Source organism: Stegastes partitus, unplaced genomic scaffold (assembly GCF_000690725.1).
Source record: "Stegastes partitus isolate 25-593 unplaced genomic scaffold, Stegastes_partitus-1.0.2 Scaffold977, whole genome shotgun sequence".
NCBI lineage: Eukaryota > Metazoa > Chordata > Actinopteri > Pomacentridae > Stegastes > Stegastes partitus.
In genome coordinates this window covers 1-108,896 of record NW_007578708.1, presented here as the reverse complement: position 1 = coordinate 108,896, position 108,896 = coordinate 1, and the positions used below count along the sequence as shown (strand labels likewise).

The 108,896-nt window shown below is 39.5% G+C and overlaps 2 protein-coding genes across 4 annotated transcripts; both read left to right on the top strand.

Annotated features, from left to right (window-relative positions):
- The first annotated feature begins 8,402 nt into the window (after positions 1-8,402).
- On the top strand, positions 8,403-13,721 carry yipf5 (Yip1 domain family, member 5). Its single transcript, XM_008294606.1, has 6 exons — positions 8,403-8,487; positions 9,486-9,603; positions 9,929-10,101; positions 11,297-11,442; positions 12,098-12,279; positions 12,580-13,721. Exons 2-6 carry the CDS (start codon positions 9,494-9,496, stop codon positions 12,740-12,742), a joined length of 774 nt encoding a protein of 257 aa, XP_008292828.1. The 5' UTR covers positions 8,403-8,487; positions 9,486-9,493; the 3' UTR covers positions 12,743-13,721.
- A 32,520-nt stretch (positions 13,722-46,241) lies between these two features.
- On the top strand, positions 46,242-107,791 carry LOC103366782 (glucocorticoid receptor-like). Of its 3 annotated transcripts, none has more exons than XM_008294604.1 (8): positions 46,242-46,732; positions 48,696-49,957; positions 88,004-88,161; positions 89,802-89,828; positions 97,872-97,988; positions 102,016-102,288; positions 104,636-104,780; positions 106,919-107,791. In XM_008294604.1, the coding sequence occupies exons 2-8, from the start codon at positions 48,705-48,707 to the stop codon at positions 107,211-107,213; spliced, it is 2,268 nt and encodes a 755-aa protein (XP_008292826.1). In that variant the 5' UTR covers positions 46,242-46,732; positions 48,696-48,704; the 3' UTR covers positions 107,214-107,791. The 3 variants fall into 3 exon arrangements, with proteins under 3 accessions (XP_008292826.1, XP_008292825.1, XP_008292827.1); XM_008294603.1 differs by having other exon boundaries at positions 88,001-88,161; XM_008294605.1 differs by lacking the exon at positions 89,802-89,828 and having other exon boundaries at positions 88,001-88,161.
- Positions 107,792-108,896: the final 1,105 nt, after the last annotated feature.

Genomic DNA, 108,896 nt, shown 5'->3' with positions numbered 1-108,896 from the left:
CATCCATCCATCAGATTTCTAGCCCTTTGATCCTGCTAAATGTCCAAAGATGCACTTGGTCAGAGGAGAAGTACCTTCAGGTCAGCACTCCTTCATAGGTACAACTAATAAACCAGATGAAATCCTCTGTCAGCATCCCTTCATTGTGTGATTTTTATTTTTAGGCACCCAAAGTGAAATAAACAATTAAAATCATTATGTTCTGTTCAAATCATGTCATGACAATCAGCACGTGTTGCATTCATGTTTAACCTTTCCAGCTGTGGGTTTCAAAGCTGACAGAAACTTCAGATAACTGACTATACAAACAGAAATGTGCTTGTGTGAGATAATTGAGGCCTTGAGCTTTGGCCTCCTGAGGTTTACAATATCAGCAATCAATCAAATGTTGTAAGAACACATAGTAGAATAAGCTGTTGGTCTGACATGAGGGATATTGTATCTGACAGATTTATTTCCTCCCCTCTGCAACTCATTTCTTAAAGTAGAAAGATAATTGTTGGTTGTAGAAATAAAACAGAACCAGCAAAAATCAGTCTTTATTCCAGAAGTAGTGATGCTGTTCTCCTGTTCTTTTTCCTTTCACAATACAAAGAAATTTCCACTCATAGAGATGATCAAACTTGGATGCTTTGTTAAAACCAGGAGGTTTTGTGTTTCTTACAGTAGCTGGCGTTTGATTCAATTTGCACCATGTGGGACTCAGAAAGCAGTTGGCCAGGATCAAGTTGTGGGTGTAGTGAAAGGATGGGAGGGGGTGGAGGATCTGACAGCTTCACAGTGAAGGAAGAATCTCTGTTCATTTGTTTAAAAAGAAAAAAAAAAATCTATTGAGTCAGACTGTGTGTAAGTGTATACTGACTCATCTTTCTGTGCGGATTGCATCAGACGCAGATGAGCTGTGATGAGGTGTAGAGAGCAGCTGTGCAGTCAGATCCATGTCAAGTCCTATACACTCACGGGCCACTTTAGACATGCCTTGCTCATACCAGACTGGATACCCTTTTTGCCTTTAGAACTGCCATAATTCTGTGTGGCATAGATTCAATAAGGTGCTAGCATCTCAAAGATTCATACTGACGTGGCAGCGTCATGCATTTACTGCAAACTCTTATGGACAGCAACTTCATGATGCAAATCTCCCGTTCCACCACATCCCAAAGGATGGGATTGAGATCTGTGAAGGCCATTGAAGTACAGCGAATTAAATTCCACGTTCAAGAAACCAGTGTGAGTTGATATGAGCTTTGTGACATGGTGCATTGACTTCCTGAAAGTAGGCATTAGGAGATGGGTACATTGTGGCCATAAAGGGATGGACATGGTCAGCAAGAGTACTCAGATAGGCTGTGGTGTTTAAATGGTGCTTAGGTGGTACTAAGGGGCTCATTGTGCGCCGGGAAAACATTCCCCACACCATTACACCACCAGTAGCAGCCTGAAATGTTGATGCAAGGCAGAATTAATACAAGACTTCATGTTGTTTATGCCAGATTCTGACCCTACTATCTAAATGTTACAGCAGAAATTCAGATTCATCAAACCAGGACATATCTTTTCCTATCTCTGATTATTCAGTCTTCTGCTGCTGTAGCTCTGCTTCAAGGTTATAGGTGTTGTGCATTCAGAGATAGTCTTTTGCATACTTTGGTTGTAAAGAGTGGTTATTTGACTTACTATTGCATTTTATCAGCTTGAACCAGCCTGATCATTCTTCTCTGACTGTTTCCATTTTTGAAACTGGTCATGGAATGTTTTTTTTTGTTTTTGTTTTTGTTTTTTTGTTTTTTGGGGGGACAATTCTCTGTGAACCAAAGATGCCTGTGCATAAAAAACAAATCCCAGTAGATTAGCAATTTCTGAAATAATCAAACAAGCCTGTTTGGCACCAACAATCATACCACATTTAAAGTCATTCGTATCATGACTGTGTGTCTGAATGCATTAGGTTCTACCATGTGATTGGCTGATTAGAGACTTGCATTGACAAGAACTTGAGTAGCAAGTGTATACTGCACTTTAAAGAGCCTAACTCTTGTCAAAATGTGAATTGACATCTAGAGCATTTTGTGATTATAACCAAAATAAAATAAAACACAATGTGCATGTTTTAGTTTTTGATGTAGGATACAGTTAACACTATGCACATAGTTGCATAAGACTATAAAAATTGATAATGTACTTTTAAACTATGTTTTGCAGCTTCCCATTGTGCTGTGATTTAAAGATTTAAGCAATTTACTTTGTCTGCACTCTGCCACAAGTTATGTTTGAACCAGTTAAGAAATAACCCTAAAACATGGTTGTGTAAGTGAGGCAAGTAACAGTATCTTCACCAGTCAAGTGGTCTTTTGTTGAATTTTAGGTGTTAGTTGATTAATTCTATTCAGGACTTTCCTGTTGCCATACGCAGAAGATCCTTCAGGGTCCCTTTGGGGTCCCCAAGAAAGAATATGTGCAAAATATTTGTTGGTATTCATTACAGACTTTTATACTGTGTTAAATACATTTTCTGATAAGTTGACGTATTTTTGGTTCCAAATGCATGAAAAATGTCCATCTATTCATTTTTTTTTTTTTTTTTTTAATCTTCAAAAATTAAAAAATAACACCTGTCACCTGTACCAAATGGCCTGGGGTCCAGAAGACCCCAAAAGTCCTGAATAGGGTTAAAATGTATTTGCTTTTAAAACATTTCTCTTCTTTGTAGAAATACATGAATGTTATTATATTCCTAATACAATTCTGATTTCAAATTAGACGTTTCTACACAAATGCTGGAACAACACAGGAACAGAGAAGCAGCACAACCAATGAACAAATGTACTGATCACTTCACACTGGCAACATTTTCCATGTTTTAAATAAATAAATGAATATAATCCTGAAGGTAAAAACTGAGCCCTAAGCAACTTCAGAGGGGATATTTGCAATGAAGAGAATCGGCCCATAACCGCAGCGCGCCAGTCTGCGTATCTCTGAGGCCACTCCTTGGCGGTCCACAGCACAGTCGAGTTCTCCGAGCCTAAAGGGATCTTGACCCTGTTGATTTGGCAAACCATGTAGATGAGATGTTGCTAAGCATCCGCTCTCCCTCTGCCAGCATACAGGCCATGTGGGAACGCTGTGGAGGGGTAGATAACTGTGCTAGTTTACTGCCACAGTCAGCTCTCCTGCAGTGTGTATTTCTGCGTCTGTGAGTGTGTAGGAGAGTGTTAGTGTGTGTGTGTGTGTGTTTGTGTGTGTGTGTGTCATGGCACATCTCTCACTCTCTTTCCCTCTCCAGTATTTTCTCTGCTATACTTACAGGCTCTTGGGATTAAAGGGTGGTTTCCACAGGTCCTCAATGTGTGACAAATCTCTTGATGGGGCCAAATCTCCTAAAGTCCTTTGAACTGTAAAACCCCCTTTAAAGGTACAGTATCCAATTTTACTCTTCAGCTAATACCATCAGCAATTTACTGTAAATGCTTCAGAGGATGCTCAGTATATGAGTATTACTTTGAATGCGGTGCAGACTTACAGGAATTGCAGAATATATTAATTTTGCTCCTCATCTATCATGTGTATTTGCAGAGTGCATGTGGCTTTCTGTGTGCTGCAAGACTGTCAGACTTTGGTACAATTCAGTATAAAGTAAGATGAATGAAATAAGCAATCGAGAACTTTACAAAGCTCTCTGCATATGGAGACAAAATGAATAATTTGTGGGAGTGTGAGAGAGTGAAGGTGACAGTTAGTGAGGAGCGGGTGTATAATTGAACATGTGGTGGGTCTCTGTTCATTCCTGTCATCATTAATTTCATCAGGAAACAGAACATCCAGTTGGGAGTCGGCCCGTGCAAAAGAGTCGACAGCAATCGCAAACCTTTGGTATGTTTGCAGCTTCGGTTGTGGTTTAAATACGTTTCAATCCCTGTGTGTGTCAAGAGTCACAGTAACAGCTTCATCCATTTTTTTGTCAACTTTTCCGACAGCCACAAACACAGACCACTCTACGTTTGGCTCATAATTATGGGTTTATATCCTTCTTTTATGCGGTTCCGGTAAATGGTGGGGAATCTCATTGAGACATTACTAGTGCAGTTGGTGTTTATCATCTGAAATAAAAATAGTACAGTTCAGGCTTGTGTCAGTCCCTCAGAATGAGATCAAGGGCTGCCGTCTTTTAGTGCTGATGCTCAACAGTCACACGGGGAGAAATCTCTCATTAAGGGACAGATATTTATTCCTTCATTGACAGCAGCTTTAATAATGCATCGATGTGAGACACCGTGCATGGAGTGAACGAGACGCGCGGCTGTCACTTTTTCTCAACTGACACTGAGCTAAGAGAGGAAAATACAGCTGAAGGCAACAATATTATACCTGTTCTCAAACGGATGATGCGGAGGAGACAGGTTTGTGGGGGGGAGAAAAAAGGTTTGAAACTTTTGAAATGTGTTAAACATCATAAACTGATTATATAAAGTCATATGAGAGTATCTGTGGGAGGAATATGTCAGAGTAATCATCACATAATGTAAAGTAGAAATCCCACTGAAATCTTTCTCAGTCTTGGACCTACTTTTACTCCTGTCAAACAATTTCTTTCAGTTAAATGGGAAAAGAAGAAGAGAGAAGCATTTCAAATGGTTACACTTGACTGATTACTTTGGCCTTTCACAAGCCTTGATAGTGGTATTGATTGAATACAAATTTATGACTGAGCATGCAGGAAAATATAATAATAACTTTCCTGAATAACGATGCAGTTCTATAGATGTACTGAAAGAAGTCTTTTGAACAAATTTAAAGACATTACGCATTGGCACAAGAGAGTAGCAGTTCTCAAACAAATTGATCGCGGCATCAACCTCGCTGCACAAGATCGATATTAGATCCTTGCATCAACAACTTAAGAAGCTGAATGATATGGGATTTTAATAGTAAGGTGTTGATTCTGCGCTCTGGAAATAAACAACATCCCCACCAAAAAAAGGCTGCCGTGTGGGAAATAAAAATGACCTTCACTCATTTGATCTGCAACAACAAAATACTGCAGCATCTGCTCACTGGGCTAAAACTAATTTATGTCTACCGTGACATATCTCACAGTGAATGGAATCACTCTGGTCAAACCCTGGAAGAAAAAAAGTGAAAGGAACGAGAAAGTAAAACTTGGAAGGGTGGCTGAGAGGGTAGGATGGAAAAAGGAGGCGAGCCAAGGCCATGCAACTGTTTATAATATGAGACTTATTTTAGAAGCCTCTAAATCTGTTGTGACAGGTAGAACACTCGTGGGTCGACTGGTGCCGTCCCCGATGCCAACCAGAGGCAGGTCGGAAAAGGATGGCATAAGTCCACAGCACCCTGAATCAAAAAGCATCAGTTTTATATTAGGGCTTGCCTGCTATTTCAGAAACAAAGGCTTGAATTGTGCATGTGTAAATTTAGGATAGAATACAGGAAGACAAAACAATAACCTCTCACTAGAAAGTAGTTTTATTATTTATATTATGCATGTTATTTTTGCTGAACGATTTCCTCTAAATAATTTGATTACTGGAAACAAATCCTCATTTTAAAGAAAAACTATTTCAATCCAAAATTGCTTTTATGTGAGAGCAACTGCACTCCAGTGTTCTATTTTTGTCCTGTTTAAATGTTTCGCCAGCGCCAGTATCATCTCTATATTCCAGAAAAAGAGGTATTTTCATGTTGACTATCGTTTTGTCAGGAGTTCTTAAATCTCAAGTGGGTGGAAATCTCATTTTGGAACAAACAAACTTCACAAAGTCTTCAGCTGTGGATTGTTATTTTAGTGCTCATGTAGCTCACTCACAGAGTGAAGAAAGCTGCTCAGAAGAAAGGAGCCTGCGAGTACCAGATGCCTACTAATTTATGTTCTGCGGAGCAGTCATGTCGATGGGGTGGCAGGAAATTGAATTACATGAATTAAAGGAAGTTAATCTTGCAAATGTTCTTAAGCTATGCGTCCATCAGTTTCTGCTAAAAATAGAGCTCAGCGTGTGTTTTGTGTTCACTCATATGCTCCACATGTAGTAATAAGGAAAAAAATTATCTGCTATCTGCATGCGTTTCGTGCAAGAAGAAAAAGATAGCGTCTCCTTGATGATGGGGAGGCGGGGAGAGAAATCTTAATTGGGGGTACAGTAGGTGGTTGGAGATGAGGGTTTGCTGCAGTAGAGGAAATTCAGCAGTTTTAATCCACTCATCCACCCAGGCAGTGACAGCAGGATTACAGCAGAGACCATTTAAAAGAAGGCAATTATGACAGCATATGGCAATACACTGCCCTAAATTCAATTACCCTCTCTGGCACTTTTCAATTTTCTTTAATTAAGTGGATTAAAAAAGAAAGACATGTTATTCAAGTTTAAAATAAAAAAATTAAAAGTCTAAAGAAAGAAGAGAGGCAACAGAGGGGACGACACTCATTTCTGCTGATGATTAGTCATGGGTGTTGGCCGTAAGAATCCGTGTTTCATGCATCAAATTGATTTTGTTCATCATGAGACTGACAATGATTCATGTCAGGTCTGCACAGCTTTGAGGTTTATTAAACACATTCTTCTGTTGTTGTTTCAGATTTGTTATTTAGGTAGAGGGTGAGGTGGGAGCTTGATTTTTTTTCTTTATTTTTCCCTCATCCACCCATTTTGTAAGTGCTATAAGTCGCCTTTCCTCGCCTTAAAATGGTGCTTGTTATGCCTTGGAGCTATGTTGGAACAAGTGATTTAATATACAGTAAAGACTGGGATCTAGTTGCTTGCACTGCGCTCAGCTGGCAGCAAAATGTGACAGATGTTACCTAGCAAGTAAATTTCCTCCTAACTCCTAACCTTGCTGATCCGACACTTTTGTGCAGCACTGACCAAAGTGGTTGCTCTGTGTATTTTTGCCCCGAGACATGGAACTCAGTCACAATTTCGCTGTCAAAGACGGAGGAGACTCGACATTTCTCCTGTGAATATTGAGAAAGTTTTTCTTCTTCATGTCTTATTTATTCCATTTCTCATTCTGTAAAAAATTCTGTAACTCCAGGCTAGAAATACAGCAAAGTCGATGTAATTGAGATCTTTTTTCACACTGCACCAGATAATTTATGGCTAAAATTCACATATTTTACTGTTATGATTGCCAGGAGTGTTTTTGTTTTCGCACAGAGACAGAAATAATCCAGTTTTATGCAGCCCCAGGTAAAAAATCAAGATGTTTGTTACAGATGTTAAGGAAGGACACTGGTTAATATGACTTGTCATCTGAATTCATATTGGGGTTTTTTTTTGTGCTCCTGTTGGTGCTTTCTTCTTTATTGATTCTTGCGTATCCTCTTGACTTTTGAACAGTAACGATTTAAGCTCAACAATGATTTGTCTTTTCCGCTTACCATATCTTGCAGGTCAAAGCCACATCCGTGATGGGTTCCGATTTCCTACTGTCCCTATCCCCCTCTCAGTAGAGGTCATCAGCCCATTCATTTGCATTATCTGTCAGCATCAAAGAGGATGGATCTGCCTGCAGTATTTGGTAGCGGTGCAGTTCTTCTGCACAGACAGAGTGATTGATCTGCTCCTTTGCTTCTCGATGAAAGAGACTACCTTTGTTCTTGCCAGGAGCCCAGTGTTTGGCCTGTTAAATTATCTTCTATCCTATGCCTCTGTTTGTTACCGTAAGACCTTGGTTTTCTCAAACAGCCCTATACCTGTGGTAGGCAATGCCGGCAGCACTTCATTAAATTCAGAAAGAGATGGATCTCATTCTTTGTGACTTCAATATATTTGTATGTTCGTCGTAGTTATACAAGGCATTGAATATTTTACAATATAAAGTCTGACTCCTTATTTTTTTCTGTACACAAGAGTGACCTTTTGGTGGTTTATTGATGCTTAAATTCCAATTTGTATGCATCACTGTGGAAAATCACTTAATGGCCTGTTCCAGCGATATTTGCACTGCATCCATGATCTTGTAAAATGTAGCCTGTAGGTTAATGATGATGTTCCTTGTTCATGATGGTAATCCATAACACTTAAGAGTCCCATCTCTTAAAGTGTTGACCTTTAGAACTGAAACATTTCTGTTTCCAGTTCCTGTCTCCCGATTCTCCTTAAAAGAGAAAAAAGAAAAAATCAAAATCAGGCACTCGGGCTGCAGGAGGACTTCTTTTAGCATCGGTCTGTAAATTTCATCATCAATTGGGCTTATAAAAACTCTAAACTGTACTATGACACACATAAATGAATTTGCTATTTTATAAATTCATACAGTAGCACTCTTCTGGGTCCATGCAGTTAAAGACCAATGTGTAGTACCACAGTTTGTCTGCAGACTGCGCCGCATTTTCTGGAAGCGGTATTTCATTTGTGTCCCTAACGGCTTCCCGTCGGCTGTGTTTTACCCCGGAAGCGCTACCTTTCTCCTGACACGTAGCAACCACAACCAAGTTGGCAGGGCTCTGGGTTGATTTGTCAAATATCACAGGTAAGAGTTTGCTTTGCGACACTTACGTGGCTTAAGAGTCAGGATTATGTGGGGAAAGTTTAATGGAATACTAAAGGCACCGCTGACATGATGCGCAAAGTGTGTAAGCTCGATAACTGTTAAAGCTAGCATTAGCTAAGCAACTAGCTGCAGAGTTAACGGTACGTTAGCCTCCCTCTGAGTAGAAGCTGCTACTGCATTTTGACAACATTATTTGTGTTTGTAGGTGGTGGTGATTGTTAAGACGTTTAGTGTTCGGCGCAGTGTTTAGTTATAAAACCTTATAACGTGCATTGTTTATTTACTTTGGTTTTGTTTTCAAGACGGACTACGTTAGCTACATTAGCATAGCTGCATAAAAATGATACGAAGATAGCTAACGTTATCTCTAACCTCGCTAATCACTGCTATAAATAGAGCCGCTCTCTTCGGCACTCACTTAATAATTATGTACCTGGAAATTCAAATGGTTTTAGAGGCGACTTAGTTAGGTGGTTACCTGTTAAGTGTTATTAAAGCTAATTATTTGGCCACTGCCCGTAAGTTTGCAAATTGTGTTATGGGGTTGTTTTTATGGACAATTCGTAATGCAACACTCAGTTTCGCTCAGTGATGATTGATCGAAATGTTAGACACAGTTGAAAACTTTGTTGTGGTCTCAGGCTTACTTTTACATCAGTGGAAGCCACACACAAAGCCCACCTATTTAACCAAATATGTTTGGAAATGCGATCCATTGGTTAAATGACAAAGTGATCAATGCTATCTGCGGTAATGCCTGATAATCATTGTTTGTCTGATGATTTAAGTATTGATTGTTGCATTCGCATTTCTTGCATTGTATATTGACAACAAACAAAGGCTGATGATATAAACAAGATAGTTAATCATGACCAGTGTATGTGTATTGTGTCTGTGGAGAGAGCCTAATGTATACACTCATTGTAAAAATATAATCTTCCTAGCTGGTCAATTGTGTTTCTGTTTGTCTCCCTCAGAGTGAGAGATGTCGGGGTTTGACAACTTCAACACAGACTTTTACCAGTCTAGTTACAGTGTAGATGACCAAAACCAGGCCGGCTATGGCTACAGCAACACCGAAAACCCCTACAATAAGTAAGTAAAGAAAGCAATTCTTACATGGCTCTTTCTCAGCTGTTGAAACATCAAGGAGTGACACTGTTCTCCTTTCTGGTTCTGAAAGCTGACATACCTAGCTTTTTATTGCCTGTGTTCATTTTGTGTGACATCTATACAATGTTTTTAACTGTTGTTAGTGATTAGAGGTTAAAAATTGGATTTGGGGGGGAATGTTTGCAGTGCTTTGTTTTGTTCTGTGCTGTGTTCATGTAGTAAAATGCACATGTTAACCATTTTTTGGCAATCTCAGAAGGGACACATTTCATGTCTTGTTGATCACTGTGAATCATGTGTTACCCAGGCCATACGGACAATACGATTACTCCCAGCCCATGGGCTACTCTTCCCCGGGAATGATGCCGCCCCAGCAGCCATATACAGGACAAATCTTCCAGCCCGCACAGACGTACACTCCATCCCAATCACAATCCATGTACAGTAGCAGCTTTGATGATGAACCGCCTCTGTTAGAAGGTAGGTTAACCACACCTTGAAAGCTGTGACCTATTTTCTGTTTGATAATACTGTAATTGAATGCCTTTGTTGAACTAAACCGGTTAATGAAAGCAATCAATTGCTGTACTATTTACCAGCCTTTGGGGTAATTTAAACCCACTGTTACAAGGGCAGCAGTTGAATTCCTAAAATGTTAAAGCTTTGTGTTCTTCAGTGCATGCTACCTCTTGGACATCATCCTAGGAACTGTTTAAATTGTGTACAATTAAAGTTTCAGTCACCTACCGCAGCTAATTGCAGGGTCAGAGAATCTTATAGCTCCAGGAGAGTTTCAATGAAATAAAAAGGAATTATGAATCAAAGGCTGGGTACCTGCCAAAGTGACTGCATAATTAGCTGACCTGACTTTTCCACAGTTTTGTATTATATTTTTCATCTCATACATGAAGAAAAGATTTGTATTTATTGCGTTTTGCCGTTTCAGAACGATTATAGTGTACATGGAAATATACGTTCAGAACTTTCTTCAGTGTTGTTGTGTATACTGACTTAAAAGAACTAAGCCATAACTACTGTATGTCTGTAAAAAATGCTCAATCGCGTCACTGCACCTGAAGTGGTATTTGACACTCTCAATGTTTGTCTTTTGTTGTATTAGAAATGAATCTAAACTATGTTTTTGTCCCTAATTTGTTCATAAATTAAATGTTCCTTACCATGTCCTCCTGTAGCCATGTTATGCATGCTTAATAACAAAAACAAAACATGCTGATCTGTTTTTGCCTCAAAATAAACCAGTGATTTGATTCTGAAGCTTCAAAAAACGGAGCAGATGAAGGAGATGCTTGACATTTGATTTGTGACAGAATGACAGCTGAGCCGAAGTGAACGCTCTGACACCATGGAAATATTGATCAACCCAATTCACACTCCTTAGACTGAAATGAGCATGACTGGTAAAGGTGAAGACTCACCTCAAGGCTATTTTGAGGAGAAGTCACACTTATACCATAGGGAGGCTTGTTCTTTTTGTCTTCACTCACAAAGCTCTGAGTGACTTGCGTATGCAAAGGAGAATTGTTTTTTTCTAGGAAATGCATTTGCATTGTTTTTCCTCTTGTTATTATGCTTTTTCTTTACAACTTTGTATGGGAATATGCAGTTCAAGTATTCAGTATATGTGTATGCATTTTCTTTGTCTGTCTTCTCTTAGAATTAGGAATTAATTTTGACCACATCTGGCAGAAGACTCTGACAGTGCTCCATCCGATGAAAGCAGCAGACGGAAGCATCATGAATGAGACAGACCTGGCTGGCCCTATGGTTTTCTGTTTGGCCTTTGGAGCAACACTTCTCTTGGTAAACCATTTGGTTCATTCTGTAAAATAACAAAAACTTAAATTAGCAAAAACATACGTATATAGAAAGAGCTGTGTGGGAAATGCCCCAGCGCCCAAAGCTTAGACGCTTAAAAGGACATGGAAAGGTACACATAAAAGGAATCGTATTTAATATTTTATGCCAAATCCTTTGCAGTTAATGACTGCCTGACATCTTTGACCTGTAGATATCACCAGGCACTTTGTATCTTCAAATTAAATCAGGTGATTGAATGGCCTTCACTCCCAGTCCACCTCATCTCAGTGCAATCATTAATGTCAGTGTTTTGATATCTCTTTGATAAATTTTTGCTTTTTTAGCCTCATTAATATCTTGCGTGGTCACCTCTGTACTCATCATTTTGATAGACAACTCCACTTCAGTATAAATGGAGACTCTGAATCTACTCTGAGCCATGTGGAAGCTTATTTGTAAATGAACTAATGTTAAGTGTCCACTTACTTTTCATCCACTGCACACTATGTGTTCAATGACACGGACAGTTATTTCTATGTTAAAGTAAGCCTACTCAAATTAAAACTTGACACTTTAATGCAGTATCCATTCTTTTATTTCAGACTGAATGTGCTGAAGCAGTTGTGTAACTGTTCAAACACTTTCTTTCCATCCACAGTCGGGTAAAATCCAGTTTGGTTACGTGTACGGCATCAGTGCAATCGGCTGCCTCGGCGTGTACTGCCTGCTCAACCTTATGAGTATGACAGGTGTGTCCTTCGGCTGTGTGGCCAGCGTGCTGGGGTACTGCCTCCTCCCCATGATCCTTCTGTCCAGCTTTGGAGTCCTCTTTTCTTTACAGTGAGTACAAAGGAAAATAATGTTGTGTTTTTAATATATCTTATGACGCAAGGAATGACTTGTATTTATCCATAGACCACAGGACTCGACACCATCTAGTACTAAAGCATTATATTAGTGTAGTGCAACCTCAAGCTAATCATTTGGTTGTTTCATTCGTATGTGTAGCACTATGTAACTTATGTAAAACACTGTATAGGAGTTTCACATACATAAATGTACATTTCTTGAATCATTTATTGCCGTATAAACAGATAGCTGTTTAAGACTAACTTCCTTCTTGCTTCTTGTCCTCTTTAGGGGAATGATGGGAGTTATACTAACAGCAGCAATCATTGGCTGGTGCAGTTTCTCTGCCTCAAAGATCTTCATCTCGGCGTTGGCCATGGATGGGCAGCAGCTGTTAGTTGCTTACCCCTGCGCTCTGCTATATGGGGTCTTTGCACTCATCTCTGTCTTCTGAAAAAAATAAATAAGTTGAACAACAGTTTAAAGTAACTGCTCCTCCGTTTCTGTAATTTCAGTCTAATTAGTGCCGTGTAATTTGTGTAATGCTCGGCTAATTACACTGTTACTACAGAAAGATGGGAGCTCCTGTTTAAGATGGCACCAAGGGTTTTTTATTAACAAGGCTTGTCATGTCACCTCTCTTCACCTCGCTCCCTTCATGCATCCTTTAGGCGAGGGCTGTCAAAATTGCTTGATGGTGAAAAATAACTCTCCTGTGGTCTTTGCTGAGCCTGAAAGGGTTTAGTTTAGTCCAACAATTTTAAGGACATAAAGGGAGGGAAGAGAACCAAAAAAAAAAACAGAGGAGACTATTTAATTTGGACACAGGTGGGAAATGATTCTCAATTTTTCAAGATTGTCAACCCTGCAGTCAGTGAAACCTGTCATGATTTTTGCGAAAGCTGTTGTGAGCCTCTTCTGGTATCACCTGTAGATTCTACTACAGCAGGACTAAGGGAAACACCCACTCTCATTCTGCACAAGACTACAGCAACTCATTCTACTTCTCCTCCCAGAAGGGCAGAGAAAAACAGGGGTGGTCTCCTTCTTTTCTCCAGGACTGAGGAGCAATTAACCCAATTGTCTGTGTAGTCACCTTTACAGAATACAGCTGCTCTTCTAAATCTTTATGTATTTTATTATATTCATTTGAGATTCATTTGCGTTTTTGATGCCTTTCAGGAAGACACAACTACAGTTTGCACAGAAGCATCGTTCTCATTGTCAAAACCAAACAAAATCCGGTGAGATATTGAGAATTAACAATCTGAGAGATCCTGCGTGTGTCTAGGTACAGACGTGTCTGTTTAGATTTGTTCAAATCCCTTACATTTCTTAAATCTTTATTTTAGAGACGGCTCACTTTGTATGCTTTGATGTGTCATCTGTTGTTCATGTCTTCTCATGCACATTAAAGTTGTTTTTGAAGGTCATCTGCCTTGTGATTAAATGGCACATTATATGGTCAAGGTGATAATTGTAAGAAGCCTCTATAAAAAGACAAACAGCGATTTTTTATTTGGGCCGTGGATCCGTTTGTAGTGTGGCAGAAGAAAGGCCGGGGAGCAGCGAAAGAACCGAGTGCGTGATACATAATGACAGCTTTCAACAACCGGCACAGATTTCGTAACATCTGCTTGGTAGATCAAAGGAAGTAATCTCCATGCTTTGATCCGCACTATTGTTATTTTTTAGTGCTTCTTAGGTTCCTTTAAAGTTTAAAGCACGGTTAGTAATTGTGCGAACAGCGTATGTGGATGATTTCTCTGTGGACGTTCACTTCCAGTGCCAAACCTCGGTCAAGTGAGAGCGACGTCAGCCTGCATCAGTTGGCTCCAGTGGTGTGGAGAGGAGATTTAAACAAAACCTACAATGGAACCGCATAGACTTTAAAACATCTAAAATGTAAAAGCGTGTATCTCCATAATCTTAAAATTTAAAATACTAGGTTTAATGGAACGCAAATGTCTTGTGTTTTTCTTCTCCCTTCTGGGATTTCTTACATACACAAAATACACACAAGGCGGCTCTTTAAATGGCTGATAACACACTTAGGAGGAATGAATAATTCAAAAATAAAAATGGAGGGCTTTTTCCTTTCCAACAAACTCATAATAAAGGAGATGCTTTGCAGTTCAAGCAAGCCAAACAGGAGCGCCCACACACTGCTCTTTCCTATATCTAAGTGTATATAAGCGTTTTGTGTATCTATAACCCATTTTGTATGCCAGTTTAAAAATCAACCCGCATTTTGATGTCATTTTGATTCTAGTGGTAGTGTCTCGGATGCTGGGTTGTCTGCAGATGTGTATCTTCTTAGCTCTGGGGATTACAGAAGCGTCCTGGTTATGATGGAGGTGAGCACTATTTTGACAATCCCACATTTGCACATATCAAGACACTTGAAGCATCCTGGGTGTATATACAGTATTTGGTTTCAGGCACTTTGCAGAGCTTGTCAGGTTTCAGTGTCTTGCATCTGGATTCACTCAAAGGCTCGTCACATTCTCTCATTTTCCCTCTTGGGCTTAGAGTTAGTATTTGTTCAATTCTATGCATTTCCTTTCTACAATAACTTAAAGCTACTCTCCAATCGTTAATTAAACCCCTCAGAACTAATCTCTGTGTATCAACGTTACATATATAATTACATACATATGGAGTTTTTTGTTTTTTTCCCCATCAAAATGTCATTTCCTGCCTTAAAATGTCTTAGCTCTAATGCTACTCCATATGCAGATCTTTGGTGTCTGTCTCTATTTTATTTCTGACTTGAATGGGAACAACTTCAGCAATTTCTCCTTGGGGATCAATAAAGTATTTCTGATTCTATTTTCTATACCCCCTTTTTGCACTCACTGCAGCTGGAGCACATCAGCTTAATCCAGCCATAGATGTATGAACCAAAAACGGGATTTTCTGTTCTCACTCTGGGGTTTGTAACCTTTGTTTCCAACGTTTACATTTAAGCTACTTTGTGCATTCCTGTAGTGGTGTTTAGGGAATCAAGAAAACATCTCATTTCTTATTTGCATATAAGTTTTTCTAAACTGTTGAGTATTTTATTTAAAATTCTTTTCACACACATTCTTTTCTCTTTTTTCAGCAACTACTCTTCACATCAACTGATTTAGTTTAGAACAGGGGTGTCGAACTGCGGTCTTCGAGGGCCGCAATCCTGCATGTTTTAGATGTTTCCCTCTTCCAGCACACCTGATTCACATGATCAGCTCATCATCAAGCTCTGCAGAAGTCTGATAACGATCCTGATCATTTGAATCAGGTGTGTTGGAAGAAGGAAACATCTAAAACATGCAGGACTGCGGCCCTCGAGGACCGCAGTTCGACACCCCTGGTTTAGAGAGGCATTTAAAGTAACAACAGGCCGCATCATGAACGCTGGTGTTAGTCACTGTTTAAAATAAATGTGTTTATAATTTATTTATTTGTAAATGGATGTAATATGTATCCCATTTTCAATTTCACATCATTGAAGTTGTGTTTTAACAATCAAACATAACTGGAAAACCTCAACATTTTAGATAATAATGATTTAAAAAAAAAAAAAAAAAAGACAGACAATCAGGTAAAAATGAACAGAAACTGACATGTCAAAAATAGCAAAATGTGTTAAACTGTTACAAAATCGGGGCTGCAAGGTGGATCGGTGGTTAGCACCGTTGCCTCAAAGCAAGAAGGTCGCCGGTCGCGTCCTGGTGAGGACATCCGGGATCTTTCTGCGTGGAGTTTGCATGTTCTCCCCGTGCTGCATGGGTTCTCTCCGGGTTCTCCGGCTTCCTCCAAAAACATGTTGAGGTTAATTGGTGATTCTAAATTGTCCATAGGTGTGAATGTGAGTGTGCTTGGTTGTCTGTCTCTAAGTGTAGCCCTGTGATAGACTGGTGACCTGTCCAGGGTGTACCCTGCCTTCACCCTAAGTCAGCTGGGATAGGCTCCAGCCCCTAGTGAGCATTAAGCGGTGTATGGATGGATGGGTGCTACAAAAATGTGATTTTACAAAGACATTAAAAAAAAAGAAAAAAAAAGATGGAGACTCAGCAAACCAAAAGCCAGTCAATGAAATTTTGAAATCGAATTGAAAGTAAAGATAAAGGCATGTATGACAGTCTCCATGTCTCTTAGATTCAGTATGGGCCGTAGCTTTGCATTGTTCCTAAACTGGTAAACACACAATTTGATTACCTTCGTGTCATGGTTTTTGAAACCTACTCCTTGATTTTTTTTTTTTTAGACAGATTTAATATTATTTTTGAAGTGATTGAGATGACGTACCAAACATGAACGGCTCTGCAATACTAAGGAAATCAGTGATACCCAACGTTGGCTGCAGACAATTTTCAGACATCCAGTTTTTAGAATCAACCAGGTAGTTCATTAATGAGTATCTTCTTCCACTAAGAAATATCCTCTCCTAAACATAGCCATAGCCAGATCATTTAGTGACACTTAACAATAACTAGCTGTGTGAGGATATTTGGATTTTTAGATCCTTTCTAACTGGCATGCCCTGCTTTGTCAAATTTATGACATAATAAAATATACTGGACATGGACATTTGATAGACTAACTTTGCCTAAACACATATATATATATTTAGTATTTTATTATGTCATAGGGCCAGCGTTGTTTTAGAAGTTGCTGGATATGTTATTTTCCAGCAGCATTCGTAACTGCATGACTTCTTCTCCACAGTCTTTCTGCAATGTTGCTATTAAACCTTAATATGTTATGTTCTCTTTAGCTGGACTTAGTGGAACTGATAGCACATATCTTTCCACTTGTATCAGGGAAGTAATCAAGGATTCTGCAGTTTCATTCATAACATAGATTCAAAGTTGCAAAAGTGAAGGCAATAATAGAGGCTTGAAGCTAGATACATAAACCTCTAAACATCGGCTTTCATTGTCAGATACCTGTTGAAACGACCAAAAGAGCCCGAACACAAAAGAGAAGCTGTGTTTTCCTGATTTCGTCACTTCCTGAAACACTTACACTCACGCGCCTCCAGGTGACAGTGTTGAGTCACTGTACTTAGGACTGTATTCTTGGTCGCTTGATAATTCCCCTGGAGCAATGACTGCATCCCTGCCTCTTTTCTTTTTTTTTCAGTTAGTCATCAGGAAATTTATGGCTCACTGTGGACCAGATGAGCCTGTATGAGGAGCTTCAGCCAAACCCACCCAGATCAGGGCTCAGACCGTTTTATTGGGTGCTTGTTTACATGCATTTGTTGGTTCTTTTCTTGCTTCCTTATTGTGTATTCTGCTTATCTTACATAACATAGTGTTAGATGCCATTTGATGGACATGCCTAAAGTAAGTGACATATACATTGTATTTTACCATAGTTGGACCACTAGTAGTCCCCAATTATGTACCATTAAACACTTATAAAACCTATTGAAGACACTTAGAAATGGAAACATGGACAGATTGTGATATTCATATCACTATTCTAAAACTGCTACTCTTTCACTACCATGTCTCCTGTATCTGCTGCTCTTTCTAGTAGAATGCAACGAACCGTAAAATATATCATCACCTATATTTTAACAGAAAGCTGACTGTTCTGTTGGTCTCTAGGGGGGGGAAAGGGCCACCAAACTGTTATGTCATCTAATGGAGGATAATCTCACCTCCATCTGGATGGCCTGGGCCGCAGTCTGTCCTGCCCAGCAAGCAGGCCTGGCTGACCAGTGAGAAGCAGCTAGTGATGAAAGTGTCTCCTGCTTTGGTGGAAAGAGATTCATGGAGTGAGGCAAGCTGTAGGGATGGAGAAAATAGAGAGAAGTTGTATTAAGGGCCAAAAAAATGTGTCAGTTCTTCGATTTAATACTCTGTTACAAATCATGAATCTAATAAACCACAATACATTTTAGTGCCTACTGCATATAGTGTTCATATAACCTTGAATTCAGTGACTGTCGTTGAAAAATATAATTATACTGGAAAATAGATGCTAAATGCTAATTGGGAAAAAAAAATAGAGGAACATTGGATATTTTCAGTGACATATATTTTAATAAAATGTATGGAATTAATATAACATTTTTATATGTCATATACAACAAAGTAAAGAGTCAAGAGTTCACAGTTCTCACAGTTCCGGTGTTTCTTTTATAAGGGAAAGGCAGCCACAGAGGAAAAGATTTGCTTTGTATTTTCTGCCCGCAACAACAGCACCTTGTTTGGAATAAACAGAAGAAGTACTGGTTGGTTAACATGACCAGCATTGACCTCCATGGAAAGAAAGTCATTGCTTAAAATTCAAAGTGTCAAGGTTCGTGTAGCACCTACAGTTTTGCTGAAGGATTTCAGAGAATTAATGCAATTTATCATTAACTGCAGACATGTCATAATACCATAAAGGTAAAAAGGGAAATGAATCACACAACATGAAAAAAAACACAACAACAACTTTGAAATATCGTCTCAAAATTAGCAGAATGGAGTTGAACTGATTACCTGCTACATGTGTGTACGTCTCGTATCTTGCTGTTTCCTAACTGCCTTAACCTTGTGCTTTTATACATCTTAAGAAATCACAAGATCCTGTTGTACATACTTAGAAGTTGGGGTTTTTTGTACATCTTCAGTGTAATGACTGGTTAAAGCAGTATGTAGGATATTTGTGAGTGTGGCAAATTTTTGTTGAGATTGTCAAATTTTTCTGCTTTAATTTTGAAAAATCTACACAAAAGGGCTGCAACAGTAAAACTGTCCACATAAGCATTACACAGGCTACATTAAAATAATGCTTCATGCCACATGCTCCATTCTTTAAAAGGTAATATGGCTTGCTTAAATATTTTATCAAAGGTGGGAAAGTGCTTATGTTTTTTAAAAGGCAGAGAGCAGCAGATGTAGCTGGAGGAGATAACAGATGTGGCCTGTGTGGGCGACACACTCCAAAAAGCCTCGCGGCACCAAGGCTGATTAGGATGTTATCTTCAGAGAGGGACCAGACAAGCGACAGGTGGAAATGTAACGATTGGTATTCAGCAACGCAGCACCGCCTTTTAATGCATCTGCAAAGCCAACAGCACATGAATATTCACTGAGCAACTGTTAGCACAGCACTGAGTGTGATTTGCTCCTGCACTTCATTAGGCTAATTGTCCCCCCTCATTGCACTGTGGACTCTTCTAACAGTTGATTCAGAACTCAATGAACTAATGCAAACACTGCAAGGGATGATCAGCGGAGTCCGGCTAAGGGGAAATGAGTGATGTGTGTGTGTGAGTAAGTGTACATCAGTGCATGCTCATGTGTATTCATGGCTGGGTGTGAATGTAACGTGTGTGCCGGCACTGCTGTCCAAGCATTACGCTTTATGCAAGTACATCTGTGTACATACAGTATGTTTGTGTGTTTCTAGGGGGGGAATGCACGCGGGAACGCAGCCTTCCCACTGTAGCAGACCATTTGAAAGATCTTATTGCAGTGCATAAGTAAATACTAGCACAAGCAAAACACATTAGAAGACGCACACAGATACAGAAGTGCACATGTATGATGCATAAAGCGCAAGAAAGAGTGCCTTTTTGTCTGTAGCTCACTGTTGCTGTGCCACAGTATCACCTAAGCTGTTGTTAAATCTACACCAGTATTTGTTTAATGATGATTTATTGTCCAGATTTCTTTTGGGGATTCATTACAAACAAATGTGCATTTTCTGCTGCCATTTCTATCAACAACTGCTGTTTTCTGAGAGGGTTTTTTTTGCTCTTTTTTGCACAGATTTTAAGCCATGATCACTTCACCTAGACAGATTTTGAGGTGGTCATTGTCTACATGGGAAATGAAAGGAATAATTTACTCCTGAGACACCATTCCACTTTCTTATTAAAACTCTGCCCCCACCTACTTCAGACCAGAAGTGATGCTACAAAATGTGTTTTTACAGTCGAAGGTATCTCTGATTGTGTTTGTGACAGTGCTCTCACTCGAGCTAAATGGAATTTTGTAGCATGAAAGAAGAAAACGAAAGAATTATAAAGGGATCATGAGCAGGTTTTGAGTGAATCATCAAAGGATTATTCCTTGGTGAGAAATAAAAAACCCAAACAGAAGAATAAAAGAAGTTAAACTGGGTCATTTCATAAAATAGCTGCATTATTATGGAGCATTTCTCGCCATAAAAATGTAGCTTTGGCGTACTTAATGATAAAAAATACTGAAATATATCCTGTGCTTGAAGCCCTTGTAAATAAATTTCAGTGTCCACTTTGTTCAGTGGAATTAGCTTCAGATTAGAGCAGATGCAAAGACTTGGATGCCCATCTGGTTGTGCAGGAGGTGTTCTTATTCAATTTGCATGACATGAAAATAATAACTCAGAACATCAGCTCACCACAGCAAGCAGCAACTCGGCTAACGTCATCTCATATTTGTGCTTTCATTAGCAGACTTGTGAGTCATTATTTATATTCAGTTCCTGTGGTTTTTGTTTTTTTTTTTTTCCCAGGAACTTTTGCCCAGATGTTAATGGTCCCTATTCAACAACAAAGGAGCCTGGGAGAGGTGAGTTTCCTCACTGTGTTGGACTGTAAGGAAGGATGTCAAAGGTGAAAGTTAAAAATAATCAATATGCAATTTTCTGTTTATAAATTGTTTGAATTTATACAATGTTACCCCCTTTAGACACATTGAAATTTGCCTGAAACTTGGACTTGTGCATAAACAAACACTGTGCATTTTGTGGATAGAGACTGGCATTAAGAACCTAGCACTGTTCATCCATATTCAAGTTTCTAAGCTGCAATTGTTGGCATTATTTAAGTCTTTCTCCATTTTTTTCTCATCATAAGAAATTATAAATTTACTTAATCATCTTGCCTATTTATGTATGAATGAAAGCTATTCACTGTTTTTAAAAAGAGGGTTTGTTTTCTGATAGTTATGTAACAACCCCCTACCACTGCAAAGATCGAAATCTCTCTCTCTCTCTCTATACACACACACACACACACACACACACACACACACACACACACATATATATGAAGAGAAGAAGGAACAAGCTAAATAAATGGCCACGCTGTACCGACTCATCACTGGTGCATAATCACTGGATCTACTGACATCTCCAAGATTTAAGAGCAGTCCCTTAGATATATTTGACACATACAGAGGATCATAACATACATCCAGTAGTGCTCATTACCTTAGTGGCAGAACTTTTTATTTCATACTTTTTGAAGTATTAGTGTACTGGGACACTGATGTCAGCAGCTTATGTAATAGGGTACAATGCATGAGGTCTGCAATGTCTGGAAATGAAGTATAACACAGACACACGTAATGCATAGTAAAAATGATGTACACTTCATATGCGTGGCTCTGCACAAGAACAGAGAACACAGAGCTTTTCTGTTTTCTAGATCATCGATTTATGCCTCATATTTTGAAACAAACACTTTTTCTTTTTTTTTTACAATTCCTACAGTTTTGTTTTTTTTTTGCCACAGTCTGGCTATCAAAGCAGCTACATTTATTCTGCCCTGCTCAGTGAAGCAGAAATAACATCTTGGTCATCATTTCAAGAGCCGTGCGCTCAGTAGTTAAAAGTAGCACATGGCAGCAGCAGTAGTTTGAACCACTCTCTCCTCCCTCCAGGAACCTGGAAGTAATTGGCAGCATGTTGGAGAGCAGCACGGGGATCTATGGACCTTATTGCAACTCAAAGGGAAGAGCTCAAGCGGAAGGAAAAAATCTTGACAGGGCCTTGTGTAACCTTGTGGCCTTAATTATTTATACAAAAAAAAAAAAAAAATGGCTGGGTGACAGAAATGTTGGGTTTGATATGCTGGACCAACACACGGAATGAGAACAAAACATAAGCTAGAGAAGATTACAGAAGAAATGAAACTAGCAAACAAACAGACAAAAAAGAAACTATTATTTTAAAGGTTGAATGATGTGGGGTCAACCACCACTGATGTATTACGTCATAACATGTGCAGCAAGAACACCTTGTTACCTTGGTATCAGAAATTCATTTCAGAAAAGAGCAGGACAATGTGATCGTCTATAACCCCTCTGTCATTTAGCCAGTACTTTTATACAGCCTCGTTTAACTAATCACCAGTCACCAATGGGAGCCTGGTATATGGTAAATACTGGTTGCATCCCCATTTAAATCTAACAAACCCCTGCTTCCTATTGAAATTCTAATATTTTTTTGTGTGAAATGTAAACAGCTAAGCACCTTACATTAGCTATTTGTTTCTAGTATGACAAAGGACATAACATATTCAGATATGCCAACTAATTAAAGCATGTGCTCTGTGGCTCAAAAGATACTGCACAATGAATGGAGAGATTCCAAACTGTAGTGGAAACTCTGCCAGGCAGCTGGCATTCGCTGGACCGCTGGGCACCTCGTTTCAAATAAAACACTTTGTCAATGGACTTCCTATCAGTTGAGTTGTCTAATGAGTTGACTGGCATAACAATGTGCATGCGTAGTGGTATTCATTTGTGAATGTGAGTCTAATATGTGTTATATATATATATATATTATCAAGTGATGTGCCATGCATGTCTGCGCAGATCTACTCTTCATTGTGTGTGTATATGTTTGAATAAAAACACATGAGCACTCAGTGTTTAGCTCGATGATGCAAATAAAAAAGCTTCATTATAAAGCAGATTGCACTGCTTTCACCCCACAGTGAGGTATTCTTCTCACTGCATTCCACTTAACCGGTGCAAGGTCACTAATTAATGTGGAGAGACACTGCTTAATAAGTCCCTGATATTTAGTGAGTAATATAATGTACTGAAGTACAAACTAATTATACTCTCTATAAAGCAGGTTACGTGCTTGTCAGGATCTCAGCATGCAATGTGCTAATAGTGGGGTTTTCTTCCTTTTTGTTGTTGTTGCTGTTTTTTCATCGGTTTATTTGTCCGTATTTGTTTTCTGTGTTGCTATCATCCACCATGACAGTTTTCCCAGCACCTTTTTCATATGACAGGACCCTAATCTGACAAATAATATTGTCAACATGCCTGCAGCACAGAAGGGGCTGTACTTGTTTTTAGGAAACAGAAAATGAGGTTACACAGTCAAATACTGATTCAGCAAAAGATGTGCTATTGAGCACCTACATATTCATAATCCCTACCTGCTACCTTATGTATAGATTAGGAACAGTCTAACATTAGGGGAGTTGAATTAAAAAAATATTTGACATAACTGAATTTGAAGTGAACATTGTTCCAGCTGGCTGTTCTAAAAGTGGTCTGTAACTGATTAGCTCTTTGAGTGACTAATTGCACATTGCATTACTGTAGTTACATAATAAAGTTTTAACACACCTTTAAATAGTTTCATCTTACAGCTCAGAAATATCACTCATTCAGCATGCAGTTATTATGTTGCTCTCCCAAATGTACTACACCTTTAAGATAACGTAGATGGAGGGATAAACTAACAGATAACATGTTTGATAAACTGGTTGTAACATGAATCCAATGCACTCTTGAAGGCCCTGCAAGACCCATTGCTCTGTCATTCTGCTCTGCTACCATGCTCCAGCTGAAACACTGCTGCAAAAAACCTTGTTGCATTTTATAAGCGTGATCGCCCGCCAACAGTCTGATGATGTCACCTCAGAAATGCTTTGTGAAGAAAGTAATTCCCATGTGTTCTGCAATCTTGTTTGTGAAAGCAGTTGTTGGCCTCAAATTCCCCTTCCAGTGGGTTTTCTTGCTCTGCTGTGGGACATTAGAACAGTGACAAAGGCTTTATTTTTGCCAGGGATCATGATTCCATGAAGTGACTGTGAATGTCAATGTGGTCTTTGGATTGTTATGTTTGTTGTAATTCACTGTCTTTGCTTGGTTTTTGCAGATGTGCTTGGCAAAAGCAATGGAAAATAAGTGCTATATTAAAAAAAAATACATATATTATAGACCTATATATCAGTTTAATAGGGATGTAAACAGGACTGTTGTTTTGCACATTCACATGCTGTAATTATTGCACTGTAATTTTGCCTTCACGCAAGCTTGGATAGTTGTGGTAACACATAGGGGGGTAGTCGCATTCCCGCTCTAATAATGCAACAATCATAAGTAAAAAATGTCTTCTCCAAAACATAACCTTATGATATACATGTATTTATGATAAAATATCTATGGCATCGCAGATAAGTTGCTCAGTTCACAAGATATACAGCAATAACTCTAAATGCTTAGGCATGCATTCATCACACAATAACATCAGTTAGGCAACTGACTGACCCCAATATTTCTCTGTTTATGGCACTTTAAATGTAGTTTACTAATAAATTCAACTATTCATTGCAATGTTTTTTTTTTATAAGAAACTTCAATTTGTTTTAGTGTGTAAAACTTTTGTGCAGCACAGCATATTCTTTTCCATAGTTGGAGGTGTTTTTTGCCGGAAAATGGCCACACAGCAGCTGGTGTTCAGCCCACAGACAGTGCATTTCACATAATAGCTGCAGTTAGGCTTTGTGCATAATATGTTTTTCATGGAGCAAGTTATCATTATTTTCCCAAATCTTGTGCATACGTTTGCAGAGATACTAGGCCACAAATCCAATTAGTGTTAGTTCGCACTCGCTCTCGGCTGATTGGCACCGACCGTTTGCAATATGCTTTACAATTATTAGAGCATTCAAAACTATAACGTTTAATTTCATTTAGGCATCAGTGCTGGACATTGAAATTGCCACTTATCAAGGTTGTGGTTGACAATCACACTCATGCCAAGACCATTTGCTTCTTTTGTGGTAGCTTGTGTTGTCAGCTTAATGTGAAATTAGGATTTAATGGTGCTGTATGTGTTTTTAAGAAGGGAGTGCTCTCAAAAGGACTCTTGTCACTACTTGGATTCAGTAAGTGTTCCAGCAGACAGCAGAGTATTTTTCCATCAAATCTAACTTTATTGCTATTTGATATAGTGGCTACCTCAGTGGAGCTTTACCTACCTGGACTCCATACGAAGCACGTTATATTCCGTATTCACACAATGCTTTCAAGGCACTCTGTTAATATTTGGACTAAACGCCACAATATCTTTTCTGTTCTCTCAGATTAGGTGCGCTCATCCTTCTATCTTTGAGGCAAATTGTGCAACACATCCTTCATAATAGCTGTGTCCAACCTGGAGTAGGCATGGGAACATTCTCTCTGGCTGCATCCTAATGCCGGATTAAAACGCCATGGGTCTAATTGGTGCTAAATGACACATCTAATTACTCCTCCTAGATAAACAAGCTCCTCATTAGTGCAACAATTAGCCAGGTAATGAAACCCTTGTTTTTGGATGACTTCTCAATGTCATAAATGATGAAAGGGAAGGGACAGATCAAAATAAAATGCTGAGGAAACAGGGACATTTCTGAACAAAGGGCACATGAGGAAACTGTCTTGACTCCATAAGGGACTTTCATTTTGAAGAGAGGATTTGTCTGCTGGCGCGTGGCTTTCTGTGCAACCTGAGGGGCCTTAATTTGCAAGTTAAAAACAAAAGTCACCCTTAAGTCCTTCGTAAAGGAAGTGTCAAACACACTGATTGTTCAGTGTTGCTCAGTTGTCAATGCTGGGTTTCTGACTTAAGATTAAACCATCTGTCCATGTCTACCTTTGACCCAAATACAACAAAGTCCAAAGTTAAATCAGCGAGATTTTTTTTTGTTTCTTTATTTGTTTTTGGCCGCAAATATGACCTGACTGTTGGTAATGTGTGTTTAGAGAGCTCGTATGCTATGACTAACCTCCCCTTGGTAAATAAATCATAGGACTTCTTTGGGTATTTGTTATGTTTACAGCATACTTGCAGACTTGAATGAATAATGGCCTTCCATTTGGTGCTCATTATTACCGTTGCATACATGGACAATGAGCAGCGTTTTGGCATGTTAACACGTAATAGTTGATTGATGCAAAGCGTCACGCTGCATTTTTGTACCGCATTGGTCTGACACTATGGCTGCAACGTTTGTGTGAATGTGTCTATTTTTCTGTGCTGTTAGCAAAGATTGATTTTAGTTTCGTCTTGCCTAGTTGGCCCTCCTTAATGTTCTTCCACTTCCGCAGACATTGATTTCAGTTGGACCGAGTCCTCTATCTCAGTGAAGTCTTTAGTGTCTTTTTTGTCTCTGCACTCACTTTGTTTCCACACTCACTGCTCATTGACTGCTCAGTGATTTAGGAAATTGTCACTCACTGTAGAAAGGGCATGAAAGGATTCTCCCAGGTACACTTGTGCATAATTTTTTTTTCGGTTTGGAGTCTTTGGCGGGTAGGTTGTTCCAAACATCTGGAGAACTTGCCATAGCTCCTCTGTGGATTGGTGCTGTCTCGCATAATTCTGTCTCTTCATGAAATAGTGTCTTAAACATATGCAAAGATCAAGTTAACGTTTCCATATCATCATTGTTGCTCACTACATTTTCAAGGTAAAATGGAAAGTACCTTCACTCTGAATGTCCAGTGCATCATAAAAATACTGATTACATGACCATCTTTGTAAGTTATGAAGTCTTACTGAAAGTTATTATGTGGTGATTAAGGGAAATTATTATATTTTCTACGCTTCACTTTCATGTAATGCAATGACGCAACCACATAATGACGTAAACTTGAGAAATTTGATAAATATGATGTAACAAGATGTTCCACCAAGAACCTGATGAGTAGAGTTGCTTCACTTTGTGAGTTTAGAAATGCCACTGATAAAAGAAGATAAACACATGAAGGCAGCATTTTTTTTTTCACCCTTGGAGCACAAAAGCGTGCACAAACTGAATCTAAAGCAGCTTTTAAATACAGCTCTTTACATGTGAAGTCATTCTAAAAACGCATGTTGAAAATCTTTCTACTTGAGCCAAAATGTTGTGCTTGCCTCAAGGCTTCATGACTCATATTCATTGATATATATAAAACAATAAAAAAAAAAAAACAGAAGGCCTTAGGGGGAAAACTGAAGTTCCTGAAGATGTTGAACTGTCAAAACGATCAGATTCTCTCCAGACTCAAGGTCATACGGTTACGGCAAGCATCTTTGCAGTTGACCGAACCTCTTTGGGGTGAAAAAACAAAGCAGCTACAAACCAGTGCCCACATACAGAGCAAACAGTGAGAAAACAAAAACAACAACAACAAAAAAAGACGCATTTTAAGAGTGCGTGACAAAGCTGAAAGATCACTACGTGGGTATTTAATTAAATCCACACCATCAGACAAAAAGAATGTGTGAATGTGTTTGGAGCTGGCACAGCCGAGCATACAGGAGCATTTTGATCCACGATGGAAACTGTGGTGTAAAGTTTCCGTTGAGATGGCTTTGCTACTGTATGACTCATCACATCACCATCATCCCACAAGACTGTTTTCCCATTTGGGTGCGCACATGTGTGGGTTTGCCTATTTGTGTGACCCCCACCACCAACCCCTCCCTCTGGCATGAATCTAGTTCAGTCTTTGATGACTAATATATGAGAGGAGCACATTTATAATGCAACAGATAGCAAGAATGGTGAGAGGAGAAAAATCATGACGTGCATAGCAACAAAAAACAAGATTCAGAGATGTTGTCGCTGCACATGATTGCACTGTGTATTGTTTTCATAATGGATTTTGTAAATTTCCATCAGATCCCCAAAACCTGATTGGCCTTTGTTAGAAAAAAGTTCGCTTACACCATCTTTGTATTCTTAAAGCTGCATATGAATCACTTTTTTTTTTTTTTTTTTTGAAAAGCACTCCAAAATACATAATTACAAAAGGAGGAAGTTATGCATTTTTTAATGGCACTCCCTATCTTTCTCAAGGTTGGCGTTTCCAACTTTTACACCACTGAGGTGAAGGCTGACTCATTAAAACATGAATCACAGTTCATCTTTACCTTTGTGAAGCAGTGCGCTGCCTGTGAACTAACACCCACCTCATTTCTTTTAATGGACTCTTCAATCGCACCGATTCCTTTAAACTGCCTCTCATCCTCCTCCCGGCGTTGGATGTGGGCAGTGGTGTACTGAAGATTACAATATGAAGGTGAAAGAACGATCTGTAGTGGATGGCCGGATCAAACAGACGGAAGAATTGTAACATAGAATAATGCTACATGGCTAAAACGGATTATTATATCCATTTTCAGGTAACATTTCTGTTGTTTTTGAGTAGCAGTTCAGCAAATAAAATATCCAAAAAAATAAATAAAAAAGAACAGCTCAGTTTCTTAAATCCCTGTCCTTAATCTACTTGAATTGCTTAAATTGGTATTGCAAAACTTTAAAAATATATATCAACTGTCTTGTTTAGGCCACATGGGGGCAAGCAGGAGAAATTGTGACCAAACACTGACATATTAACACCATAGAAAGTTGATATTGTGAACATTAGCAAAGCGTTGCCTATTTACACATCCAGAAAACATGTGGTAACATTAATTTTTATTTGTTGTTGTTGGTGGCCACGGAAAAATGTAAGTCAAATATTTGTATTCTTTTAAGCTCAAATTTGGTCTCTCCAATCTGCAGAAAGAGGCAGATGAGAATTCAGTATGGATTTGTTCCTGTATAAAAAGCCTCTTTCACATTACACAAAGCAATCTGATCCGAAGATAAAATTAACAATACTGATTACTGCACCTTTATGTTTATGATATACACTTTATATGGATATAATACAGAGAAATCAGAAGCTCAAACTTCACTGACTAACTCTTGCACTATTATTTTAGAGCAGTGTTCTGTACATCAGTGTGATACTACTTACCATAGCTTAAACAAAGGATTTGTTATCACAGACAGTTGTGTCTACACTGGCTGCAGTCAGGTTCATCTTCAAGTGCATCCAAATTTTTGCCCAAAATCCTCAGACGCTGAGCAATCCACTCAAAACTCCCCCACATATAAGCTCTGAATCCTCTCTCTTTCAGTGCTAATAAACACAAAGTCAGAATCCTCGTGCATATACACCTCCCTTTTTCGCTCCATGAATTTCAGATTCTTTTGGCTCCTGTAAAACCAGAGGCTGTGTTTGGCAGCCAGGGCTTTTACGATTACGAGAGCGGAGACAAGCACCTCTGGCAGAATGCAGTCAGTTCAGATCATTTGTTTGGCTGGAAACCATCTTTTGTGTAATTTTGGTGTCAAATCTCAGTAACCTAAGACTGGCGTTTTCTCAGACAACATCTGCCAGCTTTTCAGATGATATCCTTTTTCTTCCAGCTGGTCTAACTGGAAGCATTTTAGTAAACAAGTTTTATTGCCAGGACACTTCTGCCGTTCCATGATTTGAATTTGCAAGCACTGCTAAAATACTGCAAAAGGTTACAGCCTGGCCTGTCTGTGCATGTGTGTGCAGCACTTTGGGAGTGAGAGCAAATGTGTGTGTGCATGCATGTGTGTGTGTGTTTTCCTTTGTGTGAACACAACCCTGCACTAAGCCACATCTTCAGCGCATAGTGTATACCAACCACTTAGCACATCATAGGTTGACCCCCAAAAGGTCGCAACACAGCATGTATCCATGGTGACAGCTTTGCCGAAGGAAAATTGAGCTGGAATCAGAGCTGCAAACGAAACGAAATCAAAAATCCATATGCAATTGAATAAACACACAAATGCATTGCACGCGCACCGCAGTCGAGACGGAAACAATGTTGGAAATGAAGGAGGAGAATGAGTTCAGATGGGGGACATGGAGGAAGGATGATGGAATGGTTGTTTAAAGTAAGACCCTGCTGAGATCTTCCATTTATTCTTCACTTGTAGCCTCACTGAGAACACAGAGACCAGAGATGTGTTCGCTTTATATACACGTTGTTTTTTTTTGGTTTTTTTTTTTAATAGATGGTAATTGAAAAGACATGTCAGCTGTTCCTCAAAATGCAGGAATGATATCACAAAGAAAATAGTTTACATAAAGAAAAAGGTTGAGGCTCAGTTTTCAAGCTTGAAATGAGCACACATTATGTTGCCATGGTTGCAGTTAACGGTTTGGCTTTTAAGATCCTAAAGTTAGTATCATTAAAGGGAAAAAAAGGTATGGACATGTTTGTCAAATGGCCATGTTTAAAATGAATTCAAATCCTGGCTATGTGATTGAATTGATGATAATAATTATTAATAATAGTAGTTTATAGATGATATGATGATATGTCTTTGCTTCCTTTATATTGTCCTATTTTATTTTCTTTTGTTGTTGTTGTTGTTGTTGCAGATTGTTGACAGCAATTGCAATGTAGTTTATCAGTTATCAACACTTTAACACCAGACTCTGTCTTCCTCCTTCCACACAATTGGTCCCTTTCATATATTCCCCGGAGAACATCCGACCTCTGTTGATGCCATATTGGAAAAAAAACTAACAAGATTCTATATCAATGTACAATCTCACACATAAAACATTCACTTTGTTGACATCTTATGCAACAAAATCACAAGGGCAAATGTTGCAGACTACTGTAAGATGTAAACAGTGTTGAGACAAAAGCTCCTTTATGTGCAAGAGTTGCTATGCACTTACCAAAACGCTTTTTTTTTTAACCAGTTTATTTTCATTTAAATGTGTGAGATGGTGCATCTGAAGAACACGCTTTATAGTGAATTTGCCCCTTTGTTTTTTGGTGGTTGGTGTTTTGTAAGGATTTTTTTTTTTAGGTGCGGTGGCTGTGAAACCTCTATAATCCATTTACATAAAACTGAGGATTTGTTACCTGATCCTGTTTCACTCTCTTTCTCTCCTCCATAAAAGAACAAGAGAGTGGGATCTGTCTCTCCTGGTCTCCCTGCCTCTCTGATTGCCAGGTGAGTGAGTGACTCACCCTGTTAAATAGAACATCTGTTTGCCACACATCAGCTGTGAAAACAACAGCTGGCAAAACCCTAAAAACAAAACAAGCAAAGAACCTAATGAGGGTTGCACAAATGAGATAGGATTATCAAGTTTGAAAAGCGTCGGCTTTCCTCCCCGTACGTATTCACTCACATTCTGCAGACAGTTTCACCGATGAAAGCTGCCTTTGACAGAAGACTTCACTTCAATTAATCAGGTTCATTTAAAGTCGCCATGCAGCATGACCACAATCCACTTTAGAATTTAGGAGAATACATGGGGGAAAAAAACATATGGCAGGCCAATAAAATAACAAATTAAATGTACATACGTTGTTGTGGCACAAAACTAATTAGTCATTACTACTATTTTGGCTTTATTTTGTGTCGCACGATGCCGGTTTGTTGAGTAATTTACAGCATTAATCACTATATTTCCAGACAAACTGTTCTTATCTGTTTTACAGTCTTCCTCTGACTCCTAAAATTGGAGAAATTGAGCCTCTTATTCATAATATCAAGATTATATTTTACATATTATAACGCGAACACTGTGGATGTGAGTGTGTTTGGTTGTCTGTCTCTAAGTGTAGCCCTGTGATAGACTGGTGACCTGTCCAGGGTGTCCCCTGCCTTCACCCTAAGTTGGCTGGGATAGACTCCAGCCTCCTCGCGACCCTAGTGAGGATTAAGCGGTGTATAGATAATGGATGGATGGATAACATGAACACGTTTCTAATAACTATATAAATATTGCAGATCAAATCTATCTCAACTGCTGTGCATATTGGATTAGTCAGAATTCTCGAGATGTAAAACAACGCTTTGTCTTGATTGAAATGTATTTACTCTACGTAGTAAACACATATTAACTTTGCTGGAATTACTCGATTTTTTCAGAGCAATTTGATGTATAAATAGGATATTGTTTATGCTATCCAGTATTATTTCGCAGTATTTTATAATAATTTTCAAAACCAACACATGGTTACATAAAGCGAGAGCTTCACACAACTATTGCATAGCTGCTTCGACGAACAATTAAAAAATAGTTTTTTTTCTAATAACAGTTTGATGTGTTTTAGTTTGACAGTGTAATTTACTGTCCTAACAATTTGGCATTAAAGCTAATTAAATATTCTAGATTTTGCCAGAGAGTCTCCAGAAAGTGGCACAGTATTTACAGTCTAACTGACTCCACAGACACATCAAACACATTGCATTTTGCTTTGGGCTGTACTGGCTGCTGTGCCAGTTGCCACAATGCCAGAACCCAACGGTGAGTTTCATTTTCATGCTGTGTTATGTAATTCAGGCACCATAAAACCTGTAAGTGCGATCAAAGGCTGACTCTGCTCAGACAATAATTATACTACAGTACATTTACTGTCTGTTTGGTGTAACCGGGAGAAAAGATCGCACACTACAGATTGTTCACTTTAACTAGAGTTACTGAACTCATTTACACCAAATTTTGTTTTTTGGGGTTTTTTTGTCTTTTGTGGTGTTATTGTTGTATCTCTGCACTAAACCTTTACAATGGCACCAGCTTCGATTGCCTTGAGGTTTGTGAGACAACAACACAGACTGTAAATTTCCATCGTCTAGATGACTGATCCTTCGTGCCAGCTAATGTGGCTGCAACAGGAATGGATGAGAAATAGAAATGCACTGCCAATGCAATGAGCAGTTCAAATGTAAAAAACTTCCATTCCTACATGTAATGAAAACCTGCTCTATTCTGGTTTGCTTCTCAGAACATCTGCTTCAAATAGGTTATCAGATCAAGAAAACAGCTAAGTGTAGAGTTACAGAAGCTTTCAATAAGGCAGAAATTCAAACAGGTAAGGGTGACATCGGGTTTCATTGCTTCATTCACTGCTGATCACATGGAGCTTTAAGGTGAGGAGATCAGATAACCGGTCGGAACAACATTTACAGTACACTCTGGTATTTGTGCCACACCGAAGGCTGTTTAAATCCAGCATACCTGACGCTAAAAGATTTATCTGTTAAGAATTATCATTTAGACTTACCTCATGTTAAAAAAAATCCATGACATACAGGCGCAAAAATGTGTGTTGCTGTTTAGGATACTGCAATAACACTGAACTATGTGGAGACGCAGCAGACAGAAAACCTTTACAGCTTCTTTAACTGCCACATTAATCAGACGCTGATTCCAAAACCAACATAGAACTTTTTGCACATTTACTCTTCTATAGTTTAAAAGTGAAATTAATAATCGGCAGACGTTTATTCTTTTAGAGCAGATTACCAGATGGACTTACTGATCCCTGGCCCCTTAAAAGATCCCTTTCACCTTTTTAGAGTGTTTTAATTGGTCTGTTTGTTAAAAGAATGAAAGGTGAAGCGAATTAAGGATGTAAAGGAGATATAACAACCGCTCCTGGATTATTAAAGTGGCTGCATTATTAAGGCCTGTTAATGGTTGGCTTGCCTGATTGTGTTGGAGACATACTGTAAGGATGTAAAGGAGATATAAGAAGTGCTCCTGGATTATTAAAGTAACTACATTATTAAGGGCTGTTAAGGGTAGGATTGCCTGATTGTATTGGAGCAAGTAGAATAGACTTTACTCTCCTGCTGCCAGAGAAAAGTCTGTATTACACTGGTAATGAATGCAAATTAAACTAGGGGTAGTATCCAGTGATTCTTCTTTTTTTTTTTTTTGTCTTTGTTAAAACTCCTCACATTACATATATTAGGTGCTGACACATTTTTGACTTTGTTTGTTTTTTTTACACTTTTCTCATTCAATAGACTCCTGGGTAATGATTTCTGTATTTCTGCATAAATTTAATCAGAAGCCCAAATGTAGCACCAAAGGCGTTAACTTTCAGTCTGACTTTACCACAACGGCATCCTTTGGGGAAACTACAGTAACAGTCCCTTACTCAACTGTCTCAACTGTTTTGAATGTACAGCACCACCAGCAGCAGCAGCAGCAGCAGCAGTTTGGCTGTTTTTCCCCTCCGGATGTTTGTAATAGTACAGTAAGCATACCAGACTCATTCTTATCTTTTATATGTTTACCTGCTCAAACATTTTACTGTTCTGTCTCATCCTCCCCTGTGGGTGTTTGTACGTTTCGCTGTGCCACATTTGCATGTGTGTGTGTGTGTTGTTTAGATTGATGCTGAGTCTGGTAATGATTGGGTTTAGACGTATAAAAGTGGGTGAAGGAGTTCTGGCTGCCAGAATTTGCAGTTCAGAAAATGACCGACACACATATACAATATTGCACAATCTACTGCATCACATGCGATTTCCATTCTTCCATCAGATATCCAGAAATTCAAATTGAGTTTTCTGGTTGAGAAACAGAATGAGAGGAACAGCCTGTTCTGAGCTTGCATTTAATAAAACCCTTAAAACGCGGCCTTCCTGTGCTATGCCGTGGAAACACTCATTACTTGACTTTTTACTGGGAATGTCAGCAACAATAGGCTTCCCTTTCATGTCGCTAAGAGTTACTGGCATTGCGCAGATGTCACACGCAAGGTATACCAAGAGCGAAACCCATTTTTTTCTTCCCGCCCATGTCGCTGACTCTCTGTCCTTCTTTTGAACTGTCGTCCCCTGTTATTGGCTGTACGGTATAGCTGATTAAAAGTTACACAACCTGTGAAATCTGTGCTCAAAGAGAATGTAAAGAGCACCTTGACCTCAACTAAGTATTTCATTTTTGTTTCTAATGTGCTACAGAATGGCATACAGATCCTTCCTTGTATGGATTAACTGAGCCTCGAGGTTCTTGTACTCCTCCCCCTCGCTTATTACATTGAAGTGAACAGGAAAGCAGTGTGCTCTTCACCCATGTCCCCTCTTTAAGGACACAACTGTAACCTCATCCCCTGGTTGCAGTGAGTTATCCAACTGGGTGTCCTAATAAAACACTTGAGGAGTTCACAGCTCTTTTCTGCTCGTTGTTTTGAGGAAAAAGATCTAATAAACCTAGCAAACCTACAAATTTAATCGACTCAACAGCGCTTCTCTTTGCTCTCTCCCTGTTTTCTCACACTCATCATTCCTTTTCTCTCAGGCTTCCCTGTGCTGAACCATCAACTGTCCCGGGACGTCTCTCTTTCTTCTGGCTGTCAGTGCCTCATTCCAGATGTTTTAAATCTGGAGCTTTGTGCTCCTGGAGATTTTCTCTCTTAGCTATGTGCATTTTGCTCTCGTCTCCCTTCTGAATGAATGGGGTGCTTGAGTTTTGCCTGTTGTGTTTTTGAAGTCTGTCATCTTTCCAAGTGTGCATGGTGGTCTTGTGGTTCAGCTGCTATCTGTTCTTTGACTCCTTGAGGTTACCCAAGGTCTTCCCAGATTATATTCTTCATATGTGTTACCAATCTATCAATAATTTCCTCATGCTGATTGTTTAAACTGTAAATTTACTACGTTGGTCTGTTCTATAGTCACAACACATTGCATGCATGTCATGTCTGGGAAAACTGCAGACTGCATGTCACAAGCTGAAGGACACATCATCAAAACATCACTGAATATAACAATTATGTTGACGTGGTCTATTATACTATATATATATATCCATCCATCCATTATCTATACACCGCTTAATCCTCACTAAGGTCATGGGGGAGCAGGAGTCCATCCCAGCTGACTTAGGGCGAAGGCAGGGGACACCCTGGACAGGTCGCCAGTCCATCGCAGGGCCACACTTAGAGACAGACAACCAAGCACACTCACATTCACACCTACGGACAATTTGGAATCACCAATTAACCTCAACATGTTTCTGGACTGTGTGGGAGAATGCCAACACATTTATTGTTTTTCTTTTCTTTTGCCATTCTCTTGCTGTCTTTTTCAACTCATTCAATTTCAATTGTGTTTTGTTTATTCTCACTAATTTTTTGGTTATTTTTCACATCATCCATCGTTGATGATTTTGGCAAATTTCAGGCAAACAAAGGTTCCTTTGTGATTTGTGATATCAGGCTATGTGAATGAATGAAATGCAACTTAGACATGCAAAACATTAAGTGTTGTCATGTTCATTTCTGTAAAGTCCCAACAGTCAAATAAACACTCAAATTATTACATTTTAAATATTCATTGCAAAATGTAGTTTTTCTCTGTCAGTCTGTGTTTCTTGTTCACTGGCACGACTTGTCTTGGTGAGTAAAAACTTCTTCTAAGATGATTTCCCTTGAGAGAAAATGTGTAACGCAAATTCTTCATGATTTAGACTCAGTTTTGGACCAACAAAAATGTTGGCAAATGAGGCTGCGGATGGAAAAACTGTGCACTCCGCAGCTACTTTGTTGTCAGCTAATTGGTGTTTGTAAGGCTGATCTCTTCTAAAACCTTATAGATTATATTGCCTCGTCAGCTATTGAATCCAAAGGTCACTGTGGTCAGTAGACTCGAAGGCTGGCCTCATTCCTTGCTCTCCGCGCTAAGCAGATACTGATACCGAGGTTCTAAAAGTTGTGAGTTTGTTTTCTCATGCAGTGAGTCAGGATTTTTCATATTACAAGAGGACTGTGTGTCAGACATGGTGGAGATTTGTGCTGTGACATTTCTGCTTCTGAGGGAGTGGGTGTGAGAAAGCTTAAGAACAAAAGAAAAGAATCAGTAGGAGGGAAGAAAGTCAGACAAGCTGTTATTTTTTCTAAACTCTAAACATCTAAACTTATTTTTTGTGACAATGCAAATAATTCAATGTTACTTTACTTGTCTCTTCTCGTTCAGTGCCAGCTGATCTTCCATAATACCGTGGTGTACTACAGTTATGAAATTCTGTACAATTTACTTCACAGTTTTGTTTTTATCCTTTATTTTTATTTCTTGGAGAGTTTGTTGTTTCATGGCATCCAGTACAATAGCCCCAGAGCTGTACACTGACATGAAACATAATTTCAACAAGGAATATAGTGTTTTTCTAAATTGCTTGTATGTAGTGCATTGGTGTATAAAAAGAAACTGGTTCAGGGTTGAAATTGTAACATATTTATAACCAGGAACTGTTTTAGAACGGGGAAGTTTCTGTAAAATTCACTGTTTTTCAGGCTTCATTAATGTGCAATTATTTTGGCCAGTATGTCAAATATCAGGAAAGCCTTCAGGACATCTTTGTATGGATTTATTTACTGTGGGTGTCACCTTCTAACTGGATTAGAGTGAACATTACGCTAGTGTGAGTCAACAGGCCTGGATGCTATTTGTGGATTCAGGCTTCCCGTTGCTTTTAATCAGAAACATGTCAAAAAATCTTACTGCAAATAAATACTAATATTATATGATAAGGTCTGATATATTATATTTATGAAAAAAAACAATCTGAATTCATATATTCAATATAAAGCAAAATAATGATTTTATCCAACTTGTGTCATATTTAGCGGTTTAACAACTGAACTCCTTCATATATGTTGTACATTTTCTTACATCTCTAAGATGGAAGTGAAATGGGTTTTATTGACAATTTTACTCCTTTAATTCCTAGACTCTTACACATATACTTTTTGCATGTGGTCCAGAAACTAAGATGCTCAGTTCTGTTAAATTTAATTCAGTTAGGTTCAGCTCAATTCAGTTCAGTTTGCTTTTATTTATAGAGTGCCAATTCGCAATATAAGTCATATGAGGCCACTTCATACAGAAAGGTCAGGACCTTACAATCTGTCTATTATATCAACTAATCCATCAGTTCCCCTTGAGCAAGCACTTGGCAATATGGTTTCATTATATTTTTCTCTCATATATTTTTTTGCTTTAACTTTGGTTCCGCTATCGTGCTTTCTTATTTACTCTTGGCTGACGTGAGAAGACAGAAACAAGTTAAAGATGCTTTTTTGAACAACTGTGATAGACATAAGCTGTAGAATGATAATATTGGATAAATAAACATTTTCATAAAACTAAATTCAGCATCCAGTGTGTAATATAATCCATTTACACTCACAATAAATATGGATTTTTTTTTTTAAACCAGGTTTTTATAAATATGAAATGTTAAATTCTATTTAAGAAAAATATACAGAAAAATGTCTTTAGGACTCAGTTAAGTAAAGTACTCAATGTGCAAAATGGTTCACTTTAAAGTGCTACATTTATCTACATCTGTCTTACCTCTAATGTCTGTGATCTCGGATGTAGAGCTAAATTTAACAGCCTCTGCTGTCTGTGATAGTAGCGTAAAATGTGAAACCATCAAGTACAACACATTCAGGTCTGCACCTGAGCAAACATTCCATCACTGCTTTGAGTAACTTGACTGCGACTTTACTTGAAATAGATTTCCTGTGATTGTTTAAACTTTGTGACACTATTTGGCATGCCAAACCCTCGCTCGTCCTGTATGTTGGTGTTGCAAAACGCTAAAAACTACTCATAAGTACAGTTTAATCTGGATCAGATGGATACAAGTCTCCTGTATACCTCGTGTAAGAACTTCAGCACTTACATAAGTAGAAATGTACTTCTCTGTGCTATGGCAAGGAAAAAAAGATGACCATGTGCCAGATCCCATCCAGGAATGGTAAGTTATCAACCAGACTTCCTGTCAGACAGGGTTGGTGCAGCTGTGCTTGTCTATAGGAACGACAGTATAGGCTCTGTTATAAAACTGAATCTGTTGAACACATAAGCAAATTGAAGAAATATTCAGTGTGATTTATACATAAATGACACTCCTTAATCGTTGAATAAAAGTTTGAAAACCACGTGTAAGCACATGTGCAGTAGCACATAGTGTCTGCTTTAAAGCCTTGCTAAATTGCCCCATTCACGTTTCAATTTTTTCTACCATCAGACATGTGACTTACAAAATATATCATCCATTTAATAAAACAGTTGGGTACTCAGATCGGTTCTCATTCAGCATAGATTATATTTGGGTCACATGAGTTCTGTGTTTAAAACTGGAACTCTCTTAGGACAATCTCCTGACTATAGCTGCTCTTGCTTTTGCTCTGGTTTTGCAACACACACGCAATGCAGAGCAATAACTTGTTTATAGTCTGTCTAGAAATCCTTCCTTACTGTGTCATTTTCATCCTTCCTCCTTTAGATGTTTCCTCCTCATTGTCTAACTCAGCCATACCCCTCCACCCTCCGTCCGTCTCAAAGTAGAAATAACAAAGGGTGTGAACTACCTGTTCACCTTAAAAAAAGAAATAATTCCTTCCTTTCTGTTCTTCCGTCTTGAAAGAATTCTTCCTTCCTCTCTGTGCTTTTCCCTTCAACGTCTGACATAACTTAATTGAGTTAGGTAAGTACTTCTGCATGAACGTCACCAGTGCTTTGGGGGAAAGTCTGACAGTTCTGAAGTTATACAGGGTTGAAATGCACTTTATGACTAATTTATTGCTGCTTAGTTTCTAATTTGGTGCTCTAATTTAATGCTGTTTAAGCTAATACAAGCCCAGGAGCAGACTATGTTATGTTAGTGTGCCTTCAGGTTTTGGCACCCATATGCAAATTAGATATGTTGTTGATTTTTCAAGAAAAAAAGATATAAATACAAACCTTGCAGCCAACACTTTTTTTTATTTTTTTTTTTTAAGAGTCTGTCTTCAAATGTTAACTAAGTCTATCCCCCTTTGGCAGATATTACAGCTTGCAAACAGAGTGAGTCTTCTAATCTTGATTTAGGACGCTTTTCTTTGCAGATCATTTCTGTGACATTTTAAGGGCACGGCATGTTTAAAAAGTACCCACATATTTTCAGTGGTCAAGTCAAGAGACTGTGAGGGCCATTTCAAAAGCTGCATCTTGTGCTTTTTTGAAGTAGGTCATGGTGAACTTTACGGCATGCGTTGGATCAGTGTCCCATTGTAGAAGCCAGCATCTATTCATTCTCTTGATTGACCGCATAGCTTTTTGCCTCAAGAATTTATTGATATTTAGTAGAATTCATTCTTCTTTCCCTCTGTCTAATGTCCCTGTACCACTGGCTCAACCCAAAGCAGAATATTTCCATGTTCTTTTAATCAACTGGCGGTACCGTTTTTCACAAACAGGTTCACAACCCCTGTTTCTAAAACATCCCTGGCCTACACAGATGCTACTTTGCATATTTCAGATATTGATATTTGCATGATGGCTGTACATTAAAGGTCAGACATTTTTTTTTATTAAAGCCTTATCTGTCAAAGGAGTAGCAGTATTTCTAATTATGTTTTCATTGATGTATATCCATGTGTAAGTATGAATTGCCGTGTTTTCCTTAGCTTACACTGAGCCCTTCATATCAACATAGGGAGTAGGTTCTTTATCATTTAGACCGCCATGTTTTGCTGCCATATTTCCACAGTACTTCATAGTGGATAAATTGAATATAGACTCTACAGAGGACTTCTTGCGTTTTTATATTTGATGACCTCTGTAGGTACTCTTGACAAATGGAGGAGTGTTTAACTGGTTGTGGCTTGCAATCTCACCTCTAGATGTCGCAAAAACTCACACACTGGTCCTTTAATGAAGCTCTGAGACTTGAAAAGTAAAGTAACCTTTAGCAGATGCCATGATTCTACAGTTGAAACCAGAAGTTTACATACACTGTATAAAAAGATACATAATCTTTTTTTTCCTCACTGTCTGACATTAAATCAGACTGAACCTTTCCTGTTTTAGGTCAGTTAGGATGACCAAAATTATTTCTATTTGCTAAACGCCAGAATAATGAGAGAGAGAATTTTTTAGAGAATTTTTTTATTACTTTCTTCAAAGTCAGAAGTTTACATACATTTCCTTAGTATTTGGGAGCATTGCCTTTCAGCTGTATGACTTGGGTCAAATGTTTTGAGTTTCCTTCCACAAGCTTCTCACAACAGTTTGCTTAATTCTGGCCCATTCCTCCTGACAGAACTGGTGGAACTGAGTCAGGTTTGTAAGCTGCCTTGCTCCACACGCCTTGTCAGCTCTGCTCACAAATTTCCTCCAGGATTGAGATCAGGCCTTTGTGATGGCCACTCCAACACATTGACTTTGTTGTCCTGAAACCGCTTTGTAACTAATCTGGTGGTTTGCTGAGGGTCATTGTCTATTTGGAAGACCCATTTGTGCCCAAGTTTTAACTTCCTGGCTGACGTCTTGAGATGTTGCTTCAATATTTCCACATAATGTTCTTTCCTCATGATACCATCAATTTTGTGAATTGCATCAGTCCCTCCTGCAGCAAAACACCCCCACAACATGATGCTGCCACCCCCGTACTTCACAGTTGGGTTGGTGTTCTCAGGCTTGCAAGCGCCCCCCTTTTTCCTCCAAATGTAACGATGGTCATTGTGGCCAAACAGTTCAGTTTTAGCTTTTGGAGTAGTGTCTTCTTCCTCTCTGGGCTTTCCCAAATAGCTTGAAGACATAGTAATCGCAGTATATCTAAACTTCTGACTTTGAAGAAAGTACTACAAAAATTCTCTAAAATATCCTCTCTCTCATTATTCTGGCATTGAGCAAATAGAAATAATTTTGATAATCCTAACTGACCTACAACAAGAAACATTTAATCTGATTTAATGTCACACAGGAGGGGGAAAAAAAAGGTTATACATCTTTTTATACAGTGTGTGTACACTTCTGGTTTCAACTGTATATGCTTCTTTTCACCTCCAAAATCAACAAACTTCATAGGTTTACTTGTCAAGTCAGCCTTCTGATTTTGGTTTGATCTAGTTCCTTTTTGATTTTTCCTTATCCGCACATTTATAAAGCTACTTCCAAATCAATCGCAGCTGCTTAAAAAAAAAAAAAGAAACTAGTGTACAAAATGTTGCAGGACATTTACTCGTAAATAATTAACCAATCATTTATTTGTACGCAAAGAACAGGACAAAAAGACAGGAGAAGAGGGACAAAACCTAACTTAGTCACAGAATGAAATGAATGAAGACAATGGCAATTACATTTTCCCTCATTAAACAGTAGCCCAGCAGGCTGTAATCACAGAATTATATAGTAAAAAAACCAACCAAACAAACAAACAAACTAAAAAAACAAACAGCAATACTAGTTTACAGTTATACCACAATATTTAGTTTATTCTAGAGTGAATTTATGTAAGAAAAGAGTGCAACAGCTGCACCACATTTCCCTGGTGCCCAACTACAAATCAGGGCTTTGAACAAAATGACTGCAGACTCATGAGAAGCTTGTTCTCTGGACAGAGTCTGGCAGACGGTCAATGTGTGAGGTTAGAGAGTTTGGCAAAGGGAGGCGTAAAAACAAATCTGAGTCCAGTCTCTAACACAAGGGACTTGTCTGCACTCTCTTACTCAATTTACCTTCATTGGCATAAGTGCCAGCAAATCAAAGAGTTTGGAAACATGCCCCTTTGTATTATATGAAGACAGGGTGCCCTCGTGGCCTGCAGCATCCCCAGTTCAAGTCCTGCCAAAAATCATTGTTTCGTGTGGTTCGGAATAATTTTATTCATATAAATCAATATCACTATCGACAAATTGTATTAAAAACCATGTAATTTCATGTTAACTGTCATGTCCAAAATACACATGGATTCGACGTTGAGAGCCCTTAATATGCTCCAATTTGCACACAGTCCAGAAACTGCAGGCGGAGGACAAGTTACTAGAACAACCTCACCTGCAGTGAGTGGCTCTGTTATTCTGTGGGGGCCATTTCACTGGCATGGTTTGGATCCACTTGTCCTATTGGAGGAAGGGTCACTGCAGAAGTTGTTGTGACTGATTACCTTTATCCTATGAGGAAACATGTCTATCCCAATCGGTCTCTTCAAACATGACAGTGATCTCCTCCATCGAGCATGAGGGGTCACTGATGGTTTGAGGAATATGAAAATGATGTGTCTCATGATATATGTTACTCGCAGTCACCAGATCTCACCAGATTCTGAACCAACATATTAGACAGCTCTCTCCACTTGCATCATCAAAGAATGGTGTTCCATCCCTCCAGTAGAGTTCTAGGGACTTGTGGAACCAATACCAAGATGAACTGAAGCTGTTCTGGTGGCATGTGGTGGCCCAGATCACTTTATGTTAGTTTTTTTTCCTTTAATTTGTCACCCAATACTATTATTTATTTCACATACCAGAAGGCATCTCTGGGGCGCATATGTTTATTTTATTTGCATACATTTTGAGATATCAGCTGATGATTCTGCTGTTGCCAAAGGAGGTAATCGAAAGTCTGTTTGTCTCAAAACAATAACAATATTGTTGCTCACAAAAGATAATGTCACACATGATACATTTTTCGCTCTTCAGCAATAAACAGCGAGTGAATGGGACAGCATACCTGGAACACGTTGCAGTTTAGTTTGTCAAAGCACATTTTTTTCACTCTGAGCACCACAAACAAAAATTCTTTTCACCTCATTGTGACCGATATTTCAAAACCGCGGCAGATGAAACCAAAGGGGTTGCAACATGACCAAATAGCCGTGGGTGAAATGAGGAACCGTGTTTGCGAGTTGAATGAACTGACCTTTTAACAGTGCCCCTTACCTGTAATTTTGTCAGATATTTATGAAAGCAAACAGACTGCCAACAGGATGTATCCTTGTATGAATGTGTTTTATGTACAACGTGTACCTCTTTCTGCTTTGGGTCCAATGATTCTTGAGGCAAAACTGCATCCAGCATTGTGTTTTTTCTTTCCTCAAAGGTGAAGAACATTTGAAACCCAAACTTCAGCCTCCATTAGGTACCAACACATGCAAGTGTACTCAATGAATATTCACAAGTATTTGTCTCTACAGCTGCACATTCGCTGAAACTGGTGACATCTTCTCGGCATACAGATCGAGCTGTATAACACAACCACGGTAACATACTTCTCCACAAATTCCCAGTTGCACATACATTGCACATGGAGCACGACACGTCCAATGTTATTATTATTTATTGGTAAATAGGATCACCCGTTGTTACCCAGCATTAAAAAACTCACTGTGTTCCCTGTGATGTTTTGAGAACAGTGTGGTTTTCTCAGGCCCTGGGGAGCTCCTGCCCCTCTCCAGCCACACTGGCTGTTAATGAGACATCCACATGCACAGGACACACTCTGCTCCGTCTAATCGGATGACTTGCATGGAGGGCCACACCTGCCACCCCTTCCCGTCTTCCCCCCGCCTCTTTACCTTTTCCGTCTTTCTTCTTCTGGCTGTTGGGTTTGGGTCAACCCATCTCAGCTTCTTTTGGGTGTCTGCACCTGTCTGCACAGAGTGGACTTTACACCCACCTTACTTTCCTCTCCTTTCTTCTTTACGCTTGGTTTACTCTGCTACGCGCATTTCATAAATTAGTCGTTCATCTTGTCCACCAAAGGGACTTCAGGAAAATTAATTTCTAACTGAAGACAGAATTATATCGTAGTGTTACAGCCTCTGAAGGATCACTCGTCAGTTTGCGTCGTGCCCAAGTACAGGCCCTTTAAATGCATTAAAGAAATGGGACTTTTTAAACAATCCTCATATGTTCGTGAGCTAAACAGATGCTTCTCAACCCTGGAACAGACGATTTCTCAGAGTATAGAAGGACGAGCCGGGGCACACTGCTTAATTCACAGCCTTTTATTGTGCAAACAGACTCCGGTTTCAACACTAGTATGTCTTCATCAGAGTTCAGTGTTTTGGCTCTCATGCCCTCCTGTTTGAAGGCTGCAATTTATCCTTCTTCGAAAGCTTATCTGGAAGATTTTTGAGTTCTGCTGTTTAACAGATTTGTAGAGTTAAGACAGTCTCAGTTTCCTCCTCATTCTTTATCAAGTAGCTCAATGTTAAGTGCTGTGCTTACTGTCAGAGCACGTCTCCGTTTTAGCGTCTGAAATGCTTGTGTGCTGCACTGTAACTTACTCAGTAGGAAAAATATTTTCAGAGAATAGGCAATCAGTCAGAAGTCATATCTATCTAGTGCTTAAGTAGAGCGCTACCATGTAAAATAAAAGATTAGCAGTTTAGGCTTCAAGGTTCTAGAGAGCTCCTGGCTGTCAACCTGCCCTTTGACACCTCACTCTCTGCTCTCGAAACAAAAATGCTGTGAGCCTCCCAAATCCCTCTCCACTTTGTTGGGAGTATGGAGAAACCACTGGCCTGAGAAATGATTAATGCCGCTACATCTGAAAGTGCTGAAGTCAGTTTAGTTTAGAGATTGAGATTGTCTCTAAGGTTTGCATAAAGGGCTGTGGTTTAACTCTGCACTGGCAGCCTTTCAAGTCTGGCTTCCCCTTTTCTTAAACACCTCCCCTATGCTACTTGGCTCCGAATCTTAGCGTGATTCTCGACGGCTGCAGGCATGTCTTCCTGTCTGGCGAGAACGGCATCGAAATAATATAAGGTGTAACAACAAGCAGGTTTTATATTTCTCACTTACATTGCATGCATCCTGTGACTAAGCATTGCCAGACATCTAGTTTGGTGCAGATGGAGTCCTCAGATCACCACAAACAATAACATGATTTTCCTTCAGGGATTTTGAGAGTTTTTTTTTATTTACACTCAGTTGTTAAACATGGATTCTTCCCACAATCACACAACATGCTGTCATCTGAGGGGACAAGAAAAAAAAAAAACGGATTTCCTCCCCTTTGTTTCCAATGTGACCTAAAAAGACCCCCTAATGCGACTTTGGAAAGTCTAAGCTATTAAAGAATTTGAATTAACCACGCTTGGTTTGGTGGTTAAAGAGCTGCTGCAGAAGCACAGAGGTTACGACCTGTAGCTGTTTCCTCAATCCTATGTTTGGAGGTTATAGGTGGCCACTTAGGACACGTTTTGACAGATTCCCCAGCAGAGAGAGTTCCAGTGGGTAAAGGGGCGTTCACCGCCAAGTGTCAAACTAACAGCTGCGTCAAGTTGCCACAGCTGCACGGAAGGAGGTGGAAGAAGAAGCGTGTGCCTGAAAATATAAGCAAAATAAGTCGCACTGAAAAGCACACCTGATTAGTACAAATTAAAGAAATGTTAATACATTTTCATCAGTAAAAAAAAATAGATAGCAACGTGAATTTTTACGCATGTTTAGGCGAAAAACACAACAAAAACTGCTTTAATTTTGAAAAGTCCAACAGGAAGCGGGGCTCTCGCTCTGTTTGACTTGACAGCGCTTCCCTAACTGATCGCCCTGCCCTGCCTGAGTTTGCAGTTGAGTGCGCCAGGGCAGCACGGCTGTATTATATAACTTTAATGTACTCACGGGTTTAATGGCGCAAGAGCAGAACATTGCGCCGCAGATCTGTCGATTCTCTGCGGATTTATCCTGAGATCGCGAACGAGCGACCGATCGATCACTTTTTTTTTTTTTCTCCCCCTCTCTCTCGCCGGCGACGTGCATTAAAAGTTATCGACAGATCTGCGAAACGGCGCACACGGTGGATTTCGCCAGCTCCAGCTAGGTCAGCGGCGCTGTTGATTTGAGTTTAGACATATTTCGGAGAATGTTTTCCTGCCACATGGGAAGAGACGCAAATCCAGCTGATATGTCACCGCACAACACTGCTGCCAGGAGGGGGTTTTATTTGAGCCCTTGATCGTGTGGACATTGCGTTATTTCTCATATTTTTTTTTTTCCTCTCCAAGTTGGACTTACGGGAGATGACCTAACCGGCGGAGTGCATCCTTTTCTTTCACTACAGGTAACGGGTTACTTTCTCATACAACCACTTGTCTTCTTGTTACATCGCTGCAGAAATATTGAGAGAGAGCGAGAGAGAGAGAGAGAAAAAAAACTGGCTGTTCCGCCGAGTAGGCCGACGATGAGCGTCACCGGTGGTGCGTGGATAAGCGCGCTGACAGCAGCCCCTGCGCCGTGTCACACATCGGCAGTGTCACCGCCAGCACCCCGTCAAACCATCTAAATATGAGGTTTTATGTATGAAATAGAAAATGTTGCACAAACTTAAACGCACCGGCTGTTTTTTTCCCCCCTCTCTTTTTTTCTTTTCTCTATATCAGCCTCCCCCTTGGCTGTAGGCGTGAGATCAGTGCAGTTTCTCATTGCAGCCAACAGGTTGCACTAATTCTGTGGTGGGAAAAGTACAGCAGGCTGAAGCAAGTCAGGAAACCCCAAACTTAAAAAAAAAAACAAAAAAAACTTTAAAAATCCCCATGTATATTTATTGCCTTTCTAAAAAAAAAATTTACGATTGCAGCAACCTCAAGCTTGGGAAAATTGGGTAAAAAGAACAGCCTGAGCGCAGCCTGTTCCACCATACAGCCGGTGTAATGTAGGCGACTGTGGGCGGGGAAAAGTGGGGAGCGTATGACCAAAACACAAGTCTTATTTTTTCTTTATGTAGTGCGATTTAAAACAACAACAACAACAACAACAAAAACATGACTTAACCCCAGAGAGAACCACAGAACCATTCTTTATTTTACGCACCACAGCAGCTATAGAAGTTGCAAAATAAATGCAGTGAACAGCTGCCCAAATAGCTCCATATATATATATATGTGTGTGTGTGTGTGTGTGTGTGTGTGTGTGTTATATGGAGAAATCCAAGAATGTCACCACTGTGTTTACTTGAGGCCAGAACAGACGCGATCGGCCACTTGATCAAAAAAATATCCCCCGAGATTATGCAGTGCGTTATTTTAGGGGTCAGATTGTATTCGATATTTCCAGAATATCAAATGTCCAAGGTAGTTTCGAATAAGCTTAGCAACACGAGCGTATTTGTGCACGTGTATTTTGTTTTATTTATTCAGTGGCAGTGACTTTGGAAAGTGAAAAGTACAAAATAAAAAAAAAGGAAAACACACACACACACGTGCTTAGTTGGTGGATGCAGCTCCATTGCTTTTTAAGAAATATATTTTTAAAGTTTACTATATTTTAAATATATTCCTAATTTTGTAAAAGAAATTCTGACTTTATTTTTCATAGTTCTTTTTTTTCTTTTTTCTTTTTAATCTAGCTTGCAAATAGAGATAGACAGTCATTGGTGCCTGGAGGCCCATGGTGGGTTAATCTCTCTCGACAGATGCATGTTGTTGCACACATGCTTACTGTATGTGGGACAGTCACTGGCACTACCTGTAATGCAAGTTATGCCTGGGCATGTTTTATCACTTCTTGACTCATCTTCAGTTGAGAAGGAGGCATAGTTCAAAGAGATTCCACACACATCCCTTTCATTTTGTGTGACGTTATGTAATATCTGTGGTCACATTTTCTAATAGTGCATTAACGAGGCCCTGGTTTGTGCCATTAGTGCCTCTGCTGCATTGTTCCAGTGTGGGTGTGAGAGGAGGACATGGCTTCTTTGATTCGGCTGCTGTCACATTAAAAAAAGAATATATGTACATATATAAGTAATAACAGCACAGCAATAATAATAAGAGAACAAATGTAGGGAGAGGCACAGCAGTAGGCAGTGCTTTTAAACTGCACCATGACACTTTTAAATGCAGATGTTTCAAGACACCTGTTACTGTGAATGATCTGTTTTTCAGTGAGCTTTTAATTTTTTTTCTCTTGGACTAACTGCTGCATATTTATGTCCATTTTCAGCATCAGATTTGATTATATCACCTTGTCCCTTCTGTTTGTGTGCTTTCTTTATTTATCCTCACTGCCCCCACTGTCCTCCTCAGGATAAAGAAATGGATCAGGGTGGACTGAAGCGCAATGGTAATCGAGACGACAGCCTGACATTTGGGGAGATAGGAGCCGAAGTAGCCAGAGATACAGGTGACACACCTAGCTCACTGCTCCAGTCTACGATGCATCTGCCTGGCCCTGGGCCTCTGCCCCAGCCCACAGTGGCCCCGAATGGACGGGTTGGAACCAAAGACCAAGGGGAACTCGGAGGCCTCTTTGAGTCCCCTCAGCATCATGTCCTGTGCGACAGGTCAGATATGAAGGAGGGCAAAATGATCAGAATGCAGAAACCACAACAGCAACAACAGGATATTGATATATTCAACATGGGGGACAGCTTGCCGCTGTTGAACCAGAATATATCTGATCTCGACCGGACGTCCACGTCTGTCATCAGCACCTCAGACACCTCCGTCCTCCCCATGCCCGACCTCTTTTCTCAGCACATCAAGCAGGAGGGGATTTTTTCTCTGGACAAGGAAATGGGAACTTATAGTGGACACACAGGCACTGGTCAATGTGATCTGGATGGCAACAGCAATCGCCTAATCGAGGATACCGAAATTTGGCAAACCCTGGACCTTCCTAGCTCGCTGCCAGTAATCAGTGCTTTCGAGTTGGATTCGGAAGTGGCAAACTTGGATAACCTCCTACACGAGAGCAGCCGTGGCGGCGGCTTGGTAAAGGAAACAAAGTCTCTCATGGGTAACGGAGAAAACTGTACCAGTGTGAACGGCTCGGAGCAGCAGCACCATCCCATACAACACCATCATCCGCACCAGCAGCAACAGCACCACCACCTAGTACGGCACCAGCAACACCAGCTTCACCATCAGCATCAGCAGCCTTCAACGCTACTCTCCAGCGTCATCATCAAGGAGGAGGATCCTGACGACTCTTTCATCCACATCCGCACCCCTGGTGTGGTCAAACAGGAGGAGCTGGACAGTGCTGGTTGTTGCCAGTCGCAGTGTCTCCAGAACAGCATGAGCTCCCTCCACGGAGGAGGAGGAGGAGGCCCCATGTCCTCTTCTATGGGCATCGGTGCAGGACCTAGCTGCCACTACAGAGCCAATCCGCCTTCCACAGTGGGCCTACAAGACCAGAAGCCTTTTGGCATGTATTCAGACCTGTCTCTGGTGGGGGAGAGCTGGATCAGGGGGAAAAGGTATGGAGAGTCATCCGGGATACAGAGCACCGATGATAGGCTCCCCTCTGCTTCGGCCTTGGGATCATTTTCTGTCAGCTTCTCCAGGTAAATCTCACAGGATTACCTAATCTCGCTCTGTTTGCCTTTGTCATTGTGACAGATTTTGTGTTTGCTCTCATTCATGGTGTGATCGACTTTGTATTTATGCACCCAGAGGGTATTGCTGTGTTTTTAGAATGTTAAAATATGGACACATTTCAGCACAAGGAAAGAAGAAGTTGGTAATAGTTCAGGTTTGCAGAGTAGAAACTGTGATTTATACTCACTGCTGCTTTTGAATGCCACCGGACGGCTGACTGGCATTGTACATTTTCGCGGAAAATACATTCTGTGAACAGGTGTAGTGTTTCCTTTTGCGCTGCTGCTCCTGAAACCACAAAAAAAAATATTTGTGCTGGTCTGTGTTGATGTGCCTGAAAGCAGATCAAGTTCAGAGTGATGTGTCCGGGCGGCCCAGTTCCTTGCAGGACACCTTAACAGTGCAGTCAGTGTGTTTCATAGCATTTTAGGCATCCAGCTTGACTCTAACACTTCGGAAAAGATCACTTCAATAGGTCACAACAAAGGTGCGCAGGTGCTGTTTGTTTGTTTGTCTGGGGCATTCTTTTGTGAGAAAAGTGTTAACACCCCCAGGGGTTGGAGGGCATCTGCTGCTTATCACCCCCAATAGGCAGGCTCAGCAGGGAACACATTCCTTCAATTTATCCACATTGCAGCACATTTTTAGGAATGCCCAGGGAAAGAAAAATATAAATAAATTCTCCTTCACTTACAGAACTGTTGTTAGAGGAGACAGACATTAGAAGAAGGTGTTGAATTAGTTGAAGAGTTGCCAGAATACAAGGTGGCACGAGGGAAAGTAAATACTGTTGAGGATATTCACTTGTGCTGAGCTAATAATAGTCACCCCGAGGAGACCTTATGTTTTTCAGTATCACAGCTTTGAAGAGCCCATGGGGCACAGAGCAGTTATTTTTCTGGGATTTCGCTTGCCCGGAATCAGATACGGAAAATCTATATTTCTGTGGGAGAATTTGAGCAATCGTTCTCATGCACAGTAACTCAGCATATTGTGTCTAACCTCCGTCTGTGTGGTATTTTTCCAAAATGGTGCAGTAAAAATGGTGCTTGTTATAAAGATATCACAGTGTTATATAAATGTGTCATCCCACAGGAAATGATTCATTGGCATAACATGTTATGCGCATTTCTAAGGATGCACTGTGGTCATGCTTGATGCGAGGGAAATGAGTCCTGTGAGAATGTTGTGTACGTGCTGCATAGTGAGAATGAGAAGTGTCTGGTGACACGCCTCGCTTCGGCTTAGAAGTACTATCTGATAACTGAACCGGCTCTGAGTGCAACGTTGAAAGAGAGGGATTTATTTTTCAGTTTTATGAGCTCCGATGTGGACACGGGTTGAAAGGGCGGATCATGAGATGGTGTTTGATTAATGGAGGGTAATAATGTGTGTCAGTACAGGCCTCCTGAAAGAGTCATTGAGGGTGTTTGGCTCAGGTTGGTTTGTAAACAACTTCTATATGAACATGGATTTCATTCCGCCGCTAGCTCCCTGCTGTGAGACTGATATGCTCCTTCGCTGTTTTGCTCATAACCACGTCACGTTCTCATGGTTAAAATGTGCAAACTCTTATCTCCTCACCTTGCTATCGTTTCTGTGCATGTAATATGCTATAGTAGGCTTTATGACTAAACACAAGCACAGTGCTGTTTGTGCCTGACTTCCTGGTATGTTGATCTGCGTTGCATCAGCATGGTGTGTGATTTCATACTGTGTTCCTCTGATATACAGCGCTGGTGCCGTGCAAGGCCTGAATACTGCAATGCAAAAACCCTTACAAACAACATAACAGGCAAACAAATGACAAACATAAACTGACTTAGCTGTGGACTAGCAAAAAAAAAAAAAAAGAAAAAGCACAATTAGGTTGCAACTAAAGTTTAAAAATGCTGAAAAGTATGCAAGCGGTTGAGGAGGAGCGTGGATGCGTCAGGCAGGATTGGTTTAGTGACAGCCCGTGGCCAGAGTAAAGTGGAGAGCAGTACAGATACATAAAGCACCTTTTCCTCAGAGAGCTGTTCTGGGGTGGAGAACTTTCCCCCTCCAGATTCCTCTGAAGTGGGCGTCTGTAGTGGAGAACCCACGATGGTACTGAGCCATGTCAATTCGAGCTGTTGGCTTCTGCCCCAGCAATGCAGGCGATGCAGTTAAAGAGAGGATGGAGGCAGTCTCTGAGTGGCAACGTAACATTAGTTAGAGGGTAGAATGAGGTTCTGAAGAGAGAGAAATCAGCCCGGTTCTGTAGCTCTGTAGCTGTCAAATGCACAAGTCTGAGTAATTTTGCCAGAATCAAAAACTACTAAGTAGAGGGTTAGCAGCGAATGCACAAACTCCTGTGCAGTTTCACAGACTCCCACTCAAGGCCTGTGGCTGGGGGAAGTGGGACGGCCGCCTCTGATTAGAGGGCACTAACTTTCTTTTAATGATGTAAATCAGCCCTAAACCATCGACTCTTTTAGAAGTGGCGTTACAAGTCTCCAGATGATTTAAATAGTACATACTGACTTGAGCCATTTTCAATCCATGAAATCCATTAAAAAAAAAACACTTAATAGAAAATATTGGTTTTAATACATACACCGATGTGTTTCATCACAATGCAGTCATGTCTTTTGGTTTGTAGTCTAATTCACCAGATGTAGACTGTGGGTATTGACCTGCCTTCGTTATGGAAAACAACAACAACAAACTCTAGGCAGCAACCTGCACATCAAAAACATAGAATTTTGCTGAAGTCATGCGTTAAGGCAGACTTGTTTGGTTCTTGTGGGAAACGGTTGTAAAGATCTACACAAAATATGTTTCAACATTTGTTGTCTTAAAGGAATTCTCTCTTATATTTGAAAAAGAAGCTCCCCCAACGCTATTTTGCAGAGGCACCATCACTGCAACCTGAACTTCAATTCTGACAACTGTGATTGGTTTAACTAAGTACAAACAAGGAAATAAGTGTTTTTGTTTTAGATTTTTTCACCTATGACAGAATAGGGCACAGTCAGACCATTCTTCAGTGGTGGCACAGTGCTGTGGAAAGCTCAAAAACATGTTGAATTGTGCAGTACTTCATTTTTATAAAATGATCAGGATACACAAATTATATTAAAAAAAGAACATTTTAGATTCACCAATTGTGAAATATCCCACAAAATTAGATTTCCTGGAGATAATGCCATCATAAGACATATATTACATGTAATACACATGACGTTTACACTGATTAACATTTTTTTAAAGCAATTTTGCATAAGGTGAAGGATTCATTTAAAAATAATTTTCTGCTTATTATGATAGCACGGGTGCAACTGATAATAATTTACATTGCTTTAAAATCATTTAGTCTATAAAATTGCAAAATAATGAAAAATGAACCAAATTTTTCTCACCAACAGCACAATGCCAAAATATATTCAGTGAACTACACAACAGAGCATTAAAAAAAAACATGCATTAAATTGCCACAACTAAGAAACTAAAACAAAGAATTGTTTGCCATGTTTGCTTAAAGAATAATCCATTTTTAATTGTTTCAGCTCTACATTATACACATTTTTGTATTTAGGGTGTCTTTTAATTGTACACAGTGCCTTTTTTTTTTAGAAGTTTGTTACAATGTTTTTTCTGCAGTGCAGATAATTACTTGAGGAAAATACACTGGAGCTGTAAATAGTTTAATGCAATTCAGCACAACACAGCAAGGTATAATATAATATAATACCAGAAAAACTATGCTCTCAGAAAAGGTAGTGTTTTATAGCAGTGTTGTCACATTAGATCACATTAAAGTAGAAATGAAAACAGAAAAGGGACTTGCTCCCTGGATACAACATCATGTAACATAGCAACCGGCTGCAAGTGCCGCACCGTATATCATCGAGCCCACCTAGCTGCTCTATGGGAATTCTCAATGCGGTTCAATCCCAATTTGGCTCAATCACGTTGCTTGGCTTGAGCTTCTTGTTACATAACTGATAATCAAACAGACAAACGTTTATTGCTTCATGCCCAGGGTGAGATGAGACCCTTGAAGGACTCAAAAATTCTCAAAACAGCACCAAACTCCTTTTATTAAGCTGACATTCATTTTTTCTAGTTTGCGATGTATTTATTTTTTTGCTATACTGCATTGCATCTCTTTGCATTTATCTACACAATGCAGTTTGCTACGCCTGCTAATCTTCTCATCTTTGTGGCACTGAGATTAAATTCTTTAAAAAAAAAATGTTCTGAGTCATGCTTGACAGTAAGAAGGGTTAAAGAACTGATGTAAACTCTTCTCTGTTGCTGTGCTGCTTGCGTCAGTGTGTGCCAGAGCAGGACCGAGGACAGCAAGACAGACTGTGTGTGTGTGTGTGTGTGTGTGTGTGTGTGTGTGTGTCTGTGCGCCTATATGTGTGCGTATGTATGTGTACACGTACACACAGGGAGGCTGGAAGGCCACGTGTACAGATCTGCTCTGGTGTGCTGCTGCCTCTCTCCTCAGACTGTCAGTCACTTTTTTTCCTCCTCACCTTCTCACCCCTGAAGGGCCCCTCAGAGCTCTCCATATTTCACAGAGGCATGCAAAAGCTATACAGACAAAGATGCCATGCAAACAGACTCGCGGCCTCTTATGTTGGAAGAAATGCGCTGCAGATTGTGAAAGTCAAAGCGGGCACATCTTGAAACGGGATGAAATGAGAATTGCATTTTTAAAAAAAAATAATGTGCAGTAGGGTTAAAATGAGCGTTTTATTCATATTTTCTTTTGCAAAATAGAGTTGAACATTGTGTTCTGCCAGCTTGGGGTGTGCAGATGCTTTGTGCTAATATCGTGGCAGTTCAATGGACTTAAAGCATATGTCAACAGGCAGGTATTTACACTGCCTTTAGGCCTTTCTGTTGTTTGATGTCCTTCAGGTGCAGTGGACAACTTTTTATTTGGTGAATAACCCGACACTGATGAAGCACATGAGATACTGTAATGTTCACTTTAACCCTTTGAACCCCATAACCCACAGAGGGGCTTGAAAGAAGTGGTATCTTTTAAAATGAATTTATGCCATTTATCAGAGCAAGAAACTGTGAAAACAGAAAAGAATTTGTCAGAACTTTCTAATATTACCAGTTGTACAAACTAGGTTCTGTTCTAAATTCTGCACTCGTGGGTGAAACCGTGAAGCCACGGCTGACTCAGCTGCAAGCTGTCACATGACAAAAAATTTCCAGACTTTTTCAGCTGAACTGGGATGAACTGCAGGCCGTGTTTACACAGAGGAGATCGGAGAAACATTTGGGAACATATTAAAAATGTTCATAGTAAAATATCTATAGTGTGTAGCGCCCTCCCTGACTGCATGAGTTTTTTCTGGATGATCCGGTTTCCTCCCACGGTCCAAAGACATGAATGTTAGGTTAACTGCTGATTCTAAATTGGACGTGGGTGTGAGCGTGAGTGTGCCGTGTTATCTGTGTCTCTGTGCTGGAGTAAAAAAAAACACCCAGAAACTTCTTGGGGTTCTGAGGGTTAAGAAAAGAAACCAAAGGGGACACAATGTGTTCTGCAACAGTTGTCTGCAGGCAAAGTTCTGAAGTGCATATGTTGCCTGTTATATCAGGCAGTTATATCTGATAAACTCTAAAAGCATATTTTAAAGATATTTATTTGGCATGTTATTACATATTTACCATTTGTGGGAGAAACATGAGGAGAAACATCCTGACTTTAATTTTTTGCTGTAACTAATAGCTTATAGGGGCTGATTACAGCGCAGGACATGGAGGCAGCAGAACAAAAATGTTTCGCAGTTTTGGAAACTGATCCAAGAGGCCAATAAAAGGAAACTGTGGTGCAGCAGAAACCTAAACATAGGTTGTAGTGATAGATTTCGGTGCTGATAGGGCGTGTTCCATGATTAATGAGTAATGATGATGATGATGGTTCTTTTGGTATAGCATGATGATTAGTATTGTAATAGCTCCTTAGCTCAAGCGAAGCATGGTTTGAGTGCAGTTCTTGCTGATTGTTCGGCTTGATGCATTGCAGCTGCATATTTGTACATGCTGTTGCTTGTGGAAACTGTAACTGAGATGTAGTCTTTGTTAAAGGGTTGTGACTATGTTGTAGGGTTTTGTTTCTAGTTGTGTGACATATTTTTCTCTCTACAAGGACAAGGAGTAGGGGAATCCAAGTGCAAGCACAGTCTGTAAACAGGGATTAATATTTAAAAACCACACCTATCCCTGACTGATAAGAATGCATGTGAGAAACATAAGACCTCATTTATTGCGTTTTATTTATTTATTGACACCCTCACCGTGACATTTATGGAGACATGCCACAATGATACTTTGTGCATAATTTTACCAGAAACATAAATGCACTCTTATTTTGCAAAAATAAACAAGACTATCTTATCAGGAAACATGTTTTTAATCCCGTCTTATCTAGCCATGTCTTGGTTGTAAACGAAATTATTTATTAAATATACATATGCCTAAAATATCTCGTGATACCATGTGACTCAGCGCTTGACTCAAATCATGTGAGCCCACTGAATTAACTCAACCTCTTATCAGAGCGGCTGTTAAAAGTACAGTGTAAATAAAGAGAAATCATTCATTCATTCATTCGTTCATTAAGCTGATAAACGTCTGTGTGGTGCACGAGGACAATGCAGCGCTTTTAATGGACTTTTTTTTTTTTTTTTTTTTTTAATGCCTACTGCACAGTCATCAAGTTGCTGCCACAGGTGTTTTCCGACGCAGCCCAGTCTAATGAGGATGTTCCCTTGTCTGTGCAGCCGATGCAGTTAACGTGTTTTGTCATCTGCTCTCTTGACTTGGCGGGGCACGACTTCTCAGCTGAGACGCGCACGAGCATGCGGGGGCGGCATTGATACAGACAGATGGGCACGTTTCTCCATCATCATGCTCGCGTTGTGTTCGAAGCAGAGGCCAGTGATCATAAAATGTACACGGATCACATCTTGTTAGTCAAAAGTAATTTATCAGAATCAAATATTAATACAGCAAAGGAGCCCGCCAGAATGCGCAAGCAACATTCAAGGGCAGGGTGGTAAATCACTGCCATTATCTTTAATTGACTTTCAGTCGAATGGCGTCGTTGTTATATCGTGTAATAATTTTGATTTATAAAACTCTCCAATGCAAATGAATGATTCCCCGCATAATTAAATACTGTTATTGAATGTTGTGTTTGATATAATAAATAGCAATTACACTTAGCATCAATTGTTTTAATGTTGTTTTGCTTGTGTTTAGTATATTATTATATGCGGACGTGTGTCAAATTAAAACACAAGGTAAAGTAACGTGTCTTGGTATGGTGTTAGGATACTTCAGACTGCTAGAAAATCTTCAGTTCATCTTCCCGTTGATTCTGCAAGTCTTCAAAAGATATTCCATAATATGTAGAACAACTTTGTGTTGATTTGCAGTGACCTTTTTCTCTTAGGAGGCAAGTGAGCCCAAGCCACTCACCTTAGCAATGTTTTTGTAAATTATATAAACTGTATTCAGAGATTTTATAGTCCCACTGTAAAACCTCTATAGTCATTTCACAACAGGTGCCGCAGACAAGCTGGAGATAAAACAAACTAAAGCAAAAACTAGGTCAGTTTCACATCTGTTGACTCGGTTTCCTGGATTTGTAATCGCCAAGATTATGCCAACCTCAATCGACGTTGTTTGTTTGAGTTCTGGTTGCTTAAATGGTTTACTTATGTGCCTTTGCTGTATGCAGGGCAGCGTTGCACTTTGCCTTTCACTGCATCCCACAGTTTGATCACCGTGTATTTCTCCACTCCGTCATCAGCTGCAAGCATTAATGAATTTTTTTTTGCTCTTGGGATTAGCCAGACAGGCCTTACATGTTCATGTGAGACCCAAACATCTGGACTATGTGGTGTTCACTGTCTGGAAATGTTCTGTGAAGCCTTGGATAATGCTTTCACAGTATATCCTTAGGAGAACAATTTCAATGTGAAGCTGTGTTCGAATGTTTTGATTGCGCTTAATGGCCAGTGTGAAACTCATGAGTTGATTCGAGTTGGTTCTGTGGTGGTGCTCTTGATTAGGAGCCTGATTTTACAATGGAGACATCGGCTGTCATCATCAGCTGAGAAACGCTCATTAGCATGATGCTCTTTCACTCACTCTAACTTGTCTTGTGTCTTGTCTTGGGACCCCCCCCTCCCCAGCCCGGGGCCTACTGTACCAAGTCTTTGAAGTAGGCTTGGGTTGGGGTCAATGTAGTGCAGCGAGCCAAAGGAGGTCTAGGCTTCTTAGCAGCCAAGCTGCTTCTTTTTTAAGGCTGTTTTGGTGGCTGCCGGCTTGTTTACGCTGGTGTTAGGTGTTGTGAACATATCAAAGCCTGTGTAATAGGTCACATGACGGATTTAACTGCTTGCACAGAATAAAGCAGGGCTTTTTATTCACTGCAGAATAAGGAAAAAAAATGCATCGGGAAAGAGGAAGAGAAATTTTGCAATAGCATATGTACACTATTCATAATAGAGTTGGTATTTTGCAAAGTTTTTCTGAATTAATTGCATGGACTGAATATAGTTTAATTTAAGCTGTGGTTTTTAGTGTGAATAAGCAATTGTCCATCACTGTATGGCACTAAAAACTGCTTTCTTTCTGTTCTTCTTATAAAACAAATACTCAATAGACTTACACTCGGGGCAGTTTGCCAAAAAAAAAACTTAACCAAAGATTCACTTCCTTCCGTCTTTCTTTCCTTCCTTTTTTTTTTTTTTTTTTTTTTAAAAACTTTCAACCAGCCTCTAGTAGTGAATAGATTTGCTCAGTTGTAGCAAAGCTGCCATCAAGTGACTGTGGAACTGTGAGAACTGTGACCCATAATCGTAGGTGGTTGTATCACATGGGTTCATTTAAGCCATTACAAATGGGTTTACATTTAATTTCTTGATTTTGGTCAATATTATCTCTCATTCAGATCAAGACAAGGAGATCCTCACGAAAACTTTCCATTCTGGCAGCATCATCTTTGTGAATACTTTCTGCTCTTCACTGCATAGTTTTATTTAAATTCTACATAGTTTCCACACACACACATTTGCACATTACACCCACATGCAAAAGATCAGACACTCAGAAATGTCTCATTGCACACTTTGACTTGATCGTATGTGGTCGGCAAAGCTGAGGCCTTTTCTTTCTTGGTATAGATGCCCGACACTCAGAATAGAATATGAGATGCTCGTTGCAGTCTTGCTAACCAATCCTGAATTATGTAACCGCTATCGGCACTATGTCCTCAAAGTTCCCGCGACTGTACATCTACGCGTATGTGTGTCACGACTCCAACCTCGATTACTTACTTGGGAGTGTAACCTTACAGTTGAAATTGCAACAACTGAATGAAGGCGATAATGGGGTCTGTTTGTGATGGCGGCAGTCTGTGACCCTCTTGCCAGCGCTTCCGCAGTTACATTCACATGAAAAATTCTGTGAGTGAACTGTGATCGGATATGTCTGGAGTGAGCACAAATATAGCCCCGACTGATCTTACTCGCTGTACTTTCTAAACAGACGACTGAGTTTGTTATGTTTGGCAACAAATCAGTCAGGAAACACGAAGTCTGGGGTCTAATTGCCATAGTGGCTCAGGCCACTGCTGCTTTTGTCCTCTCTCTCATTCTGGATTGAAAAAGTCCTAATTATCAGAAAGCACCATATGGCATGTATAGTTATATTTCGCCTTGAGCTTCGCGGGTTGCGTTGGCATTGTTCAATGGTAATGTTCATAATGAAACTGTGTCACAATGCATGAACTGGATTTTTTATTTTTTTTGGAATATGCAGCTTTGGAGAAAAAAACAAAACCCCCTTTTCCAAAATTTAAAACAGCAGCTTCTGGCATCTTTAAAAAATAAAAATAAAAAACACACAAACCAAACCAAAGAGCTATAGATGTTATAAATGTGTATACTCTAGAAACAGTACAATGCATCTCAGGGTTTTCCACAGGAAACTGGTTAGTGGAGGTGGTACGCTATGTCCTCCCACTTCAGTCTCGGCCCTTTTTGCCTGCATGCTCAAAATGTCCCCAAGCATTTGAGCATACATTTGGGTGACGAAGGAAAAACCAACAGAGGCAGGTAGCTTCAGTGTTGATTACAGCGTTAATGATGGTGGGTGATGGATGTCTCCCATGGGTGTTACGTTGGGTTGAGATCTGCTGGGTGCAAATACCACAGGATTCATATAATTCTTATCAAACCATTCTTTGAGCTCTTCAGCACTTTATGGAAGCATATAGATTCATCGTGCCTTTCTATCCAACACTTGACCTATTTCACGGTGGAGTTTAATTAACTGTCTATAGAACTTTAGTATTATGGGAGCTAATATGTTTTTTCCGATTCATAGGCTGAATTGGAAAGATCCTGGTTCATCTCTCAGGGTCAAATTAGTTCCAAGGTCACAGCATGAACTATTTTCCCACACACTCCTCAAACGTATGGCTCGGCAGTGTAATAAAGCACCTATTTTCTCATGTCAGCCTCCGCTACGCTGTATTGTGTACACGTTATTAGGATTATTCCCTTTTTAATTGAATGCAGTCTCGTCAAACAATAAGTCAATGAATGAAAGCAAGCAAGATTCGATAAAAAATAGTTTTCATTTGCATTAGTATTATGGAATTAAAACCCCGTCTTAAGACACTTTATTAAAAAAATGATTGCTATATTTTACTATTTTTGTGCCTAAAGGTGAACCTAATCGAATGGCTGTATGGTCACACTAAAAATTCAATTACCTTTTTATTGTATTTTATCAAAATAAAGATAATCATCCCACACTCTTCTCTTTGTTAGTCTTACAATTGATCTCACTTCACCATCTTTTTACAATGCTCTCTTTGCATGATAAAGTTCTACGATTGCCCAATTCAAAAACAAGCAGAAGAACATTTAAGGATTTTGCCTTTTATTATGTTCCTATCAGACAAATGCAAGACCTCTCTTCTGACATGTCGCAACTGGTTTTGTGATTGATGAGCAAAGTTGGAGGAATTTCCTGCTTACCAGTGATAGCCTGTCACTGGTAAAATCCTCAGAGCAGCTGGGAACCGTGCCATTGTACATTTCTGTATACACTTTACAGTTGTCCATTTTTCTGTCTGCATTCTTGCTGAACTGCGAGACATTTTGTTACCGAGCGGAGAGCGTGGCCCAATGTGGGTCATCGTCCTGTGGTCAACTTTAATCCAGCCTTCCCGACTCAGCAAGGAGCCCGTTAATCTGCACAAGGAATACAAACGTCTTTTCTGTCCGCACATTACTCTCCCTCCCTCCCAGTGTTCCTGATTGGACTAAAGAAGAAGCAGTCTGGGCGTATCCGCGTTTGATTGCCAAGGTTCATAGATCACCGTCAGTTCATCTGTTTATCTTCTGCAGCCCAAGCAGAAGTAGGACAAATTTTGAAAGTAGATTGATTTCCCCTTTGGTAACCTTGTAATCTTTTGCTGTTTAGACTGGACTCATAAAATCTGGGAATGTAAGCAACGCAGATGTAAATCATACTTAAATTGTACATCTGATTGCCAAGTATAAACTTCAGTGCAAATGTCAATGCATGTTTCGGTCGTATATCAGGATCTTTGAAAATCTCTATTAAACTCACGGATTTGTTTGACTTGAATAACAGTCAGTTTGAATTGTATAGAAAGTGGCTGCAATCTGGACTATACCTGGAATAGGGTATGTCTTCTGCTATTGTACTGGATTACTTTTCCAAGAAACAAGAGTCAGGAGTTTTCCCGCCACCTCAGCGGTGTCTGCAGGGTGGCAGAGTTACCAGGGAGACAGCCGGCAGGGGGGGGGTGGCTACAGATTCAGACCCCTTTGGCAGCAAACGTCTGACCTGGTGAAGTGAGAGCAACTTGATAAATCCCTTCCAGTCCCAGGGCTGCTGTTCGTTTGATTTGCTGAGGGTCATTTAATTGCAGCTAATGTGAAGCATCGCGGACGTGCCAGCATTTGAAACCTGAAGAGGAGTGATTCTCTTTCAACGCATGGTGGCCCAGAAGCATATATTTTAGATTTTTACTGAAAAATTACAAGGAAGTATTCATTAATTTCCTTTATTTTCTACGTAGATGCTTGTATAAAGTATCTTTTAGGAGCTTTGTGACATGTAAAATGACATGTGGACAGTGGATGCCGGCTGTGAATGATAATAATGTGTTGGTTAGTTTTGTGCTAGAATGGAATGCATTATATTTTATTGCATCAAACCTATTGATAATTTTTTTTTCTTTTGGAAACGTTTGATGTGTAGATATGCACTCACGCACACATGCAGAAAAAAAAAACCTGTTAGTATGCATTTGCAGACCTAATTGCTGCATACGTACAGCTGCCTGTGGTTATTGGTTGTCACCAGACAACGCAGAAGACCTTGTGCCGTAAGCCAGTCAATAATTTACCTGACCAAGGTTACTGTACATGTGGAGGCAAACATTCACCCCCTGAAGTCGTCGTTCAGACTTACACCTTGTGTAATCTTCTAATCCATGACAGCTGGTTTGAGGGGAAAAAGTGATAATGACCTAATTTTGCCTCGGTCAAAGCACCAATAAGGAGTGCAGGTCTAACCTTCGTCGTCAGTGGTGACCCACTACTTGTTGTGTATTTGCTTACTGACTGGGATCCGCTTAAATCAAGCTTCATTCAGAAGTTGAAACGGCCAGTAAAAACTGATAAAAAACTGTAAACTAAGGCAGGATCTGTTTAGCTTAATGAGCCAGATAGTAAGCTAATAATGTAGATAAATACATTTTATGTTTATAGCGTCATATCTTGCACACAGCACAGAGTGACAAACCCAATCCCTCACATGCTCATGGTTATGGCAGTGCGGCTGTTGTGCTCCACTGTTTTGCAGTTGAGCGTGGATGCATTTTTGTGGAAGTTTTACAGCCAAAGCGGTTTCAGCACAAACTAAAGACTTCTAGAGCGTCCGACAGATTTTTGAAGTGGTGGCACGTCTTTCCTTTTTCTGCAGTCATGGCGTCAGTAGCTAAATGTCAACATTTTCCAGGACAGTATGTGTTTGTGAGATCTTCTGGCTTCTCAAGTTGGAAATTTGGCCTGGAAAACCGCTTGTGCGTTTATAGGAGCACAGTCGAGGCAGCTGAGGTAACTCTTTGAGATTTCGTCATCACTTCTTTTGGAACCGCTATGGAACATATTTTGACCACTGTGCCATTCGGAGCTCATATCGTCTGATAAGCCAACGCCAACAGCGGATGCAGCAGCGTCGGTGTTGCCGTAGAGCTTGTGATGGGGAAAACTGTTCTGTTTGCCTGCATGGGTGGAGCTATGCTGGTCGGCATGTGTCGGTATCAAATGGACGTAATAGAAGAGGCATAGACTGTGTTTATAATCCTGACTAAGCAAACAGCTGGTTGAACGGCTGGATGGTGACTGTGTTTACCACTGGCTGATGTCTCTGCAGGACACATGGGGTTAGCCGCAGGGATGATACAGCGGTACATCTACCTGTTTTGACCCTTTTCTCTTTCTCTGATATTTGTTTCACTACTTTTCTTTCTTTTACCACCAGTTTTTAAATAAAATCAGTTTTACCTATACCCATCAAAATCAAACTTAAGTTCACGTAATAAAATAATTCAAACAATTCAATAAGCTGATGTAGTAATTGCAAAAAGATTTTATGTCTTTTGGTCTACCATTGGCTAAAGTAAAAGTAAATCGATTTTGTTCCTTCTTGCTGCTTAGATTCATTCATTTTTCTGGGAATATTGACCCACCACTTCACTGCCTTTCTGTCATTCTTTAAAATAGAAGCTCCTCTGTGTCTGGAACTTGTCTATTTTCAGCGCAACTAGTGCTAAGGCCAGTGTGCTATTTTTAAAGGTGCTTTAGCTTGTGATAATGCGCCGCTTTGAGTGACAGTGTGCTAATTTTGTCGAGTGAAAGCAATTTTCGAAATAGACCTGTGTGTTGGTAGAAGCATATTTAACGTGTCACTGGCATGAGTTTGCCATAATTCAAATTGAGGGGATAAAGCAGTTGACTTTCAAAGCTTGTGCTTTTTTTAAAGTTGTTGTTAGGGTTGCCTTTAATTTTGCTTAAAGTGTAGCTGATAATAAATCCTCATAGCTTGTGATGCACCGACCTGCAAACAACAGACGAGCATTTGTCTTGTTGAGCAAAATATCTCATCTAGAAATTGGCCAAGCTTTCACAACACAAAGCAGTGTCTTGGACTGCTCTCCAAACCAGGACACTTGTTGAACGAAATACCTCATGAATGGAAATGCTGGACAGACATAATTTCCTCATCGGCATTCAATATAATCGCCAATGTGGTTTCATTCCATAGAATAATTAAATAGAAAAGTAAAATGAAGTACGACATTTTGCAGAGATAAGGCATTTACTTGCCAGTTCTAGATTTTGAATTTGACTGAGCTCAATTTGGGATCATTGAAAGGCAAGATAATGTCGTTTGCAGATTTAGACAACCTAAACTAAATTAAGATAATGTTCGCAGCAAACATTACAGCTGCTACACATCAGAATGTTAACATGTATGCACAAACTGACATTCACATTTGGCTTCTAGCATGATCATAGACTGTTTAATGGTCCAAATAAAGAACTTTAAATTATGGTTCTGTCATTATTTTTGATGTTTTGCCAAATATGTAAAATACATTATATACCTACACAAGGGCATGGACTCTAACACTTGAAAAACAATATTCAACTTTTGCACCCGGTTGTAACTTGCAAATTATTGTAGGATTAGGGGCCCCTGTCAAAGACTATATGTGCTGCGTCTTCCACTCCTGCCCTCAACTGAAGGTTTTATTTACTCTGTGCCATTTGAAAAAAAAAAAAACATTAACCAAAGTTTTACACTGTATACTGTAACAAACACCCACCCACACACCTTCCTCTCTTCCTTTTCCTCCCCTAGACTCTCTCTCCTGTCTTTGATCACTCTTGCTTTGACTATCTTCTGCTTTAAAAGTCCCCTTTGTCACTTCAAGTATCTCTCCACGTCGATGCCTTTGTTCCTTCTGTCTCTGCCCAACGCTTAGTCAACGGCAGAAAATAGGGCCCATTTCCTTGCCTTCACCAGACCACTTGTCTTCAACAATGTATCTGGAGGTTGAAAAGCAGGCAAACAGTGATCAGCATATGTCAAAACAGCCTTTAAAAACCCGAGTTTGATTCCCTGTGGGAGGCAGCAAGAACAGCAGGGACGGTTTCATCCACTACTCATGCTTTATTTCTGTCAAACATGCTGAGCAGGTTCACTGATTGCCACCAATAAATCAGCTACTTGACATTTATTGCAACAGTAAGGTGTGGGTCACTCACCCTCCCTGCCCTCTTTGTTTCCTTCTGTCAGTTTTATGTGATAAGAAGAAGACAGCAGGCCCGTTTAAGGGAAAGTTGTGCTATAGTGAACTAAGTAGGACAGAACTAAAAATGAGTTTTTGGGTCAGATACCGACTGGATCGGGCTGCAACAAAAGCCCAATTGCCTTGCCAATGTATTGTCATGTATTTTTTTGACATCATATAAAAATGTAGCATATTCTGCCATTGATTCTTCCAATGGCGCCCCAACAAAGAAACTGTAATGGCAAAGTAGAGGCTGCTATGTGAATGGTTTGAATGAAAGTAAATGTATCCTGAGCTGCTTTGAAGTGGTGCTGGGCCACTTGCAGCAGGAAGAACGACGCATCAATGCGGTCATCACTCTTCTCTTTAGATCAGTCATCAGCTCTAAATTCAGAATAGTGGCCTTGGTTTCTCAAGCACAGTGATTCACATTATTCCATTCACATCACAGCAGCAGTGCATTAACTCTAGAATCTGTCATTTGCTTTCTCTGTGTGGAGAAAGGTGTCCTGGTTTGGAGTGCAGCCCAAAACGCTGCTTTGTTGTGTGAAATCTTGGCACATTTTTGGTATCCAGGAGCTATACTTGTGCTGGTTACCTGGTGAACCCATAGCTTGTGATACTTAAGGAACCTCATTCTCCCCAAGCTGCGGTTTCAGTCATCTAGAATGACAGTTACACTCTTAATTATTTAGACTCAAAGCTATAGGTTTTGTTGCATGCAATGTTATTTATCAGAGCTTGATACAGTCTTTAAAAAAAAAAAAATAATTTTTGCATCCTCATCGTGCAACCGTGCAGTCACTTGATATGCAAGAACCGATACAGTGTTACTTCACTTGAATGCGTAGCCCGAATGCCAATATGTGTGGCAAAAGTGCACTGCACCAGCATGCTTCTAATTCTGAGCAAGTAGCACGTCTGCCTACAGTCGGATCTTATCTAACAGTCTGAGCAGCTTCCTGAACTTATAGGCTTAGGTCCGATCTCATCTCTTCTTACTGCCATCGCTTTCCTTGTCGACAGTTGTAACAGAAAGCAACAACTGGAGCAAAAAAAAAAGGTTGGAAATATGTACACAGTCGGATATAAATGCATGTGAATCCAGTTTTTATGTGTCTGTTGTGACATTTACAGAAAAGTCTTCTATCCTGGATTCAGGATACTGAAAAAAAAATGGCATCCTGCCTTTACTTACTGATTGGTTGGATCTGTTTGCTAAGAATTTGGTCATGGGCAATTTACGCCCCCTCCATATCTGGTTTTTCATGTCCTTTTCCTTGAACTTGGAAGGCAGCCAGTAGTTTTATGTAACTACATTCACAGCTGTATCCAAGCAGACTGCTAATTGTTGGAGGTCTGGTATCGACCTGTCATGCATATTTTGAATGCCCCACACAAAGCCATGATTTAAGTGCATGAAGTGGCGCTCTTTAGCACAAAAGGGATCAAATCATGAGCACGTATGGATTATTCCTTTAAGCATTCATTATGTGCCATTAATCTTTCTTTTTTCTTTCTTTTCTTTTTTTTTTTTTGAATATACATAGACTGTGAGGCTTGTGGTTAGTTTTGATCCGTAAGCACACTGAGCGCTGTGTGTGCATGCCTGTGATCGGCAATTAAGAGTTTGCTTCCTAATGAGCACTTGGCTTGTTTAATAGACTAGTCATTTACAGACTGTCTCCGAACCAAGGGTGCCGCCTAAATAACTGACTGCTCACCTCTTTCTGAATGTACAGCCACTGTTTTTTTAATAAAACACAAAAGGGTGTAGCTAAGCTATTGAGCCGAGTTGATGAATATGATTGAAGTTTAATTAACTGATCATGACGTGGGCCCTGAGAAAATTAAAATAAAACATAGGCTTAATTATTAATTATGGTGTCATTTCATAGTTTGACAACACCTATCGCAAGCTGCCACACACACCATGAACGTGTTTCACATTGGAGTCTAATCGCACTGCTCCTGTTTCTCACACAAGTTGATGTGGGGTTTTTATTTTTAAAGAAGAGTCCAGAGCAGAGCTTGCAGCTGATTATCTTGCCGAGACTGAGCTATAACCTACACAAAATCAACTATAGTGAGTCATTTTCTGTGTCACCAAGAAAACTGAGAAGACAAAAGCATGTACATGATTTCCTTTATATATATTTTCATCATGAGAAAGTATGTGCTTCAATAGGTTTTAAGTATCTTGTGTTTTCATCATACACTTGAGCAAATTAAAAAAAAAAAAAACATGTCAACACAGCCTGCCCATTTGCAATGACCAAATTTTGGTATTAGCTGTACCTATCTTAAATGTAATCATTTCTGTTAATTCACTTTTTTTTTTATTTTTTTTTTTACGTGTATCAGTAGTAGCACTTCAGCAAAGCACGTAGTTTTAATTTCCTCCTAAATGTGGCTTGAACAGAAATGTTAAAGTGCAGTCTTGTGTCTGAGGCCCTTTTATGGTAAATAAAGCAATGCCACGGTATGTTTGCTGTTTGTCACATGAACACTGAAGCAGCACTTAAAGGCCTCGATTGTATGTTATTACTATAGACAGAGTTCTTATCAGTACACATCGCTTTATGGTACTTGATGAAAACTAATCAATAACACATAATCCAGTTGGATCGTGGGATTTATGAGGAATCTGTCAAGGTTGATGATCACAAGAATTCGCAGTGATGCCAGAATCAAGTATATGCTGCTAAGCAAAGGGTAGAGTTTTGTCAACAGTGTGGTAAGGACTCTATTAAGGCCAGTAGTGTTTTATGTGCTGGAGAAAGAAGTCAAAGCTGCTTCAGACGGCGACTGTAATGAAGGACAGACCTGTCGTTTCTTCTGCCGGTAACCCTATCTGCTCAGCCCCTATAAAAACAAGGACAGGCTATTAAGAGATGCGGATGGGACGGCTGGTTTAAAAGAATCACCTCAGATCAACTCAGATCTCCATGACACCAAATCTGCCACCACACAAGTCTTCTTCCCGTTTGTCTGGCAACGAAAGCACAGTAAAAAAAAAAAAAAAAGCTCTCACCCTGAATGTCATACATGTAGTTATTTGATGTTTTTTTTTTCTAGCCGCAAACACGACTCCTTTCTTGTTCCTCCTGTGACTGTCATCAGTCTGAGAGCGGGGCGAGGAGGAAGAGGAGGAGGAGCTCTACTGTAAATGGGCCATAATCCAGCTGGGCCAAAGTCTGTCTCTATATCGGTCTCTGACTGCAGCTTTCTCTCTTAGGCTTCCTCTCACTCTCTGCTCTTTCTTCTCACTCTCACTTGTACACTTGAAATGTTTGTCGTCTATTTCTCACACTTGTAATTTTAACTTGTTTGCCGCTAGTTTGCAGCTGGTGATTTACCCCTTTTGGAGTCAGGCTTTCCTTCTCAGTGTTCTCTCAGTAGCTGAAGTCAGCCAAAACCTGTGCAGGGCTCAGCTTTGTTTGTGTACTGTGCTTTCATGCTGTTTGAGAGCCTGCTTGAACTTTGTTATTGTTCTGAAGCTGCAGACCAGGGCTGCTCTCGCTGGAATTCCTGACTCCCTTTTGCCACATATAGGTCACCTATGTGTTCTCTCCTTCTTATTTCAAACGCAAAGGAATTATGGTGCAAAAGTTTTATCAGTCCTGAGCAGTCAGGGGAAAGGGAGGGTCAAGAGAAAGCACATGAGGAGCAGTACGAAAAGTATGAATTGTTTACATACTACACCAATGAGCCAAAATATTATGACCACACACAGATGGAGTGAATAATCTTGTAAGAACAGTGCATGCCGAGGCCTGGGTTATATTTGACTTGAAGTGAACAGTCGTTTCTCAACGCATCTCAACATGTTGGATGTGTGAGAAATAGGAAGGTGTTAAGATGTTAGTAGCGTTGACAAGGACCAGCCCAGTGTGACCTGACGAGTGGGTTGGAGCAAAGGAAAAGTAGCAAAGCTAGCAGGGCAAACCCAGTCAGTAGTGGTGCATACCCACCGACTAACCACTAACCACTGGGTCAGACCATGAAAAGCAGAGAACCAGCAACACATTAGGCAGGACTGGTGGAATCAATCAATTCATTGAGATTATGACCCAACCAACCTAATTTTGGTCATATCACTATGTTCAGTAAATTATTCCTTGTGTCCCATCCTTAATGCTTTGAAGCTGCAGGAACTTGAGTATAATTTCAACAACAACTCAAAGCTTGACTCACTAATGTACCACCATTCACTATCTGTTAACTTGTGCATAGTTCAGGTTTTTGTCAGACAAAAGAACCAAAACAATAAAAACTTACAAATACTGTAACCTACTCTTCCCTGTGAATCAAAATACTATAGAAAAATACATTTTAGAATATCTACATATTTAAAAAAATATATTATTGCCAAGATAAATGTTATAGTTAATTGTGAACCTGATTTTAGGTGGCCATAATGATTTGGATTAATACTGTATATTGAACTTGGAGTAAATAATAGTGGAAAGTAGTGTGTTACTGAAGACTACAAAAAAGGATTTTTTTGTCTTTCTGTTGCTGCTATTCTATAGCTGCAACAAACTTTAATTTTCACTTTGCTATTTTTTCTTTTTTTTAATCAATTAAAGGTCCCATATTGTATGTATTTCCAGCAAATTGCCAAAAGTCTCACGTCCTCAGAATGTACCTTTCAATTTATTTTAACTGTAAATACTGCAAAGATGATTCACTTCGCCAAGACCGTAATACCTCAGGGTTTATTCCAGTTCTCAAGGGTCTTTAGCTTAACCCTGTTTTAGGGTCTTTAGCTTAAATATAGCTGAGCTACTGTCGTCCACTCCCGCTTCAGGAAGAAGACTCTTTGTGCATCCGTGACTGACAGTGCAGAGAAAAACTGGTAGCCATCATAGATGTGAATGAGTGTGTGGACCAGGACTGTCTGTCACTGAGAAGCACCGCAGTTGCTTTTAACTCATGTGTTTGGTGACATTGTCAGACAATGCTGCAGGTATAAAATCAGTATTTTAATGTTGCAGAGCTGCAACTTGAAAACGGCTGTGAAGTGAATGCCTATGACTGCATTTTTTTATTTGTTCATACTTCTTTCATTGTTTAACAATAGCTGTATTAAAATGTAATATATGTGAGTACAGGAGAGAAGTAAACAGACGTAAACACCAGCTGAGTTTGCGTTAGAAAACAACAGGTTCCATGAAAACACGGTAACCCACCCAGTCCTTGTTAATCGGTCTCAAATTGGTCTTAAAGTTTCCACCATCCCTGAATGTCCCTCAGCATTACAGTTTCCACAGAGCTCTGATCTTTGGACATAAGATCAAAGCTAATGGTGACTTTAGCCACATTAGTCAATAATTCTTATTGGCTTGTAAAGCAGGGCGGCGATGTACTTGTAGAGGGCTTGAGGAGTGGCAGAAGTAAATGTCTTTGTATCTTTACAGCTTTTACTTTAAATCTCTTAAAGTATATGACCACAAAACATGACGATCACCATATGGAACCTGTAATTAATGTCTAAAAATAGTGTATAGTCTTAAATTACCTGAGCTCAAGGTGACATCTTCAGGTAGCTTGTTTGGTCCAATGAACTGTCCAAAATCCAAAGATTTTCCATGATACAGAACAAAAATGCAGCAAAAAGTAGCGGTCATGGTCACTCTGTACTCAATGCCAAAGATGACAACACAGCTCCTGTCCTAGTACATGCAGTTACTTGGCCAACAGAATATACTGTCACCAGTACAGAAATATTAAGAAGCATACATACGCAAGACTGCATTTTAATATCCTGAAACCTGACACTAAGTACTTTCCCTGCCTAGAAAATAAGAGCATTATTCAGACTTCCAGCCGCGTTTTGCTTTTATAAGTTTGGACTTTGCTGTTCTACGTCTTACACGATTAATGTTGTTCCTGCTCCACTGCTACATGCTCACCTCTGCTTTTGCGCATTAATGAGTTTAACTCCTACTGTGACAGTCTGAGGCCTCGTCCTAATGTCTGCTGTTCCCTTCCCTCCACATTTCCCTCCTGACTGCATGGTATATCAGCCTTTCAACCATTAATTACAGCTGACACTCTCTCCATTTTCCTCAATTTGCTCTTCTCTGTACTCTCTCTTTCTCTTTTCTCTGTATCTGTGCTCTCTCACCAATGATTCATCGCTCTCTGTCCGCCCCCCTCTTGCACCAAAATGGTAAATGGTGTTTGTTAGAATACATTAGCCTTAACATTACAGCTCATCATTACTATGCCTGATTTTGGCCGATGCCATGTTATCAATAAGTAAAATCTGTTTATTTATCTAAAACTGCAATACTAGTCGTCTTTAAAAACCATTTACTTGATATTGTTATTACAGTAGATATTACGATTCAAGATCAGTTTTGTTATTTATGCCATGTTTGATAGGGATAAAGTTGGATTTATGAAGTCCCATCATTACATCTGGTAGTTGTTAAACTAAGTATACCATCTTAATATTTGTAGGAGACAGTCGCATAACATATTAAAGTGTCTGAGCAAAACACTCAGTTTCATCTTTTTACCTGAGTTCCCTCCTAGTCTTTCCTCAGGACAGCATGCAGTAAGATAAATGCCCGAAATACAGTATAAAACCCTATCTAACTGATATGACTGCAAGTCAGTGGCCAGGAGTCAGGAATTATTAAGAAAGATCATCTTTCCTACAGACTGCTGGATGTCAGCAGGCTGGTGCTCGTGTAAAACATAACACTGTGAGTGAAACAGCTTCACTGCACTTAGTCATGCTGGTCTTTCAGTGCTGTTGCCATGGAGCTGAACTCCAGGTTCAAGTTTTTTTCTTCTTCTTCTTTTTTTTTTTATATATATTGAGATCGGATACTTTTTTTTTTTTTGGAGCTGAAGTGAGCATTGAACCATCAAAAGTACAAGATTGAGTTTTCCTTAAGTCTGAGGAGGAATTCGGTGCCACAGGTGCAAGTCAGCGGCGGCGCTTTAACATCCGTCAGTGCTTCACACACCTGCTGGCTTACAGCTCGCTGTCTGCTTGCATTGTTAAGTCAGCAGACAGCCTGCCTTCATCAATGCTTTACCATCTATGGAGTAGAATCCAAAATTCTTCCACACATTCCTTCAGATTGTTTGGTGTCATAATTATCTGTTCAGCATGGCTTAGTAGTTTTATCCGTCTCGTGGTACAAAAAAAAAAGAAAAAGAAAAAGAATGACTTCTGAGAGAAACAGGGCATGCAGCAAATCTGTCACAGTTATACACACTGAATTGTAAAGTTCTTGTTGCTGGCAAAGTTTCTGAAAGCTTGTAAGACAACGACTGATTTGTTTTTATTTTTGTCACAGATACTGTAACTTTTAATAGAATAGAATATGGAGTATATTTTATGTAATGTAAATCTGTGTTGTGTTTATGTACTGGCATTGTTGTGGACAAGAATAGAGCTAGAGGTGAACAAATCGTTCACTACAGTTCACTTGTTGCTGTTAGTAACAAAAGACACATTAATTAGCTCCGTGCTGTGCTTCTGCATGTGAATCAGCCAAAGCTAAGCTAAGATTTTTTTCTTTATCAAATTGAAATCAAGCAGGACCCGGAACATACTACAAGCAGGTACATCAGGTCCGTTGTGCATCAATAAAGCTGGAGTAGTGTTTTGTGTATCTAGTAAATGTTTCACTAAGCACAAATTTGGAAAACCTGTTTGTGTTCTCAGTTACTGTTGGACCAGTGCACACAGCATAGTGCCTGTGTTCAACAAACCACCCAGACTTTCCATCGCTGACACTTTTGATTTCCTTTATGAGTGGAGAAAATTTGGCAGATGAGTCTCCCAAACGATCTAAGAGTATACAGTAGGTCTCTGGCCATGTTTGAGAAGAAGAAGAAGAAAGGGACAACTGTATTTGAAGAAACATCTGGACACCATGAGAAATGACATGTTAATTTAAAACTGATAGCAAACATGCATAATAACCTCTATATATGGGGTATAGCAGTCAAATGGCAGTATGCAGTATAGCAAGTCTTGTTTCTTTTATATCAGAAATGATCAGTGACAGAGTATCATTGCAACATCAAAGGTACAAAATATAATTAGAATATATTGTACAGTGTTATATGTATGACTGAGTGATTGAGTGGGACCATTTAAAGATATATCATACTTAATCCCATGCAATTGTTCCTTGTACTAGCTCTTTTTTTAATTCCTGTCACATTTTTTTCTCGCTGTCGGCCAATTCTGACCAGAGTACAAAGTCCTGCACCTCTATGGAAACAGCACAACCATGACTAGAAGTAGAGAAACGGTCTCTTGTGTAGCCTAACAAAACTATTTTGCCATAATATTGCCGAAATATTCTGTCAAACCTCTTTGACTATTATTTAATTTACAAAAAAAACAAAACCTTTAAATCAACTTGTACACGATTCACTTCAGTGCTCACAGGAGTTACCATCACTGGAAGAAAAATATTGATCACTGTGTGTACTATAGATTTTTAATGTCTTAATTTTTTACAAATGTTTCATACATGTCTCCTATCTGCTCTGTGTAAACACTGCCTACAGTTCAGCCTAGTGCAGCTAAAAAAAAAATCCCAACTTTTTGTCACGTGACTGTTGGTCACAGCTGATGGCTTCTGAATTGCACAGACAATCGTAGAGTTTTTTTACAGAACGTGATTGTTGCAAGCGATTTAGTTTTGGAAAATTTTCAAGTGAGACACGGAGTGTAAAGCGATTTTTGATAAATCCTTTATTCGTTAAAGGTTAGATTGGTAAAGTTTTCCAGCATCAGACCATAAATGAGTAGTTCAAGGACTGTCAGACAGTTCAACAAGTCCTTCCATTTTCACACTGTGGCTCTGATCAATGGTGTAATTTTGGTATGTTTTAAAAGTTAACATGCTTTTACCTGCTGGCAGGTCTGAAGTTCAGAGCATTAAAATCGCTCTTCTAAAAGTCTGTCAGTTTCAAGCTCTGCACAGCTGTGATGGAAAAGAGCATAAAAAATAAGTTTTTAATAAGCAGGTGAAAAATAATTCACTTTGATTCCGCTCTCATCTTGTTGTTCTTAACACTGTTGTGAGTAAACACGTCTAGACAGGCTTGTAATTCCGCTGCCTTGGCTCGGACCAATGAGGTTGTGTTTCATAGTAGATACTAGGATGTCACAAATGATACCTGGGAATAAAGTGCGAACAAGATAGAGCGTCACAACATTTGATCTCTATCGGTAGCCTCATCTAAACACCTTCATATCATCAAAGATAATGCTGTACTACTCGCTCGCAGCAGCAGCTTTGGTTTTGTGCAGTCGGTAGATAAGCCAGATACTGGCTGGCTATTTGTAAATGAAAGCGATTCCTAAATCCTGTGTCTGCGATGGGTCGGGCAGTTTATCTGGCAGGATTCCCCTCAAGAGTTTCTGAAGGTAGCAGGCAAACACTGTCTCAGATGTCTCGCATTTTCGGGACTTCGGCATGTGGTTTACATTAGGTGTTTGTTCTATAGACGGCCGTGTGACTGCTTTGTGATCTATTTTTAATGGTACAATCATCCCAGAAAACAGTCTGACACAGTACCCGCCGGCATTCACTGAGGTCATCTGACATTAGAAAATGAAGTGGTGAATAAAGTGCATTCTTTCAATTTCAACCCACCTGTTGTCCATTAAAGCACAGTGAAATAGGGTTAAAAAAAAAAAAAAAAAACCCAACACAACAATTGCTTAATGCTTGTCAGTTCTCCAAACATTTTTTCTTAAATAGGACGTGGTAGTGGAATGGAGAGTGGGAGGTCTGTTTTTAAATGAATCTTTGCTTGGGCTGTTCACATGCGTTGACCGTGCTCTGTGGACCGCTAAGCTCGGATGAACGGTGATTTCAGCAGGCAGGAGCACCTGGGGAGAATGAAGCATAAGTAAACGTCCATGTGCGTGTGTTTGTGTGTACGCTGAGCAAATTAGTCCACATCCTCTGTTGAGTTTACCTCTGATGCATTTGTCTGTGAAGTCTATGCTTTACTGTGGTTTGCTCCATTAATGTTGACCCATGATGAAAAATGCTACTTTCCCCCACTAATGGTTTTGTTTACCTCCATTAAATCAATGCTGCAGATGATTTTTTTTTTTTGTAGCTGCTGGGCCGGAAGGAGGAAATTTGTGTTAGACCCCGAGTTTACATGTCGCTGATGCTTCCTTTTTTCATTATTTCTTAAGCTGTCTGTCCACTGTGGATGTTTTTAAACAATATGGCTTCATTTATGTTCGCTGCTTCCTCTCTATTGATAAGTCCAAAAAAAGCCCTTGTCATTAGGTTTTTTTTAGCAGATGTCAAACCATTGGGAATCTAATACCTAACCAATCATATTTTTATTATGTTCCAGCAACCGTGCACTATTCTCAGCACTGTTGACAGAGGCAGAGGTAATTTCCCCCTACATGCTGTGAGCTTGTTGTTGGTGCTATATCTGTAGTTGTTTCCATTACAATAATAGGAGCAGGGCCGTCTGAGTCATCTCTCCGAAGCCCTTGTCACACTTTTTATCCCTGTTTGCTCTTCATATACACATATATATATATATCAGTCAGTGAGTTCACCTGAGTGAAGACAAACATCTGGAGGAGTCTTTCCTCCCACAGCCATGGCCGGAGGTCGGCGTTGAGGCTCAGGGAAGGGAGTGTAGCGACCACGGCTTGATCCAAATGCAGGAACCTGCCCAACAGACCTCCTTTCACTGGCTGTTGCATTAACTCCTGTTGAGATCTATATTTTGATCATGTTTTCTTTATCACCTCGTCCTGCTCTTCTGTTTCCCTTTTGTCGTAACTCCCTCGGCTGTGTTCGAATGAGGCCATAAAACTGTTTATGAAATCCGAGTTGTGAAATCTGGGAAAAAATGTGCGCAATCTCAGTATTTAAAAAAATAAAATAAAATCTAATCTTATCTAAGGAAGTCACATTTCACTCTGTAGTTGGCCTAATTTTTTTCTCCTCCCTTTCGCAGCTATCACCATATCTCTCTCGCCAGCGTGTGATTCTGGCTGAGGGAGGAGTGGATAAGGGCCTTCGTGAAGAGATATTTAACATACTTCACTGGGTTAATAATTGGCCTCTTTCATAATACTGTATAGGGTCTTTGTGCATGTGTGGGTGTGTCAGAGATAGAGAGAGAGAGGGCAACTGTATGTGCATTAAAATCAGGATAACCAAATAAAAGTACTGTTGTGCCCTTATAGACTCCGGGTCAAAGTCTGCTTTGCATTTTTGATGTCAAATGCAGAAACAGGGAAGTAGAGTGAAGTTGTACCAGAAGGAACTGCAGGTGGCTGGGATCAGATTCAGAACATCAAAAAGCAATTATTTGGGGGGGGAGGATATTATGTGACAGTTATCTTTAATGTATGGTGTTGAGTTGGAGTGTGCCAGTGTGTTTTTTAACTGCTCAAATTCTCTTCTGTGGTTGTTATATGCTCCGAGAACTAGAGATGAAAAATGACCTTGTGGCTATGTGGTGCACATTGAGCCATGGTCATTATTGAGCCAAGAACAACCTCACTTGATCTTCTTCAGAGGCACTTTGACAGCCGAACAAACATTGCTTCATTTTTCTAATAACTGATAAATATTTAACTGCACATTGTTGCAGTGCACCAGACAGGACTGTTTGTGGTGCGCTTTGGGCTGGAGTGGAATCAAATACACATATGTGCATTCATTTGCACGCCATTTTCTGTCAAAGACAGGTTATATAATTTTACAGGTTGTTGTTGTTGTTTTTTTCTCCTTAGGCCTGACCACACCTGTTTTTCAATGCCCTGTTTCATTGTGGTCCCATTATATTCTGTTGCACTGTTTTGTTGTGACACAGACACTGACACACAACACTAAGCTGTGGGAAAGAAGATAACACAGAGAGTTCAGTCTGTCTGGATATTAATTAATGTTATTGTCTTCATGAAACTGTTTCTATTAAGAACAAAATAACTGCATTCAAACAAATGTGACACATCAATCTCAGGAAAAGCTCTTCATAGTTGTTTGATTCCTTAAGTTCAGTGTTTTCATGTTGGTTTTTGCTGAAGCCTGAGATGCTTTTAGAATATTAAAGTACACATGCATCCTTTATCATTTCTTACTTGGTTTTGTCCCCTTGGATGCAGAAATGTTGCACATGGACTTAAATCTTTAATGCTCACAAGAACCGTGTTTTATAATGAAGCAAAATCTATTTGCAGTTTAATGTTGCTTTGAGCTATATTTGGTAACAGTACAGCTGCTTGCATTAACAAGTCAACAGTGTGCTGTTCTGTATGTAAATATACTGTTTATAATTACAGCTGGATCCTTATTTGAGATTTGGTAGAATGGCTTTTCCATTTTAACCTTTGATAACCAATTAGGAAGGAGATGGAAAGAAAGGATTTTTCCTGTTACAGTTGCAGGCGAACTGTCAACCAATCTGTGTTTGTAGCTTTATTTTTCATGAAAACGGCATTAAATCTGTTGTCTGATGATACAGTTGGAAAACGTCTACTCCGCTTGATATTGTAGCTGATTTCCAGTTTTTATTGTGCTGGGGTCAATAAGGGGTAAATGTCAATGCTGGAGAGAAATTATGTTTTGCAAAATAATTAAGTCCTTATTAGCTGTTAAGACAGTTGTAAAGGAGTTGGAAATTGTTCAGATTTTTTTTCTGACTATTTGACTGAAAAGAACCATCTCAGTCTTATCCCATGCCACAATAAACACTTTGTCATGTCAGACTTCTCCGTGACAGGGAGCTAGTCTGGCAGAGTGATTACATTTCATGGTAGCACTGTGTACAGGTTCGACACTTGAGCACCAGCTCCGGCCGGCCACACATCCCAGACAATAAAGACCGAATTAAATTGAAGCATGTTCCTACAATGAATCTCTACATCTTGTAAACTTGAAACCTATTCTAATCCACAGCTGACTCTCGACAACCATCCCTGTGCTGTCCCCTATGCAACCGCAAACACACAACCCGTCCTCTGCATTGCTTTCTCACCATTTGTCTTCGGAATTCAGTTTGCATTTTCAGCTTCATTATTCAATTTGTAGACGGAGATGGTGGCCATATGTAAATGTAACCCTCCATTAACCAGCCAAAGCTGTCAACACTCTCCTCTCATAATGTTGCTGCTGCCGCTGCTGCTGCTGTAGACATTTTCTCTGAATTCTTGCCTACTAGCTCTACTAGTTTGCCCGCCTGCATGTGTCTTTTTCTTGTCTCTCTCTCTCTTCATCACTGAGCCTGTTGGCAGCAGTGACCATACTGTTTAATGAGAATGGTTGTAAAGATAATCACCTAAAGGCTGTAGGCTATAGCCTTGTCCTCACGCTGACCTCAATGAAAATGTAACAGCATGGATGTAACAGCATTATTGTACATAATCTCTCCAGAGATATAGTACAGGGGAAGGAAGATCGATTTGAAAGCTAGCATGCTTTGGTTGAGGTCAGTGTCAGTTCTATTCATCGCCTGCTGGCGGGCAGTAATATAATGCCATTTCAATGACAGGAGTCAATGGCATCTGCTCCACTTGATGCTATAGCAGCCAGTAATGTTGCTGTCGTCTCAATCTCCGCCCCTCAGAAATAAAAACTTATTTTCATATGCTGTCAGGCCAGACCTTGAGGTGATACTGGGTACACATATCGAGTTTCAGCCTCTACTGTATTTATGTATAGCGGGCTGACATTCAGCACTTGGCCAACCTTTGCTCTGCGCTGTGTTTTATATTTCAAACTTTTGTGTCTTAGTAAACGTAGTTGCGTTTGTTCTTTTCATTTCAATATTAACATGATTCCCTCTTTTGGAAAGCAACTTTGAACATTATCCCAAATGGTTCCCTCCAACAGTAGGAAGTTTACATCATTATGATTTACATGTTTATGGCCTCGATAAATATTTATGCTGCTGTGGTGAGCTTTTTCGTTATGTAACCGCTGTTTGCTTATTGCCGCATGTCAGTTCTGCTTGTTCACAGTAACTAAAAGGAAAGCGACAATACGAGCCAACAGTTTGAGTTACCCTTTTGAGAACTATTCCCACTGCACTGTTATATTGCTAACGTAATGATAATAACAGTGGTAGTTGTGACAATTATGCAAATTACTCTAACTGAATCGGTGAGAGGGGGGGATGATCTTTTCTGTCAAGTTGCGGTTGTGAGCAAGAAAGAAGGAGGAGACGGAGGAAAAAGTGGGTGAAAGGGGGAAGAGGAGACTTTCTCCTGGGTAATTTGTGGGGGCCAAAGCATTAAAGTCCTAAACGAAAGCTAATTACATAAGAGGGCCAGGGGAAAAGGGTGCTGTGAACCCTCAGGCCGCTGCCATCTGTCTGATTTAAGACACACAATGTGTCAGCAGCAAATCGAATCTGCAGGGAGCAATTGAAGGTTCTCTGCATCACACACACCCGTACGAATGCACAGACACACGCATTTCCTTGTGTTGAGATTAGGCTGTACACAGGCGTTAGAATTCAGTTTTTTTAGGTGAAATGCAAACAAAAGATTTGTGGTAGATTGTTTTCAGAACAGACAAAAGTGGGTTAATAGCTTTTGTTCAAGTAAAAAAAAAATGTGATTAGTGCAAAATGTATTTCAATTTCGTTTAAATTTATAGTTTATGCCTAATTTCACATTCACATTCACATATGTGGCATTGCTACCTCGGAATGCACAAGTTACACTGAAGACATTTTCAAATAACACTTTAAACAGCTAAAACAACGTTCTATACAAAGTGAGCTGTTTCTTTTCCATAACTCCTGTTCCATAGCAGCCTCACAACAATGCTCTTTCAGTGCAGCTTTTTTTTGCATGAAAAATTACCTATCCTATTTCCAGCTGCCTGTGATATTTGCATGACACACACCATGTCAAAATAGCTACAGGCCCAAATGTATACTTTAGAAAGCACAGAGAGTACTTCTTTTCCAAAAAATGCTATGGGTATCATCCACATTTTTCGAAACTTCTTACCAAGTTAAACAGGGATAAGCTTGAAGGACTGTGCCATTGCCCTTCATTCTGCTCCCTGTGGTCTACACCATGTGGCCCAATTTCCTGCAAAGCTCCACATTCCAATACAGCATAACTTCACTCCAGGGATTTAACATGTGACCTCATCTAGCCTAAACCGTACCCTTCTCAGAGAGGAACAGTAGAAGTTTTTGTCTCCCGTTTAGCTGCTCGCAACTGTTCTCCCCTGCATCACGCATTATCTTGTGCATCAAAGTTACAGAAAAAAAAAAGACCTTACTGTCTGTCCTCTTAACACACTCTGCAGTTGATTGTCTTTTACTCTGATCTGTTCTTTTCCGGGCTAATCTTCTCTGCCCACACACATGCTTGTCTTGGCTTTCTGTAACTGAAGCTGTGCAGAGAGATGAGCCTCCTGCTGGATTAGTGAGTGATGCTGTGAGTCTGAAATCAATATTACAGTTTTCAGTTTACTTAAAAAAAAAAAAAAAAAGAAAGAAAAGAAAAAGAAAGAAAAAAAAAAAAAGAAAGAAAAGAAAAAGAAAGAAAACATCCTGAACATAAGCAAAGTCATTTAATCATCATCATATTAAACAGTAAGTTAACATGAGGCTCGATGTTGTATAGATCTCAAATTTCCCCTCTCGTGTTTTATAAACCTTGGGGATTTTTTTGTAGTTTTTAAATACAGTAAACTTGTTATCATCTGTTACCACAATGTAATCTAGTATCATAAAATTCTAAATATCACAGCATGATTCCACCACAAGAAAACAAACAGAGATATTGAATTATTGCGCAGGTCTGAGGCCAGGTCACTCAATTTTGAAGTTTCATTTTCTTTTCCTCCACTCTGCTGCCAGAAAAGGGCACATGTCTGATACCTTTGTATCTGTAGGTTGCCTTTTGTTTTTCAATTCTTCATAGGAGGAAATATAAATACAAATGTAGGAGCTGTAAAAGTACCACTTCACAGCTGCATAATTTCAACTTGATGGTACTCTAATACGTGATGTCTTTTTATTTAGTACATGTTTGCGTTATGACAAATTGCTGTGCAGTGCTTTACAATGCGTTGTATCTGTTGTAGCATATTTTTAGTTCACTCCTGAGCGCATATTTCATAATGGAGTGCTCTTGTGTTTAAAAGAGGCAAATTGAGCTCAGGCCTGATGAAAAGAAGGCGACCGAGCAGACTGGAGTAACTGATTTATTTCAAAATCTGAATTAAAACTTCTCTGGTTGACTGCCAGCCACAGTGGAAATTAGTGCTAATGAGATGTCATTGTGGCTGCGTTGCTAATGATTCTTTATGAGCATCTGTGCTGGTGTATTTTAGAGAACAGAGACAGAGAGAGAGAGAGACAATAGAAAATGTAAGGGAAATAGGGATGGCTTAAACATCAACCGTCACTACATGTGTGAGAGGAAGTTAAAACTTGTTTTTCTTTATTTTAGCTTTCACTTCTCCTGCACTTTGGCTCTGCTCACTGGCTTCAGCCTTCAATTGTTGCAGAGACATGATGGACAGTTTGATGCTCCTGATGAAAAGATTCCGAATAGTTTGGATTACAATCTATTGAGATCTGTTTTATTTTTGATCATTGTGGGAAATCTAGCAAGAAAATAAGGTGAATCCAGTAAAAAACCTCTTGGTTAAAAGTCAGGAGGGGCGTTTACAGGGGTTTTATGAGTCCGAGTCACTTCAAGCCTTGTCACACAGCCATTTTTCCACTCATTCATCCTCACAAAAAAGGTTTAATGGTTCTGTAGCAACTTAACACCTCTTTTGCCTTTTGCTTCTGACAGGCAGCTGTGATAAATTGCTTGGCATAAGGTCATATTCAGGTAAATATAAACATAACATTTGAGCAAACAGGCATACTTTCATTTTTTTTTTTTTTATTATTATTGAGTCTCACATCCACTCAACGTCTGCTTCGACAGAGAAAACGCTTTGTGAGGATATTTGCAAAGCACCGGAATTGTTCAAGTAAGAAAGAAAGAAAGAAAGAAGAGGCAGATGCTATGAAATGATGATTGAAGTGACAGCAGTGTGTAGGAGATGTAGACACTCAGATGTGAGGACTGGTGGGTGGGTGAGCGGAGTTCAGTGAGAGAAAACGAGAGAAGAAAAGAGGGAGCAATCACATAATCACATGATGATTTGTGAAACAAGGGTAGCTTTATAACTGTGCTCTTCTCTAGCAACCAAAGGCTCCGCTCAGTAATTCAAAGACCAAATCAACAAACATGCACACACGTACATGCAAGCTTCCCATTAGCGACACACACAGAAGGCACACACACACATACGCTGTGCGCGCTTGTCTCCGGGTAGGTGAGTTGGATAATCCCATGACTCGCCTGACCTCCTCTATACTCCCTGCCAGTAGTGGCACTCGATTGGCCGAGAGGCTGAGCCTGAGTAGGGGTGGGAGGCGTCTGCCCCGGCAGCAGCAGCAGCAATAGGAATATTATATAACCTTGGCAGATGAGGCGTGGTGAGGGAAAGAGGAAGGAAGAAGAGGGGAATGAGCAATGAGAGAGAAGGAGGGAGAGAGTCGCTGAGGGAGACGGATGTGATGGAGAGAGAGGAAGTGAAAGTAGGGAAAGGCAGGAAGGGAAAAGTACAGTAAAACAGTAAAATTACGTAATGATTTAGAAAAAAAAAAGAAAGGGGAACTGATTGATGATGTATGGAGTAGGGTAGTTGTGCTTACCAGTAGTGAAAGTTACTTTTCCCCTCACTGTTATAATGCACTTATAATGCTATATTTTTTTAAAACTGGCAGGCATCCTCTTGACTCTTAACAATTGTTCATATTATCTATGCTGGAGGGTGAATGTCAGCTAAAATTACACTGAAACTCTCTGGCAGAACATACAGCAGTACTGTACTTGCTACCAACTTGCGTTACATAACTCAAAAGCTGTCTGTCGAGGTCAGGTTTTGTTCAAGAAGAACGCAGTTGTCTGTGATGTAAAACATGAACTTGTTGGATCTTCACTGTAGTATTGCAGATTTAGGATTCAAAATGTGCTGTGTGTTCAAATTGTTCTCAACAGCTTTTTTGTTTCTTTGCAAAGTAACTGTGCTTTTGCAGTAGCTTTTGTGACAAGAAGCGGACTGACTCATGTAGGCACAGAGTTCAGGATTATTATCTGATAAGCAGTGTGACTAACTCTGAGATGGGCTCTGGGGAGCTCATAGAATGGTTGAGACGCATACTGCATGGACACAAATGCCCTGAGTCATTGGTTGGATGAATAAAAAAAATAAGGGAGTCCAGGTGAACGGAAGTCGTATTATGTTTGAATGTAGATTACGTCCCCCATTGGAACGCCAATAATGGATAGCATTGAAAAACCACTTACTGTCAGCGAGTAGGCAGAGGTGGGTTCATTTAGTGCCAAGGCTGTCATCTTAATTGCAACTGCAATGAATGCATACAGATATTCAACAACAACTATCGCGATTGGAATATGCGATAAAGATTGAAATCTTTCATTTCTATCCGCTAAGGCTTTGTCAATGCTAGGTCAGCTATAAGTAGAAATTACAAACTGGCATCTAAACAGCAGCTGCTTTTGCAATAAGAAAAAAAGTTTACTAAACGGAACATTGACAAAGCATTTTACAAGTCACTCCGTTTCCATATTTGTGTCAGTCCTTGGCATAAATGCACTCATATTTTACGTCTGGCTACTGACAGAAGCTACTTCGCTCTCCCACGACCACCTTGTACTTTCTGCTCCCACACACAAGCCCTAAAAAAGCTTTGATCTTGCTGGAAAAAAAAAAAGTAGGCTCGCATCGGTTCCCACTGCAGTCACTGCTGTATGATTCCCCAGCGACATAGCAGGTCAGCCCAGTTCAGACGGTCTCACCATAGCTGCTGCAGGCACTTTGTTTTTCAACTGTCTGCACTGGTGATCTGTATTTTCCACCTCCTCATCATGCAATGTGCTGTTAAAGACGTTTATGACACATTTCACTTGTATTTCCGCCCTGCTTTAATTTTATGCTGTTGTGAATCATAATAAAATGTTCATGTCATTACTGGATTAAATTTAACAAACCAAAGGTGAGGGCAGTTTTATTGGAGAGAAAAGTTAAATATAGTTTGTTTTTTGTTTTTTTTTAGCTGTAAACCACAGACTCTTTGGATATATGCTGTTTGTGGAAGGATATAGAAGGTTATACATTCTTAAGGGAAAATCCTACAGGCTCATCCAGTCCGTTGCAGCAGGATTTAATTTAATTTATTGTCTTTTGAGTCTTCTTGCCAAAGGCCTCAATATTTCTTCACAGCCTCTCAGTATTGACACATAATGTTCACATGTGTGCACTCAGGGACAGAGATGTTTATGGGTAGAAGTAAAATAGTGAGGGATATAATTGGCAGCATGGCTCAGGGTGTAAACACTGTCCTCTCAGATTTTTTGTTACCTTTTTTAAGACCAGGTGCTTGACTTATTAAACACACACACATGCACACACACTAACTGCAATGTGGGTGGAGAGAGAACAGCAAAAGGCCATAAACTGCAACCTGCTTTTTTTGTGTTTATTCATGCCTTTTGCTCAGGTCCCGCCTGAAAATGTTGGTTATTGTGCATGTGGGTGTATTTGATGGATTATTACGCTTCCATTCTCTGCATGCGTGCCTCAGACTCCGACTCTTTATATGTGTGCTATTCACTGCGCTTGTTTATAAGCACATATGAGGCCTGTGTGTGTGTGTGTGTGTGTCTGTGCGGGACAGTGAGTCTGCACATGTTTATTGCGCTATGGTCCAGTGTGGAGGCATTCCTAATGAGGCTTGAATCTGCACTCCGTGGCTCACAGCCACACTTGATGTCTCAGCGATGGGAGGAGCATAAAGCAAAAGTAGAGGCGCTTTATAAATGTTTAATTCAAACACCACCCTGTGGTCATTTGATGTTACCAGCATGTTAGTCATGCTAGAACAGAACAGAAAGAAATTGTGCAACGTTTAACAGTTAACAGCCTTTTGCTGCTCTTTAAAATACTAAAATTGGGACTCAAATAAGCAAAAAGATTGTTAAGATAAATATAAAGCAACGACGCAGCTTCCTGTACTCGCTCTACTCGGTTGGTAGTAGCTGCGATCTTCTACTTCTCTGCCAGTCTTGACGTTTTTGTGCCGTGTCTTAGCACTCCCCAACCACTGCCAGATTATTAGTGTTCACACCATCTTCACTCAAATCTGACCATAGCTGCTTGAAGTGAGCAAGTAATGAGAGCACCAGCAGGGTGAGCACATAGCAGGTTAGCGTACTCCCCATAACGGAGGTTAAAAGAGGACATTTTCTATAAATACCCTACTACTGCCAGACTGTCGATCCAAAGTTAAGACCAGTACATATTAGAAAGCGTCTGCCAACATTTGCAGAGTGCTAGTGTTGCAGATAAAGTTGAAACCACAGTGCATGCAGGTCATGATAAGGTTTGACTGAATTAGGTCATTTCATTGTCACGTCATGGAATTGCCACGGGGCAAACATGTAATTATTATTGACAGCCTTATAAATAGCTCCATCTTGCACGATAGAGTCTGATGTATCATATAGCTTGCAGTATGCACAGACACACTTGCACGGTAAGGTGGAAATGATTTGTGGGCAAAGAATGTTGGTGTCGAATTGAGATCAGATTGTTAATGACGTTGATCTCGAGCAGAGGATAACAACTGTTGCAAGTTGTGGGTTTGATAGATTTCACAACACGTCACACTTCGTCATTTAGGTTCCAATCATGCAACTGTCTAGGTCAGACGTTGAGGTATGCTTGTTATGTTTGAAGAAACTTTTTGCTTTGGTATAGTTTTTGCAACATTTTTTTGTGGGGTTCACAAAGCTAATCCTTCATAGATTGTCTTTATGGTGCACTAAGTGATACATCATATGATTTGTGATATTTTTTTTTTTATTTCAAAAAGGGAAAATATTTCTAGTTTCAGCTTGTTTTTCTGTGTTTTAGCACTTCAATGTAGCATCTTCACTTTTTACACATTATGTCATTACTGTGATGGTCACGCTCGCTCTTCAGACTCTGGGAACAGACTTCAGACTCCTGCTTCCCACCCCACCTCCCCTCCCCCTCCCTACTGTTTCTGCCATCTGCAAAACAGTGTGATTGTATATTTTTCTTCAGGCGATTGCCAGAAGTTAAGCTGGCATTGCATTCTGAACCTGTCTGTATGTGTTGCGGAGCGATCTTGACAAGCTCACTGTTAAGATATGGAAACGTCTGAGCTGGACGCCTTCCAACATCCACCAGCACTGCTTTCCCCCTTGGTTGTAGTCCAATTTACATAAGCAAGTGTCGTCTTTCCAATGACCGTGAGGCATCGGCCACTGTGAAGTTGGGTCGTGGATGTTTGGAGAGAGCGGTGGGGGTGGATCCTGATCTGCGAGACGGGACACTTAACGAGTTTCATTTATCTGGCCTCTCTCCGCTCTCCAATCCTGTTTTGCTACCTCCGTAGCTTGAAAGCCACGGAGAGAAAATGAGAAGAAGCAACTCCTTGGAGCATTAGTTGAATAATGATGTAACCTCATCACCGAGGCTAAGATATCTATAGACCTGAATGTAAAGTCATTATCAAGCTTAGCAAACTAACTCTGTTACATAACCCCCATATGCATTCCGACTAGTGTGCTGCCAAAACAAACAAAGGAGAAAAGATTTAAGCCTGTTTAACGCGGTCAAATTCCTGTCATGGATTACACAGCAGTGTCAGTCTAACACTGCTGACATACTCTAGGTTTGCAGCCTGCCACTTCTAAAACAATACCGCTGACAAATTGATGTTGGCGACTAGTTCAGCTTCATGCTGCAGTTCAGGTGTCTCGGTAACTTTATAGGCAGATCGGAACACAGACAACTTTGATGTGTGTGCGTGCATGCAGGTTTCTCAAGCGGTTTAAACAAGGCTTTAATTTGCATCATAACACAATTGGAGGGCTGGAGTGAGATTTAGGGCCTAGTTACCTCGTAAAGAAGCTGCAACCGGTGGCAGGCTTCACTGGGATTGGCTTGTTCGCTTTCCCATTACGAAAAGACAATCGGTGAGTCATCGACGGTAGCAAACTATCAGCGAGATCAAGTCGAAGTCAGTTTTATCTAATGACAACATCTGCAAGAAAATACTGTGAATGTTTTACTTGCACTACAGGTTGCCTTTGAGAATGTCCAGAATATTTTAGAAATTTGCTTGTGCTGTGTTCTGTTGGATGTTTTTGAAACCGATGCTTTTTTGCCTACAGTGTGGTATACATATAGTTTAGCTCTTGAAACCATTCCACCATTGTTCTGAGCATTCAGTCTAATTTTAAACCATTACCATAAGAAAACAATGCATTGAGCAAGGATTGTTTCCCCCATAGCTGACCAGCTGTATCAAAAAGGTTTTCACATCTCCTAGCAACAGTACAACATACCATTGAAGCTATCTGGAGCGGCACCCTACTTTTAATTTGTCACCGACATCTACATATTTTCATCCAGATGACCCATTTTCACTAATGTTGCTCTCTTTTTCTCTCTCTTTCTCTGTGCTCGTGAAGCAGAACAGGCGAAAACAGCAGCTCTGCAGTGCCGGGACAATCCAAGCCCAGCGGTCAGACCCATAAGATCTGCTTGGTGTGTTCGGACGAGGCCTCGGGATGCCACTACGGGGTTGTCACCTGCGGCAGCTGCAAGGTGTTTTTCAAGAGGGCCGTCGAAGGTTGGTTTCACACACCTGCCACTCCCTCAGTCACGCAGACATTCACTCCGACACACTACTTGGGAAACTTGGTTTTGATTTGAATGGTGGTATTTGTACACTGTGCATAAAATAATGTGTTTTTTATTTCAACATTTCCCTTTTGTACAGTCAAACTGTGACCACATTTGCACCAGGTTATAATCACACTGGTGTTCTGTTTACGTGTGTGCCTAAATGGTTAGCATCCCTTACTTTGTACATTCTGTCCTAAAGACTCTCATTCAGTTCAACTACATAACATCAGCTCTTAATGCTTTTGCTTAACATAGAACCACTTCTGCTGTTTCTCTTCTCTTAGGCAGCAGAAAATTTAATTATTTCTAAAAATCCAAAGTCAGAGTAGAATAGAAGGGTACTTGTTGAGCTCATAGACTTGCAGTTTTTGTTTGGGTTTCAATCTTAGTCCTGACCTTGTATGTCACCATCTCCTCTTTCTCTTTCCTTTCTTGTTTGACCTGTGTCAAAGCAGAGGTTATTAACAGTAATTTTGATTAAAAACAAAAACTTATAGAGGAGGGAGCCTTGTCCAACTATATCCCTACCTTCATACTCTTCCAGTTAACATATTATTGTCTTCTCCAGGACTAGTATTATAATGAACTTGTACAACAGCCTGTCTTCTGCTTCGCTTCACAGTTATTTATATCTGCTAATACAGTCGTCAGTTCTTGTCACAGGCAATTAATTTCTGTGTCAGGATGCTTGTCTAATTGCCTTGACAAAATCTTGAGATGGGAGGGACAGAAATGCATCCGACAAACATACAGTATTCGGTGTTAAAGACTTTCTGCTACGCATTCCTCCCTCTGCTTCTCTTTTTCCATTTCCTGCTGTTCCACAAGCTGTCTTTGCAGATGTGTAATTAGTTTGAAATGGCTTTCTGAGGCGAATGTAACTGTTAATTAGTTATTGCATGCACTCATCACCAATGGGCTGGTAAAGACTTGGTGAACAATGAGTACACTCTCTTTTTCATTGACCCAACAATGATACTTAAAGCACAGAAGTGACCCACACTAATCTCTTGTTCTCAAGTCCCAGTTAACAGACAAAGCCTCGTCCTTCTTTTTCTTTCTGCTCCTGCACTCACCACCTCTGCCTTCTTCCTCTGTGTCTCCAACTAACATTATTAGGCATTTACCAAACTTATTGTGGGGAAATCATTACTCTTAATATTAAGGGATGCAGTGATTATAGATTTCTGAGTTCTGCAACAGCTCTCTATTCAAACATGGCTGTTCGTAAATAACATTTTGTCGTCTCCTGCACAGAATAAAAACATTTATGAGGCTGTTTCTTCAGTAAATGTGTGTAACAATGATGCAGCTGAACTGTAAATGTGAACACACGGAATGAGCTGGACAATATTCTACAATATCTACATGATTATAATTATAGAGTTGTGTGATTGTTAACTGTTATTTTACCGTATCACCTTTAATCATGTGGTGCTGGTGTAACTGCTAAGCACTTAGACTGAAGTGTAAGTTTTCTTTTTTGAAAAGAGCTGACCTACAGTAGCACTGAGAAAGTCATATCTGTCATTTTTGTTTCTCTCCCCCCCTCTCCATTCTCCGGTCGTTGTCTCTATGGTGAAGGATGGAGAGCACGACAAAACACAGATGGTAAATAAATGCACTTTTAATAATAATAAGAATTATTATTGTACTCATGATGATGATGGAAATACAATCACCTCTGATTTGCCCATGTCCCTATATTCCTTCAGCACTAAAATATAACCAATCTAGCCATATGCAAAGCCTCTTTCGCCAACTATCTGTTAATGCATGCAAATGTTCTGATTTAGTCATTTAAATCGGTATAATTCGCCTGTGAGTGATTTATTTTTACCTTTTTCAAGTTCTGATTGGAATGCTTCATCTAATTATCCTCACAGGTGGTAGATCCAAAAATTGTAATCACACACTGTCTCTAATTAGACCCATTCTTTTGCACTTGACCCATAAAAAAATTACCTCTTTACTTTCCCTCCCCTTTGCTGTTCATGTGTTTTATTTACTCAATGTGTTTCACTGTTTCGCTTGATGGCTGTCTACTTTTAAAAAATATCCTGCACGACTCAACTGATATCAATATAAATTACGTAAATTCCAGCTCTACAGCATCACTTTGTCAGTAATTATTTTACTTACTTTTTTGAATTTATTGTTAATCAGCTCAAAATCATCTGTATTTTTTATATTCTGGACTAATTGAATATTGTTGATTACACCTGTCCACAGTGTTTTCACAGCTTAGTGTTTCACAATCATCCCCAATGCAGTGTTTTTTCTTTATGTCATCAACGCTTTTTGTGAATTTTTTTTCCCCATTTACATTAGTGGGTATATAGTCAGTCTTTCAGGATTTTAGACTTCACAAAGGTTTAAAAATAGTTAATTTGGGAAAAACCTTGTTTGTGAATGCTGAAGGGCCAAAAAAAATGTGTTTTAGATTTTACCTAATTATTATTGTGGCAGTAATTACGTTTAGGAGAGTTTTATCCGGTATCAGGTTATAATTTTATGTTGTTTTGGTAACGATTACACAAAAGTACCGAACGTTTACACACACAATGAGCTGCTTCTTTTTTTAATTGGATGCTGGTTAGATTAAGTAACAAGTAATTATGGGTGAAATAAACTGAGCACCTCTTGCCTCGAGTTGACAGGACAAACCATTAGCCCTACGCGCTAGGGCAGGAAAAAGGAGAGAAGTTACCAGTGGGATTCATCAAGCACTTTTGACACCACAGATGGCTGTTTACATTCTTGTTTTTAATGACTTCCCGTGATATCGGTGATGGCTGGAACTGGCAGCTATCTTGTCATCACACCACGATGATTCATAATTCATTTCAAATCTGCGTGAAATGTGGATGTACTTGAGTTTCAAAGGTGCTTCTGTCTGTGACTTTGACAGATTACCTTTGGAGCATGAACATAATTTTTTTTTTTTCCTATAAACTGGGCATTAAGTAGCTAACAACACTGCTTTGTTAATTACTTGAAGATGCAATAGGTAAGATTTTGAACATGAATACAGCATTAACATATTAGCAAATAACCCTCTGTTATGCAAAGATGTTGTGAACTAATGGTGTCCTTATCAGAGAATGAAGTCAGGCTAGGACAGTGTTTCTGTGTCCCAGTGGTATGTCATGTGTTTGCTCTATATCATGTGTTTGTAGACTAAAATAGATGTAGCTTTACAGGGCAAATGCCCACTGTGCTCACTTTGTCTCATGAATCAACCAGGATTTATAATGCTACATTTATCAAAAAAAAAAATCTAAAATTTCTTTCCTATGTCCAGCTCCAAATTGTGCTTAAAACACGGTCAGGACGTACCTAGTGAAAATGCAGCGTAGAGCATTCAACTGGAGCACCTAAAATGAAGCAATTTAAAAACAAAGTACTTCAATTGCGTTATCTGGCTGATTTCTGTGCGCTTGTTTGATTTCAGCTCATTGTGAGAGTCTTTTCGCGACTCTCCTTTGTTCTTCTTGTCTGAATCTGTTTTGGTCCATGTGTTTCACGCTCATTTCCACGTGTAGGTGAAAATAGAAACAGACACAAACTGATCGGAGCAGAACAGACACGGAGAGATAAGTGAAGTCAAGATAATGTTACTGGACTTAATAACAACTTATTACAACCATTCAGTGTATTTCACAATGCTGGTGGTGGCTGGGCATTTCATTTATTTATTTATTTGGCTCTCATGTACACAGCCTTTCTAGTTATGAATGAGCTGTGAAATGTGAAGGAAGGTGTGGCCTGTTTTGGTCAGATATGCTCGTGTCATGCCAGTGTAGTGTTAGGTTAGTTTACCTTAATATGTTTGCTCAGTCTTGACTACAGAAAGCATTTAGCTTCAACCTCCATCAATGTAAAATGAAGCGTCATTTAATAATGCTGGTGTTTGCTGGTGCTCATGGTACGCACATTTTAGGCTGCTGTATTGGGCTCATTGGTCACAGGCAACGAAAAAACTAAATCTTAAACTGTGAGTTATACAGGGGATTGAAATGGACTCACTCACTGTTGCGGATTCCAGTTTTACAGAAGTCTGACAGGCAGCACTATACATTATGTGGACAGCTTAAACATAAAGTAGTTGTAAATCAAACTCAACCTTAAGTACACAATTAAAGAGATATGTTCTCAACAATACTGTACTAAAAAAAGACCAGAACTATGTAGCTTTGATGGAAATGATCATGGATGCCACAAAGTGAATGATGGTATGTCTTTTGTGCTGAAATAACGTACGGAGCGGCGACCTATGTACAGAGATAGACATGGCCATGTAGTGAATATTGAAAAATCACAAGTTCACTGAAATAGGGTTTTCTGTCTGAGTTGTTCCTTGGACGTGCATCTTAAGAAGTGGATAACATTAGAAAAAAAAGGAAAAACCCTTATGTGAACTATGTAATCTACAAGAACATTTTTGGACATTTCATAGGCTATATCAATATATAAACAGTCATGCTACCAACAGCAAATAAAAGATAGCCAACTATAATTTGCCATGCTTAATGTTGCCAAAAATGACCACATATCACTTCACTGCTTGCCAACAGTAAACAATTTGTACATTTATTACACTGATTCTTTATACAATAACTAAAGATCACAAGACAGTTTCTTGGAAGTTACTCATACTCCCATATGAGGTAAAATGCACTGAAACTAAAAATAACTTTTGAAACGGTAACCAGTGGTTTTAAAACGGAAAAAAATATAATGCTACAGATCTGTGGTTTAACCCTGTGGTTTTACCTGCATCACACTCTACTCATTTTTTTCACCTTTCAGTTTGAATCTCGTTTTGCTCTTTCAGGGGCGAAAACACACAAACTGAAACAAAGGCTGTGAACTGAAACAAAGTTCCGACTGGCCTTGGCAGGAGCTCACAGATGGTCAACCAATCACATGGCTAAAATGTGTTACATCCTGTTTTATTTTGGTGTTTCCTGTTTATAGTTCCAGCATGAGCCGCTGATTAGCAAGCACCTGTGCTAGCGTGTTGGCAGCACCTATATAGGCCAGTCTTTCTCCGCCCTGCTGCAGCAGCACTTTCATGGGGGACAGTTGCTGCAGTCCTACAGTGACAGGACTGACCACAGCCAAACATTTCTAGTTTCCCTAAGTTACCTGATGGGTGGACTATGAAGCAAGAATAATAAGTTAGAGAGGCATGTTCAGCCTAAAGCCAGGGTTTTTACTGTCTCAGAGGTGGCTCTCTTTAAACCTGGATCCACCATAATATCCTGCTCTGGAGGAGGCTCTATTCAGAGTTTGGGATTTAAATTTGCTGCCACGCTTTCTCAAATTCTTTTCCTGCCGATTCTCTGCAAGCAATGCCGTGCTGTACATTAGTGATGCCACTTAACCGAAGCGCTGCAGTTACAGAAACACAAACTCTATGCGTCTCATTGCCACAGGAAGCTTCATGCATTTAGTTGGTGATGCAGAAATTTCATACATGTGTTTATGCTTGGTTTTGATTTGCTGCGAAGTCCGTTGTTGAACACGCATTAAAAAGCTGACTGGTCTGTATGTATGTCACAGAATACTTAGTCAGTAACATTCATTTCACTTGATTTGGCCAAAAACTAAAGTGGTTTCATGTACTCTTCATTATGGGACAGCGGTGAACCTAAATGCTCTCGTTAAATAACAGGTTTAAATGAGCGAAGTTTACAGCTTAAGAGTTTAATGTGCAGCTGTCGTGTTAAAAATAAACGGCTGCATTGAGAGATAAAATAAAGATAATAACTTGAGCCAAGCTTCCTCTCTTGCATCATTTGCAGTGCTTACATTTTCATATTCTGCATCGCTCTCCATCATAACAATCCGTTCTTCTTCAATAAAGTAGACAATTTTGTGCCAAAGAAAAGTCACATGACCTGGTAAATGCCCCTTTCTAAGGGTGTGCACACGGAGCAGAGTTAACAAGGTCGATAATCACCGCTGTAATGCTCATTATTTCTGATTGTGGTTTAGGGATTTTTTAAGCCAGCTAACACAAAGCCAGGCTATGTTAAACTTGCTTTGTAGCACACCTCACTGTGTGCCTAAACTCTGCTGAAGAGTGAGGAAAAGTTCTCAGTTTTCAACTGTTAGTAATGCTCCCCCTCCCCACCAGTATGTTTGAGGATTAATTATATTATATAATTTCTGTTTGCAGTACTGTGTGATCCTATTACACTTAAAGGATGCAGTTGTGCAGTAGAATTAATCACATAGTGTGCAGTATTACTTTCAAATTCTACTATATGACAATAGCAGCATTATTGAATGCCCTTTAGTTCAAAACGCTGCATCAAACGCATTATATTTCAAAGACCAGTAAGGATCAGTGCATCAGTGTTTATGGTCCCAAATGGCATTTTGTCAAAGACTGCTGAGTTTGTGTAAGGTCTTGTTTACTGCCGTCATAATGCAATCTTGGCTACTAGAGAGCAGCAGAAGCAAAATAAGTGTTAGATATCAATGCTATCAGTGTCCAGTCTGATGTGTTTCAAGAACATGAAATGATAGTGTCCTCTGTTTTTGACACTCCTTACACTGTAGCTGTGCTCTACAACAAAAGTGACAAATGAGCTGACCTTTCACCTTACTGCTCCAAATCAGTTGTAATTGGTGATGGCAGAGTTTGCTGTCATTTAGAAATTCAGTCGCCCAGAAGGGACATACGTTCTTTGACAAGACATGCTTTTGAGCTTTGAATTTTTCAGTGGAGGAATGCAACTCCTCAAGGAGGACTGTACTGAGGCAGTGTTTATCCGTTGCAGAGACTGAGCTAAAATAGTTGAAAATAGTTCAACCCTAGGTATGATGCAGCTCAGATCAAAAAGTCCACGAAAAAAATCAAGCCAATCTCTTTTCTTTTTTTTTTGGACTTTATATTATTTTCCCCTCCTTTTGGGACGAGCACAGCTTGTATCTCTTTGAAATCTACATCTGCTTTTTAGGTTTTTGTGATCTAGTAGTTGACATTATTATGTGATAGAGCCAGATACATCACCTGTGAAAGTAAAACATGAAAATCGCTCATAACTTTATTCTGCTGACATCCTGCTCACAGTAACTGTTAACTGAAGGATGTGGTGAAAACCAATAAGAATCTTTTTTTTTCCCCAAGTGGCAAAAAACATTTAATGGTAAACCTTTATCTAATTTCCAATGATCTGTTGGTACACAATCTCAGCAGTTGATGGGATGTTCTCTCTTTGCATAGTGACTCATCTGAGATGGTTCTAGTGAATCATGACTGTGGGATTTCCTAGAACAACTGTCAAAATGAAACTTTGAAAGATGACCTTCTGCACAGTTGGTGTGATCCTACAGCATGAGACATCCCCTTATTAATTTTGTCCCTTACATTAATTTTGTCTCCGTCTGAACTCGGAAGAATGTGTTGGTGCTGGATAGATAGGATTCATGTGATACTCCTCAGGGTCTGTCACACGAGTGCTGTATGTGCTAAAAGCAAGACACTGTTGCACGGTGGCCTGGGGTACTTCTGCTTAACTGATATAGTAACATGACGTCAAAGAGATTTTCCAGCATGCACTATAAAATATATAGCTGCTGCACCAGTGAGGTAGGCGGATCTGGCACAGTCACAAAGCTAAGCCTGTATAAAATACACTGAAAAAGGGATGCATGCTGTATTTAAGAGTGAAATGTAGAATCCCTCTTCAGGCGTGCTCTCTTCTATTGAACATGATATGGATGTCTTTTGGTCCAGCTGACTCTTTAGGAGACATATTTAAATCACTTGATTTAGAGAGACTGGTATCAAGACTGGTAAGAAAGTACAAGAGTGTGACTCATAATAGACGTAATTTATAGCCCATTTTTGAAAAATAACATCACTGGCTGGAATGGTAATCGTGCACATCCGAGTTCTCAGTACAGATTATTATAAATATTCAGTCTAAGATGTTCAGGAAAGCAGGGGGTGTCTTAGAGGCTGGTATACTTCAAGCTGCACATTATTTTAGATATGTAGGATTTCCATCCTACTGTAGCATTGTTAGGGTCCTCTACTCTTCCCCCTGGTTATGAATGCAGGAATTCACAAGGAAAATGGTGATTGGATCCATTTTACGTTTAAAGATATGCACAGAGGTGCAGCTGCAACCCCATCCTGTGATGACGCAGTGTACTGACACAGTTTGGAATACACATTTACATCACTGAGGTGAGCAGTGAGGTCAGCAAAACCAAGATTTCAAAAAGTGTTAGGTTGCATGTGATGTAGTGCACACAAGGTGTTTAGGTTAGGGTACACCGCAGATAAGTGTGGTTATTGTTGTTCTTGTCATCAAATCAATCCAGAAGACCGAACTAAGAATTTTGTCTGTAAATTCTCTGCCATGGGCCTACATTCTTCTGCCATCTTTAACCCTCTGAGCCCCAAAACCTGCCTGCAGTTTCAAAAGGTGTATTCTCTTTCAAAAGGTGTCTTCTCTTTAATCATCTGTTTTTGCAGATGATTCTTTCTGCAAACACAGAAAGAATTATCTGATTTTCAACTTTCTGTTAGTCCTTCAACTACTCATCAGTGATGTGCCGTTCTGTAGGAAAACTTAGCTAAAAATTGTGATATTTCATCATAGTAACTGTTCAAAAATGAACCGTTTGCAGTGAAAAGATGCTGTAAAAAACGTGTAGCTATTAGTGAATCAGCTGTAACCAACTGTCAAGGAATACAATTTCCGAGACTTTTCCGTTGAACTGCAGATTGAAGATAAGAGAAAAGTATGGAAACAAATAAAATAATGTTATTGATAAAATATCCCCAATATGTAGAGTCACTTTTTATTTCCAGTATCAGTAATACCTGTGGGCACTTGGAAAAATGTTCACATTACATTTTAATTACAGGTTTTACAATTTATTTTTAATGAATAATCAAAAAAAACCTCAACTTACGGGCTTTCTTTTTTCATGATTATGTTATAGAACTGTGTCATACTGCATAGAACAAATTCTCACTACTTGTAGTCTTAGTAGTCTGGTCGTGGTTGTGCTGTTTCCATAGAGGTGCAGGACTTGGAAAAATGAGCCCACAATGAGAAAAAAAATGTGCCAAGAGCAAAAAACAAAACAAAACAAAACGAAAGGCCCAGAAACTATCCGGGGTTCAAAAGGTTAACATCCCAAAGTACGAAAGTAATAGTTGAGCCTGTTTCTCTGTGAACAGTATTGCTTGTAAACCTTTCTTCTAAAAATGTTTGATGGAGCCCACACATAATCTCTTCCCTCTGGTCACAAATCTATTGCTGCTTCTTTATCAAATTAAATTAATCTAATCACAGCTTGCATCCGTGGTCTGCAATCAAATGCAGACCATTTAGGATCTAGTACATGGACCACAATAGGAATGTGGACAATATGGACTGTGTGATTATTGTGCTCAGAAAGCCTGGCACGCATTTATGAATTGTGCCATGTAGCCACAGCGCAAATTTGAGGGAGTGAAACCATCAACATCATTGGGATGCCACAGGCTTGTCAGGCTTACCATAGAATCAGCAGGTGGCTAGTGTGAACATACACTGTTCAGGATAATCCTTCTCAAACCTTCTTAACCAGCTAATGTGTCTCCCTTATCTTCTTTTTTTTTTCTCTCTCTCTCTCCAGGCCAGCACAACTACCTGTGTGCAGGGAGAAATGACTGCATCATTGATAAGATCCGCAGGAAGAACTGTCCAGCCTGCCGCTTCAGGAAATGTCTTCAAGCCGGAATGAACTTGGAAGGTAAACAGTCTGACCCCCTCTTTAAACACAGGCCAGGCTTATAGCGTCACAGACAAATGGCAGTTAGTGTATCTTTAGCTCTATTACTCGGTTTCCAGCTAAAACACAACATGTGGGCTTTCTATACTTCCAGCAGGGATTCCACTGACTCCACCTACATCTTCCTCACCCACATTGTTAGTTCAGAGGGCAAAGCACGAATTGGGAAAAAAAAAAATTTACTCCTTGAACACATACTTTTGAAATGTATACAAAGAGTTTGCCAACTGAAATGCAAATACAAACCTCCTACTATGACGTTGCTTCGCTACAAAACATGAGTCAGCAGTAGTTTCATACTGTCTAATCACATTTGACTGGTTAAACAGTTTATGCATTTCATCATGCAGGATGAGTCAACACTCCCTCTGCTAAAAGGCAAGGTTTTTATCCTGTTAACATGTATGCTAGAAGACATATAAGTGAAGCAGTCAATGCCATGGTGGAAAATAATACACAATTCAGACTTCCTCAGACTTGTTCCTTCCCACGATTCACACCCCTGTCAACTTGCAAGGTGGGACTTTCTGTATGATTGTTCTTCCTCATAATCACTTTCCACTTCAGACAAGTATGGCTGACTAATGTAATATTGCAATTTGCCGTTGTAAGGCAGAGTAGTTTTACAGTGTTTAAGCAGAATCGTGGGTGAGCTGGTGTGCTCGAGTACTTGAGGCGGATACAGAAGGGAGAGAAAAGAGAGAAAAATTCTCAAACCTTTCATTTTTTTACAAAACAAGAAGAGATGACATAACAATCAAGACAGGTGCATGAGAGCAGAACTTTAAAAAAAAAAAAAATATATATATATATATATATATATATATACACACACACACACACAGTCATCAAATTTATTCATACCCTCCCATTCAGAAGGAAAAAAACAGCTGTCACTGAAATAAGTTGAAATTGACAAGAGTAATAATAAATATAAATTTTAGGAAAATCATAACATTTGAATTGTGGTTTAACAGAAATATTTAAAAAACAAAAAAACAATCAAACAAATAAAAACAACAAGCATGATGGGAGCCATAAACCAATATTTTGTTGAACATCCCTTTGAGATAATCGCTGCAATCAAGTGTTTTGTGTAACTCTCAATCAGACTTCTGCACCTGTTGACAGGTATTTTGATTTTTTTTTTTAATTGTTCTTTTCAACCACAATTCAAAAGCAATGTCTTATGTCATTAATTATAATTTAGAAATTTTTTTATTTATTATTACTTTTTTCAGTTTCTGCTTATTTGAGTGACTATTGTAAATTTTGCCTTTTCTTTAATGGATGGGTATGAATAAAGTTGAGGACGACTGTATATATAATATATCCATATGCCTTTTATTTGTAGTGAATCCACTTTGATTCCCCTTTGACACTGCAGTGCCAAAAGTATATCTGGTTTCTCCATAACCTAGCATAACCCACAATAAATGGATGATAGCACATGTCAGTATATAGTGGCACCTTTTTTCAACCTTTAAAACACTTACTAAACGTATACTGAATATTCGGTATAGTGTGTTTTTAGATGTCTTCAAGAGTTGATGTTCAAATGTGCTCTGTGACTTTATTGAAAGTTGTGTTTTTGTGCGTCAGAGGTTTCTTGCTGAGTTCAATGTGGGAAAGACAGTATATTGTAATTATTTTGCCATTTAGATTTAGCACTAAGTCAGACAGACAGTCTGCAGTATTTACTATCTTAACATGAAGTTACATGTAGAGTTGAGTTCACTGTAGGATTTATAGGTTACATACTGTGTCTTACAGATTCTTCTTTTATTCACTATACTTAAAGTAATTTTCTTTTATCTACAGATGTATTTTTGCCTTTTAACTTTATTCTGTTCCTCTACCTCTTGTGTAATAATTCTGTGCTCATGGGAATTTTGTTTGAATCAAGACTATGCTTTGTCCTGGACTGAAAAAACAAATCACCTCCAGGCTTTTAAAATCCTTTTTTTGAATTTAGGGTTTTGAACATGTTGAGGGCTGTGTGTAAAGATAAAATAAGAACTTAAAACGAATTCAAAGTGAACAAATGACCTCTTGTGTAGCTCACTGCCGAGCAGCGTGCCACAGCTCTGTAGAAAATGTGTCTCCTTGTAGAATGTCTTTCACATGAGCACAAACATTCCACAATGGTACGGCAGGAGTTTTTTAAATGAACAATTTCCTTAAGTTCATACATTTTATGTAGAAATTCTCTTTTTGTGCATGCAAGTGTTCAGTGTGTGTGTGCGCAGGCCAGGCAGAATGAGAGTGCACCACCTCTTCACACACACTAATCAATGCATGATTCACTTCCAAGTCAAGTCTGCAACCTTAAATTACCTGGTGATCTTTCGGCAGATTCTGTGTCCAGAGTTAAATGTTTAGGACACGGTGCGACAATTAAGCTTTGCCAAGGTTAAGGAAGATGGGTATGGGATGCAAGAGGTGAAGCATAACAGCTTCTTGAGTGATTGGAACTTCTTTAGTGTGTATTTTTTTTTTTTAGGCTAATGTTCCTTCAGGGCATGGCATCGCTGTTGGTTCTCACAAATCAGTGCATAGTGTGATTGCATGTGAAAAGTGGAGTGTCAGACAAAGGTGAAGGTAGTTTCACATACAGACAGTGAGAGACAGAAGGACAGAGAGAGGGATTTGATGGACGTCAGTGCATCAGCAGACAGACTCCCACCAGAAAGGCTCTTAGTTGCCATAGAAACGCCAGGAGAGGAAATTAAAAAAAGGTAGGAAGGTAGGAAAAAACATGTTTTTTCATGGTAGCCGCGCATTTAGTTGGAGTAAATGTCAAAACGACGCCCAGATAATGTACATATTGTGAGCAAAAACACAACAATTTGCTGTGGCTGATGTTGCAGTGATGCAGAGAAACTGCACGAAAAAAAAATCCAGTGTTAAATAACAGATCTTCTAAAATGGAATGTTTTTGTAGGTCTGTATGGCTCTTTTCTAGGAAGAGACCAGCATGTTTGATTCTCCAGACCTTTCAGTGGTTTGTTAGAACTTGTGAGGCTCAAAGTACCCTACATTTCAAATTTGTGACTGCCAGTTCATTTTATTATGACCTTTCATCTTTTTCTTTCATTATTTTTCTTCCGCCAAAGCGAGAGCTAAATTAAATGAAACATGATGGACAGGGGGGTACCCATTAAAACTTGGTGGGGATTTGGATCACTTTCTTTAAAATTGTAAGATAGGGCATTGGTGGAGTGCCGCACTCTTCGGTTGGACTTCTAGATAATGAATTTAGTTCAAACCCATTAGTTTCAATCAGTGTTGTTTGTGCTTTAGATTTTTACATCCATGTTAAAATATGGGGGGCGATCAGATGAGGACATGCTGAAGTGAAGTGGTCATATTTCAATCAGGGAATTATTTTCTTCCTTTAATATCAGGGCCTGATTGTGGATACATTGTAAGAGGAAGGTCCCGTACATTTGCTTTGAGGTTCGTCTTACGCTGTAGTAAAATATATTAAAACCAAGTAAATTTAATTGAGTAGTTGTGGAAATGGGCATGCTAGATGTAGGCATGTCTCTGTATGGGTTTGAAAATACAAAGAACTGCCACTCTAAAAAGAAATCTTTTATAAAGTGGAAATGTATGGCGATTGTGAATGGAGAATTAGATGAAGTTTTGACTGACGTTATTCTAATTTTCTGACATCTTAGGAATCAATTATAAATCAAGAAAAGAAAGGTGATAACATAAATAGAAAAAAAATAGCTTTTGATGAAGCTCTAGTCATTTCAGTTTTGGTTCGACCCTAATTATCTTCCAGTAGTCGTTACTGTTTCTCCATGTTCTGTATATTTGCACAATACAGTAAATGGTGATAAAAGGTCAAAGTCATTCTGATTACTGCTGCAGTAGAGGTTTTTCAAAGAGTTATCATTTTTCAAAGAAGCACCTTGTGAATGCCAAGAAATTCACATTTTATTTTTTTTTCTTTCTATCCCTCTGTTCAACCTCCTAGCACGAAAAAACAAGAAGATGATCAAGATGAAAGTGCCACGGCCCCCTGGGTCATCAGAGCCCATTACCAACATGCCTGTTCCAGTCATACCCAGATGCATGCCCCAACTTGTGCCCACAATGCTGTCTGTGCTCAAGGCCATCGAACCAGAGATCATCTACTCAGGCTACGACAGCACGCTGCCCGACACTTCCTCGCGGCTCATGACCACCCTCAACAGGCTCGGGGGACAGCAGGTCATCTCTGCAGTCAAGTGGGCCAAGTCATTGCCAGGTACCAAAAAAAACGTCTTTACCACGTTTTACCTTTTGGTGTGGTTTATGCTGCTGTTGAAGCAGAGTGTGTCACTTTCAAGCTTGGAAACTGAACTAATGGATAGTGAAGTGGGTCAAGCCACAGATTGAAAACAAACACACCCACTTTCAGTCATTAGTTGGTGTTGTTACAGCTGGTCAAAGAAGTTACATCACTTCTTGATACAAAGGGTCCATTTCCTTGGTTGTGTGGTAAAACATTTGCCAACTCAGCATGTAATACACTCTCACAAAGCTTTCGTTTTTGTCTCCAATTAACTTTGTGTCAATCCATGAGTAGCCTCAAGTTAAGTTGCCAAATTTTGCGAAATAAGTGAAGTAACAGAACCTTGTACTATTCAGAATGTCACTGCATGTAGTCTTGTGGTTAGAAATGATTAGTAAGACTTTGTTCCAGTCAGATTAGTAGCTTTGATAGGGCTCTTCAGATTTACGACTTTGGCTTCTCGCTGATTGAGTGGAATCAGTTACTAGGAAGCAAAGACGGAGCAGTTCCATAGCTGAGGAGTCAACATTTATCAGATTGAATCACGGTTAGGCTCGTAGCCAGCTAGTTGTCTTAACTGATGCAGTGGTGGCCATTGTGGAAGTGTTCCATGTGTCTTAGCTTAAGACTGTATAAAGGCAGATTCTTTTATCAGATGGTTCCTCTTGGCAGATGTTCTACACTCATGTGACAAAACGTGTGACCTCTGTATTAGCTGAATGTGACATTACAGATGAAAGAGGAGAGTAATTGTGGCTTATGAAAGAACAATTCACTTTAGGAACACAGCCTCTCCAAAGTACTTTGACTTTAATAAGGTCATGACCCAGGCTAATGTCTCGTTGATATGACGGCCCCACGGTCTGCTAAAAATAATTATTCCAAATGTTTCAGCAGCGAGAGGAAATTTTACTTTCATTCTCAAGGCAATTTAAATCACTGCATTTTTTTGGTGTCAGAATGTCTTGAGAAGAGGAAGTATAGCACGTGCGGTTTTTATCGCACTGGCATTGAACTGAACATAAGATCTTTGGTGTAAATCTCCGCTACCACGCGGAAATCTCTCACTCTCTCAAAAGCTACTTATATACAATGATTTTTGCGTGGACAGAATATGTGAACAACATTAACAAAATTATTGTGCTTGTGAAGGTAAGTGCATGTTTTCCAGGAAAGTGCCATTTCCTGATATTATTATTGACATGCTCATGGCACCAGCACCACAGAGGCTAATAGAGAAACACATGCAAGATAAAATTGGAACTAGTGTCTTTGCCCATTTTTGAGGTGCATTATTCCTAAGTGGATCAAGACGAGACTCCAAGACAAATTGCTTTGAGATTTGGTTCATAAAGGGCTATACTTACATTTTATTGTTGTCAAAATTGCTTAAATTCAGGCCATAAATGTCAACAGAAAAGATAATTGCAGGGTTTTATGGCTACCCGGTTTCCAATCCACAAAAACAAAAATGGACACACAAAGACTTTGGAATTTTAACCACCCACACCTGGTTTCTAGTCATGAGAAGGAAGGCACATGACTTGATAATCACTCCAAGTATTCGCTTGTAGATCTACATCATATTTCACAGAGAAAACCTCCCAATGAAAGCAAAAAAAAACAGGCTTTTTTCATCACCGATTTTGCTGTATGTGACTATATAATGAGGAACAAATCTGGCTTCACATCTTGTTGTGTGTGTATTGTCCACAGCTGGCTAGCTGATACTGAGGGGGGGGCGGCTGTGCGGGCTGTTACATAACTGATATCTGGTTTAAAACAAATGTAATGTGAAAGGACTTTTCATGTGCAGCTCTACTTTTCTAATTCTGACGGAGTGGAAATGAGCGAACTGCAATTTAAATTCAATTTGAACGTTGACTTAACTAGATTGTCCTTTTCAGTTTTTTCTGCGGCTGACTTTCAAAACACTGTTTTAATGATGTGTTGAGCAATTATTTTTGTTTTTGTTCAGTGCCTCTCTGAAATCAACAAATGAAAATATTGTGCTGTGCAGTCAGAAAATTAAAAACAGAATGTTTAAATAGCATCTGCAGCCTAGGCCATCGCTCTATTACAAGAGTCATCATTTTCCAAGCAGCAAAAACACCTTTTTTCAATCTTGCTTTCTTTTGAAGAGATCGTGGTGTGATTATTTCTTTGATGACTATCAATTTTATAGAAAAAGCATCCAACTAAAGTCCCATATGTAATAGTCTCTTTATTAGAGTCATATCATTTCATTTACTATGATCATGTTTAATGAATTTCTTTTATCTGTTTATTTTTTCTAACAAACTTTTTCTGACCTTCCCAGGCTTCCGCAACCTGCACCTTGATGATCAGATGACGTTGCTGCAGTGCTCCTGGCTCTTCCTCATGTCTTTCAGTCTCGGTTGGAGGTCATACGAGCAGTGCAACGGTAGCATGCTCTGCTTCGCCCCCGATCTCGTCATCAACAAGTCAGTACCGAGGCCAGCTATTGTCAGCCAATGTGTTTTTGCTCATTTCAGCCGCCCGTAGACTGAGCCTGGCTAGAACTGAAATCAGGCTTTAAAGCTGAGATGTTTGGTCATGTGAAAAAAAGCATCTGGTAGCTGACAAGATGGAAAAAAAATCTAAATGTGGCTCAGGCAGTTCTTGGCCTAACTTACTTCTGCACACTGCTCTAAAGGAATAGTTTTTTGGGAAATATGCGCATTTACTCTTGTTTTTATGGAAGGTTCGCTGTTTTGCTGTGGAGATTTAAGCCTTTATATGTGGAGCTAAAGCTCGGAGGCAATGAGGACTGCTAAAAAGTTGTATTTTGTTTCTTAAATCAATACATAAACATAAACGCTACTTGCTGGAACTATTTTTTAATGGTGTTAAGCTGAGCTAATCACCTCCTGCTTTGTTTTTCAAAAGAAGCAGACATGAGTGTGGAATTGATCTTCTCACCTAACCCTCAGAAACAGAGAAAAAGTGTAATATGTCAGACAATACTGTTGTGGAAAATATTCTGTTTTTCTGTCGGCCGATAAGAAACAAAAAAACAGCACAGAAATACCAAATCAGGTCTGAGTTCCTTTAGACTCAGTGCCCTCTGTACAGTGTTTGTCCACCACAGAGGTTACGTTTCAGATACAAAAGTTCCTACTTAGAGTTTATTTTCAGAAAATGGGTCTCAGAAAATGTATATCCCAAAATGTTGGACTATTAATTTTGAATTAAGTAACAAAAATATATTATTCATTTCCCTCAGCTGGAAAAATCTAAGTTCAGAAAAAATCTATCAGTTAAATCAGGAATCTGAACATTACAAAAAAACAGTTTAAGATCTAACAGTCTAAGAATAGTTGTAATAAAATATGCTTTATTAATTTAAGAAAATGACTAATCATTTATTGAGAATGAGCCCTTTTAGGCTTTGTAATACACATAGCAAATCCTCGTACAGAAAAAAAGCGAGTTTGTGAATTACATTCTGAACCATACAGTAAATAACTTTCAGTGCTACTTGGAGGCCACAGAGAGACGGTTCAGGTACGACAGCAGTATGTTAATTACAAATCCTCATTACTTAAACTATCACTGGCTTCTAAGATTGATTGTGTTTCAACAAATCTGTGCTTACCACAGTCTTTGTAGTCTCTAGAGGAACCACAACTGAGGGTAATCTCCTGTTAGCCTGTGTTTGTTTTTTGCCGTTAGGCTCAGATTTTAAGTACTGACATTGTCCCATTTAATCCTCTTGAATTTGTCAGAACTCCACGCACTGTGGCTGACTTGTTTGGTCCTTCTCTTTATTAAAATATCTTGTGAACCCTTCTTTTGTTTTTCAGAAAACCTGAAACATCGAGATTTTTAGATAAATTAGTATCTGTGTGTTGGATAGTTTCATATGATCACCTAATCACATTTACTGACAGAAAATGTGGGCATTTAAATGCTTTTCTGACACTTTTTGCTATTATTTAGGTTGTCTGAAAACTTGTTGGGAGCTCTGATGTGACCATTCAGATTTTGTTTTTAGTGCAGTGTTCTTTTGTCCAAAGTGTAAATGCTTCTAAATTTGTAGTGAATGGCAAGAGTGCAACAAACACACGAACACCCCACTGACAACCTGCAAACAGCTCATCCTCTTCATTGGAAATGCGTAGAAAGAAAGGCCTGAGCTGTGAAGAGTCATTTCCAACAGACACGTAAACTCAGAGAGGGGTAAAAATAGATATGAAAGGTTGAAGAAGTCATTGCCAGTAGCCCTGCAATTGGTCAGAATGAATTGACAGCTCTGAGCCCAAGGCTATGTATCTGGAGAATGTGCTTTATTGATTTTAGAGGTAAAAAGTAATGTGGGCTGCGTGTTAGTGGAAGTGAGGTGTGAAAATCCATCATGACTGATTTCACAGTGCAGTTTTTGTCCTGCAGGGCTGTAGTGTTTCCCTGCTGGGGCTATTTATTGAGAATTGAATAACAGGACAAGAGAAGTGAAAGAGCTTTAAGTCTAATCTGTGTATCTTACCTCTGTTTCCCTGTTTCCTCCACTGGTGTCTTACCTACAATTCTCTCTTCCCTCATGTCCACTGTCTCTTTTCCCTTTTTCTTTTTTCTCTCCCAGAGAGCGCATGAAGCTGCCCTTCATGACCGACCAGTGCGAGCAGATGCTGAAGATCTGTAATGAGTTTGTCAGACTGCAGGTGTCTTACGATGAGTACCTGTGCATGAAGGTGCTGTTACTGCTCAGTACAGGTAACAGAACACATTTCACTTTGAAAAATCACAGCAGTGTTTTTCAAAAGTCTTTTTTTTTTTCTGGGATTAAAATAGATTTCAAAAACCATTGTATCACCTACGTTATACTGTTGAAACCTTTTCATTGCACCGCAATTTGTCACAGCGGGGAAGTAGATTGAGTGGAATGGGGACAAACTGCATCATATGTGCAAATTACTACTCATAGTTCAGCAGCACCATGATGGCTACTGCAGGCAGATAGGAAAGCTGTAAATGGATGAATGAGTACTGAATATGTGACTGAGTTACTTCTCGGCATTCATTAAGACTAACTGAGCATCTGGGTACCTATGTTTAGGTGACTTCAAAATCTTTTTTTATTTTTTTATTATTTGGCAATACTGCACAGTAACACATTGTTGTCTGGCAGCACCACACAGTAGTACATTGTTTTCTTCTTTCTGCTAAATTGACAAAGCAAGCAACAGCTTGTTTTCTCAGCATGAATAATCAGAGGTTTTTTTTTTTTATCTACAGCGCTCGCGGCAACAAATTTGAACCGCTGAACAGCATTGCTTCATATGTTGCATGTTGTGACGATTTTAGCATTGTGAGTAATGCAGCGAAACAGCACAAGCTTGAAGTTTCTCAGCAAAAACAATTACACATAAAGTAATAACCCTCATCATTTCCGTCGTGGTTGATTTGGCAACCCCTGCAGTTACTGGCAAATGTGGAGTCCCAGAATTCTGCTCAAATACAAGATAGCGAACAATAAACATGCTTCGAGCACCTACTCTCTCAGAAACACAACTGAGGAAGAATAAGATCCGTTTGCAGAACCTTGATGACGTTCTCACAAACCATAAAAGAACTTGTTGCCTGGAGTTCTTCATCTCTTCTGTTCCATTGCAACATTTAAAACTGATCTGCTGACAAAAAGAAATGTCTCGTTTTAGAGACACATTATAAGTGTGAGGTTTTCTTTCAGTTTGCATTATATGTCACAGTGGATGACAAAATATATCTGTAAATGTTTCAAGTACTTGTTTTACATTCAGTCATGGCTCCGTTGTTTGGTTTGACGGCGCCGGAAGGATTTTCATTTCTTTTAGGAGTCCTTTTTTTATATCACAAGGACTCTTCTTTTTTTTTTTTTCCAGAAGAGGCAAATCAATACAAAATAGGACTCGATAGACCAGGTGTTGCCGTTACTGTCAAATCATGTAACAAGACCAAGTGAGATTGTTACAGTTGCCATCTAAGGACATTCTGTGAAGAGGTGGACAACACAGATCATCACAGATTGACGATCTTTAACTCTGCAACAATGTCAAAATGTGACAGTCTTTTCCAAAAACCTCAGCACTTCATCTACTTCTGTATGCTGTCCTGAAAGTGAAAGTACAGCTCAGGCTTTTTAATCACTTTCTCGGTTGAATATAACTTCAAATGTCAGACAGGTGCTTAATCTCTGTAGAATGCAATTTTTTTTTCTCCTCTCCATTAACAGGAACAGCACAGGGAGGTCAACTAAGCGTTAAATTAGTACTTTTTTTTTGTTTGTCTCATCTAAGAGGATAAAATACTGGGTGTTGTTTGTCCTTCTCTGTAATCATCACAATTGTAGATTCATCATAGGTTGTATAATTGTGGAAAAACATTGTGGAAAAACCTCATTACAACAAACATTTACCCCAATTTTAAACACTTGGTTTTGCTGAGGGAAAATTGAGTTTAGTAAGGATTTATTTCTGTATTCTAAACGTATTTAGATTGCATTCAATTTGTAGTAGTTACTTTGAAATGTACCAATTAGTAAAGGTCATAATAGGATGGACTTTTTCTATCCAGAAAAAAAA

Coding starts and splice junctions, on each gene's coding strand:
- yipf5 (XM_008294606.1), top strand. CDS start 9,494: ATGTCGGGGTTTGACAACTTCAACACAGACTTTTACCAGTCTAGTTAC. Junction 9,604..9,928: donor ACCGAAAACCCCTACAATAA/GTAAGTAAAGAA, acceptor TGTGTTACCCAG/GCCATACGGACAATACGATT. Junction 10,102..11,296: donor TGAACCGCCTCTGTTAGAAG/GTAGGTTAACCA, acceptor GTCTTCTCTTAG/AATTAGGAATTAATTTTGAC.
- LOC103366782 (XM_008294603.1), top strand. CDS start 48,705: ATGGATCAGGGTGGACTGAAGCGCAATGGTAATCGAGACGACAGCCTG. Junction 49,958..88,000: donor TTTTCTGTCAGCTTCTCCAG/GTAAATCTCACA, acceptor GTGCTCGTGAAG/CAGAACAGGCGAAAACAGCA. Junction 97,989..102,015: donor AGCCGGAATGAACTTGGAAG/GTAAACAGTCTG, acceptor TCAACCTCCTAG/CACGAAAAAACAAGAAGATG.